This window comes from Rana temporaria, chromosome 9 (assembly GCF_905171775.1).
Source record: "Rana temporaria chromosome 9, aRanTem1.1, whole genome shotgun sequence".
Lineage (NCBI taxonomy): Eukaryota > Metazoa > Chordata > Amphibia > Anura > Ranidae > Rana > Rana temporaria.
The window spans coordinates 153116092-153260270 of record NC_053497.1 but is presented as its reverse complement, the minus strand read 5'-3'; the positions used below and the strand labels follow the sequence as shown (position 1 = coordinate 153260270).

Genomic DNA, 144179 nt, shown 5'->3' with positions numbered 1-144179 from the left:
GTGGTAATCCTCTGGATTACTTATAGAGGCCTTAATTGCCTCATTCTGAACAGCTGAAGTTTTCCAACGCTCTTAAACCTTTTCTGGCTACTTTTGCAGCCGACGCCTAATAACAATTGGTGTATTGTCTGAACAAGGCAGAAATGTATCTCCCGTTTGTGACAACACCCACAGATTTACCTGACTTCCTGTCACAATATATATATATATATATATATATATATATATATATATATATATATGTGTGTGTGTGTATACACAATACACAATATGTACACGTGTATGCATATGTGCACACATACAAACCTATATATGTGTGCATATATATACACACACTACACACACGTGCACATAAATGCATAAAGGAACCATGAACGTGTATTTGTATTTAAATTTAACTGGTGATACTTAAAATATCTAGTTCCTCATTCAACCCACCAGGCATCAAAGAACCAAACTGATATATCCAAAAGGTTTCCCTCTTGCAAAGGAGAGAAAACCTTTTGTTATCAGTTAAGTTACCCGTTGGAATGGACTCTATGGCTAACACTTCTAGGACCCTAAAATCTTTCTTATGTGCCTGAAGAAAGTGTCGTGGGACGCTGTGCTCGTCACAACCTTTTTTAATGAGGCGTCGGTGTTCACCTACTCTTTTGCGAAGGGTGCGGATCGCTCGCCCCACGTAAACCAGTTTACACGGGCATCGTAAAATGTATATGATGTATTCAGTTGAACAGTTGAGAAACTGTTTAATGTGGAACGTACGATCTTTAACTGTAATGGTATTGGTACCACCTTTAGGAATGGATTGGCACGTCAGGCAACCCCTCTTACAACACCTAAATATACCAGTCTTGTTGTTAAAATAGGCTCGAATATCTAGGGGGCGTGTGCCACTGGACTTGACCAATTTGCTGGGAGCAATAATATTGCGGATGGTGCGGGATCTTCTAAATGTGACCTGAGGTTTAGGGGGAAGTAGTGACGCTAAAAGATGATCTAATTCACCAGTTGAAGTTGAAGGTGAGATGGAATTTGAAGTTGAGGCCATTCTGGGTTGCAGAAAGAGAGGAAGACAGCTTCAGTACCTGGTCAAATGGAAGGGGTACCCTCCGGAAGATAATTTATGGGAACCATCAAGGAACTTACATGCTCCGCGGCTAATTCGAGCCTTTCATCAAGACCACCCAGAACTGATGTCCACCTTGGGCGTCCGGAGTCCGCCCCTTGGGGGGGGGGGCACTGTCAGGGAACCAGTAGCTCCAGCAGCCGATTTGCGCTACGGCTTGTGCCCGTGCCGGTGTGCAGCGTGCGCATGCGCGCTTCTGCGTTCCAGCGTGGTTCTGTGCTACGGCGCGTGCGTGGGCCCGCGCGCCCGTCCACTTACACCAATCAAGACTCAGTCCGGCCTATTTAAACCAGCCCCAAGCCTATGATGGGTTGCTGGTTTCTTGTCAGCTTACCCTGTGCCAAACAATTCCTGAAACCTGAACTGTGACCTGTTTTTGACCCGGATTGGACCTGACTTCTCTACGCCTTCTCCTGTACCCAACCCCCAGCTTGCTTCATTGGATCTGCTGCTGTCTGTACCCCTTTGACCTCTGGCTTGGACCTCGGACTTCCTACCTTCTTTAACCCTTGACCATTGGCTTGTTTCCCGGATCTGCTTATAGTCCTGACCTGAACTAGTTCTCAGTTACCTGAACTTTGCCTGCACCTGAATCACTGCCAGTACCTGCCACGGCTCTCTTCTGTGTCCACTGACCAACTCTTCAGTGATCTCCTATCAACCCACCATCCACGGCTGGTAACCGGTGCCTCTTTGCGCCCTTCCCCGCTGTCTCCACCTTCAGGGGGTGAAGTGCGCAGAGTCGCAAAGGTAGCCGCCCTCGGCATCTCGTCCTCGGTGAGTACTTATCCTGACAGAGAGGGAAACATGCAAGGAAGAAAATAAATAAAATCTTTGCTTCTACATGATTGAACATCAGAATCATCAGTGCTTCCCCTCAGATTTAAAGCGACTGAACTTGTACTGCAGAGTGGATTTGCCTTTACTAAACGCAAACGACCTAATCATTTGGGTTGTACACAACAAAGTGCTGGAGTGCAATTTGCTTAATGGGGACACTAGTTAGATTGACCTGAGTGTCCCCAAGAAAATAATTTTAAGAAAAGGGACACAAAGCCCAACCAAAAAACACAAGCAGGGGTTCTAACACTCACTTGGTTTCCCTCAAATGCCCACAATTAGAATAGGATTGCCTTGAGCTAGATTTTATCACAGTGCTCTAAATTAGCTCTTCAAGCCTGTCCTCCAGTACCCCCAATAGACCATGTTTGCAGGTTTTCCTTCATCTTGCACATGTGCTTTAAAAGACAGTCAATGGCTTAGTAGTTTGGACAGCAATTCTAGATAAGATAAGTTCACAAAACATGTCATGTCGGGGGTACTTGAGGACTGAGGCTGAGAACCACTGCAGTAAAAAGGAAAATTAAATACTTACCGCTCTGTATTTTTCCTTTCCTGGTGACTATCAATGACAGCACACAATCCATGCATATGCTACCATGAAGGCACCAGGAAAGGAACTTGGAGACAAATCACACCAGTTTTGTTTTGACATGCCAATCAGCCTAGTTAAGCTGCAGCTGGGAAATCTGTTGCATGAAAAGTAACAAAAAACACAAACACCAAAATTTGAAAGAAAGTTTTATTGGTCAACAAAACAGGACTTGAGAAAAAAAGCAAGTTTAGAAAAAAAAAACACCACACAGGAGATAAAGGGAATGTGCCCACAAACGGACATCTATTAAGGATTGAAACAGTCTTTGCGGATGATGTATTGTTTTACATTATCAATCCCAGGACCACAATACCGAATCTACCTGAAACAGTACGGCGAGATATCAAATTTTAAAATCAATGTAACCAAGACCGAGATTTTAAATGTTAACATCAGCAAAGTAGAAGAACGGCTGTTGAGTGAGGAGTTCAACTTCCCCTGGCAGAAGGAACTTGGCGGAGTTCCACCTAAAAATTGAACTTCCGCTTAACCCACTCCTTGCCCCCTTACATGCGGGGGGGAGTGGGGGCTTCAGGAGAAGTGGAACTTCCTGTCCCACTTCCTCCTTCCGCCGAGGGGCTGGTAAGGCGAATAGCTTAATCGCCTTATTGCAGCCCCTCCCTGTAGGCGAGCGCCTGTCCAATCGGACGGCGCCGTGCCGCTCGCGCATGCGCAGTGCCGCTTGCGCATGCGCAGTGGGTGCCCGGCCGTGAAGCTGAAAGCTGTCACTGCCGGGTGCCCACACTAGGAATGAAGACGCCGGAACTGTGGAGCAGGTAAGTGTCTGTTTATTAAAAGCCAGCAGCTACACTTTTTTGTGAAGATGTTTTTTTTTACCAAAAATATTGTATAAATTCCAAATGATACCAGTAGCAATACCTCAACCGTACTTCAGAGTACTAAATACCCTGCTAATGAATTACGTATGAAGAACAAAAAAATCTCCCTCATGGTATTAAAACAGGATAAGAAACATGGAGGGCTGGCCGTCCCCGATATTAGAAAATATTATAACGCAGCAGTACTGTCTCGGGTAGTGGAGTGGGCCAAGGATAAATAGGAAAAAAGATGGGTAAAAAAATCAAAAAGGCACTGTCTAAGACACAACTGGGAAGCATAATATGGAATCCCCCGCAGTATAGAGCACTAGATGATAACACTCACGTTCTGACACAGAACGCACTGAGAATATGGGATAGGTTGCACAAGCAAATAGATAGGGATTATAACTCACCCCTTATAGACTTAAAAGAAAATGAGTTCTTTGCACTGGGAAAAAAAATAGTGGGAGGAAACTGGATAAAAAAGGATAAAGCACAATTAAGAGATATAATAAAATGAGGAAGAATTATGTCACTTCAGGAGTTAAAATACAAGGAAGAATTAATGATAATGGATGAGTGGTGGTATCGCCAGCTTTGCCACTTTGTGCAGAACTTATCCCAGCCAATAAGGTCAGGGGAGGAGCTTACACCGTTGGAACGGTATGCACAGAAGATAGCTCAAAAGGTGTCATCTCAAAACTTTATAAACTGCTGCTGAAGGTGGATGAGCTGAGATGCCCCCATTCAACCAAAAATGGGAAAAGGAGTTGGGACAGAGGGATAAAACCACTATAGAAAAAATTATAAATTTGACCCACTCCTCTGTCATAAACATCAGGACCGCAGAGATGAATTACAAGTGTATAACAGGGTGGTACGCAACACCGGATAAAATAAGTAAATTTAGAGAGGGACAGTCGGCAGATTGTTGGCAAGGGTGTACAACAATGGGAACAATGGCCCACCTATGGTGGGACCGCCCCAAGATCAAAAAATATTGGGAGAGAATCCTGGGTTTGATAAAAAGAAATCACTAAGAAGGAGATAAAAAAAGATCCATGGGTAGTCCTATTCCATGGAGGAGAAGGGGTAGTAAAACATTACAAAGAGTCACTGACTCCTCATTTATTAAACGCAACCAAAAGGATGATCCCAAAAAAAATGGCAAGTGGAAAGCCCACTAATATGGGAATGGATAGACTCGGTGGAAGAAACATAGGATGGATGAAGTATAGTATAGTATAAGAGAGGAAAAAACAGGATTTAAAGATAAATGGAAAAAATTGGAAAGAACTCAAGAAAACATGGAGTTATGAGGAAAAATTAAGAGCAACGTGAAAAGAGTATAAATATGAAGAAAGGAAAAAACTGCCAAATGAGAAGAACAGGAAACATGGGGGGGGGGGGGGGAGGGCAGGGCAGGGCTGTTTTATAAATGGATATGTATTTGGCTGGTTCCTACCGGAATTATATAGGCCAATATGCTTGAATTTTTGATAAAATAAAACAAATAAATGAGCAAAAGAAAACCACAAATGTTGCGAAACTGTAGCAGAGAAGATATAAGCCAGTGTTTCTCAACCTTTTTCCAGTCGGGGCACCCTTAAAAAGTATTTTCAGTCTTGAGGCACCACAGTCCAAGGCTTGGTTCACATTACGGTCTGTCGCATAACACGCGCAACATCGCGTTCATTCCTGACACACAGACAAATGCTCTGCTCCTTAGGGGGCACCATTAATTCTTAATGGTACCCCCACACATTGGAAAATGTGGGGTGCTTTTGCTGCAGTGCAATTAAAAAAAAAAAGGTTGGGGACTTGTTTCCCTGCATTTTTGTGGGTACGGAAGCCCATTGAAATGAATGGGCTGCCCTACATGCAGCTACACAGATGTGAACCAAGGGCTTGTTCACATGTCATAGGGGCGGTAAAACCACATGGTTGAGCTGTTTTTACCACCCCCAACTTCTCCACCTTTAGCTGCAGAGGTAGCAGCTGGGGGTGTTCACATGCTGTGGCTGCAACTGGAGGTATACTGAGGGTGAATGGGGCTGCATTTCACAGTTGCGGTGTAGTGATGCTGCATTTACAGGCTTAAAACAGGTGGTAAAGAAGCAAAGCGGTAAAGCGATCTGTGCATGGATTGCTTTTCAGAGGAGCAGCAGTCCTTGCTGCTATCAAACAAGCCCTACAAAAGTCATTCTGATGGTACAGAAATGGGGGGGGGGGGTCAGGATTAAAAATAACATACACACATACAGACACATGCTTACACACGCATACACACACATACATACATGTGCGCACACACACACACACATACAGACAGGGCCGCTGATAGAAATCATGGGGCCCCGTACAGTCTACCTGACAGGGCCCCCTTCAGCTCCACCCCTGGTCCAGCCCCTGGCCCCTCCTTCAGCCCCACCCCTGGCCCCACGACTTGACAGCGGGACATGCCAATGCCATAATGTACTGCAGAGACAGTGCCACCCATGCTATAATGTACTTGAGACAGTGCCACCCATGCCATGCCGCCAATGCTATATTGTGCTGCAAACAGTGCCACCCATGCCGCCAATGGCATAATGCCATTGCCACCCATGACCCAATGCCATAACCCATGTGCTACCTGCAGACAGTGCCACCCATGCTATATTGCGCTGCAGACAGTGCCACCCATGCCGCCAATGCCATATTGTGCTGCAGACAGTGCCATCCATGACACTAATGCCATAACGCATGTGCTACCTGCTGACAGTGCCACCCATGGCATAATGCCATTGGCAGCATGGGTAGGCACTGTCTCTGCAGGCAGCGCAATATAGCATGGGTGGCACTGTCTGCAGGTAGCACATGCGTTATGGCATTGCGTCATGGGTGGCACTGTCTGCAGCACATTACGGCATTGGCGGCATGGCATGGGTGGCACTGCCTCTGCAGACAGCACATGTGTTATGGGCAGACAGAGCCACCCATGCCGATGCCAATCATGCCATAATGTATACACACTGTTGCTGCTGCTGCAGTAGTAGTAGGAAATCTTGAACCCCCCAAGCACACACCTGTGTAATTTGTAGCTGCCTGGGCCCAAGGAGTCACTTCTTCCGTGATGGCTGCTGCTGCCTGGACTTCAGGGTCAGTTAGATGGGAAGCCTCTGCCGCCGCTGCTCGCCTGAGTCGCCCCACAGTTACTTCTCACGTGGAGAGACTCAGACAGGAAGGAATCACTCCGCGCTGCCCGGCGGACAGCACTACACAGGCGATGTGCTGGCCGGGACTTGAGCCAGCACGAGGAGCGGCCGCGGAGAGGTATTCTTCCGCGCTTCCGAAATACAGAAAATAGTCCCTTCCCTGCCGCTACTTCAATTAGCGATATCAAACAAAAAACTTCAAATCTAAACGTGGTGGGTCGGGGGCTTTGGTGGGGGGGATGATGTTGACATGGCTGGAGGATTATTTATTTATTTTTTACATTTAATTGATTATCTGATCAGGTTGCCGGGCCCCCCTGCTGTCCGGGGCCCGGTACAACAGGGCCAGTTGTACTGGCCTATCAGCGGCCCTGCATACAGATAGACACTCACATGTGCACACACAGACACATGTATAAAGCCATTTTAAAATTAATCTAGCTTCTAGCTCAGTACCTTTCCAGATTCCTTTTCAGCACAAAACACATTTTCCTATTGCGGTGAGCGTGAGAAAGAAGCAACTATGTTCCCTCTCTATGGAGGGGACATTGTCGGGGATCCGACTTGGATTCCTGTCAATACCAGGCACTGTGTTTGGTATGAATCCTGAAGGGGAACTCCACGAAGGGCTGATGCAAGGATTTTTGGCACCCTAGGTGAAACCTCATTTTGCTGCCCCCCTTGGCTCCGCCACCCACCACCAGCACCCATAATGTGCAGCCTCACCCGGGGGGGGGGGCATGATACACACAAATCAGAGTGATTAGCAGATCATTATGTAGCGCTACCCCCGGAGGAGCCGCTGGTTAGATTTGGGATCGGCGTAATTATGTTACCTCTGTGATGTGTCTAGGGATGAGGATGATGAGAGTAGTGAGGAAATGTCCAGACAACGGGGTGACGTTTTCAATGCTTTTATTTCTGGCCCAACACGACCAACAATCAACTTGAGGTAGATTGGACAGGTTGGTGAAAGGAGAGAACTTTGCAGATTCAGGCCTATAGATAAATGGAAGCAGTCCTGCTTCTAGTAGCAACTCTTACTTCGTCGCCACTCCAGCCGGAGTGGGTGTAGTGCCCCCGGACATGTCCCTCTCACAGGCCTGGCAGCCGGAGTGTCACTAGAACTTCTGGGAAGGAACAAGTCTCTGCCACCGACTTGGCTCTAGTAAAATTTAGATTAGTAGCGAGACCTCTGCCACAGGCCCAGTACTCAGGAACATGGATGGTAGAGCGAATCCTTACAGTACACAATTTTCGCCTGAATCTCCCTCAGGTAGACTTGATAGCTAGGGGTCACGACCGACAGTTTGCAGCATACAACCTGTCAGTGTCCGGTCACCCAGAGATCCCCGATGGTTTGTCTAAGCCCTATTGGATCACCTGCCTCCGGGTTCACCTCAGACCGACTCCACATCGAACAGCACAACTCGCTTGGGATCTTCTCGTAGGATGAGGGAACCCAGTAACTCACTGGGGTCCCTTTGCAGCATCAGTTGCGCCGGGCCATGAGGGCCCAAAGTCAGGAACTCTGCGTAGCATGTGCACCCTGACCTGGTAGGCCAGGCCGGGGGCCCGTGATGTGCGCACACCCTAAAGGTGGGTGCCGCACCTGGAACCAGGAACGGGCGAAGAACCCCGAAAAATGGTGTCTGTCACAGAAATACCCTTCCCCAGCATGCCCCGCGAGGGAAACACTCCTCTTATTGGCTGCTGGGGAAAAGCAGCTCCGCCTGGACCCCTCTGGCGCCACCTGCCATCCAGAGATGAAACTACATCCCTGGAGCACAGCATGAACCCACAGGACAGTCCAGGAATGGCAACAGCCCAATTTAGCAAAACAACACGGATGAGAGCAAGGTAACTCTCTCATCCCCCAACTAAATTTAACATAGCACCTGTACTGAAAAGTACACAGGCGCTACAATTATACACTACATCTGTATACATGTCAGTAAAAACTTTTATTTACCAGGTGTGACAGGAAGTCAGGTAAATCTGTGGGTGTTGTCACAGACGGGACATACATTTCTGCCTTGTTAGACAATACACCAATCATTATTAGGCGTAGGCTGCGAGAAATAGCCAGGAAAGGTTGGAGGGCGTTGGAAGACTTTAGCTGTTCAGAATGAGGCAATTAAGGCCTCTATAAGTAGCCCAGAGGATTACCACTGAATGGGCTGCCTGCTGAGGCTTTCTGAGTGATAGAGGCCAGTACTGAAAGTCTTCTGAGGAGTTGAGGACACCATTGATTTTTCTGTGTGATAAAAATCAAAAGACTATTGTTTTCTGCTGTACGACCAGACACTGTCTGCCCAGCGCTAGGCTGAGCCAGACTTCATAGATAGGTTCCTGTGTGGAAGGTAGAAGCCCAGAGTGGCTAGGGTTTATTTTATGTTTGATTTTGTTTATGCTGTTTGGATGCTTGCAATTGTTTTCCAGCAAGATGGAAAAATAAACCAAAAACGTTGTTTTCAACCGTCTTCGACTGCCAGTCTGTATAAATTCAGTGTGTGGTGAACCCTTCCAAGGGGTCACACACCCCGCTACCGAGCTTACCCCTTACATATGGTGGAGTGCGGCGGGCAGTTAAAGTAAACCCAAAATGGAGGAGATACTGAAACAGCTGGTTTTATCAAATGCAAATCAACAGCAGATGAATGCAGATTTGCAGCGGAGCATTGCAGCTCAACAACAGAGCCTTGCAGCTCAACAACAGGCTCACCAAAAGAGCATGGCAGCTCAACAACAGGTTCACCGATAGAGCATTGCAGGCTTGGAACAGAGACACCAGCAGCAAATGGAGGCCATCGTGACACAGCAACAAAGCCCAGCAGAGAATTGTCTGTTGTTGGAGAAGTGCAAAGACTTTGAAATATTTGACTCAATTACTGGTATCCTTGGAAACAGTCCACCCTTAACATCTCACTGGAAGCAGTGGGACACATATTGTGAGGATCTGACCAAGGACACAAAGCTAACTAGTTTTGAAATATGGGGAACAAAAGAGGTGGATTATCTTCGTCTTGATGACTTTTCAAGTCCCTATCAGGATGAAGAAATTATCAGTAAAACCCCCACTCTTGCTCAGCTAAACAGTGAGGAGCTTTGTGAAGACCTATTTGAAAGAGTCCCCATACCTGTGCAAAAGGCTTTGAGTGGTGCTGAAATGAACATGGATGAAATTGATCAGGTGATCATAGTGGGTGGAGCCACTTGTGTACCTAAAGTTCAAGAATGGCTTCTTAAAGCAGTGGGCAAGGAGGAGTTGGGAAAGAACATAAATGCAGATGAAGCAGCAGCTATGGGGGCTGTATATCAAGCAGCTGCTCTTAGCAAGGCATTCAAAGTTAAGCCATTTGTAGTTTGAGATGCAGCCAAGGAAAATACTTGTTTTTGTGGTGCTGTAGCCAAAAAGCAGGAAAGGACAATTGAAGAGCCCTCCATAGGCCGAAGAAGCTGTGCCATTTTGCCTTTCATAGAGACTCAAAAGCTTTTCTGTCCTCCGCAGAATGTGGCCACAATTGGAGGTGTGAGAAGCCCAGCCATGGAAGCGGACTATTACAGCCCCGAACACTCAGATGACGGTGGTGCAACCCCAGTTCAAGATGAGCGTGACTCTGATGATGAGGGAAATAACAGACAACATGGATCAGATGTTGAAAGTCCAGTGCATCACAAACCAAGGGGGGCGTGGCCTGGCTTGGGAATGGCGGTGTGAGAGACAAGCTGGCTTGGAGCTCCGGACCCTCTCCATATCCCCATGAGGAACATGAGGAACATAGCGTGAATCCAGCAAGCTAGCATGCACCCTACCCCACTCTAACGACCAGCGGTGTGTTATTGGCAGCAGACGAAGCAGCACAGCGCGGTATGCATAGTGGCCGCAGACGTATAACGCGAGCAGAGTCAAGGAAGGCGGACCCGGCTGCCGATATCATAGCAAACAGTGTGGGGAAAAGCAAACGGGGAGACATCCAGCGTTACTTTACCTCAGCGTCCCCTATACCAGCGATTGGATCAGCTAACAGCGGTGCCCGACGGAGAAGCGAGTGTCACGTCAGCGGGGGGAGGTCAGCTTCACAGCGGAGCTCTTCCGGAGGGAGTCCCCAAACACGCACGCCGACAAGGACACAGACCTCGACGGACGCTCTGAAGGTGGGAACCGTGGAGATGCAGGCGGCGGAGGTCGCAGAGATTAAAGCTATGCTGGCAGCTCTCCCCACTCGTTTGGATATTGAGAGATTACCTACTCGGCAGGAGATCGAGGCACTGATATTGCGGGTGGAGGAGACGCAGCGCCAGGAACTACAGGCGGTAAGACATGATTTAAATACGCTGACAGAGAAGGTGATGCTGAGAGAAGACACAATAGTCTCTATAGAGCAACGAGTGGGGGCTATTGAAAAAGTAATGGAAGCAAAACAGGACACTGAAGTAGAGTGGGTAACAGAAACAATCATTGACTTACAGCTACAGATGGAGGTTTTAGAGGATAGGAGCCGTAGGTGTAATTTACGGCTGCCGGGTGTACCTGAAGCGGCAGACAACGAGGACTTGGACAAAAAAATTAAAGTGATCATTGAGGCTATATTAAAATCAACACAGACAGAGATCGAAATAGAGAGGGTACATAGAGCCCCTGGCCCCAAATCCTCTAACTTGGAAAGACCAAGGGACATAATCTGTCGAATGCACAGATACCAGCAGAAAGAAATGATCTTGAGGATGGCTTGGGACTCGGGAGACATAGAACATGAGGGGGCACACATAAAAGTTCTCTCCGACCTGTCCTGGGCCACACTCCAACGAAGAGCACGGCTGCGACCCATATTGGACCTAGCTAAAGAAAAAGGGTTCACATACAGGTGGGGATACCCACTTGCGGTGACATTCCGTAAGTCTACGGTTTCGTTTATGCTCAAAACCCCATCAGAACTCCCGAACCTGTTTCAGTTCCTGGGAACATCTCCCATTCAGATATCAAATTGGCTATTTCCCATAACATACATGGGGAGTAGAGGAAGACCCCAAACGAGGACAGGACAAGGACAGGGAAAGGTCCCAATAACCTACACCCAGGTGGATGCGAAGGAGCTAGGTGACCCCTGTAGGGCTTAGCAGAAGAAATGAACCGGCTGTCAGATAAAGATATAGATAAAGGAATGTATATAGAACAGCCGGACTGAGGCAATGAGATACACCTGCTTCTTTTTTTTTTTTTTTTTTGAACCTTAGCCTCTGAGTTGGAACGGAAGGTTACTCCCCCCCCCCTTTTTTTTTTTTTTGGGGGGGGGGGTGCTTGGTTTGAGGGGGGTATACCCCTTTAACCCCTCTCTCTTTTTTTATTCTTTTTGGGGGAGGGGGGAGGAGGGACAAATAAAATGGCCCGAGGAGGTCTGAATTAGTGATCTGAATATGAGATAGAGTACAGGACCTAAAGAGAGGAGCCAAATATAGAGACTGTGGCATGATGTTAATAAGCCAATAAGTAGATAAAGAGTTATGTAGCATACTGCCTAATATGTATGGGTGGCGGATAGTATGAAGAAGGCCTAATAATGGGTAACATTATGTAACCGGTTGGGATGGTAGGGGAGAAGGAGGGAAGGGTTTATGGAGGCCCCCCTTTTTTATTTTTTTATTTTATTTTTTTCACTTTTAATGCATTTTCTTTTTTTGGGATAAGACACCTCAGGGATGTGAATCATATCCCTGCTTAGGGCACTAAGACACTAATTGTAAGGAGATGTTACAAACACAAACACCAGGACAGACACAACAGTACTGTTAACACAATATATAATAACAACACACACATTATCTCACTGTATATTACAGAATATAACACTGACAGGGTGTATTAACTTAATCTTTATAAAATATTCTTCTCGCATGACCGCTCTATAAGCGTCAGATGGGGGACAATGTCCCACTGTATAATAGTGGGCAATTTGGTGTTAACGGGGAGGGAATCCCCGGGGGGGCACTGTTCACAGTACACACACTTTACTTTTTCTCTTTTAATTCTCTTTTTCTTTGTTAGCACATTTCACTTTTTGCGGGGCTTTCCATGGACCGGTCTACACGGAAGATAATACCCAGCTGGGAAGGAATAATGTTCCCCCTCACCCCCCCCCCCTTGGTTTGCTTGTTCCCCCCCCTTTTTTTTTTTTTGGGGGTGGGAGAAAAGCTAAAGGGTAAATGTAAAGGCTATAGGTTTAAGAAATGTATATGATTATGTGTATGATAATATATGATAAAGTACAACCAAATGTTTATGGTTAAGGGTGTAAATGTTTTATTTCCTGAATGGGATTTTTTTTCTTTTCTTATGGCCCTGTTTTGTGGTAAGTCTGGACGACTAAAGAGGGGCTATGGAGAGACCCGAAGCTTCAAGCTGTCTATTTTTGTATTTTTTCTTAATTACTTGATTTTGGGAAAATTGCTTTTTTTTCTCTTTTTTTTTAGTCTCTCCCAAAAGGGAATATCTATGTCCTGAGATTCTTTTTTTTCCCTTACTTATCTTTTTTTGTATTGAATCTTTATAAGACAAAGGACACGGGTATAATATAGAAGCTACCCAGGGTACACGCCCCTACACATAGGACGACGCTCAAATACCGTAAATACGGTGAGTGTTTAGTAGCAAGATAGCTAACATTAGTAAGGGGGGATGTCCCACTCGAATACAGGGGAGACTACCCCCCCCTCTTCTTTTCCCTTTTTTTTTTTTTTTCCCCCTCCTTGTTTTTTTTTCCTCTCCCTTTCTTCTTCTCTCTCTTCCTCCCCCCATATCCCCCCGCCTTCCTCTCGTTGTGGGCCTTTTTTTTTTTTTCGGGTACAGTAAAGTATAGGTGTAGAAATAGGAAAATAGGATGGATGCATTAAACATACTATCATTGAATGCGAAGGGACTAAACACACCCGAAAAAAGGAGGGTACTTATGGAGGATCTGCAAAGATCAGGAGTAGATGTGGCATACATACAGGAAACACACTTTAGAGAAGATAAAACTCCCACTTTAAAGACTAGAATATATCCAATAGTATACCACGCGACAAACCAGGAGGCTAAGTCAAAGGGGGTGTCTATCCTTATAGCAGGGAGAATTAAATGGACGTATGTAGATGCTATAAGAGATCCGAAAGGAAGATATATATTTGTGAAAGGCAGGATAGGAGGAGTGGGGGTAACATTTGCCACTGTATATGCACCAAATGAAAAACAGGAAGTTTTCATAGGCAAAATGATTACGCGCCTGCAAGATTTTACAGAAGGTCACCTGATTCTGGGAGGGGATTGGAATATCCCGCTAGATCCTAAAGAGGATACATCAGCTGGAAAGTCTTCTATATCGTATGGGATGAGGAATCGTATCACTCAAATTTTGCATAAAAATCAGTTGATCGATATATGGAGGCTGCTACACAATAAAGAAAAGGACTATACGTTCTATTCCGTTCCACACAAAACATATTCCCGCATAGACCTTTTCTTTATCCCACATGCCCAACTGCATTCAGTACGATCAGCTAAAATAGGACCTATTACATGGTCAGACCATGCACCGATCCTCTTGGAATACGAGATACAAGACCTAAGACAAACCAGACCAAACCAATGGAGACTAAACAAAAGTCTCCTACAAGATAAAGAGGTCCTGGAAGATATAATCAAAGAGTTGGAGTTTTACTTTAGCACTAATGATACCCCAGAGTGCGACCCAGGAATTGTCTGGGAAGCACACAAGGCGGTCATTAGAGGTGTGTTAATCAAACATGGATCTAGAATTAAGAGGAAACGAATGGAAAAATTAAAAAGGTTACTGGAAGAACTAGTCACGTTAGAAGGTAGACACAAGAAAACTAGATCAACGATAGTGGAGGAAGAGATGGTGAGGAAAAGAACGGAAATCACTGACCTTCTGTACTATAAAGCAAAAGCAGCAATACAGAGATGTAAAAAGTTTGCATATGAATCAGGTGACAAATGCGGGAAAAGACTCGCTAGATTATTAAGAGAACAGAAAATGAGCAATTATATTTCACAGATTAAGCCACCGAAGAAACCAAAGGTTACTAAACCAAATGATATAGCAAAAGAGTTTCAGAAATACTACTGTTCTCTTTATAATATACAGAGTAAACCCCCGACCCAAGACCAGATTGACCAATACCTCATGGAATCAGATATTTCAAGATGATCAGAATTAGACAGAGAAAGGCTAGATGCCCCCATAGTAGAAGAGGAACTAAAAGTGGCAGTAAGTTCAATAAAAATGGGGAAAGCCCCGGGACCCGACGGATATACGGGTCAATACTATAAAATCTTGTTTCCCTCACTATCGAAATATATGACTAAATTATTTAATGTATTGGGGACAGCGGCAAACCTAACGAAAGAAACCTTATTAGCTTATATTTCGGTGATACCAAAAGAAGGGAAAGATTTGGATTTATGCGAAAGTTACCGACCGATCTCCCTATTAAATCTAGATATCAAGATCTTTGCCAAAGTTCTAGCAAATAGGATACAACAATATATCCCAGATCTGATACATCTGGACCAGGTGGGATTTGTTCCCACGCGGGAGGCGCGCGATAATACTATTAAAGCCATTAACCTGGTACAGATAGCAAACACAACTCAGACGCAATGCGTGTTTCTAAACACAGACGCAGAGAAGGCCTTTGACAGGGTGAATTGGAGCTTTATGAGGGCAGTCTTACAATACGGAGGCTTTGGAAACAAAATAATAAAATAGATATTTTCGATGTACTCAGGATTAACGGCCCAGGTACGGGCCAACGAAATATTGTCAGAGCCATTACAGATTTCGAATGGGACTAGACAGGGCTGCCCTCTGTCCCCACTCCTCTTTGCCCTGTCATTAGAGCCATTTCTGTGTATGGTGCGCAAAAATCGGGATGTTTCAGGAATACAAATAGGGAAGAACCACTGCAAAATTACAGCCTATGCAGATGATATGCTGTTTACCCTCACTAATCCGTTGATCTCAATCCCGAATTTGATGAGGGAATTTGAGAAATATGGATCTCTCTCGAACCTTAGCATCAATTTCAATAAATCGGAAGCAATGGGAGTTAACATCCCACAAACATCTATAACACACCTAAAACAAACATATAAGTTCAAGTGGACAGATATAGCATTGACATATCTGGGTATACAATTACCAGGGAAAGTGGACAAGATCTTTGATTTAAATTTCCCACCACTACTGCAAAAGTTGAAGTTGCTACTTGACAAATGGAACCAGGGCTTCCATACTTGGTTGGGCCGATGCAACATCGTTAAGATGAATATACTTCCGAAAATCCTTTACTTATTACAAACACTACCAATACACATCCCAGTGCAGTATTTCAAACAATGCCAGAGAGTTATCTTTGAGTTTGTGTGGGCACATAAAAACCCAAGGATACAAAGGAAACAATTAATGTATACTAAGCAACAGGGAGGACTGGGGGTTCCAGATATAAGAAAATACTATTATGCTGTACACCTAAATAGATTAGTAGACTGGAATAGGCATTCAAGTATAAAATTATGGGTACAAATCGAACAGTCACAATCTAAAATACCATTAGAAAGGGCGCCATGGTGGTTTGCTGCACTGCCTAAAGAAACAAATAAGAACCCGATATGGGGAAATACGGTGAAGATATGCGCAGCAGCATTCTCTATGATTGGTATTGACCCTAGGACCTCCCCATTATACCCGGTGATAGGTAACCCTTTGTTCCCGATGGGATACCAAGAGGGTGCTTTCCGACATCTAAGAGATAGAGAATGTATAGCGGTAGTTAATAATATCCGAATGGGAAAATGGGTTACAATAGCAGATTTGATGGAACAAGGGAATGTATTCTGCCTAAAGTTTTGGAACGCACTCCAGATGGTTCACTTCCTGAATACATTACCAAATCCAGGGGCTTTTGAGAGACCACTTAAGAGATTTGAGAAAATGTGTAGTGAAAAGGGAATACTGACACACACCCTATCAATGAGTTACGAATTACTAGCGCAATCAGGGAGTTGCCCTCCGAAGTGTGTCCAAGACTGGGAACAGGAATTAAAAAAGACATTTAATACGGAACAACGACAACGCCTATATAATCGAACGCATGAAACATCAATTTGCGCAAGAACCCAAGAGACAAATTATAAGATCTTTGCAAGGTGGTATAGGACACCAGAAAAATTAAATCAAATTTTTCCAGAGATGTCAGATAAAAGCTGGAGGTGCCAGGTAAGCAAAGGGACGATGCTTCATATATTCTGGGATTGTCCCCTGTTAAAGCACTTCTGGTCAGAGATCAAAAGGGTCCTCCAGTTCTGTTCAGAATATGAGATACCTGAAAATCCAGAATTCTATCTTTTACATATGAACCAAATCCCAGAGAAAGCTTATATGGAGACAAGCATATGCCACTTATTAGATGCGGCAAAAGCATGCATAACAAAGAAGTGGAAGTCACCAGTCCCACCAACTATAGAGATGTGGATAAGTAAAGTGAAGGAAATTAGCAAGTTAGAAGAACTAGTATTGACAGCACGACACCAACAGGAAAGATACTTAAGAACATGGGAATCCTGGAAATCATTTTTGGACTCCAGGGTAGAGATGTAAGGAGGGTAAGGGCAAAAATTACAGAGACCACTTCAAACATGGAGGGGCGGTGGGGGGGTGCGGGGAGAGGATAACGGGGAGTGGTTGGGGCGGGGGTTTTCTCTTTCTTTTTTTTTTTTTTTATCCTTTATTTTTTCCCTTTTTTTTTTTTTTTTTTTTTGTTTTTTTTTTTTTTTTTATGTATTGTTTTGGGTGGTGTCGTTGTCTCTCCCGGATAACCAGGAGGAGGGGTGGGAAGTAAGGCTGCGATGACTAAGGTTAAAAGGGGAGGCTCGATAGTATGTATTGTAGTATTGTATATTGTATGCTCAGTTGTACCACTTGTATATGTATTATTATTTTGTTTTAAATAAAAAAGGAAAGCTTAAATCTAAAAAAAGAAAGTCCAGTGCATTGATATGAGAATGCCAACAGCGATGATGACATGAAAGGAGGAGGGAGCGGATCTGAGAGTGAAGCTGTGGGGCCTGAATACTGAATATGATAATTTGCTGTTTGTGATCAATTTAATAAAACAAGAGATAATGACACAAATACAAATCCCATGGGTGAAATGGGCTTTGGATTCTCTCCGGTACTACCTCATGGGTAGACAGTTTGTAACTGGTGATGGATCATGCCCCATTGAAGTGGAGGGCACAGACCAAAGATTTAAAGGCACCGATTGAAGATTTAAATGAGCTACAACTAAAGCTTAAAGAGGCCCTAAAAACTAGCAAGGCTAGAGAGAATAACCTCACAGAAGATCTTGAAAACCTAAACCAAGAGTTGCGAACAGAGAACCCTTAATAAACAACAGAAGGAAAAAGATGAAGTAAACAAGGAAAATGAGGAACTGAAAAAAAGGGTGAAACGTTTGATGAGCAGCGTACAGAGCAAGTCAGATCTGGACAGTAAACAGAGCATGATAGATGAGCTTCAGAAGAAAATTAAAAAGCTTGAACTGGTAACGCATCGCCCCGGTGCTAAAATGGGGAATGCAGATGGGTTGTCCCGAGTGCATGCCTGCCTGGCAACCTGTGTCCCAACCCTAGGGTTGAAACAAGAGGGGGGGGGTATGTGACAGGAAGTCAGGTAAATCTGTGGGTGTTGTCACAGACGGGACATACATTTCTGCCTTGAACTTCAGCTGTTCAGAATGAGGCAATTAAGGCCTCTATAAGTAGCCCAGAGGATTACCACTAAATGGGCTGTCTGCTGAGGCTTTTTGAGTGATAGAGGCCAGTACTGAAAGTCTTCTGAGGAGGTGAGGACACCATTGATTTTTCTGTGTGATAAAAATCAAAAGACTATTGTTTTCTGCTGTACGACCAGCACTGTCTGCCCAGCGCTAGGCTGAGCCTTCCTGTGTGGAAGGTAGACGCCCAGAGTGGCTAGGGTTTATTTTATGTTTGATTTTGTTTATGCTGTTTGGATGCTTGCAATTGTTTTCCAGCAAGATGGAAAAATAAACCAAAAACTTTGTTTTCAACCATCTTCGACTGCCAGTCTGTATAAATTCAGTGTGTGGTGAACCCATCCAAGGGGTCACACACCCCGCTACCGAGCTAACCCCTCACACAGGTGATGGTCTCACTGTGACTGGGGCTCACCTCTGAAGCTGTATCTGTATGATCTGCTCACCTCTGCAGCTCTCTCCTGTGTCTGACAACTTGAAACTGCCGCTGCCAGTTAAACAATGTCTCCCTCAGTGAGTCCAGGTAGGCTGAGGCTCCACCTGTCACCAAGCCCGGAGCCCCGGAGACTTCACGGACACCTGCCATTGTTCAGAAGCCTCCACAGTGGGGGGGGGGGTATGCGTGCGCGTGGTGCACACTGGGCAGGAGAGAGAGAGAGGCCTCCATGATGGAGGGGAGGAGGACAAGCGGCGTATGGGCACAAGCAACACTGGGCAGAAAGGCAGAGGCTCATAGGCAGAGCTGGCTGGCTGTAGCGGAGGGGTACATCAGAGGCATACTGGTGGTGGACGATAACGATGTGACCACGCGCGGCGGTACACAGACAGGTCACACTCACTGCCAGTAGCACTGTGATGATCAGGGGCATGCAGGGGATGTTTTCTTTCCTTCCTCAGTTCATCCACCGCTGCTGTGCCAGCGCCTCTAACACTCTACGGAGGGACTCTAGAGTGAAACGTCTGCCTGAGAGGGAGTAGGATCACTGGTGGCCGGGCGCCCTGGGTGGCAGTGCGCCCTAGGCGGCCTAGGCGTCTGCCTAATGGTAGCACCATCCCTGACTCCACGCTAAATTTTAACCACTTCTGTACTGTAGGATGTCATATGACGTTCTGGACTTCAAAGGGGGATATCTGAATGATGCCTGCAGCTACAGGCATCATTCAGATATCCCTTTTTACAGGCGCCAATTCTGTGCACCATAAGAACGATCATAGCGGCGGTTCTGATGCTTGATCATTCTTACAGGAGGCGGGAGGGGACATCTCCCCTCCTGCCACCATCCGGTGCTTCTCCAGGCTCTCCCGTACCATCGGAGGCCCGGAAAACGAAACGGCCGCCACCGAATGAAGAGCATAGAGATTTAAAAACATAAACAAAGTCGCAATCGCCGCTGAAAGCATGAGATCTGCAAATTTTTTTCCCCCGATTTCATTCTTAATGGGGACAAGGGCCTCTTCTCGACAACCCTGGCCGTTGGTTGTCGGGGTCTGCGGGCGGGGGCTTATAGGAATCCGGGAGACCCCTTTAATAAGGGTTTCCCCCAGATACCGCCCACCCACCCTATGTGAATGAGTATGTGGTACATCGTACACCTACCCATTCACCTGGGGGAAAAGTGTTAATTAAAGAAAAACACACTACATCACCGGGTGATGTCACACGCCCCATCCCCTCATGACGTCACATTCCCAGGCATGTGACGTCATAATGGGTGGGGTCGCCGGGTGACATCTCCCGGTGACCATGCCCCATGCCTATATAAGTCGCTGCGCAGCGTGCATACAGCATTACAGCGGGAGAGATCGTTGTGTCAAGGGCCCCCTGCCTGGCAGAAGAGAGAACAGAGAAGACAGCGGAGAAGACCAGGCCCCTCGCTAGTAAAAGAGCTGTAAGAAGAGAGAGGAGGAGCCCGACAGAAGGCCCCCAAAAGAGCGGAGAAGACCCCCGGAGCTGACTAATACAGTAAATTACTTTAAAAACCTGTGTAGTGTGTTTTTTTTAACACTTTTCCCCCAGGTGAATGGGCAGGGGTACGATGTACCCCATTCTCATTCACATAGGGTGGGGGGCCGGTATCTGGGGGCCACCTTGTTAAAGGGGTCGCCCAGATTCCGATAAGCCCCCCGCCCGCAGACCCCAACAACCAATGGCCAGGGTTGTCGGGAAGAGGCCCTTGTCCCCATCAACATGAGGACAAGGTGCTTTGGGGTGGGGGGGCCGCAGGGCGCCCCCCTGCCCCAAAGCACCCACCCCCCATGTTGAGGGCATGCAGCCTGGTACAGTTAAGAGGGGGGGGGCGCTCGCTCATCCCCACCCCCTTTCCTGACCGGCTGGGCTGCGTGCTCGGATAAGGGTTTGGTATGGATTAAGGGTGGACACCCACGCCTTTTTTTCTGACGTAGGGGGTTCCCCTTTAAATCCATACCAGACCCAAGGGCCTGGTATGCTCCTGAAGGGGAACCCATGCCGTTTTTTTATTTAAAATTTGGCGCAGAGTTTCTCTTCATGATCAGCGTAAAAAAAAAAAATCAAGTTTACAGGCGCGCCTCTTCAACCTACGTAAATACAGTTATGTTACTTGATATTTATCAAGATTTTGCCGGCGTAGTGAACCGGCACACCTGAATGTCCGAAAATGCCGCTCGCAGTGCAGAAATAAACCTCCCGCAGTTCTTAACGTACTTGCAGGCGCTGCGGCTGGTTCTAATAAAATTTACTTTATTTGTTACTTGGGCAGTTGTTACTACACTTCCTCACATCACCTCACATCACCCCATAATATTGGCACTTCCAGCTTCTTTTAATTTTGATTTGGAGATGCCGTGTGCCATGTCCATAGTGGTGCACTGTGCACCTCCTCCCGTGTGCCGAGAGCATGATAGTAAATAGGGAATAGCACTGCGTTACCAGCGAACGGATTTCGCAAATACCAAAACGGCCATTGCGCATCGGCGTGCTCTGCAAAACAAGGCCCAAACGCTTCGTAAATCAGCCCCAATGTGTGTGCTTTTCCAACTGCTGGCAAGAATCTACTGATTCTTGCCAGCAGCTGCCCCTGTCTACTCATAAACTCCTGTGTGAATGCAGTCTACGAGCAATACTTTTTTTTCCCTTCACTTCCTGTCCCAGTGAGGGAATCTGTTCAAAGTGAGGTATCATTAGAAGATTTATTCTCCATTCCTGTTCTGATGACAAACCACAATTTGGGATTTTCTTTCACCCTCTGAGATATGGTGAAATGGTACCTCACATATATACACAGACAGTGCTAGGAGGACCTCTCATATACACAGTACTAGGAGGAGGACCTCTCATATACACAGTACTAGGAGGAGGACTTCTCATATACAGGCATACCCCGCTTTAAGTACACTCACTTTACATACACTCGCGAGTAAGGACATACCCGCGAGTGTATGTAAAGTGCCTTACAAGTACTGTACAGACATTTTGCAGCCACAGTAGAAGGAGCTAAAGCTCCGAGAGCATAGCCAGTCCTGTTCCAGTGTGCCCCTGACACCCCCAATACAGACCCTGAGACCTCAACTACAGCTCCTGACACCCCCACTACAGCCCCTGACCCCCTACTACACCCTAGAAGGGAAAAAATATATTGTTTCACTTTAAGTACATTTTCGTTTTACATACATGCTCTGGTCCCATTGTGTCCTTTAAAGTGGGGTATGCCTGTACACAGTACTAGGAGGACCTCTCATACACACAATGCTGGGAGGATGACCTCTTATACACACACAGTGTTGAGAGGACCTCTCATATACACAGTACTAGGAGGAGGACCTCTCATATACACAGTACTAGGAGGACCTCTCATACACACACAGGGCTAGATTCAGGTAGGACTTACGCCGACGTATCTCGAGATACGCCGCGTAAGTCAAAATGTGCTCCCTCGTAACTATGCGCCGGACCCACCAAAATAGATACGCCTGAAATTAGGCTTCTCTAGACCGACATAACTTTCCTCCGCCGGCATATCGTAGGCGCATTTTTACGCTCGACGCATCTTGCGCTCCCATTGATTTCCTATGCAAATATGCAAATGAGGGAGATACGCTGATTCCCGAAGATACGCGCGTCTGGCGCAGGCTATGCGCGGTGCGCGTAATTTGTACGCCCAGCGCAAACTTGCTCCTCATAAAAGCAGGGGCATCTTAGCAACAGACGTCCACAGGTCAGCTGGAGAGCAGCTACAGCAGCACCGTTACGAACGAGCTGAGCACCCACACTTGCAGGACAACACATCTGTATGCCAACATGCCAGGGGCAGCCATGGTCCTAGCAATACTACTGTGTCAACCGACTCGTAGGAGGCCACGGGAGAGGATATACCGCACGCGCATGAACATCTTTGGCATGGGTGATTCGGAGGTCTTTCGCATTTTCAGATTCAGCCCTGATGCCATCCTAGAATTAGCCAGAACCCTGCATGATGACATCACCAGCAAGACACATCGCTCACAAGCAGTGCAGCCACTGGTCAAGGTACTGGCAACACTCCATTTCCTTGCAAGTGGATCTTTTCAGCGTACAAGTGGAGTCGTGTCTGGGATGTCACAATCCTCCATGAGCAGATGTGTGCACCAGGTTATTCCCGCAATCCTCAGACGCATGTCCCACCACATCATCAAACCCACCCAGGAGCATCTGCGGAATAAGGCAATGGCGGATTTCTATCAAATTGCAGGATTCCCACGCACCGTGGGGGCCATTGATTGCACACATGTGGCACTACGGCCCCCCCGTGACACAGAGCACATATACTGCAATCGGAAGCATTGGCATTCCATCAACGTACAGGTGATAGCCGATTGCCCATTGCCTCATATGGCATGTCCGTGCCAAACACCCAGGGTCCAGCCACGACAGCTACATATACCGTCAAAGCCACATCTCCACAGAATTTGAACAGAACGTGTATGGGGACAGCTGGCTGGTTGGGGAGTGACATGGGTGTCAGGCATGACTGTCCGACCCCATGATGCAGACATCACGAGGGGCACATGCACGACTAACATCCTCCTGTCTTTTCCCTTCCAGGTGACGCGGCATATGCACTTGGGCCCCATCTCATGACTCCATTCCGGAATCCCCAAACTACAGGAGAGCAAAACTACAATGATGTACACACACGTACCCGTGCAGTGGTGGAACGCACATTTGTCCTCCTGAAGTCCCGTTTCCCATGCCTGCATAAGTCCGGGGGGACCCTGTTGTATTCCCCAAACTTTGTCTGCCAGATCATTGGTGCATGTTGCATTCTGCACAACTACACCATGAGAAAGGCCTGGAGATTGACATACGTGATGACCTGACCCCCCAACTACACAGTCCCCCCCAAACCGAGGCTACCCGGTCTACTGAGGGAAGAGCAGTCAGGATTTGACTTGTGGAACGCATCTTTGCATGTTAAACACATACATTCATCATGGCACAAGGAGAATGCACGCATGCACAAGCCCAAGTCCACCATGCAGGAATTGGGAGCAGCAACGCCGCGCCAAGACCCCAATTATGTCGCTGACCATTCATACCACATTCACACGGCCGAGGGTGACACCCCTTTGCCGGCAGGAGTGTCACCCCCCCCCCCCCCACATTCACACACCAGTCACACTGTAGTTTACACTCCTCACCGTGTGTAGGAACTACAACTTAAAAAAAAAAGCTCATAGTCTGAGCATACAAAATAAAATAATCAAGCTCATACTCTGAGCATACAAAATAAAATAATAAAGCTCATAGTCTGAGCATACAAAATAAAATAATAAAGCTCATACTGAGCAGAATCAAAAAATAAAAATTTATCTGAGCAGAATTCTCACAAAAAATGAGCACTCATCTGCTCTTACGTTTGCCAAGGCTGGTGCCACGGCTCCGGCTCCTCAGTTGGCGGGAGGGGGGAGGAGCATCATCCATAGCGATGGCGATGGCGAGTGAGCACTGAGTTGGTCTGTGCGAGCATCCTCAGCTGGCGGGTCGTATTGTGGTGCTGGTGTCGCCGGGTCTGCCTCCCCTCCGCATGCACAGCAGCAGTGTTGGCCTCTACTGCACCTGCCAACCTCCTCTGTGAGGACTGTGTTGTGGCCTGCTGCTCCACCATGCATGTCACTATCGCCACACAGTTAGAGCTCACATTCTGCAGGCTCTCCGTCATTTTGCTGCCCTGATCAGCATGCATGGTGAGGGACTGCTGCAGTGTCGCAGTACATGCAGCCTGGGACTTGGCCGTGGAGGCCAGGCTGTCCGCCACACGCCGCTGGTCACCCACCATAGCCCCGATATGGCGGGTCTGAAGGCCCTGCTCCTTCTGCAGCCCTTCTTGCAGGGCTCCGGGTACACCCCTCGTCTTCCTTAAAGCCTTCCTGGGGGAAGGAGAGGCTTGGGCCCGTCCAGACGGGGAAGACCGGGATGGGGTTCTGGATGGGGTTACCCTGGATGGGGATACCATGGATGGGGTTGACCTGATGGTTGGGGAGGTGGTTGAGGGTCCAGGGATGGTGGAAACCTCCTCTAAATAAATGGAGTCCTCCTGGTGGAGATCAATAGACTCCTCCACAACAACCTCAAGAGCTGAGGTATGGGCACTGCCCTCCCCCAACATGCCCAGGCTTCCCAGGGGGGCCGACTGAGCCACAGTATGTTCTGGGGATGGTATGGGTCTAACAACAGCGGACGACGGCCCAGCTCCATCCAGCACATCTGCGTATGACACACAAAAAAAACATGTTGTTGGACCCACACACTTGTCACATGTTCCCTTCCACCCCCTCACATGCTACACACCGAATGGAGGATAAAACACACTTACCTGTCCCCAAGTCCCAATCAGTGGAGTCGTATCCCGGAACACCCGCCACCTGCACCTACGACAGACACCTGGCAATTATCTCCTCCTCAGGTGTCAATCGCAAGGAACAGGCTGGTCCTCCTCCCGTGCCACTGGCATGTTTGTTGATTAGGGCCAACTTGTCCCGGACCCGACGTCGCATGTCATTCAACTTCTTTTGAATGTCATCCCAACTCCGGGTCTCATTGCCAATGGCATTAACATCCAGGGCTATCTTTTCCAGAATTTCCCTCCTCTGTGCCTTGGTGGTATTTTTACGTTGGGCACCATGCAGGGAGGCATCATATTGAGTCAGTGCCGCCAACATAATCTCCATCTCAGCTGGATTGAAGTTATGCTTCCTCTTTTTCTCCTTGCCCACTTGAGGAGGTGCCATCTCCAGAACAGGCAAAATTACCTTGCTCAGGGGGGGAAAAAATGTAATTTTGCGCCAGACGGGCGCATGTCTGGGCGTATTTATGCAATCAGCGTAAGCCGGTGGGCCGGCGTATCCCAGGAAGTTGGGCCGGCGTAGTTGTGAGCATGCGCACAGGGAAGCGATCATACGTCCACGTGACTGCGCATGCTCCGTCTATGATACGCCGGGCGTAATCCACTGCTCCACGTTCAGCCCATCATTTGCATAAGGGCACACCCACTTACACTTACGCCGGCTTGCACCTTCAAATTTACGGTACGTCAGCGCAACGTAACGAGCAAGTGCTTTGTGAATACTATACTAACCTCACAAAATTATGCCGGCGTAGCGCATATGAGATACGCTACGCCGGAATAAGGATGCGCCCATCTACCTGAATCTAGCCCACAGTGTTGGGAGGACCTCTCATATAGACAGTACTAGGAGGAGGACCTCTCATATACACAGTACAAGTAGGACCTCTCATACACACACAGTGCTGGGAGGACCTCTCATATGCACAGTACTAGGAGGACCTCTCATACACACACAGTGTTGAGAGGACCTTTTTATATACACAGTACTAGGAGGGGGACCTCTCATATACCCAGTGCTGGGAGAAGGACCTCTCATATACACAGTACTGGAAGGAGGACCTCTCATACACAGTACTAGGAGGAGGACCTCTCATATACCCAGTACTAGGAGGACCTTTCATATACACAGTACTAGGAGAAGGACCTCTCATATATACAGTACTAGGAGGAGGACCTCTCATATACACAGTACTAGGAGGGGGACCTCTCATATACCCAGTGCTGGGAGAAGGACCTCTCATATACACAGTACTGGGAGGAGGACCTCTCATACACAGTACTAGGAGGAGGACCTCTCATATACCTAGTACTAGGAGGACCTTTCATATACACAGTACTAGGAGAAGGACCTCTCATATGCACAGTACTAGGAGGAGGACCTCTCATATACACAGTACTAGGAGGACCTCTCATACACATAGTGCTGGGAGGAGGACCTCTCATATACCCAGTTCTAGGAGGACCTCTCATATACACAGTACTGGGAGGAGGACCTCTCATATACACAGTACTAGGAGGAGGACCTCTCATATGCACAGTGTTGGGAGGACGTCTCATATACACAGTACTAGGAGGACCTCTCATACACACAGTGCCCAGAGGCGATTCAGTTCGCATGTGCTGCGCTATATAAGTTTTTCACTCACTCACTCACACAGTGTTGGGAGGACCTTTCATATACACAGTACTAGGAGGACCTCTCATATACACAGTACTAGGAGGACCTCTCATACACACACAGTGTTGGGAGGACCTTTCATATACACAGTACTAGGAGGACCTCTCATATACACAGTACTAGGAGGACCTCTCATACACACACAGTGTTGGGAGGACCTTTCATATACACAGTACTAGGATAAGATGACCAGATTTTTTAAATGAAATCCAGGGACATATTTTTACTAGTAATGGTGGCAATCAGCGACTCTCTGCCCGTCACCACCGCCGCCTGCCTCACAGCCTCTCAAGTCTTACTCTCTGGGCCCCGGCTACTACTGGGTGGGGAGCGGAAGAAGATCACTCCACCAGGGAAGGCCAGGACATAAACAGGCAGGAGGCTGGCCGAGACTTGAGCCAAGGCAGAAGAACATGCGAGCGGAGCTGAATGGGCATGCACCCGAAATTGAAGAAATATTCCCTCTGCTCCGACCAGCACATGATTATCAGAAAGAGGCACAGATAATGGCAAAAATACTAGTAGGAGTGTCGGATCGGGGGGGTGTAATTCAGAATTTTTAATTCTGCACTGACTGGGCCGGATTCAGAAAGAGATACGACGGCGTATCTCCTGATACGCCGTCGTATCTCTGAGTTCCGACGGTCGTATCTATGCGCCTGATTCATAGAATCAGGTTACGCATAGATATCCCTAAGATCCGACAGGTGTAAGTGACTTACACCGTCGGATCTTAGGCTGCAATTCCAGGCCGGCCGCTAGGTGGCGCTTCCGTATTATTACGCGAGGAATATGCAAATGAGGAGTTACGATTCAGAAACGAACGACGGCCCGGCGTTTTTTTTTTTTTACGTCGTTTGCGTTCGGCTTTTTCCGGCGTATAGTTACCCCTGCTATATGAGGGGTAGCTAATGTTAAGTATGGCCGTCGTTCCCGCGCCAAGTCTTGAATTTTTTACGCCGTTTACGTAAGTCGTTCGCGAATACAGGTGGATGTAATTTACGTTCACGTCGAAAGCAATGACGTTTTGCGGCGGATTTTCGAGCATGCGCACTGGGATGTTTTCAAGAACGGCGCATGCGCCGTTAAAAAAAAAAAGTCAAATACGCGGGGTCAAGCATAATTTAAATAAAACACGCCCCCTACATCCCCATTTGAATTACGCGGCCTTACGCCGCAACACATACGTTACGCCGCCGTAACTAAGGGCGCAAGTTCTTTCTGAATAAAGAACTCGCTCCCAAAGTTAGAGCGTTAGAGCCGGCCGGACAGATACGCGGAGGTATCTGAATCCGGCCCACTGTCTTTGAAATTGCCCCAGCCCCTGTTCAAATGCAATCCGGGGACAAAACTAGGGACAGAATTGGTCCGTGGACAGTGTCCTCAATCCGGGACATCTCATATACACACATGGGCGTAGGAACCGGGGGGGACGCATCCCCCCCAGGAAATAATACGGGGGGGACAGGTATGGTAAAATCCCCCCCGCCGCCTAGCCGCCGAGCCGAGACGTCGGCGCCGAAGCATTCTGCGACGAGCCGAGCGAGCGGGATGCAACGTCAGACTACTGACCCAGCCCGCAGCCGCCCCAGCGCGCCGCCTCTGCGGCTGGAGAGTTAGCTCCGCTCGGCTCCACCCACCTCTGCCATCTTCAGACAGCGTGACTAAGAGAGAGAGGAGCGAGCGGAGCATTTTACAGCCTGAGCTGCCGCCTGATTGAGCTTACCTTCCTTCTGCCTGGTCTGACTGAGTGCCATCTGCCTGCTGCAGTGCCTGTCTTGCTGAGTGCTGACTGCACCTGACCTGGCTGGCTGCCCTGCACCCTGTCTGTAAGTAATTAATTTACTGTTTGCCATTAAATGCAACCACTGTGTCCATCAAAATCCAGCCACTGTGCCCATCAAAACGCAGCCACTGTGCCGGCCCAAACGCAGCCACTGTGCCCGTCCAAACTCAGCCACTGTGCCCATCCAAACGCAGCCACTGTGCCCATCACACTGCAGCCACTGTGCCCATCAAACTGCAGCTACTGTGCCCATAAAAATGCAGCTACTGTGCCCATCAAACGCAGCCACTGTGCCCATCAAACGCAGCCACTGTGCCCATCCAAACGCAGCCATTGTGCCCATCAAACTGCATCCACTGTGCCCATAAAAACACAGTCACTGTGCCCGTCAAACGCAGCCACTGTGCCCGTCCAAACGCAACCACTGTGGCCGTCCAAACGCAACCACTGTGCCCATCAAACTGCAGCCACTGTGCCCATCAAATGCAGCCACTGTGCCCGTCCAAACGCAGCCACTGTGCCCATCTAAATGCAGCCACTGTGCCCATCAAAATGCAGCTACTGTGCCCATAAAAACACAGCCACTGTGCCCGTCAAACGCAGCCACTGTGCCCATCAAACGCAGCCACTGTGCCCGTCCAAACGCAACCACTGTGCCCATCAAACTGCAGCCACTGTGCCCATCAAATGCAGCAACTGTGCCCATCCAAACGCAGCCACTGTGCCCATCAAACTGCAGCCACTGTGCCCATCAAAATGCGAGTAAAAATGTCCCCCCCAGATTTGTAAGGGTTCCTACACCCATGTATACACAGTACTAGGAGGACCTCTTATACACACAGTACTAGGACCCCTCATACACAGTGTTGGGAGGACCTTTCATATACACAGAAGTACTAGGAGGACATCTCATATATACACAGTACTAGGAGGATGCAGCAAGCATAGTTCACGTTGTACAGAGCAGTGCACGCCCCTCCAGTGATTGTGCACTTTGAAGAACTTTATTGAGAAGGGGGAGCGGAACAGCAGAAGTCGGAAGTAGTCAGAGTCCGTCGCCCGGCACCGGAAGTCGTTTTACTCTCAGGAAAGATGGCAGACGTGACTGTGCGCTTTGCTCCTGTCGGCGGGTTTCAGTTCGGGAACTGCAGGCGGTGAGAGCGGGCGGGGGAGAGGAGACGGTGTACCGGGAGGAGGGACCCGGGGCTGGGGTAGTGCAGAGTGTATAGGAGGGAGCTTTGTATGAATGGGCTCCTCTATAGAGAGCCTGGCGGCTTCTGGTGTGCTTATCTACAGTGTGTAGCTTTGTCAGATGAGAAATCGTATATCGTACAACCCACATTAAACCATCAGTTATCACTCAAGGCAGCACTATTTAGTTTTGGAGAGACAAATAGAACCTCTCTGTGTCCCCTTTAGGGGGATTCACCCTCTATATGTCCTGTTTATTGCTATCACCAAGAGTCCTAGGGAAAGAGAAAATCCCTCATTCTGAGTTGTTACCAGAAAAAGAAAAGAGGGGAAGTCCTCCTTTGGGGACACCAGCTCTGGTGAATTCCAGGGATTCTCTCACTCGCTGGTATTTCCCCCTGCTTCCTGTTGTGACCATGGGACAGGAAGTCCAGTGATCCCCACAAGCCTGTGTAGTGTCACAGTTTGCTGCCTATCCTAGAATGCTGCGGAAGTCACGTGGCGGCGAACTGCGCATGCGTTCCAAACGCAAATGCGATGCATTCCAATGGATTCACGACAGTGCACACCAGTGAAACCTTGGTCGGCATCCAGGCTCTTTCCTTAACATCCCCGTGGATTGGAGGATGTTAAAAAAAGAGCCAGGAGGCCGAGCGAGCGGAGCGAGGTCGTGAGGCCGACTGGCCACTTTCCTCTAAATCCACGTCGCCCTGAATGCCGGGTTCGCTGGTGTGTACTGTCGTAAATCCATTGGAACGCATCGCACATGCGCAGTTGGCCGCCACGTGACTTCCGCAGCATTCTACAATAGGCAGCAAACTGTGACACTACACCTGCAATGCATGTGGTTGCAGGGGCTTTCTGCCCACCGATCCCTACACGCTGTGTAAACATTGCAGCTGGCACCAAGCGCTGTAATTACCCTCATCCATTGCCTAGTGCAGCTTTAGAAGGAGGGGAGACATCAGTTGGCCAGTGGTAAAAAACCTGGCCCAACTGGGCGTCTAAATTAAAGGGGTTGTAAAGGTAAATAATTTTTTTTTCCCTAAATGGCTTCCTTTACCTTAGTGCAGTCCTCCTTCACTTACCTCATCCTTCCATTTTGCTTTCAAATGTCCTTATTTCTTCTGAGAAATCCTCACTTCCTGTTCTTCTGTCTGTAACTACACACCGTAATGCGAGGCTTTCTCCCTGGTGTGGAGAAAGCCTCTTGAGCGGGCTAGCAGGAGTGTCAGGACGCCCACTAACACACAGCTCCTTTATCTGCAAAGTAGAAAGTGAGAATGCTCTGATTGGCTGTCACGTTATCTGAAAACTCCCGATCGCAAACCAGGATCGGACGTTTTCAGTTAGGTGCCGGTAACTGAGTTGGGAGCTTGTGATCTCGACACAGCTGTATGCACAGCTATCCATGCAAATATGTGGCCCCAATGGGCCGTATATTTGCGTGGGGATGATGCCAAGGGGTTAAATTGGCTAAACACATTCCAGGTAAATGAAAATAATTAATACAAATAATATATTTGCAAAATCTGACAGTTTTTTTTTTTCTTTATAGAGAAGTTAGAGAATAGGAGTGCCTGCCCCTGCATAGTGGGACTCTGCCCTCTGTGTGGAAGCAGTGGGCTCTCTGTAGAGGTTGACCTATAGCTCTGGAGTCACCAAAGCTCATGTCCCCTTGATTGGAGAGCTCCCCATCTGATTTAGCATGGGGGTAGGTAGATGTCGGACCTCTGCACTGTGATTGCTGCTTCCCCAGAGAGAGCAAAGGTCCCATGCTGCAACATGCTTTCAAAGGACAGGAATTTCTACTCTTTTTGAAGAAATCATAAATGTGTAAAATGTTGAAAACTTTTATTGAAATGTATTTAGTCATTTTAAACTGAAGTTTCAATTGGGCTTTAACCACTTTAGCCCCGGGCCTGTTTTTCAGAGTTGGTGTTTACGAGACAAAACCATTTTTTTTTGCTAGAAAATTACTTAAAACCCCCAAACATTATATATATTTTTTTCTAACACCCTAGAGAATAAAATGGAAGTCATTGCAATACTTTTTGTCACACCGTATTTGCGCAGCGGTCTTACAAGCGCACTTTTTTTGGAAAAAAATCACTTTTTTAAATGAAAAAATAAGACAACAATAAATTTGGCCCAATTTTTTTATATATTGTGAAAGATAATGTTACGCCGAGTAAAATGATACCCAACATGTCACGCTTAAAAATTGCGCCCGCTCGTGGCATGGCGTCAAACTTTTACCCTTAAAAATCTTGATAGGCGACGTTTAAAAAATTCTACAGGTTGCATTTTTTGAGTTACAGAGTAGGCCTAAGGCTAAAATTAATGCTCTCGCTCTAACGATCGCGGCGATACCTCACTTGTGTGGTTTGAATACCGTTTTCATATGTCGGCGCTACTCGCGTATACGTTCGCTTCTACGCGCGAGCTCGTCGGGACGCTTTAAAAAATTTTTTTTTGCTTTTCGCATTTATTTTTATTTATTTTAGAATTTTTAACACTGAAAAAAAAAAAAAAAAAATTATCACTTTTATTCCTATTACAAGGAATGTAAACATCCCTTGTAATAGAAAAAAGCATGACAGGTCCTCTTAAATATGAGATCTGGGGTCAAAAAGACCTCAGATCTCATATTTGGGCTTAAAGCGGATGTGCCATGGGAACAAAATATTAAAAGTCAGCAGCTACAAATACTGCAGCTGCTGACTTTTAATATTAGGACACTTACCTGTCCTGGAGTCCAGCGCCGATCGCAGCAGAGCACGAGCGATCGCTCGTCACTCTGCTGCTCCCCCCGCCATCCACGCTGAGGGAACCAGGAAGTGAAGCGCTGCGGCTTCACTGCCCGGTTCCCTACGGCGCATGCGCGAGTCGCGCTGCGCCCGCCGATTGGCTCACACGCTGTGTGCTGGGAGCCGAGTGTTCCCAGCACACAACGGGCGACAGACGGGATGTGACGGAATGCCCGTCTTTCGCCCGTATCGTGTGGCCGGAAGTGGGTGCAAATACCTGTCTTTAGACAGGTGTCTGCACCCCCCTCCCCCCTGAAAGGTGTCAAATGTGACACCGGAGGGGGGAGGGTTCCGATCAGCGGGACTCCACTTTAGGGTGGAGGACCGCTTTAAATGCAATAAAAAATAAAAAATTTGGAAATGTCATTTTTTCAAATGACAAAAAAAAAAAATGTTTCTTTAAGACGCTGGGCGGGACTGACGTTTTGACGTCACTTCCACCCAGCGAAGCTATGGGGACGGGCGAAGGAGATTTTTCCTTCAGTCTCGTCCCTGCTCAGCTGCCGGATGGTCGCGATCTCCTCCGCCGCTACCGACGGCTACGGTAAGCGGCGGAGGGCGCGGGAGGGGGGGGCCCCCTCTCCCGCCATCGATAACGGCGATCTCGCGGCGAATTCGCCGCGGAGACCGCCATTATCGTTAACACGGCCGCCCACAGAAGAGATGAATATCTCGATTGTGGCAGCAGCTGCTGCCGTTACCGAGATATTCACCTCTAAAATGAGGACGTATAACGACGGTGGGCGGTCGGCAAGTAGTTTTTAAAGAAAAAAAAACTATTACTGAAGATTTCTAATTTTCCAAAGCTCTATAGTTAAAGAGGAACCCTAAGTGGAGGTTCACCCGGAAATGTAAATTTTTAACATTAGATTGAGGCTAATTTTGTCTAGGGGAATCGGCTAGTTTTTTTAAAATCGAAGCAGTACTTACCGTTTTAGAGAGTGATCTTCTCCGCCGCTTCCGGGGTTCCGGGTATGGGCTGCGGGACTGGGCATTCCTATTTGATTGACAGGCTTCCGACGGTCGCATCTATCGCGTCACGATTTTCCTAAAGTAGCCGACGTTCGGCTTCTTTCAGGTACTCGTGAGGCGATGTATGCGACCATTGGAAGCCTTTCGGAAGACTGTCAATCAAATGGGAATGCCCAGTGCCGAAGACCATACACGGAAGCAGCGGAGAAGATCGCTCTCTAAAACGGTAAGTACTGCTTCGTTTTTTTTAAAAAAACTACCCGATTCCCCTAGACAAAATGAGCATGAATCTAATGTTAAAATATTTTTTTCGGGTGAACTCCCGCTTTAAGGCCCAAAATTAAAGATGGGCGTACAGGCAGGACTTTTAGGCATTTTGCCACAATTTTACAACGATTTTGCGGCCGGCGGTTAATACATTCTGATCCTGAAGGCGGTTCGTCGGCGTTCAGGAGAGGGAGGTTGAACCTCCCCTAACCGCAGCAGCTCCTAAATGATGCTAAAAGCCAATATGTACATGGACACATAAGCTTTTATGGAGCCGAGTTTAGGAACTTTGGCAAAAGCTCAAACTCGAGTTTAGGAGCTGCTAGTGTACATGAAGCCTTAATTCAAACAAGATGTGCTTTGTCTCTTCTGAATTAACCTGTTTCCGCCAGCTGTATAGATATATTCGGCCTCTTGGAGGGTGAACTTTAATGCTAAGAGGTCACATATATGCAGCCCCAATGTAAATAAACCTGTGCTGTGTACGCTCTCAGCACTGTTACCGTCTGGGACCAGAAAGCTCCGAAGCCTATTTGGGATCGCTCCGATCATGTAACCACCAATCACAGCGGTCATATGACTGGAATGCCCACCTCCACATCAAACCATTGAGAACTCTTAAAGGCTGGGAGGTGGTGGTGGGAAGGGGTTAAAGTTACCTAACTGCTTGTCTGTCCCTGTACAGTGAGCCGTGCATTCCGCGCTCACTGTACAATTCTGTTGGAAATGTTGCATTTTCGGTTGCATTCTGTCTCGGTGACAGTGGCGACCAGAACAAACTGAAGGATGAATCTCCCAGATGAGAACACAGGCAGCAATATAAAACTTACAGAAGTTCTAATCCTTCCACATTTTATCCAGAAAAAAAACCTTTTACATACACTCAGTTTAATCTATAATCTTCCTCTGTCAGTTTTATTTGCGACGATTGGTCCCCATGAACCTGCTTGCCAATCTCTGACTGGTCTAATTGCTGCCTTTCTGAGCAGCAACATCGGGCAGAAGCAGTGGCCATGTTATCAGGGTGAAATATAACTTTTGGTAAAAGTGCACTGTCTACCCAAATGTTGGCGTACCGTGGAGTATTACTATGTGCTAGACCATCCCATAAAAACAAAACAAAAAACATATCCTCCATCCACAGGATGGAGTGTCCAGAGTTGGCCATATACAGGCTGATTGTGCAATCTCTGTATAGTCCTCTTTAGATCTACCAAAGCTATGTAATATGAGGACAGACCTAAGCAAAAACACACCAGAGGTTCAAGAAATAAAAAGGTAGACTCTCTATAAAATATTGGTATTTTTCTGCCATCCCTTTTCTATATCTAAATAATTTTTATGTACAAGTGAATCTTTAGCCAGAACATGTTTTAAAATGCTGTTTGCGTATTCATGGAAGAGCTACTAAATATCAAGGCAGGTAAATAATTTAAATTTTTGTTTCATAGAAATGCCCTTTTGGAAAAGGAGTTCTTGCAGAAAGGACACAAGCTCCCTGGAGCTCGCAAAACCGGCACCACGATTGCTGGCATTGTATTCAAGGTATAATTATTAGCATGTATACCACTGAAAATGTTTGATTTATTCCTTTTTACACACTAACACATTTACAGAAAAATTAGAAAATTTAATTAGAACAATTAAATTAAATTAGAACAGTGCAAATTAGATTAACAAGAACATACTTGGCTGCACTCACTCTGGAGTACGAGTAATATTTTTCATATCTGTGCAGACTAGATTGTTTTCATCTATTTCATTGTGGAATAATGCTGAAATATTTTTGTCGTCTTAATTTGGAGGCTCAGTTTTACTGTCTAGTTTTTCTGGCATATACTGATTTTTTATAAATGTTATATCCTTCATAAAATCATTCTGGAATGTACTGTTTATCTAGGATGGGGTAATCCTTGGTGCTGACACAAGAGCAACGGAAGGAATGATTGTAGCTGACAAGAACTGTTCAAAGATCCACTACATAGCTTCTAATGTCTAGTAAGTATCTGGCTGAAATCCATGTGCTCAGAAATAAGGACTTCTTGATAAATTTCTCTGTTGTACAAATATACTATGACCTAAAAAAAGTGATCAGTGTTTTGTTAAAGTGGTTGTATAGTCAGTTTTTTTACTTTTGCCTACAGGTAAGCCTGTAATAAGGCTTACCTGTAGGTAATAAAAAAAAATATCTCCTAAAGCTGTATGGATTAGGAGACATTCCCCTCGCAATGAGCTGACTGCAGCGTCGCATGAGCACAGGGGATTCTCGACTGAAAGCCTGGCAGACGCCGGACCTTAGCCGAAAGAAGTGAGTGACGACATAGTGGCTACAGCCACTCAGAGGGCTGGAGCCGCGATACCCGGAGGACACGCCGAGTCAACATGTCGGCTACCTCAGCGTGGAACAGGTGAGTTACTGACGCCTCGTTTTAAGGTGCATACTAGCTCATTATGCCTTTTTGCCTTACAGTAGTAAAAATAATTTTTTCCAAGGGTATACAACCACTTTAAGTGTCTGGTTTAACTTTTGTAGATGCCCCTGCATGTATACAAATCCACTATTTTGAACCTAACAAAGCTGAAGAAATTCACTCACAGTGCAGAAAGATAACTTCTTTGAGCTTCTTCTGCATGCTATGGGCATTGTAAAACAGATTTGTTGGTGCCGCCTATGTGCAGCCAGTTTTGGAAATGCCAAAGCTCTGGAGTTTTAAAAGCTAGCTGTGGATGCAAAATCAGCCTCTCTAAAACACTCGGAGGAATGGATGAATTTGTTTCCGTCTGCTATTTAGCTTGTGACTGGTTCATCTTCAGCTGCATGTATCTCCTGGTTTCATATTCCCTAGAACTTCCCTCTGTCATAATGCTATCACTTGAGTGGCACTGACAGGACTGGATTTCACTGGGACCAGGGGTAGGTTTTATTTTTTAACTTTGATCAGGCCTTTTAGTGCGTTTTTTTTAAATTTATTTTTATTTCTTGAATTATAACAGCATTTTAATTTCCATGTGACATGTAGCTTAATTTACACTTTTTTTATTTTTTGCTTTTACTACTATTGTCCAGTTCAAACTGGAGAGGGAAGCATTTAAAAAGGAAGAATAGCTCATCTCTTGTGAGCTCATATTTGGAGTTATTATTTCAGTGTTTACTTTTAAAGTGGATGTAAACCCGATTTATGAAATTTGAGCTGGGCACATATATATGCAGTGTTTTTTCTTATCTCTCTTCAAAGCACTGAGTCCTGTAGCTGTCTTTTGCTTCATTCTACTTTTATTAGCCTGATGACTCCTGACAAGTTCTCCATCACATATGATAAAAGCAGATATAGATGTAAAACTTTATGTAGGGAGATGTGTTTCATCTCTGTGTATCATATGAGGCTGTTCACTTCACTGGGTATATGTGAGGGTTTACATCCACTGTACAGTGATCTTGTACTTGGGCCATAGGCCTCCACAACTTCAAATTTTCTATTTACTTTCCTGTCACTGTTCACCTGGAGAAGTGATATGATTTTCTTGTTGCATCCAGCTATATGGCAGACATTGCTGCTGCTTAAAGCGGTTTTCTACCCATTTAAAAGTCGGCTGCTACAAAAAGTGTAGCTTCTGACTTTTATTAAACAGACACTCACCTGTTCCATGGTCCAGCGCTGCGGGCGACCAAAGTCTCGCTCCTCTCACCCTTTGCAGTGCCTGCATTTTAACTGTGGGCTCCCCGGCTGTGGCTGCACAAATGGGCGAGACGCTTTGCGAATCGCCGGGCAATTTTCTAGGACCTGTGAGGTGTCCCAGAAGGTTGCAGGGAGGGATGGGGGAGAGGTGAACTTCCTTCTGGTCCCCCCCCAAAAAAAACGAATATGTGTTTTGTCCTTGCATTGAAAAGCGACTATACTTTTCTATAATACTGGCCCCATGGCTACACAGAAACAATGGCGTCCAGTGTAACCTTCAAGTTGGGATAATTCGGGCCAAAATCGGAATGTTTTAAGTAGGAATATATATATATATATATATATATATATATATATATATATATATATATATATATATATATATATATATATTCTCAAAATTTCAAGCCCTGAGCTTCTAGCCAGGCCTCAAGTGTTACTCGCCACCAGTTGCCTCACCTAACCCATACACTGCCCCGCCCCTAAAAACGCCCTTGTAGATTATCTCTTGGAATGACACTGTTAAATGTTTTATGCCGAATCAAGTTACACAATTAAATATTACCAACAACATTTTAACAAAATGGGACAGGGCACTGGGGCAGACCAGAGGGACATGGACTTTTTTACTTCTGCAAATATTGCTCTCCCTCTTCTTATGTACAAGACTCCCTCCTCTGCCTTCTCTCTAGAACCAGGTCTTTTCCCCCATTCTCTTGCTGTCTCCGTTGCAACCCCCATCCATCCTCCTCTCTCTCCCTCTCTCCCTCTCTCCCTCTCTCCCTCTCTCCCTCTCTCCCTCTCTCCCTCTCTCCCTCTCTCCCTCTCTCCCTCTCTCCCTCTCTCCCTCTCTCCCTCTCTCCCTCTCTCCCTCTCTCCCTCTCTCCCTCTCTCCCTCACTCTCATAATCAGCAGCCCCTGTGTGCGGCTCCACACTTGCATGTCCCCACTTCCCCCTTTCATTGTCGGGCAGTGAGGAGAGGAGCTGCAGCACAGCGGGAGGGATCCAGCACCGAGATTCACACACCTGCATAGCCATTGACACCACAACACAGCGCACACTGACACCGCACAGCATACTGCCGCTCTCTTGTCAGGGCAACTCTTGGTGAGCGCTGTGCTGCACTGCCTACCTGGGACACCCAGAGTGGTGATAATCGCATTCCTCCAGCTCACTTGTTCCTTCCTGCTCTCCAGCTACATTGGTCAGGTTGGGAAGCCAGGCTCAGAGAGGTCATACTATCAGGTCCCATGGCTTAACGAGAATTGTAAAAGAGCACCTGTGTACTGCTCTGCATGTGTGCGGCTCACCCGACTACTTTTCCTGGGCATGCACCTTTCCTCTTCGGCCGCCAATCACAGCGTGGCTCTAACTGTAGGCACAGATTGGACTGTTGGTCATGCAGAACTGTTATCACTCGCCCCCAGCTTAAATCCACTCGCCAAATGCTAGCAGGCGAGTGGAAATTTTGAGGGCTGTATATATGTAAGTAAAGTAAGTAAAATGTGCAAGCAATCTAGTCTACCCAAGGACCATAATATAGAAAATGAAAGCGAATTGCTGTGCACAAAAGATATATATTTAAGTAGTAAAATATTACATCAAGTACAAGGTGTATAAAAGGTGACATTTCAGGCTGTCATAGATAATGCACTGGTTCACAACCACATACCTACAACTGACTTTATACATAGGTCAATATATCTATAGCTCATTAGCATAAGTTATTAAGTATGTGAATAGAAAGTGTAGCGCTGAAATTATGTTGGGTAAGTAAACCCAACCAAACCTAAAGAAGGCTAAGTGATAAAACAATGAGGTGAAAACATATATGTAACTCCTAGTGAAAAGGCGCAACATAAATGTAATACGCAGAACGTGTATACAAAAGACCTCATGCGACGTGAAGTCGCAGGAAAGTCACCAATACAGAAAACAAAGTGCTCACGGTGACTATTGGAACCACAGTATCAAAACTATAATATAGGCTCATGTGTGGTCATTATTTATACATCAAACCGTGAATGCAATGACATGAATAGTAGTAATATAACGATATTTGAGAAACACAACCCATGTGTGACTATGGGTGAACAATAGAAACCAAACACAGTACTGATTCTAATGACTAAAAACGTAATAGTCCATAAGATTGAGACATCAGGGGTCAGCGGTGATGTCTGAGGACAACACATTGTTGCTGCAGATGTTTGACCGCCTATTGGGTAGATGTGCTGCACAGTAGATAATTACACTCGGGAGTGCCTTCACCCTGCAGGAATGATGGAGAGAAAAGGGTACTCTTACCCAAAGTAGTGGACCAAACTCTCCATACGGCGTGGATCTGGCAAGCATATATCCGGAAGCGTGGAAATGTTGAATCAGGTTCCAAGGGCGAATCTTTCAATCCCCTGCTCTGCAAGCAGACGATAGATCCAAAGGGCCGGGAGTAGATGGTGCTCTGAACAGTTAATGATTGTGAGCAGCTCTCTGAGATGTATCTCCTCCAAAAATCTCCAAATATTAGTATTATGTTCAAAGTATAAAAAAGAGACAAAAGGGCCTCCACATAGCGTAAATCCAAATGATGGAATTTATTGAAATAAAAATATTCAAACAAATGACTATTGGATAAAAAAAAACTGTTCAATTGAACAATAAAAAGCGCAGTATAGGGCGGCTTGGGCCTGCATATTAACCCTACGCGTTTCGTTTGCAAAGACTTCAACTGGGGTCTAGTTGAAGTCTTTGTGGTCGAAACGCATAGGGTTAATGCGCTGGCCCAAGTCCTCCAGGACGACATCACAAAGCTGGTGGATGTTGGAGTATTTGCGCTCCTCCACCTTCCATTTGAGGATGCCTCACAGATGCTCAATAGGGTTTAGGTCTGGAGACATACTTGGCCAGTCCATCACCTTTACCCTCAGCTTCTTTAGCAAGGCAGTGGGTGTCTTGGATGTGTTTGGGGTTGTTATCGTGTTAGAATACTGCCCTGCGGCCCAGTCTCCGAAGGGAGGGTTCATGCTCTGCTTCAGTATGTCGCAGTACATGTTGGCATTCATGGTTCCCTTAATGAACTGTAGCTCTCCAGTGCCGACAGCACTCATGCAGCCCCAGACCATGACACTCCCACCACCATGCTTGACTGTAGGCAAGACACACTTGTCTTTCTACTCCTGACCTGGTTGCCGCCACACACGCATGACACCTTCTGAACCAAATACGTTTATCTTGGTGTCATCAGACCACAGGACATTGTTCCAGTAATCCATGTCCTTGGTCTGCTTGTCTTCAGCAAACTGTTTGCATCATCTTTAGAAGAGGCTTCTTTCTGGGATGACAGCCATGGAGACCAATTTGATGCAGTGTATGGTCTGAGCACTGACAGGCCGACACCCCCCACCACTTCAACCTCTGCAGCAATGCTGGCAGCACTAATATGTAGTGGTGCAACGGATTGTCATTGATCCGTGATCCGCACGGATCAATGACTACGGGATGGTACACACATGATCCGCGGCGCAGGTGGAGGGGGGCGAGCAGAGCGGTAAAACACGCTGTATAGGCTGACACTGAAATAGTCTCCGCTCTGCTCGCACAGCCCCACCTCCTTACCCCGTGCTTGTATACACAGAATGTGCGCCGCAGCCAATCACCTTCTGGGGTGTCCGGCCACTCCCCCAGCGTGGATAACTGCTGAGTGAGTGATGGACGCAGCTGCAGGTGAGCGGCTGTCCCGCGATAAACAGCGGGGGGGGGGGGGGGTGTTGGTGGCAGGTGAGGATCCATATGTGGGGGGTCGCGTAGGTATGGAAGAATTGACCTCCCAGGGGGGTTTGGGGTTTGTTTACCCAACCAGGAAGGAGAGGGGGAGCGGAGGGCACATGACACCAGCCTGGGGGGTGAGGTGCAGCTGATGTCTGGGGCTGCATGAGTGTGACCGACATATGGAGGGAATATAGAGGTATAGACCCGACTGTCCTCCACCACCTGGGGGGAGACATGCCCATGGGCTAAGGAGGGTCAGGGGAGGAGATGAGCATCGGGCGAGAAGGTGGAGGAAGAGAGGAGCGTCAGGTAGAGGTGAGAGGGGGCACAGTGAGGCTACAATTTTATTTTATTTTTTGCTGATCCGAAAAATGATCTGACCCGTGGCTCTGATCCGAGGATCGATCCGATCCGTGAGTTTTTTGATCCGTTGCACCCCTACTAATACGTCTATTTCCCAAAGACAACCTCTGTATATGATGCTGAGCCTGTGCTCTCAACTTGTTTGGTCGACCATGGCGAGGCCTGTTCTAAGCAGAATCTGTCCTGGTAAACCACTGTATGGTCTTGGCCACCGTGCTGCAGCTCAGTTTCAGGGTCTTGGCAATCTTCTTATAGCCTAGGCCATCTTTATGTAGAGCAACAATTCTTTTTTTTTTTTCAGATCCTCAAAGAGTTCTTTGCCATGAGGTGCCGTGTTAAACTTCCAGTGACCAGTATGATAGAGTGAGAGCGATAACACCAAATTTAACACAACTGCTCCCCATTCACACCTGAAACCTTGTAACACTAACGAGTCACATGACATCGGGGAGGGAAAATAGCTAATTGGGTCCAATTTTGACAGTTTCACTTAGGAGTGTACTCACTTTTGTTGCCAGCAGTTTAGACATTAACGGTTGTGTGAGTTTTTTTGAGGGGACATTTACACTGTTATATAAGCTGTACACTCACTACTTTACATTGTAGCAAAGTGTAATTTCTTCTGTGTTGTCGCATGAAAAGATATAATAAAATATTTACAAAAATGTGAGGGATGTACTCTTGTGAGATGCTGTTAAATAGTATTTATATAGGATGTAAAAGTGCACACATTTTCTTGGCCCCAATAAAGGGTACACCAAATTATGTACACATGTGGCACAATGTCAATTCGCTCTCAAGAGTTTGGGTGCTGCAGCAACAACCAGCTGGGAACTGGTTCAGAAGTCACAAGGAAAATGTTTGCCGGCACACCATGGATCAGCAAGCAAGCGTCCAAGAAAATTGTTTAATGCATGATCACATATCTTGATCCATGGTGTGCTGGCAAACATTTTTCCTTGTATCCTTTACCATTTATCGTCAAATGAAGGCTCAATTTTTTTGTAAGTAGATGCACAGTAAAGTATTACGAACGCATGTCAGTTGCAAAACTGGGTTCAGGCATTAAGATCTGTTTTACCTTCTGTGAGAGGGGTTTACACCCATGCATGGAGTGCTTTGGTTCAGTGTGTTGGGCAACTCATGGATTTATATTGAGAAGGAGCAGTAAAATACAACTAATACTTCAAAACAGGAAATAGAACCTGCATATGTACTGAGCAATTATGGTTGTGCATATTTACATATAGTTCTGAACTATGATAATAGCAATAGTTCAAGCTGCTTTCTTTTCTACTATATCTCCCAAAAAATTGCAAAGGCTTTACTTTCCCTTTGAAATTTCACTTGTAAAGTGCACACACCTAGAGCTGCCTGCAAATACTTGCAGCAACTTCTATTGCTGGGCTGTTCAGAATGGGCACAGGTCAGATGTTTTGACTTGCCCAAGCCCTTCTACCCGCCCATATATTCCTGTCTTTGGCCACCTCACTGGACTGTATGAGGGGCTGGAAAGGATGGGCAAGTTGAAAGCAGCTTGCAGATATGCGTCTTGACTTGAAAGCTTCACATGGCTTTAGTTTTTTTAGTTTTTTTTTTTTTAGTGACAGTCATTTCTAGTGAGCTTTCTGATGGGATGTACCCTGTCCATTGTAAATTTGCAATCTTTCTATGTAAGTTTTTAGTTCTCTCAGGATGCTGAACAATGTCTCAATCTTTGTTTCCTAGTTGTTGTGGTGCCGGGACAGCAGCTGATACAGAAATGACCACCCAGATGATATCTTCCAACGTAGAGCTGCATTCTCTCTCTACAGGTCGTTTGCCTAGAGTAGCAACTGCTAACCGCATGCTGAAGCAAATGCTGTTTAGGTAAGAAAAGCTTTTAAATATAAAACTCATGGCAAAGGGTATACTGGTAACCAGAAGCATAAATAGAACCTTCAGGGCCCCAGTGAAAGAAACCATGATGGGGGGGGGGGCAGGCCTGACCCTGACCCACCCTTCCATCTGAGCCCTTTGCTTCCAATTTTGGGAGGGTGTCCATGGACATCCTCCCAAAACCCTGCTTCCCACGTGCATCCAGCACAATCACAGCGGCCCTTTACCATTTGATCAGCTGATCGCATGTAAACAGACTTGCTGGTTATCAGCAGCCCTTTCCTCGCACGCAAGAATGTTAGTAAATTGTTTACACCGATCATCAGTGCGGCGTATCTGTGCTGCATTTCAGTGCGGCCTGCCTCCCCAGTTCTCCCTTTCTTGCACGGGATGAGAGAGGATACATTTGATATGTTCCATCTTAAACCCCCCAGGGGGGGTTTTGGGTTGGCAATGGAGCAGATCGGCTGTCTTCTCTCTCATGCCCTGCAATGGAGCTGTCGGGTGCCCCCCCCCCCCCCCTCTACAACCCAGCGAGTGCTGTAGGGACTGACCGTGAAGACCAAGAGCTGAGCGATCAGCAGTCTTTGATCACAGAAGCGGCTGGGGATAGGTGCAACATCGGATCAATGTTGCATCCACCTAGGTGGGTGAGATATTTTTTATTAGATTTTTTTTATTCTGAAACCTGAACTTTTTAACAAAAAATATAACAAACTGTTTTCAAAGTTGTATTTATGTTGTGATATACACATACCAAAAGGGAGCAATTAAGAGAGGATCGTTGTTTTGGGCTTTCATATACTTTAAGGTTGCTGTAAGGGTCACACAGTTTAATTTTTACGTGACTTTACATATGCTTTTACTCTTAAAGCAGAGTTTCACCCATTTAAAAGTGTAGCTGCTGACTTTTAATAATCACTCGCCTGTCCCACGGTCCAGCAATGCGGACGAACAAAGCCCCGCTCCTCTCTGCGGCGCTGGCAGTGTAACTGTGGGTGCATGCGCGAGCCACTCTGCAAATTTTCCTTTTTTTTTTTAAATTTTTTTTTTAACCTCAGAGGTGATCAAATACCACCAAAATAAAGCTCTATTTGTGGCAACAAAATGATAAAAATTATTTTTGGGTACAGTGTAGCATGACCGCACAATTCTCATTTAAACGGCTCAGAAAGCTGAAAATTGCCTTGGGCAGGAGGGGGGTGTAAGTATCTGGTATTGAAGTGGTTAAAATATGGCGTGTGCCGCAATTTGTATACGCTATATATTGAATTTTCCCATGAAAGTGGAGTTACCTTTTAAACAAATTGTATGGCTACTGTAGTATGATTCTGTGTTAAAGTGCTAATTATGTGTGATTTGGTGATCCCTAAAGTGGTAATTTTATTTTTTTAGTTTTCAATAGAATTGGGTTCTTTTTCATACAAGTACATGGTACAGCAAGCACATATCAGGATTCTAAAATGTTGGGTTTACATACGGTATTCTTTAAAAAAAAGGTTTTTACTTTGTGTACACGTTAATACCTTATTTATGTGAATAATGAATTAGGAGGGGCGCCAACTACACACCTCAAAACAATTATGTGAACCTAGGTTGCTGCTCCTTTAATAGTGACACACTATTAATATAAACAAAAAAGGCCGCCAATTTTGCTATAAAACCTCAAATAAAAAAATCTAACTTCATCAATTTAGGCCAATATGTATTCTGCTACATATTTTTGGTAAAAAAAGCTACAAACTATGGGATTCTTTTACTAGTAAAAACGGAGTACTGAGATTATTATTATAACTAGCTGAATACCCGGCATTGCCCGGTCTTCCTATCTTAACCTTTTGGGGAAGAAAATCATAGTAATATAAATATACCCATCTTTTATATAAGGGTGTAGGTAAGGGTTAATTTAACTGTCATATATTTTTATTTGGCATATAAGTAATATGTGTACCAGGTATTATTGAAATATCTCCAGGCGTACAGAAGTTATGTGGGAACATACATTTCCCATTGATTTGCATGGGACTTTAAACAAAAACCCCGACCCTCACAAATGGGGGTAGTTAAAGGAAAAATAACTATCCTATAGTTTAAGTGGACATATAAGTAACATGTGACCAAGTGTTATCGAAATATCTACAGCCGTTTGGAAGTTATGAAGTAACATGTATTTCCCATAGTTGAATGGGACTTTAAAGGAAAACCCCGACCATGGCAAATGGGGGTGGGTAAGGGTTAAACCACACACACACACGTTGAGATATATATATATATATATATATATATATATATATATATATATATATATATATATATATATATATATATATATATATATATATATATATATATATATATATATATATATATATATCTATCTCAACGTGTGTGTGTGTGGTTTAACCCTTACCCACCCCCATTTGCCATATATATATATATATATTATAAATTTTTTTTTTTTTTTTTTTTTTAGTAAAGGTGATGATCAGCGACTAAAAATGGTCACTGTACTAATGACACTGGCTGGGAAGGGCTTACACAGGCAATCAGAGGGTTAACTGTGATCCTAGCCAGTGTTTTTACTGTACTGTGGGAGATGCTGTTGTTAGGGGAATACCACCAAAAATTAAGCTCTATTTGTGTGAAAATGATAAAGATTTCATTTGGGGTACAGTGTTGCATGACCACGCAAAATGTGACAGTGCTAAAAAATTTACCTGGGGAGGAACAGGTACCCTCTTTTTAGAGGCACCCAGCTCCCACTTCCTCCGTGGCGCCGAAGGAAGATTTCCATTTTTGGTTGCCCCCTTTAGCGCGATCGCTTAGGCGACATAGCAGCAGCATAGCAGGTTGCTGGGACCTGAGTTCAAATACCAATGAGGGAAAGCCGTTCGTATCCTAGGTACTGCACAGCTCCTACACCTTCTGTGGGACATATTGCAGGTCTGTGGCCTAGAGGTGAGAACTTTTAGCTTGGCATCCCTGCTGGTCTGGCTTTTAAAAAAAGGGGAAGACCCAGCACTGACTGCGGACCACCAAAGGGGAGGGATGAACTCTTCTGCGACACCTGCACAGGCAGCGGAAGCAGACCCCAACACCTCACAGGTAAGCCTGAAGTGTTGGTACTTTCCATGCACATCCGTTGAGTGATTTTGTTTTCCCCTTGTAACCAGTAGGGACTGGGTGAAGGGGAATCTTTTCTTCTCCCTCCTGCATGAGGTGTATGGAGTGGGGATGGCTGAATTCGCACTGTTTGGCAGCTTCTGACCTTTTGATAAGACTTTTATGAAGTGGCTCAGCGTTTAACACTTCAGCTCTGGGTCACTGATTTGACGGGGCTGAGAGTCAGTTCCCTGAGCAGTCTCCTGGTGACTTGGGTGTGTCTAGCCAGGGGAGAAGGCCTGGGTGGCTGACACTTCTACCTGGCAACACTGGGGTGGTTAGTTCAGATCCCCCAAAATGTTAGTACTTGCATAAGTTGTGTGTTTTCCCTGTTTGTGCGAGGTATCTTGCATGCCTCAAACTCAGGCTGGCGTTCTGATATACCTGACATATTGGCTGGGTAGAGTGCACTCATGACCAGAGGGGTCAGCTCACACAGTCTGCACCATAGGCACTGTAGTGATAAACTTTGCCTGTGTAGGACCAGCAAACCAGCTCGCCTAAAATTTTCAGGCAGGGGTCTTCAGGTTCTCCTGGTCGACTTGCATTGAAGGTGTGGAACCTTAAACCGTGCCTTAAATACTGAGGTCATCAGTTTGAATCCTAACCAAGCTAGCACCCTGCATGTTTCACTAGTGTTTTGATGTTGCAGGGCTGCCGACCGGATGGTGCTTGATGGCCACATCTCCTGTATGAACCTTATATAGGAAAATAAACAGGGGATTTCTGGTGACCAGGGCCCAATATCGGGGGGTGCCCCCTGTATGGCATCACGAAGGGTTAAAGGCTTTCAGGTGACCAGACCCTAGTAAGATGCACAGCTTTCTAGAACATTTGTTAATAAGTGGGAGAAGGCCTGAATGGTGAATCCAGTAGACTCCCTCATTACAAAATTTCTCTGGAGGAGGTGGTTGCAGGAGGACAAGAAAAACACTCCTGCTCCATGACCAGGGATAGAGCAGTGGAAAAGGGCGTTACTGCTCATTAGGTCCGATGGAAGTCGAAGGTCCAGATTCTCAAAAGGCTTTGGCTCAGTACCCTCTGCTCCCTCCAGACGCAGTTTTTTTCCACACATCCAGACTTACCGGCCTAGTCCAGGGAGATGGAGGGATGTTGGATTCCATGCTCAAGTGAATGAACTCTTCTGAAAGGGGTGTCGCATCTCAGAATATTGTCTGACACGATTGCAGACACACATTGATGCAAGGTCAGTAAGAGGATGGGCAGCCCCCAAGGTGGTGGGAGGCAAACGGCATGTCCAAGACTGTGCGATATCGCTCCCACAGGGGACCTGTTATTTGTCCTGGGAGGCGATTTCTTGAATCGCATAGACAGAAGCAAGAGTCCTTCCTGTGAAATTAAAGGGTGACACAGGTAGGAAGGCTGGGCTATGGCCACAGCACCCTGAATGCACCTGGTATCATCTGGTGATGGAAGTTATGACTAATCTCTGGAGTCCTGTTCTTGCAATTGCAGGCACTTCCATAGGAACCATCTATAGGGTGGCTAACCCTGGAATCTCTAGTTTCCTCCAGGAACTCTGGTTTCCTCGCCCCATAAAAACATCTTTGGGCCTAAACCAGTAAAGGGTTGGCGCTCGTAGGTAGATGCCATCGCTGGCATTTCCCCCAGATGCTAGGCCATCTTGCCCACCCACAGTCTTACTGGCAGGCATAGAACACCTTGGGTCTTTCTCATTGTACCCCGCTGGCTTAAAGGACCAAGGTTCTCTGTCTGGAAAGCTCTGGGAACCGGGTGGTCTGGCTACTAAGAGGGATCCCTTCAGATTATATTTTATGCTCCACTTACCTGAGATTTGGAGACATCACGGCAGCTGGACCAGTATTAGGTCTGCAGTTTCCCAAGTAGAGCCAAATTTTACTCCTTGTAGGCCCTTGTGGGATTTTCTTTTGAACTGAGAGAAGCTGAGACTACTCCGCGCCAGATCCGTGCGGCGGCAATGTGATTTGGCTCTCCTACCTTTTTTACCTGACACTAGAGGCTGGTCTTGTCGGCAAAGGGATCAGGCTCTTTGGACGCAGTCCTGTAAGCCGTAGTCCCACCCTAAGGGTAAATGCTTGCTTATTCTCTCATAGGTTGCTGTCCTGAAAGACAATAGGGGAAAATTAGAGTTACTTACTGGTAACGTCTTTTCAGGGAGTCTTTCAGGACAGCACCGTGTACCCACCCTTATTGGTTTTTCCTTTTGGGTTCCTGACTCAGGAACCATCAAAAAAGCAATTTATGGTGTATGATGATGTGTTCTTGTGTCTCCCCAGCTGCCCGGGGTTGCTCTTGAAGAACTGAGGACCCGGCGGGGAAGCAGGCCTTTTAAGTCTAGGCTGGGCGGTGTTTCCTAAGAAGGGAGGAGCCGAGGTCTCTCATAGGTTGCTGTCCTGAAAGACTCCTGGAAAACCTGTTCCCAGTAAGTAATTCTGTTTTGTTACATTTTCAGCCCATTTCCTGACCAGGCCATCTTTCGCAATTCGGCGCTGCGTTGTTTTAACTGACAATTGCGCAGTCGTGCGACGCTGTAACAAAACTAGGACCGTAACAACTAATCGATTATGAAATTGATTACAATTTTCATAATCGATTAATCGGCCAGTAACATAATGGGGTTAAAAAAACTAAAATTAGCCCTTTTATAGTACAAAAAAGCTAATCTCTACTGTAAATATTACTTTCACTGTCCCATATCGGCCGTTTTCACGGTCTTCCAGCAGCAGGGACTTGGCTTATAAGTAAACAGCAGGTGTTGTAAGCACTTTAGAAACTCACTGTAACACACTTCAAAGGCTTTGTTGTGGTTTTGAGGATGAATTGCTCCACAGTGCCTTAGATTTAGTGTCGGAGAGCACTTGTTATGAAGCTCCTGCCAGCCCTTCACTTTAGGCTGTCGGAAGTGCCTGTGTGCAGTGCCAACATGAAGGCCAGTTACACACGGACATAATAATTTACAGATGTTTATACTCAGGATCTTGCTGTCAGAAATATGTCAAGCCTGTGTTAAATGTGCTGTAAAGATCGTGTGCAAGCGTATACTCATGTAAAATTCTTACACTAATTGTAGCTGCTGACTCTTAATATTGGGACACTTACTTGTCCTGGAATCCAGCGATATCCGCACCCCAGCCAATGTTTCCATCTGCTCTCGGGTGCTGCCGCCATTGTCTGTAAGGGAAACCGACAGTGAAGCCTTGGGCTTCACAGCGGGATCCCTACTGCGCATGCGTGCAGCGCTTTCTGAATGGCCGTGCAGTGGTGTAAGGGGGGGGCCAAACTTCCGAGTGTGCGGTTGTGCAATCTCTTGAAAGTGGGGAAAGGTACCTGATCCCCCCCCCCCCCGAAAGGTGCTAAATGTGGGGGGGAGGGGGGTCAGATAAATGGAGCTTCCACTTTTGGGTGGAACTTGGCCTTAAGCCTGGTACACACAAACCATTTTTTTTTTTTTTTTATGCAACCCGCCGGTAAAAATAATTACAGCTCCAGTTTGAGCCACTGTACGAACCATGCATGGCTAGTTCAGCGATCTCCCCCACTGAGCTGTTGTGTTCTGACAGGGTGACCCCCCCCCCCTCCTCCTGCCAGAACACTCCAATCAGCGCTGTCTGCCATTGGTTTTTCAGCATGCATGTGTAGAACTACCCCCCGAAGGAGTGGCTGGTTAAATTTTGGGTTTGCACGTTACCTCTATAGTTTCGTTGTCAGGGTGGGAAAGTCCATAATAAATGCAATGTCCAGACAGATGTAAAATCTTCAACAGTTGGGTTTTATTTTGTCTGCAGGGTAACTTGAAGAAGAGAAAGTAGAATGGAAAAGAAGAGTAGGGGATGGTTCAGGCACACAGTACAAAATGCTCAAAATAGTCAATCAGGCTCCACTCTCAACTATAGAGTGGGTATTGCTCACCCGGATAGTCCCCTCTCACATGGCCTAGCAGCCGGGATGATGCACAAACTAATGTCCAGACGGTGTCTGCCACAGACTGTCGTGCCACAGATCTTTTGGGTGAACTTGGTCTCTGCCACAGACCTTTTGGGTGAACTTGGTCTCTGGCACAGACCTCTGGTCTCTGCTGGAAGACAGCTTCCTCCCTTGTGGACAGACAGCTTGAGATCCCCTCTTAGGGTTGTAGGCCCCAGCCAGCATAGCTGGGCCTACTCGACAGCGAAGTGACCCCGGGCCAACGTGAACGTCTGATGCAGCCCCCCGATAAATGGCATCTGCCACTTAAGTACCCCTCCCCAGCATGCACAGCAGGCAACAAGGGGAAAACTACCAAGTGGTACCTCAGCCAGGACAGAGGCAAATTTGTATTAAACAGGTCTGGGCCCAAGTATTGGCCCAAAAACATCCCTTAAATTTGAGGTGGGCGCTACACATGTCTGACAGAAGCTGGCCAGACTGCTGCCTTGTGTCGGACAGACCGACATACGAATATCAGCCGTTGTTTTTAATTATTTTATTTGAATCGGCTGTTTGTCTCGACATTTGACCTATGTGTACCAGCTTATTGTGTACCGACTTTACTGAAGGGTTGCCCTGTGTGTGTTCCCACTTGAAGCGGAGTTCCACTCATCAGATCCCCCCCCCCCCCCCCCCCTCCAGTGCCACAATTTCCCACTTCTGGGAATTTGGATGCCGATGTCACTGGGTTCCAGGCGGCATCCTCGCTAAAAAAGGCCACCCTCCGTCCGCTGTACTTGGAGGTGCAATCTCCCAAAAGGGAACGGAGCATTTTGGAGAACAAAGGCTCCAATAGTGTGTTCTAGTTTAAAACACAACTTCTTCTTTCTTGTTCATCAAAAATGTTCCAATAGAATATAAATCCTAAAATAGCTTGCCGGCAATAAAAAAAAAAATCCAAATCCAAATGAACACCCGCACTTCCGGGCTCAGGTGGGGCGTGATGATGTCAGCGCGTAGCTCCGCTTGACATGTTTCGTCATATGTGATGTCTTCCAGGGGCTCCTACATGCTCTGTTCCCTTCTGGGAGATCGCACCTCTAAGTACAATGGACAGAGGGCGGCCTTTTGTTTGAAGATGATGCCTGGGGCCCAGTGACATCCGCATCCCGGATTCATCACAGACCCAGCTATATCTGCAGGCGCTGGTGACCTTGCTACTAACAGGTGGTCCACTCCATCTGGTAAGCGTTTTTATTTCCCCCGGTGTATACCCCAAGGAGAGGCTCACCCCATGTTCCCTTTCTGGGTTGTGGAAAGTTAGAACATCTTCCCATCTTCTTTTGAATTGATATCACTTTTCAAATCGGATTCACCGATTTACTATAATTGGACACTGACTCTAAATATATATATATATATTTTTTGTTATTCAACAGTTATTTTATTCACTTATGTGCATCTATTTTGGTATATGTATTACGCTATATTTAATTTAGGGTACTTTAGGATTTAAACCTCATCCTATTAGCGCGACTAGTTCCTTTACTTATCTTGTTTACATGAATAGATCGCATGTTAGTGTCGCTCTTTTTCCACAGAAATATTTTGTGGTGTGTGTGTGTGTGTGTGTTGTGTGTTTTTTTTTTTTTTTTTTTTTTTTTCTTTTAGATTTTTACCACTAGCGTGGTATATACACCTTTTTTTGATTCTATTATTAAAAGCCAGCAACTCTACATTATGTGTAGCTGCTGGCTTTTTAATTATTTTTTTTTTTATGCCGGAAAACACCACTTTAATGCCTGTATATTTTTTATGTAATGCTCACTTTGACTTTAATGCTTTTGCATCAATTGTACTGTTTTTGCTTGTTTTTGTTTTACTCTAATGGTATAGTTGCTTAGCTAAAAAGATAAAGATTCCCACTAACTATTTAGTTTTGGGTGGGCATTCAATGTTGATGTTCATAAGGACATGTGTACTAGAGGGTAATGTGTTAAACCGCTTTCACTCCGGGCTCAGCAGTACCAAGTCTCCGAAGACTGAGAATGAACACGTACCTCTATATACATCTTGTTGACAGCCAGTGGGGAGAAGAACTTAGACCCCACTGAACAGGAAACAATATTCAAACTGTGTTGACAAATGATAATGTTTCCAGTTCTCTGGGTTCCTACGCATCAGCCATTGTTCTAAAGCTTTACTTTACAGCAATGTGAAGGCTTGTCGGTATTTGAGATTGAATTGCTTCTCGTTGTGTTCATTTGTCTGACAAGAAAAAGCAAGCAGGGGAAAGGCTCTGCATGGCAGCTCCACCATGAAATATTTATACCAATTGTAGCAGCGGAACAGTTTAATTCTGCTAGAAATTTTCAGCAGCTCTAGGCAGACACCATACATCACTGCATGAAAGCAAATAGGAAAGTGTACATCATTTTAAAGTTTTAAGGAAAGGCCTCTGGCTTAGTGTCAAGCATCAGACTTTCGCAAATCAGTTATCTCGGACTACTTTTGGTTTTAGCAAGTTTGTAAAAAGGTGTCATATTAAAAGGAGCTTTGTGCCATTTACACAGATGAGAAATCTGTTCTATGAAGATAAATCTGCTTTATGTTTGGTAAAGGGAGTCCTTTCTCAGTGTATGACATTAGACTTGATTTAACACGTTGGTCTTTTTCATGTCTTATAGCACTGCTGTACTTTTATATGGCAAAAAGTCAATCATGACTGTTATTGCCCCACCACTCTAATTCAGGCTTGCAGTGTAAAAGTTTAAATGTCATTGCTTGCTTAGGGACTATAACCAAAAGGTATTCGTAATGAATAGGGATGAGCCAACCATGCAAAGTTTGGTTTGCAGTAAGCCTGGCACTGAACCCTTTCAAAATCTGCGGAAGGTGAAGGTTGTAAAATGTTCTTGCTCCTTTTCAAGGCTAATTTACAAGCAAGAGGTTTATTTCAGGCATCGTAAAGGGCCTAACCCTTTCGCTGCCAGGGACGTTTCCAAATGGCATTTTTTGATGCTTTTACTGATGCATTCCAGATGCTTTTTATTTTTCTCTACTGTGCATTTTTGATGCATTTTACTGCGTACTAGTACAATCCAGTGCAGGAAAATGCTTTTTTTTTTTTTTATGGAAATGGAAAGCCCTGGAACTGACTGCACTGGTGTGAACGCTTATCAAAAACCATATAACCTACTTTTCGTTGTTGTTGTTGTTGTTGTTGTTGTTGTTGTTGTTGTTTTTGTTGTTGTTGTTGTTGTTGTTGTTGTTGTTGTTGTTGTTGTTGTTGTTGTTGTTGTTGTTGTTGTTGTTGTTGGTTTTTTTTTTTTTTTTTTAATGCAGAGAAAAACCACACTGGACTGCATATGCCGTGAACTGGCCCATGTGTCCTGAAGATTACTTGAATAGGAACTGCAGTCTGCTCACATAATATGTAATGACATCCCTGTTGTTGTCTGGGTCCTGTGTGTCTCCCAGAAGACAGTGGGGGCAGAGGAGGGGCCGGACATGGTGTAGTTTGCCACACAGGGTTTGACAAATTTGCTTGGAATCTAGGAGCCAGCTAAAAAAGTTAGGAGCCAGAAGCACACCCCCTCCCGCCGAGCTTTGCGTGCAGAAGCCTGGATGGGGGCTAATTATCTTATGCTCAATGGCTCCAAAACTGAGTGCATGGTTTTATGCAATCAGTCATGGGCGGGCGGTTTCCCTACTTGGCCAGACTCGTTTTCATCGGTCCCAGTACCAGTCACCCAGGTCAGGGATTTGGGTATCATCTTGGACGAGAGATTAACGCTACGATCACAGGTAAACCAGGTGGTGAGTTCTTGTCACTTCCACTTGAAACTCCTGAGGTCGACTTTTCGCTTCATTGAAGAATCGCACAAGATCTCTATGGTTAATGCCATTATCGGAAGTCGATTAGATTACTGTAACGCTTTGTACCTGGGTTTACCTAATAACATCATGCACAAATTACAGCTTATTCAGAATGCCGCTGCAAGGCTACTCACGGGTGTTGGTCATCGTGACCACATCACGCCATCGCTGAGAGCCCTGCATTGGCTACCCATGAAGGAACGGGTTCTGTTTAAGACTGGTTGCATGGTGCACAGGGCTACCCATGGCAAGGGGCCAGTGTACCTGCAGGAAAAATTCACCAAGTATGTGCCCAACCGTACCTTAAGGTCGGCTAATTTGGAAACTTTGGTGATCCCTAAATTTCGAAAGAAAAAATGCGGAGGGAGGACGAGTGCGGTCCAGGGAGCACAGTTTTGGAACTCCCTGCCTCTAAAATTAAGGCTTGAGAATGATCTTTTTAAGTTCAGGAAGCTTCTAAAAACTGAGCTTTTCAGTCAAGCCTATGGAATTACATAGGTTTTTATAGTTCTTTGATCTGCTATCCATTTTAAATTTTGATCTGTTCCGCTGCCTGTGTGTTTTTTTTGGTTGTTGCTGTATTGTTGTTCTCGCGCATCGAGGCCTACGGGTAACTGACTGCGTTTTGTACCATTTTGTACTTTTCAGCATTTTAATAAATAAATAAGAAGCGAATGCATACGTGAGTAGCGCCCGCATATGAAAGAGGTGTTCAAATCACACATGTGAGGTATCGTCGCGATTGGTAGAGCGAGTGACATAATTCTAGCCCTAGAAATCCTCTAACTCAAAACATGCAACCTGAAGAATTTTTTAAACGTCGCCTTTGGAGATTTTAAAGGCTAACAGTTTGTCTCCATTCCACAAGCGGATTTTGAAGAGTGACATGTTGGGTATCAATTTACTCGGCGTAACATTATCTTTCACAATATAAAAATAATTGGGCTAACTTTACTGTTGTCTTATTTTTTTATTTTTTTTATTAAAGTGTATTTTTTCCCAAAAAAGTGCGATTGTAAGACCGCTGTGCTAATACGGTGTGACAAAGTATTTCAACGACCACCATTTTATTCTCTAGGGTGTTGGAATAAAAAATATATTTAATGTTTGGGGGTTCTAATTGGAGGGAAGGAGATGGCAGTGAAAACACAGGGGAAGCTCCGTTAGCATTGCTGGTTGTATGTCATACTAACGACCACCACAAGATGGCGCCAGATCGGAGAAGGAAGCATAGGCCTGCAGAAGCCGCGGCCTCAATTGCCGGCGTGATCATGCGGTGGGGGCGCACGGAGACACAGGATGGGGTATCCTGTGTCTGTGTGCCCCTCCCTCCCCCGCCAGCCGGTAATTGAGTCCGCGGCCCTCCGCAGGCCTATGCTTCCTTCGCCAGGCGTCAGGTCGCTAATTCTAGTCACAATTGCGACCTGGCGCCCTGACTTCATCAAACCCTGTCGCCGCAGACTCTGCGGCGATCTATTGCCGGAAGGGGGAGAAAATGCCTGTATTAGACAGGTATCTGCTTCCCCCTGAAAGGTGCCAAATGTGACACCGAATGGGGGGAAAGGCCAGAAAAGCTGAAGTTCCATTTTTGGGTGGAACTACGCTTTAATGCCCAAACAAGAAACAGGATGTGGGCTGTAAAAGGTAATTACTGGCAGAAAAAAGTTAAAACAACAAGGGCAGAAGATTTAATAGATGGAAAGTTGAAAAAACGACTGAAGTTCCGCTTTAAGTATTAAAATCTTGGTTCTAATTGGGGTAATGGTTTGTATGTCTGACTACTGGAGCTGAAGCTATATAATATAGAATGTTTTAGTGATGTCCATATACCCATTGTAGTTGATTAAAGGTATACTATCTTCTTGTATATTGAATGTTTTTGCACTAGCTAGATTCTCTGCAGCAATCCCTCCTTTTAGACAACACTTTGTCAATTAGGAAGCAAGACACCTAGTGATCTGATTTCATGATAACTTTAGTATGTTTCAAGTTTTAAAGCATAAATAAAACGGAGGGATACTTGCCCTCATCCACGGCTCTGCAGTCTTCCTTCCCTCTAGACCTGATTGCGACAACCTAGTCCCTCACTGTGTACAGCACAGAACTAGTGGCCACCAGTATCCCTGCATTGTATATGATTGTTGCTGGAGAGCGGATGAAAGGACCGATGTGGGATTGCAGGGTAATGCAAGCATTCCCCTCCTTTAGATCCTCTCCTACACGGACATAGGTGCTGCGAACCATAACAATTTGTATGCAGTGCTATATGCTGCATGGCCCTCACTATTGCAGTCTGTATAGACTTGGTCACTATTCCATACTCGGAACCCTGTGTTGTACGATACTTGCCCTCCTACAATCATTGTACATTGATAACACTTGAAAGTTTTAGAGGGATTCATTTTATCTTGTTCAGTGAACACACACTTTTTGCTAGTTCACAACGTTAAAGTTGTTTAAGTCTGTTCAGTAAGACGCAGTAAGTATCAAACCTAAACACCTGCCAAAAGGAAGAATAGTGTTTCTACAACTAGATATGTATTTTTAGTCTCCTGAGCTACACTAATAACACTGCATCTGATTTGGCTCATACTTATGTAGGCGATTTTGGGTGCTTTTTTTGTGTTTTTGCACATCAAGTGCCATACAGGAGGTTCATTTGCTCAGGATCGCATGTTATGGGCACATAGACTTTTTTTGTCTAAATCATAAATACAATTGGTTACACGGACAATGAGTCTGCTTCTAAGGTTCCTCATGTTTTCATTTATGCTTCAGGCCTTGAGCTACAGACACCTGAATGCTCAAATGTGAAGATAGACATTTTAAAATCATTGGTTTTGGCTTGTTGAGCATTTTGGAGCTTTGAGCTATAAAACGCTCAGGTGCAAGGGGTGATGATTTTTTAGGGAAGGCCATATTTCTTATTGTGCATTGAGTGACATTTATTCTACTGTAGTACACAAAAAATTGCAGCTGACCAATTTCATAATGGTAACATTGTTTTTTTTTTGGCCAACAGGTATCAAGGCTACATTGGTGCTGCGCTTGTGCTTGGTGGAGTTGACTGTTCAGGCCCTCATCTGTATAGCATTTACCCACATGGATCAACAGATCGACTACCCTATGTTACAATGGGTGAGAGCATTTAAATCATTTTTATCTATCTTTCTTTTTCTTAAGAGATCATGGGTCAGATTTTGAATACTAGGTTGTTATTCGATATCAATAGTATGCACCTTTTACCTAGTTCAGTTCCAGTCTTTTTTTTTTTACAACGCTTTTACTTTATATATCACTGGACCCTGAGCAAACACTGTAGCACACCGAGCCCTGCTTTTCAGCTTAATCTCTAGTGTGACCAAATGGCATTGTCTAAATATTCCTGTGGAGAATGCACTAAGGAGATGCAGCAAACCGATGCCTCTCTTGAATTTTTCATCTTGGTGACACCAAGGATCTCCTTTCTGGGGTTCTCTGGACAGCAGTAGACCTCAGGCTGGTTTTATCACATGTGTCGGAGAACTTGTCAGAAGTTCTCAGGCTGATAAAAGAAGAACGGAGCAGAAGAAAGCCACGAGACTCGGCGCTTTGAAGTGTGATAACTTAGAAAACACTGCAGATAAATGTGCCCAGCTTAAACTGAATCAGGTTTGCATCCACTTTAAAGTTATTAACTAGGTGATATTTGACATTCTAAACTACCCTTAATTTAGTCTGCCTACTCTAATATCTGTAGGTATTCCCATCAATCTGCTTGCTCGTTCCTCCACATCTTGTGGGAATTGCATTCTGCTACCAGTTTCTGGAATAAGATTATCAAACTTTGTAATATTTTACATCATGACAATATTGTCGGATCCCCCTAAAATTAGATTTCTAATAATTCTCCGGCACTCTACCTCTACTGCTAAAAAGTAACCTCTGATTATTTCTCCTTGCTGTCAGATAATTTGAAGACATTTTAAAATCCCCCATATATTCCATTGATGATAGAGTTGGCCTATCTAATGAATGACATGGAACAAATTATAGTCTTGGACGTACAGCAACCTAGACAACTTTCAAAACATTTGGTCCACTTTGATCATCTATAAAGATGAAAAGTTCAGACACTTTGTATCCTATTTAATTTTTTTGTTTACAAATTAAGTCGTCGTTCACACTGAACGCGGGTTTGAAATGGTGCCAGTTCCGCTGTACTCAATTGAAATTGCCCCCAAAGTCATCAAAAGTAGTGTAGAAACTACTTTTTTAACTTGGTGTGGTGTTGCACCAATTGGGACAGTGCCGTTGCTTGCAATAGGCTGCGATTTGACATGCGATTTGACAGGTCAAATCGCGTTGATGTGAATGGGGCTAAGGGTGCATGGACCCTATAGACCAGGTGTTTGAAAAATGTACCCAAAACTAGGAGCTGGCACTATATAACCTGCATATAACTATAAAGGGAGCTGAAAGATAGTGTTACTAAAGGTACTTTTTTTTTTTTTTTTTGTGTTAAATCGACAAGCATGTTATCCTCGCCTTCTCTGTGCAATGGTATTGCCCCCGAACCTTCTCTTTTGGGATTCCTCCACTCCTTTGTGTGCTTGCTATGGGGGCACACTGTGCATGCTCGCTCCTGTCGCTGTCTATCCCGTGCCATGCTTCGTAGACGCATGTAATGAGGCTTGGCCCCACCCTGCCCCCCACTTCTTCCTCCCTGCTCCCCACTTCTTCCTCCCTGCATTTGATTGAAATTTGTTTCTGTTAATTTTTTAGGAAACTTTAACAAATCAATCATAAAAATACAAACTAGGCTATTACTTTGGATCAGCATTAAATGCGAAAGAACGTGAAATCTAAACTGTTCCCAAAAATATGTGCAAAGGGGTGTATAAGACAAAAACGGCTGAAGGAAGTGCCCCTGTATGTGTATATATGGCTGAGCCATCTATTACAATGCAGACAAGTCTTCATCCTGGAGCTGACAAATGTCAGCTTGAGTGAGGGAAGGGGGCATTTGGGTATGGATTTTGCCCAACATGCTAATCTTACTATTGGTGGTGGGGAAATAAGATTTCCTGCGCTTATCCCTCTACCAATCAAGATAAACCAATTAATGCAAATGGAAAGCTGCAACCAAATAAGTCCAAAAACAAGACTAAATAAGCAATAATTAAAAAACGGGTGCACTAATCTGATAACAAAGAAATGGAGATTATCAAACAATAGATAATACCTTAACCACACATTAAATAAACAAATGCACATTTATATCATGTATGTAAATAAAAATTATTATTGAACACAAACCCTCTGTGGGGAAAAAATGGAAATTGTCTTTTCAAGAAAAATGTGTCCATACAGAAGTCCAAAAAACAAACTTATAGGAAAAGTTGACATGATCAACACCCACTTCTGTGATGAAAAATCAGCATTTCTAATGTGATCCAGATAAACATGGTGTTCAGATAAATGCTTTCCTAGTTGAAACATGTTATGGAGAAATGCGCCGGGCGGAGCCACTATTTGTGACGCCATCACGCACGAGCAGGCTGGTGCTAACAGCCGCAGTGTTTGTTTTTATGCTGACCTTAAGCTGCCTATTTGTAAGTATATACTTAATTTTTAAATAGACGTTTTAAATGTATTACACTAAGGCCCCGTACACACGTCCGAGGAACTCGACGTGCCAAACACATCGAGTTCCTCGTCGAGTTCAGTGTGGAAGCCACCGAGATCTCGGTGGGCCGACTTTCCTCATTGAACAACGAGGAAATAGAGAACATGTTCTCTTTTCGGCCCAACGAGTTCCTCGTCGGCTTCCTCGCTGAAAAGTGTACACACGACCGAGTTTCTCGGCAGAATCCAGCTCCGATCGAGTTTCTGGCTGAATTCGTGTACGGGGCCTCAGAGGCTTTCCTCTTCTCTCCACACGTTTGAGAGTACTGCTACCAGATTTCTAAGCATTGGCTACTTTGGAGTCACTATCATCATCTGTGAATTGGATCTCTCCCCCTGCCTGACCACTGAGTTCCTTTGAATGTAAACAAGCGCATGTGATCTCTATTACCCGAGATCCACTATTTCTGCTAAGAGGGGAGTGTGGTGAAGGGATTTAGCTGAACACCGTGTTTATCTTGATTGCATTAGAAATACTGATATAGATATATATATATATATATGTGTGTGTGTGTGTGTGTGTGTGTATATATGTATATGTATATATATATATATATATATATATATATATATATATATATATATATATATATATATATATATATATATATATATATATATATATATATATATATATAATATATATTTTTTTTTTTTTTTTAATCATCAGAGTTTCTTATTCAGAATTGGGTGTTATTGTCAACTCTTCCCATAAGATTTTTTTTTTGAGTTGTGCATGGACACATTTTTCTTGAAAGATAATTTCCTTTTTTTCACAGGGTGTTTTGTGTTCGATCATTTTTATTCACATATATGATATAATGTGTACAGGCATACCCCGCTTTAAGTACACTCACTTTACATACACTCGCGAGTAAGGACATACCCGTGAGTGTATGTAAAGTGCCTTACAAGTACTGTACAGACATTTTGCAGCCGCAGTAGAAGGAGCTGAAGCTCCGAGAGCATACCCCACCCTGTTCCGGGGTGCCCCTGACACCCCCACTACAGCCCCTGGGACCTCGACTACAGCTTCTGACACCCCCTGAGACCTTAACTACAGTCCCTGACCCCCCACTACACCCTAGAAGTTAAAAAAGGTATTGTTTCACTTTAAGTACATTTTCGTTTTACATACATGCTCTGGTCCCATTGTGTACTTAAAAGTGGGGTATGCCTGTATTTATTCATGTGTGGTTGGGGTATTATCTATTGTTTTTTGATTTATCGCTATTTCTTTATCAGATTAGCGCACCTATTTTTTTTAAATGTATGTTTTAATAGCTGTCAATAACCTGGGTGCCAAAGTTTACCATGGTGGCCAGGAATTGTCCAGCCTTTTCTAGCACTTTGTCTTTTAATTTTAAATCAGTATTTTTTGCTAGAAAATTACTTATAACCCCAAACATTATATATACATTTTTTTTTTTTTTAGCAGAGACCCCAGGGAATTAAATGGTGATCGTTTCAGTTTTTTTTTTTTTTTTTAATGTCGCACGGTATTTGCGCAGCGGTTTTTTAAACATAATTAAAAAATATATATTTAATGAATTAAAAGAAAACAAGTAAATAGATACCTAAAATGTCATGCTTTAAAATTATGCACGCTCATGTAATGGCGGTACTACGGTACAAATATCCATAGGCGATTCTTTAAAAATGTTTACAGGTTACCTGTTTAGAGTTACAGAGGAGATCTAGCACAATAATTATTGCTTTCGCTCAGTTTGCCGCAATACATCACACGTGTGGTGTAAGCAGTTTACATATGCATTCTATTCTGCATGCAAGCACTGAGGTGAGGTTTGGGGGCGCTTTAAAAAAAAAAAAACTTTTTTTTTTTTTACATTGTCCCCCCCCCCCCCTTTTTTTTTTTTTTTTTTTTTTTTTTTTTTTTTTATATAGGATAACTTTTATTCCTTTTACAATAAATGTAAACATCCCTTGTAATATAAATAAGGGATGCCAGGTACGGCTTGTTTATGCACCTGAGTGCATAGGCACATTACAATTAATTGGCTGTATTTTGGCTTGTAGTGTAAAAACTGTAGTGCGCTTTTTCAAGCTGTGCAAGAGAAAAAACACAGAATGTTGATCTTTTGCGTTAACCCCATGACGCTGGCCGTATGCGTAAATTGCCCAGGCCGCTTGCAAGTTAAAATCAGTATTTTTTGCTAGAAAATTACTTGGAGCCTCCAAAATATAGAGGGCAAGAGAGGGGGGGGGGGGGGGGGGGGAGGAGAACGAAAACCACATTTTTAAGATTGAGAACCGATGCCTAGCTCCTACAAAAGAGTAGGTGGGGGGTGGTTTTGGAGCGGGAAGGTTGTTGGTGAGTTGGGTGAGGGCGGGGCGGGGAGGGCGAGTAGAAGAGGGCTTAGTGAGAGCAGGGTAGTTGAGTGTGGGGTGGGAGAGTTGGGATGGTAAAGGCTGTGATCACTAGGGGAAGATGGTGAGGATGGGAGGGTCATTGGGAGACATGGTGGCAGCTGGTGGAGGGAATGAGGATGCGACGCAGGGAGGGCACAATACAGGGGGTTTGGAGGGCAAAGAACCGTTGCGTGCAGAGAGGGCAGGCACCGTTGCGTGCAGAGAGGGCAGGCACCGTTGCGTGCAGAGAGGGCAAAGAACCGTTGCGTGCAGAGGGCAGGCACCATTGTATTGTATAATGTTAAAAATGTTGCGCTGAGAGAATCGTGCTTTCACACTTGAGTCAATGGAGAAGCTGTTTGAGGGCGGATTGCAGGTGCTATTTTTAACGCAATAGCGCCTGCAATACGCTCCAGTGTGAAAGGGGGTCTTATTCACATACTTGTATCACCACCATCTGCCTTTATTTTTAAACCAAAAAATCTGAGTGTACAATATGTGAGAATACCACTTTATGCAGCCCGGTCTCATAATAAGCAATTTATTAATGGAACACCTAATGTATGACTCTATATAAAGTCACAGATTTCAACGTATACAGTATGTATAATGTAAGCTTTATGATGGTCTCTGAGAATGTATGTTCTGTATTTTTTTTATTTTGCTTGTTTCCCTAGAAAATACAGTTGGAATGTTTTATGTCGGCTACTGTCTAGTAGTAATTTAGGCAACAGATAATATTGTGAGGTCAGATATCCATGACTGTTGTACGCATTCATATAATGTTCCTCTTTTGGGGTTGCATTTCTATATCTGTCCACTAGATGTCACAATTGTACAACGTATCGATTAACACACTTCAAATTATTTTGGTTTGTTTTATCCCAATTGTAGTGTTTTCTAAATACTTTTAATCTTCCATTTAAGTAAATTTTTAGGCAATTTCTGCCATTTTTTAATATATTTTGTTTTAATTAAGTTTTATTTCAGACATAACATACCATAGCTTACTGTACACCATGGCACATATGGTAGATTTCAGGTCACTGGTAGTATTTCCAGGAGGAAGTCAGCAACTGCCCTTTCTGTATTCCCCCCATAACCATTTTCTTTAAAACTGTTGTGAAATGGAATGCTGCTAAAAAAAATGCATTCTATGCATCAAGATAAAAAGCATTCTGTGTACCTGAACCCCATCTTCCTCCAGCGATGTCCACGAGTGCCTCGGGCCATCTAAGACTCTCCCTCCTGATTGGCTGAGGTACAGCAGTGGCTCCATTGGCTTCCGCTACTGTCAATTAAACTCAGTCGATCAGGAATGAGAAAGGGTAGGGCCGAGACGCTGCTCCTGTGTCTAAATGGATACACAGAGCTGCGGCTCAGCTCAGGTGCCCCCATAGCAACATGTTGGGGAGCTCAACAGGAGGGGGAGGGGGGCAGTAACTCCAGCCAGGGACCCGAAAAGAGGAGGATCGGGGGTGTCCTGTGCAAAACCACTGCATAGAGCAGGTAAGTATAACATGTTTTGTTATTTTAATAGTAAAAAAAAGACTTTACAACCACTTTAAGCATGGGAAAATGCAACCATTTAGTTTTATGTTTTAGGTGCCCTGCCTGCAAAAGCTAGCTTAAAGCCTGTATATCATTTTATCTTCAAAATCCAAGAATGCCCATATTTTTTGTTTTTATCTTTTTTATCCTTAAAGTGGAGTTCCACCCATAAATATAACATTACATCAGTAGTTTTAAAAAAATGTCATTAGTCCTTTACGATTTTTTTTTTTTTTAGATGCCTTCAAAGTGTTGTTGCTAGGCACAATAGTTAATCTTCCCACTTCCTGCACCTAGGTGCTTAATGCTTCCTAACCTACACCGCACAGACTCCTGGGAATGTAGTGGGTGTAACTTTCCAGGAGTCTGTGCACTCCCCAGTCTCAAAGAATCATGTGACTTGGACAGCACAGGTGCTGAAGCCTGATCTGACACTGCTTGTGCAGCACTGAGCATGTGCGAGGTCTGCAAGGCTGAAATCCAGGAAGTCATACAGTCTGGCTTCATGATGCCCACACTTAAGATGGCCCCAGTCAATTTCTATTTTATAAAGTGTCTAAATGCTGTAACAACCTAACAAAATGGACCTTAGTTTACAGACTAACTTTACTAGAATACATTAAGCTTGTGTATTACAGGGGTATTTATATTTAAAAAGTGAAATTGTGGCCGGAACTCCGCTTTAAAGTGCATGTCGGGACAAAATATAGTAAATTTCCTCTTGTTTTATCGCTGTACAAAATGCTACAAATACAGAATAATACATGATGATCAACCATAAATCCAGCCAATTCCTAACTTCCTTTTTGATCTCAGCACAGACCAGTGGGGGAGATTTACTAAAGCTGGAGCACTCAGAATCTGGCGCAGCCATGCATAGTAGCCAATCGGCTCAAAACTTTATTGAACAAGCTGAAGGTAGAAGGTGATTGGTTACTATGCACAGCTGTGCCAGATCCTGTGTGGTCCAGTTTTTGTAAATTTCTCTTTTTTTTTCTGTTGTGAAATCCTTAGCAGCATTGTCAGTGCTACATACTGAACTGCAGAGCTCTCTGAAAGCCTGTCTACACAGTATGTATGGTGTGAAAATATATATATATATATATATATATATTATATATATATATATATATATTATATATATATACACATACACACACCATTTGGAAAGTATTCACTTCACTTTTTCCGAATTTTCTTATGTTACAGCCTTATTCCAAATGGGATTGCATTCATTATTTTCCTCACAATTCTACAAACATTACCCAATAATGATGGGAAAAAAGTTTGTAGAAATCTTTGCAAGTTTATTAAAAACTTAAAGATCCCATGTACACAAGTATTCACAGCCTTTGCTCAATGCTTTGTTGAAGCACCTTATAGCACCAATTCAAGTCTTTTTGCGTATGATGCTACAAGCTTGGCACGCCTATTTTTTTTGGGCATTTTCTCCCATTCTTCTTTGCAAGACCTCTCAAGTGAACTTCAGTGCACAGACATTTTCAGATCTCCCCAGGGATGTTTAGTCTGGTTCAAGTCTGAGCTCTGGCTGGGCAGCTCAAGGACAGAGTTGTCCTGTAGCCACTCCTTGGTTATCTTGGCTGTGTGCTTAGGGTCGTTGTCCTGTTGGAAGATCAACCTTCACTTCAGTCTGAGGTCCAGAGTGCTCTGAAGCAGGTTTTCATCAAGCATTCATCATTCCCTCCATCCTGACTAGTCTTTCAGTTTCTGCCGCTGAAAAACATCCGCACAGCATGCTGCTGCCACCAACATGCTTCACTGTAGGGATGGTATTGGCCAGGTGATGAGGGGCTTCCTCCAGACAGGATGCTTGCCATTCAGGCCAAAGAGTTCAGTGTTTGTTTCATCAGACCAGAGAATTTTGTTTCTCATGGTCAGAGTCTTTCAGGTGTCTTTTGGCAAACTCCAGGCGGGCTGTCATGTGCCTTTTACTGAGGAGTGGCTTTTGTCTTGCCACTCTACCATACAGGCCTGATTGGTGGAGTGTTGCAGAGATGGTTGTTATCCTCTCTCCAGAGATACACTGGAGCCTTCAGTGACCATCAGGGTCTTGGCCACCTCCCTGACTAAGGCCCTTCTTCCCCGATTGCTCAGTTTGGCTGGGCGGCCCCTCTAGGAAGAGTCCTGGTGGTTCAAAACTTCCATTTACATATTGTGGAGCTTACATATGTGTTTCAATGCAATCCTGTCTTAGAGGTCTACAGATAACTCCTAGGACCTATGGCTTGGTTTGTGCTGACATGCACTGTGGGACCTTATATAGACAGGCGTGTGCCTTTCCAAATCTTGTCCAATCAACTGAACTTACCACAGGTGGATGTAGAAACATCTTAGGCTGGGTTCACACTACTACACTACTTTCATCCTACTTTTCTCTGCTACATTGGTCCTACATTTATCCTACATTGGTCCTACATCCATCCTACTTTCATGAACAGGATACTACTTTGGTCCGACTTCAATGATATTCAATGGGCCTGAAGTAGGATCAATGTAGGACCAAAAGTAGTACAGGGAGCATTTTCAAAGTCGGACCGACTTGTGTAGGACGCTACAAGACGCTCTCATAGGGAAACATTGAACACAGAGCAAAGTAGGATGAAAGTAGTGTAGTAGTGTGAACCCAGCCTCAAGGATGATCAGTGGAAACGGGATCCACCTAAACAAAATTTTGAGTGTTATGGCAAAGGCTGTGACCGTTTGTGCATGTGATTTTATTTTTAATAATTTTGCAAAGATTTCAAACAAACTTTATGTTGCCATTATGGGGAATTGTTTGTAGAATTTTGAGGAAAATTATGAATTTAATCCATTTGAGTAAGGCTGTAATATAACAATGTGGAAAAAGTGAAGCGCTGTCAATACGTTCCAGATGCACTGTGTGTGTGTGTGTGTGTGTGTGTGTGTGTGTGTGTATATGTGTATGTATGTATGATGTGTGTGTGTGTGTGTGTGTGTATATATATATATATACAACAGGAAAAAATCCTGTTGTACTGTATATAATAGTGTATCCACATACCGTATATACTCGAGTATAAGCCGACCTGAATATGAGCCAAGGCCCCTAATTTTACCACAAAAAAATTGGAAAACTTATTGACTCGGGTATAAGCCTAACCCTAGGTCAATATATGCCTTGCTGTGCCCATGACTAGACTGACGTTTAACATGGGAATCTATGGAAGGGGTGCCCGGGTTTGAAAAATTGGTTCTCTCCCAGCCATAGGTCCCCCAGACAACAAACTTTGCACACTTGTAGAGGAGAAATGGGGCTACATGTGTGCCAAGTTTGAGGTCCAGGAGACCTGCGACCGGCCGGTAACATCGGAGTCTATGGAATGGGTGCCCGGCTTTGAAAAATTGGCACACTTGTAGAGGAAGAGTGGGGCTATGTGTGCCAAGTTTGAGGTCCAGGGGACATACGGCTGGCCGGTACCGGGACCCCAAAGTCCGGGAGATCGGGCACAAAAAGGTGACTTGAGTATAAGCCAAGGGGGGCATTTTCATCACAAAAAAATATGCTGAAAAAATCTGCATATACTCGAGTATATACAGTATGTGCTGATTCAGTTGTTTGTTTTTTTCATTTATTGTTATTTACCTTTCCCTTTAAACCTCCCTTCTTGTCACAGTAGTTTTAGAGTCTTTTTTTTTTTTTCTCATTGTACTTAAACAGTCCACAGAACTTCTTGTGGGTTAGATTCTGTCCGAAGAGCTCAGATTTTTATCTTCTGATGTTTCATGTACCCAAGCACTACTTTAGCCAGAGAACTTTTTTGCCTTTAAGTGCAAATTTGAATTCGAAATTTTAATGGTTGTTGTAGTAAGCGCAAAAATCTTCAACAACTTGTGTCATAACTTGCAGATTTAGAAAGCGTGAATAGATGTTTTTTCCCTAATATACACACACATCTTTCTTGCTTGGTGCCTTGTTTAAACAGATAATTAGGCTGTTTGGGCATTGTAGATTTGCTGTGTAAGGTATTGAGATGATGGAAGGATGTGGCACTATATAAAACGCTGATGACAGCAAGGTGTCTTATCATTAATGAGTTAGGAATCCTAATTAGTCTTCTGGACGCTTTTTATCCCCCTCACCTTGGCATTTCTCAGATTTTTTCACTCCAGCGTTGTGATCAATGATGAAGTCTAAAAGGACTTATGCTCCACAGTTAAAATATCTGTTATCTACATTATTATTTGAAGATGTCAACAAACACAGACAATTGGGTCACTTGCTATTGACATATTTAGTGCTTTGTAGGCGCTTGTATGAAAAAATAAATGCTGCAAGAACGGTTGGAGAGCTAAATGATAATTATTTAACCACTTGCCAACCAGCTGCTATCATTATACTGCGGCAGGTTGGCTTGGCTAAGCAAATCGCCGTAGCTGTACGTCGGTCCCTTTCACAGCTATAGGAGGCGCATGCCCGGCAGCTGCTATGTCCGTCGGACACCCAAGATCGCTCCAGAGAGAGCTAGAATGGGATTATGCCAATGTAAACAAACAGATCCCTGTTCTGACAGTGAAGTATAGTGATTGATTGTCCCTAGTGATCAGGAACCCTCCCTAGGGAACTCAGTTAACCCCTTGATTGCCCCCTAGTGTTAAGCCCGTCCCTGCCAGTGACATTTATACAGTAATCTGTGACTATTTTTAGCTCTGATCACTGTAATAATGTAACTGGTCCCAAAGTGTCCTCTGTCTGCCGCAATGTCACATTCCCATTTAAAAATCACAGATCACTAACTGGAACACCCTGCAGCGCTACCTGACGTTGGAGTAGATTAGGATGTATACTCCCTGGTCCCCCCACCCCCCATCTACTACTTTTTTATTTCCATGAAGGTCTCCTCAGCAGTTCTTGTGCTTTTCTACGACTCTCTCTCCTTTTGTCTCTCCCCGTTTCTGCTTCACTTCTGGCTTTTTTTGGGCAGCCCCTCTGGTCCCTCCTCTGATCTAGACTCTCTTGTTTATTTTTGTTTTGTTTTTTTGGTTCATATATATATATATATATATATATATATATATATATATATATATATATATATATATATATATATATATATATATATATATATATATATATATATATATGTGTATATAATGGAGTTTTTCGTCTTGACGAACAACATGACCCCTTGGCCAAAATTACTATCGCGATTGAGCGACAGTCGTTAATTTTAGTACTATGTTGTATAATAAGAGGAGTCTAGCTATGGGCAATAGTCACCGGGCTCACTCTCCAAATGTGGTTACTTGTGACTGTCTAGAGACTGTAACTCTGCATGTTTAATGTGGTATCTGTTAAAATTACAAACCTTTTCCACCTTAAAAATTGCTGATCACCACCATTACTAGATTATATATATATATATATATATATATATATATATATATATATATATATATATATATATATATATATATATATATATATATATATATATATATATATATATATATATATATATATATATATATATATATATATATATATATATATATATATTTTGCCATAATTCCATCCCCCCATTTTGTAGACTATAACTAAGCTTATTGCAAATTTTTTAGTTTTTTCGGTAAAAAAAAAAGTAGAAGAATACATATTGACCTAAACTGATGAATGCCAATGTGCATGACCACGCAATTGTCAGCGATGCAGTGCCGTATCGCAAAAAATGGCCCGGTCATTTAAGGGGGCTGAAGTGGTTAGAGAGGCAGACAAATTCATATTCATTTTAGGAGACCATAAGGAAAATTTATTGGCCTGAGTAAATGTGGGCATATCGGTGAAACTGAACTGAAATGGTATATTGTAGGGAGCATTTCGAAATGTATACTTGTACAGAACCATTAACTTACGAAGTGCTTTACATATGTATTGTACATTCAAATCGGTCATTGCCTTTGAGCTTACAATCTAAAGTCCTTAAATCACATTCATACATACTAGGGCCGGTTTAGACAAGAGCCAGTTATTCTACCAGTGTGTCTTTGTGGTGTGGGATGAAATGGGAGTAACCGGAGGAAACTCACACTGGCACGGGGAGAGCAATCAAGACTCCGGGCAGGTAGTGCTGTGGTTGAAACTTGAAGCGATGACCCCAGTGCTGCTAGGCGCAAATTGCTAACCACTTAGCCACTGTGCTCCCTGAAATTATTGGTGCCTTAACTGTACTTGGTTTTATAAATAATAAATTAAAATGTTGTTTTGAATTACTCTACACTTTATCTGAGTGTGCCTAGACGTGTCTGTATACAACCTTATAGCTGTGAATCTGCAGTGTAAGATCTTAGGCACTACTAGTCCTCAAGAGATTTGGATTAACAGTTGGGCTGCTCAGTTCTTTAGAGGCTTGGAGGCTGCTTATTGTGACTTCAACACAGAGACACGGTGCAGAAAAATATGTATTCTGCTACAGAGCAGATCAGATTGGGAGAGAACACGGGTAATGCTGGCCACTAGTCTTTTGCTCTATATCTGCTTTTGGCACAGTCTACAGGTTTCAATCACAAAAAAAAAAAATCATGCTTTATGTAAATAAGCGTAAGGGCATGTGTTAGCTTTATCAAATCAAGCCACTTTGAGTAAAAACTGTTGGCTCCCATTTAGGAGACACTGGGGTTGTTTTATTAAAACCAGAGTGCAAAATCTGGTGCAGCTGTACATGGTAGCCAATCGGCTTATAACTTCAGCTTGTTCCTTTTTAAGCTTTCACAGGAAAAAAAAAACCTGGAAGCCGATTTGTTTCTGTGCATTTCTGCACCGGATTTAGCACGGGTTTGATTTACTAAAACTGGATAGTGCAATTTTGGCAACGACCAGATGTCCTATGGACAAGAATTGTTAAAACACAAAATATTTACAGTAAGATCTTTCCCATCTAAGGCAGTTTACATTTTTGGGAGTGGATCCTGTTCCCACAGCCGCACCCACCTGCACAGCAAAAACGTACTGAATGAGTGCGGGTGCTATTAATCCTAATAGCACACAGCACGCACTGGAAACCGCATTGCACTTGCAGTTCCCTTGTGGGCTGCGATTCTGGAAATGGTGCAGGGACCTTTTCCCTGTGTTTCAGGAGGCACGGCAGCCCATTTATATGAATGGGCTGCTGTGCCCACGCAAAATGCGGTTTGCAGAGCCGCATAACTGTGAACCTAGGTATCATACAGAGCCGCATACTGTGTATAGAAACAGGAGTTGCTGGTGAGTATTTATGTGCATACGTGTGAATGTGCATATGATGTTAATTTGAAGATGTTAAAATTCCATTCTGAGAGCAAGAATTTACTTATATTTACTCGTAAACGCATACTCAATAGAACGTAAGAAATTTTGTCCAGGAATACGGAGGTTTAAACATCCTTAACAGCCTAGGCTAAGGGTACTTGCATGCGTGTACTGATGTTTAAACCTCCGTATTCCTGGCCAAAAATTCTTACGTTCTTTTGAGTATGCGTATACGAGTAAAGTAAATTCTTGCTGTCACAATGGAATTTTAACGTCTTCAAATTAACATTATATGCACATTCACACGTATGCACATAAAATACTCACCAGCAACTCCTGTTTCTATACACAGTGGGCCAGATTCAAGAAGCACTTGCACCTATGGTTGCGCGGCGCAAGTGCTTACTTGCTCCGGTGTAACGAGTGCTCCTGATTCGGGAACCTCGTTACACTGAATGCAGCCTAAGATATGACAGACATAAGCCTCCTTATGCCTTCATATCTCAGGCTGCATTCTTGCGTTGGCCGCTAGGGGGCGCGGCCATTGTGATCGGCGTATAGTATGCAAATTGCATACTACCACCGATTCACAAAAGTTGCGCGGGCCCTGGGCACGCAAGGTACGGAGTTTCCGTACAGCAACTTTAGCGCAAGGTTGCTCCTGCTATAGCAGGGGCAGCCAATGCTAAAGTATAGCTCGGCTTCCCGCTCGTGAAATTTAAATTTCACGTCGTTTACGTAAGTGATTCGTGAATGGCGCTGGACGCCATTCACGTTCACTTAGAAGCAAATGACGTCCTTGCGACGTCATTTGCCGCAATGCACGTCGGGAAAGTTTCCCGACGGAGCATGCGCTGTTAGCTCGGCGTGGGAGCGCGCCTAATTTAAATGATTCCCGCCCCCGGCGGGATCATTTACATTAGGCGCCCTTACGCAGGGCTAATTGGCATAGCGCCCGCGCAATTTACGGAGCTACTGCTCCGTGAATCGCTGGGCAAATCGAAATATTTGCGTGGGCGCAGAGAAAAATCTTTGCTCTTTGCCCACGCAAATATTGCTCCAATCTACCTGAATCTGGGCCAGTATGTTTACATGTCTGTGTGTACAGGCACATTGAAAACAATGGGCTGCATTTAGACCAGTAAAAAGAAAAAAAAAGGCCTGTATGCCCAGAAACCTTGAGCGTGAGATCTGAATTGAGCCCCAGAGCTTCCTTCCTATAATGAATGGGTTTTGGTTAACTGAAACTGAATTTTCATTTCCCTGAAATGAACACCATGTGAGTCTTGACAGCTGTTTCTATGGTGCATCTGGCAAACCTAATCTCCTTAGTGTTTCAAGTTTGTGTGTGTTCACTGCCTGTTGAGTGAGTTAATCATAATGGATTACAGTGGCATTTGTTTAGGATCCAGAGTTTCACCATAAATTTCAGTACTGCCCATTTGTTGTGTTAATATTTTTATATTATCAGCAAGACAGTTTTAATATGATATCTAGAGATAATTGCATCTATTACGGAATAGAGATGCCTTCAGATATTTTAAAAGCCAGGAATCAAACCCGATTTGAGACCAGTAGTAAAATCATGTAAATGTAAAATCATGCAATAGTGAGATGCTGGCTGGAATATTTTATTATGGGCTGCATGGCACAGTGAGGCATGCACATGGACTCAGTGAGGCATGCACATGGACTCAGTGAGGCATGCACATGGACTCAGTGAGGCATGCACATGGACTCAGTGAGGCATGCACACGGACTCAGTGAGGCATGCACATGGACTCAGTGAGGCATGCACATGGACACCCTAGGCTTATACTCGAGTCTGTTTTTACCATTTTTTTGTGTGTGTGGTAAAATTAGGTGCCTCGGCTTATATTCGGGTCCCCTCCACTCCGTATGATTGTCAGAAGTACATTAATAAGATATAAGAATGTAGAAATATTACACAACTTTTTTTTTTTTTTTTTTTTATTTTTTTTTTTTTCGTAGTTTGGCTTCACCGAACAAATGAATTCTGTCCAAAATAATCTAAATTACATTGTGATCTAAACATTTTGTAAATTAAGAACTTGGGAGCAATTCACGAAAAATGTCAGATCAGCTTATAATTAGCAATGCAAATTGGACACCAGATAATTTTATATAATAATATTGGCTCTATGTAGTAATGGGCTATTGGTAAACTCATGTTTAGACTTTATAGAAAAGGGAAGGAAACCGCATTCATCCGCATTGTTGCAAAAATATACTTTATTTTTTTTATCTTGGTTTAAAATCTGGAAATATAATTTTGCCTGCTTTCATGGAATAAAACTGAATGAATGGTTTTTGACTGTGGGAAATCTGTACATTGCGGGGAATGGCCAAAGGAGGCAGTGCTGCTCCATTCGTGCAACCTGTATAATATCACTCTGCCAAGTAATGTTTTCAATTATGTTACCAAAAGGTTTTTTTCAAAACCTTTTGGAAAAAGTTGTTATTACTATAACATCTTCGGGAACACTGAAGGGACTTTAGTAAGACTAAAGCCCTGGGAATCTGGAGACGCTGTACAATTAAATACTGATTCGTGATGTGGTGTTTTTTGGCTTTTTTGTACTAGCATCCAAATTTTCGGGACAAGCTTTCAGGGTGTACCCCGTTCTTCCAGGTCTGAGCAGTGCTGCTACTTGGAGGGTTACACACCGAATGTTTGTCCTGAAAATAGGCACAAAAAACAAGGGATTACAGAGAGCATATTTGTTTTTTTGTTTTTTCACAAGTGCACAAATCCAGCTACAATCACCTTTACATAACTACTAACCAGCTTCTAGCTTTCATACATACAGGAAAAAGTGTGCATTTATTACTTTTTTGTTTTTACAGTTGACTGCAAAGCATTGCACCTGTGATTAGTGGATCATGGGTACAATGTCGGGCTCCTGCACTCTTCCTCCAGCTCTCTGCCCCACCTCTGTTCAGTTGTGGCCAAAAGTTTTGACAATTGCACAAATCTACATTTTCACAAGGTCTGCTGCTTCAGTATTTTTAGATCCTTTTTGTCAGATGTTACTATGGTATACGAAAGTATAATTACAAGCATTACCTAAGTGTCAAAGGCTTGACTTTCATTAATGTGTTTGTAATGTGTTTGTAAAGGCAGACGTTTTTATTTTTTTTAGATTGAAAAAAATATAAAAAGCCTTCTGTGTGTGACAGCTCCCCCCTTGCTCATGCTTACCTTAGCCCCATCTCTGTTCAGTGATGTCGGCCGTCCCAGGACTCTCCTCCTGATTGGCTGGGACACAGCAGCAGCGTCATTGACTCCCGCTGCTGTCAGTCAGCTAATGATGAGGAGAGAAAGGGGCTGGGTCACAGCTCGGTGTCTAAGGCTTCATGTACATGGGACGTTTTTACAACCTCTCCTGAACGATTTAACTTGACAGATAGTAACCCACGTTTGCGTTTAGAAGCGTTAAAAATAAAAAAAATTGTCAAAAATGAAAAACGCCTGTAAACGAAACTCCGTTAAATGCGAGTTGCCTCATTTAGCTGGGTTTTGGTGCTTGAAATGTCTCTGAACTCGGAGAGCTTCTGAACCCTTTTTTTGAGTTCCAAAAAAAAAAGCCTCTAAGCGCACCTGCTTAGAAACGATCCTGTGCACATGTACTGATAGCATTTTGGAGTTTAGGGGTAGTTAAGGGCCCAACTGCTCCTAAAACATCCATTTAGCAGCAGCAGTGTACATGAAGCCTAAATGGACACAGGGAGCTTTGACTCGGCTTGAGTGCCCCCATAGTAAGCTGCTTGCTGTGGGGGCGCTCACTAGGAGGGAGGCGCCAGGAGAGCAGAAAAAGACACCTGAAAAGGAGGATTTGGGCTGTTCTATGCAGAACAAACTGCACGGAGTAGGCATGTTTTGTTATTTTTATTAATAAAAAAATTAAAACGAGACTTTATTATGACTTTACGTTTGTGCAAAGAGTAAATATTTGCAGTGTTGACCCTTCTGTTTTAAGACCTTCTGCAATTCTCCCTATCATGCTGGCAATCAAATTCTGGGCCACATCATGACTGAAGGCAGCCCATTCTTGCATAATCAGTGCAATGGAGTTTGTCAGAATTTGTGTGTGGGGGAGGGGTTGTTCACACACCTCTTGAGGATTGATCCTAAGTTCTCAATGGGATTAAGGTCTGGGGAGTTTCCTGGCCATGGACCCAAAATGTCGATGTTTTGTTCCCCAAGCCACTTGGTTATCACTTTTGCCTTATGGCAAGGTGTCCATTAGAGCTGCACGATTAATCGCGGAGAATCGTTATCGCAATTCTCCGGCCCCCACAATCTCACCTGCTGGATTTGGTGATTCTCCGTGTAACCATTATAAGCCGGATGCTGCTGTGAAGTGAGGCTGCCTTTGAGCAGAGGGAAATCATTGGCCACGACGGAGCCAGTGTGAAACGCAAATGGCTCTGAGATACCAGAACCGGCGAAGACTTGGAGAAACTGACATCAGAGCGCGATGCTGTGGATGGGCAGCGGGAGTATTCTTCCCAGGGGACGGCGCACCTGCTAGTACAAGGCAAGCCTGTACATGTCACACAGGCAAGTGTATATACAGTAAGCTGCTAATATATCATTTATATATTCTCTCTGGCAAATATTAATTTAAAATCTCTCTGGAAAATATTTATCTATGGATTCTCTCTGGCAAATCTTAATTTTTAGCTTGTAAATCTTTTAAAATAAAGTTTGAGAATCGTGATTTTTATTCTAAGCAAAAAAATCGTGATTCTCTTCTTTTTTTTTTTTTTTTCAGAATTGTGCAGCTCTAGTGTCCTTCATGCTAGAAAAGACAGGCAAACTTGTGGGTGAGCCCATTCCCTTGGCTGAGAAGCAACCCCACACATAAATGGTCTCAGGATGCATTTAGTGTTGGCATGACACAGGACTGATGGTAGAGCTCACCTTTTCTTCTCCACACAAGGTTTTTTCCAAACAATCGGAAATGGGATTCATCAGAGAAAATGACTTTTTTATAAAATCAGTCTGTCCCTGAAGTTTTTCCTCTAGAGAAGTGTCTTGCTTGCTGCAGCATGCCACACTCTAAATACAGGTATAACTAAAGTAGGAGTTGGAGTTGGCCTTTATCTAAACAAGTGAAGGCGGCCATACCTGGATCAAACTTCGGCCGGTTAAGCAAGAACTAGCTGAATTTTGTATAGACAAGAAGATTAGATGGAAGTTAATCTACTGATCAACTTCTGTACAACTGCCCTGTTGTATTTTCCCCGCTTGATTAGCACCACTGGCTGTAGCCGGCAATGCTGATCAGTGTATTCTGATGGTGAGTAGTCTCAGAATACAATAGCACACTAAGTGTATGGATAGAATCGAAAAACATTATTTATTTTTTTGGGTTAAACAAGTAAAACAAAAATACTAGTCTCTTGGCTACCTTAGAAGCTGGTTACACAACTTCTGCAAATTCTGTCTGCTAGTTATTGAGTAAATGTCATTTGTATGACTTCCAACAATAAAAGTGGAATGCTGGCCTACCTGGACTTCTAGTTGATTAGTTTGCATCTCCTCACTTGTCCAAGTAGTAAACCATTCTTTAATTTCTACTTGAAGCTACTTCTGCTTCTTTACTACAGCTCTAAAACCCAGGTCTTTACAATGGATGACCAATGCTGGGTTGTGTCTCAGTGGTTTATATAAAGAACTGGCTTTCTTATGGTGGTCTGTGTCACATTGTAGAAAGTCAGGAAGCTTTCTGAGTGGTGATGGCTTTAAGATGGCTATACAGTGTGGTCGATTTACTAAAGGCAAATCCACTGTGCACTTGGAAGTGCAGTTGTTGTAGATCTGAGGGGGACATGCAAGGAAAATAGCATTTGATAGTAATAAGCAGTTCATCCGCTGACACCCGCAATCTCATACGGATCAATGTATGTCCCTTTTTCATCCGTAAATGGATGGATGACGGTCCGCATGTGTGAAAGAGTCCTAAGAACCCTGCAGGTTTGGGATTTACAGGATTGTGTAATATCTGAGCTAGCATCTCAATCCAGGAAATTGTCTTGGAGTCTTGTGAGAAGAAATGGGTATCAATTAGGATTGCATTTATGTTTGCATGCAGTTACCATAAAAATTATATCTGGTGCTTGGTCTCCTTTAAAACGATCTGTTTTATAAATGTCCAACCGATTTGTTGAAATGTACTCGGCTACATTTATTTTGTAGTTTTGCGCACCGTGGTGTGGTACAAGGTTAGAATGGCTTTCAAGTTTTTATTACTGTCTGAGGTTTCCTCCGAGATTTTCCCTTGCTTCCTGTCTTTGTGCCAGAATTGCAACAGCAATAAAACTATTGTCAACATTCTAGCTTTTCTCCGGTCTACTTAAAGTGTTAATAAACACAGGATTTTGCATTCATTATATCGTGTCTCCCACAGTACATGAAAATGCAAAAGTTTTAGTAAATATAAACTGCTAAATACCCTTTTTGATCGGCAGTTAGAGCAGTCTTGTGACTTCTATCAGTGTCTGGTTAAAGCCTGTAGGCTGCAGGACCCCTGATTATATAGAGGTGCAGAATTTAATCGATGCATCGTGATTCGGGGGTCCCGATGTGGCATCGATGCATGCAACCCCAAAAATCGATGTCGGGTGACATTATCCCGACTTGCCCCGCCCCTCCCGGGAGAGAGCTCTGAGCGTGTCTGTTAAAATACCTGTTTTGTAATAAATGCTGTTATAATCCATTACGTGGCCACCGCTGTATGGGCTTTTTAAAATATATGCAGCTTCATACCTGCATTTCTGTCTGTATACTCTGTATATTTTGCTCATGTGACACTCTGGTCCGGCCTGCCTCTCTCCTCTCGCATCTCTCCTGACGTCAGCCCCTGCCCGCCTCTTCTGATCTGGGGGCTGAGAACTCCTATTGACGTCAAGAGGTGAGAAGAGAGCGGGTGAGCCGGACCGGACAGTAACATGAGCGGAATATACAGTTATACACAGACAGAAATGCAGGTATGAGAAGCTGCATATATTTTAAAAAGCACATGCAGTGGTGGACATTTATTACATAAAGGGTATTTTAACAGCAGTATGCTTACACCTCCTACACATGCTCTGTGCTGACATTTCCCCGGCTTCCCGTTTGCACATTCCACTGTTAACTCCTAGTGTGCTGAAATGTGCAAACTTGGGAGCCCAGAGAAATGTCGGCACATAGACAGTACAGGGAACTTCACAGGGCTGTTTGTCAGTTGTGGATTCTAATCCCTCCTGACCTCCCAGCAGCAGCCTGTGTGAATGCCTGTACCTTATAGTGCACCGGATTAGTGCACTATTTAAAGCAGAGTTCCACCGTTTTTTAGTTTAACTGCCGACTTTTATTAAACTGTCACTTACCTGTCCCACGGTCCATCGATGCGACCGCACGAAGCCCCGCACCTTTCATTCTCCTCTCCTCGACGATGCCATATCTACTGTGGACACCTGGCCACGATGGCTTACGGCTTCACGGCCAGGTGTGCACTGTGCTCTGCCATTGGCCAGACCCTTTTGTTGGACCTGTGTTGTATCGCTGGTAGGGAGGGGCCACCTAGGGCGAGAGGAGAACTAAAGAGGACACCACCCCCCCAAAAAAAGACATGCCAAATGTGGCAACCACTTTAAGGTAGTGAGGTTATTTTTATTTTAAAGCAGAGTTCCAGTAAATTTTTCGTTTTATTAAAGGTCAGCAGTTACAAAAAGTGTATCTTCTGACTTTTTTAATAAAACACTCACCTGTCCCACAATCCAGCGACGTGGCCACCCGAATCCTCCATGGGCTAGTACAGAGGTATTGAATAAGGAGACCAAACAACAATTTGATACAACATTTTTATTTAACTTTGGTAAAATTGGCCACGGTGTCATCCATAAAATGTGGGGGCGGGGTTACAAAAATGTTCTCAATAAATAAATTAAATTACAAAAGGCCAAATTGGCTAAACTTAAAACTTTAAAATCAAATTAATTTCTGTCCATCCAGCAAAAGCTGGACGACTACTCCCCCCATACAGACGACCCCATGACTTATTATGACAAACTGACAGGTAAGGGTGGGCGGGCGGGCGATGCTGCTTGTCAGGAGATGTGACTGAGCAAATCGCCTCAGCCTCTCCCTTATATAGGCTCGTCCAGTGCAGGTTTTACCTCACGCGAACGGACCTATCAGAGAAGGGGGCTGCCGCAGCTGACCAATCAGAGGCTGTTACTACCCCAGAGCGCGGCAGCCCACTTCTCCCTCTGCTCTATCCCATGCAGGCTCAGCATACTGCCGTAGCCTCACATGGGCTAGTACAGAGGTATTGAATAAGGAGACCAAACAACAATTTGATACAACATTTTTATTTAACTTTGGTAAAATTGGCCACGGTGTCATCCATAAAATGTGGGGGCGGGGTTACAAAAATTTTCTCAATAAATAAATTAAATTACAAAAGGCCAAATTGGCTAAACTTAAAACTTTAAAATCAAATTAATTTCTGTCCATCCAGCAAAAGCTGGACGACTACTCCCCACCGGCCGGGGCCAACCGCGAAGCTGTTGGCCGAGGCCCCCCCACCACCGTGGCTGATTCGATCATGGACTGGATACCCATATTAAAAATATCCAGGCCAATGCCTGACAGATGAATTTGGTCAACCCGAAACAACCCAGGCAAAAAACCCTCTAACTCGGAATGACGAAAGGAAGAGCCACCAATTGAAGGCATAAAACTATGAATCGTCCTATTTAGCCGTCTGCGGATTCTATCCACGTAGAAAAGGGTGCCGTGCGGCGACCATAACAGCCTGGGAACCATCTCAGAATATACTAACACTGAACCTGGGAACATTTGAGTTATGGAATAGAGATCCCTTTTCATTTCACATAACAAGTCCCATGTGTTGAATTTACCCAAGTCATTAGCCCCCACGTGGATAACTATCACTTGGGGTTGAGGCCAGACAGAAGACAAATAAGCTAGGTGGTCTTTTAAATTGCGCCACCGCATACCTCTAACACCTGACCATAAAATTAAAAATAAATCAGGATCAAGCCCCAGGTTAGCAGAGTATGATCTGGATCCGGAGTGCTTGTAAGCCCAGAACACGTAGGAGTGACCTATGACCCAAGCGATATTCCTGGATAAATCTGAAAGAGAATCATAAAGTTAGAAGACTGGGACGAACATATAACTTATATCTATTGCTGCCCCACCTGCCCACTTTTTTAACCTTACTCTCTGAAAAACCTATAGAATCAGCTGTGGTGGCAGCGCCAATTCGGAAAGAATGGGAAGAAAATTGGTACCCAGATAAATTCAAGCGCTTCAAACAGGAGGCCAAAACAGCTGAGAACTGGTACCTAGTTAGAGAGGACAAGTCTTCATGAATAAAAAAGGAATCGTTACTCAATGGTCTGACCAAAAGATAATTACGAACATGAAACACGGGACAGATAGCCTCATTAGGAGAACTGGATAAAGAAAACCACTGGCCAACCTGAGAGGACTTTGATCTGGACAAAAACAGACGGACAGAACCGACGTCAAACTGAACATGAGAAAAACGGAGAAATGAAAAAGCGTTTCTATTTGCTGCAGTAAACTCACCTAACCGAAGGGCTCCAAAGAATGCTATAGAGAAAGCAGCCTTAAAAAGCAAAGATTCGAAATTGGATGAGCAGACATCTTGAAGGATCTGAAGAAGATCGATCAAAATGGGGATAGATATGGGACGCCTATTATCTAAAGAGGGCCTAGACTTTTTGAGGCCCTTCAAAACCTGAGTGACCTGAAAGAAAGAGGTAAGAGCAGGAAGGCCTGCAAACTTAAGGAAAAAAGAAACTCCAGCCAATATTTTACCTATGGAAGCCGGGGACAGATTAGACTGAATGAGAAAGGACAAAAAAGACAAAGCCACGTAAGAAGATACATCTAGTGGATCCAAACCCAATGGTTGACAGAAAGAGCACCATTTGTGCCATGAAAGCCTATAATCCCTCCAGGTGTTTTCCGCTACTGAAGCCTTGAGATTCCGGAATATTATTCCCAAATTAAGCCCCAGAGGAAGTCTGGGCAAGGGGTGCCATGTTGATCCGCTGATGGCGCCAACTCTCGGAATCTCTTGAACTGTGAACGAGATAAAGAATCTGCTATGTTATTTTCTTTACCTGCAATATGCTCAGCTCTCAACCATATATTACAGTTCATACAATGAAGTACAAGGAAACGCAATAACCTCAGAACGGGATCAGACTTAGAGGACAGAGTATTGATGGCAAAAAAGACACCTTTATTATCCGTATGAACTAAGATTCTACGATTCCTAAAGATGTCTTCCCACACAACCACCGACACAATCACTGGAAAGAGCTCCAACAGAACTAGATTTTGAAGTATCTCCTTCTGGAGCCAATCAGGGTGCCAGGACTGGGCGCACCAGCGCCCATCCAAGAAAGCCCCGAACCCAGCAGAGCCAGCTGCATCGGTGAAGAATTCCAACTGAGAACTATTAATAAAGTCCATTTGCCAGGCCGAGGAACCATTAAACTCATTTAAAAAAGCATCCCAAATTCTTAGATCATCCTTGATGCTTTTTGAAATTCGGAAATGAGCGTAAGGGTTCACCATACCTTTTATGGCTAACGAGAACCTGCGCGAAAATACCCTCGCCATAGGGATGACTCTGGCTGCAAAAGCAAAAAGACCCAGCAAAGATTGTGCCTCCTTTAAGCACACCTTCTTACTGACAAGAAAGGTTGCAATCATAGACTTCATTTTATGTATCTTCTGTTGTGGCAATCTGAATTCCATTCGTTCGGAGTCAACCGTGATCCCCAAAAATTCAATAACTGTCGTGGGAAAAACTGTTTTCTCCTGGGCCAGAGGCACGCCAAAGTCATGACAAACGTCAAAGAAAACCTGTAAAGCTTCCATACACACTGATGACCCCCGGGGACCTAAAAACAAGAAGTCATCTAGATAATGTAGGATAAGGCCTTGAGGGATAACGACTGACACGACCCAATGTAAGAAGGAGGAAAAAGCCTCGAAATAAAAGCATGACATAGAAAACCCCATTGGCATGCATTTATCAAAATAATATTTATTCAAAAATTGAAAACCCAAAGAATTGAAGCCTTGTGGATGCACGGGAAGAAGGCGGAAAGCCGACTTAATATCAGCCTTTGCTAGCACAGCCCCTTGCCCTGCTTGCCTCAAAAGACACAAAGCCTCATCAAATGAGGCGTAGCAGACTGGAGCCTCCACAGAGGCAACTTCGTCATTGAGTGACGAATGCGGTGGGTAAGATAGGTGGTGGATCAGTCTGAACGCACCCAGCTCTTTCTTGGGTACGATGCCCAAAGGGGACAACCGGAAATTAGAGAATGGCGGGTCATTAAAGGGGCCAGCCACCCTACCCTCAGACAATTCTTTGCAAATTTTCTCAAGCACTAAGTTAGAGTGCATGGATACCGATAGTAAATTTTTAACTGGTGTACACCCTGAACCAGTAAAGGATGGCACTAAGAAACCATTGGCAAAACCTTCAGTTAGCAGAGCCGCCATCCTGTGGTCTGGATAGCGCTCGAGCCATGGGCGCATTCTTGCCAGGCTCACCGGAGTCGGGGCCTTTCCCATGTGTGTCCTTGGGTCCTGAATGAGAGGAACTAGCGGCAGCTTTACGAAAACATCTGCTCGCCGCGTGAGTACCGCCACAATAAGAACACTCATGTTTGTATCTACAATTCAATAAGAATTTACATTGACCCTCATTGAATGCAAAGCATACACCCTTCCTGACTGGACTCTGACCATTTGAAGCGGGGCGAGGGGTGAACTGGGGCCTAGGTGGCAGCATAAGGTTTAACCATAAACCAACGTCCTTAGCCCCCCAATGCAGCGATGGGTGCACAGCTAGTTTTTGACGGAAATTCTCGTCATATGAGAACCATGCGGAGCCGCCAAAGTGGCGAAAGGCCTCCGCAATAATATCCAGGTGTTGGAATAAACCTGAGCACTTCCCCGGGAAGCGTTCTCCCATAACTGCTGAATAGATACAGAACGCTTGCAGCCAGTTTTGAAATGTCTTAGGAACCGCTCTCCTCCTATCTTCCTCTGTTCTTTCGCTGGACTGCCTGTCAGATTTAGCCAAAAACTCCTTAGAAGCAGGGAGAAGTGATAATATATCGAGATATTCACCCCTCCAAATTTTTTCTTTGACTGACTTAGACAGATGAAAACCCAGCGGGGATAAACTGCAAGGGAGGGGTTCCTTAAAGGAAGACTCGCTGACCATAGCAGCCGAGGATCTGAGGGGTAAAGTATTATTAACAGCAGGACACCTCACACTCGATCTGACAGTAACATCCTTATTTAGCAGAGAGGGATGACCAGCCTCATGCCACACCACACCAACCTCCTCCATATCAATAGCATTATCGCTATTTCCAGCACCAGTCTCCTGTGCACTCTGACTTACTGTGCATGCCTGAGTACTCAGACTCTCACCTGGTTGCACATACATATTTACATTTTGTGAGGTAAAATCCGCATCATGTATACCTTTGAACTGCTGCACAATGACAGACAAAGATTCAATTAGACTAGAAAATGCAGATAACTGGTTAACATTACTGAAAACAACTTCAGGTAAAACATGCTCACCCAAGTCCCCAGGAGGGGGGGAAGAGGCAGCGCTGCTCCCTTGCTGGCAAGAAGCACCTCTTGTTGCAGCTCCCTCAGCTTGAGGAGCTAAATTATTGGTCTTACATTTCTTTTTTCTTCCAGGCTGTTTCCTGGGGGCGCCCACGCTCATCTCTGGTACTGCAGCTGGGCTGACAGATAAAACAGAGCCACTCTCCTCAGACAGGCAACGCTTCAGCCACTCTTCACCTCCCCTGCTCTCCGCCTTCTCTAGGAGTCTACATAAGAGCTCCTCACGGCTGTCCTGCACAGCGCGCTTCATCCTGAGAGAGAGGGAGAGGCGGGCGATGCTGCTTGTCAGGAGATGTGACTGAGCAAATCGCCTCAGCCTCTCCCTTATATAGGCTCGTCCAGTGCAGGTTTTACCTCACGCGAACGGACCTATCAGAGAAGGGGGCTGCCGCAGCTGACCAATCAGAGGCTGTTACTACCCCAGAGCGCGGCAGCCCACTTCTCCCTCTGCTCTATCCCATGCAGGCTCAGCATACTGCCGTAGCCTCACATTCTGTCCACAGCGCTGGCAATACTACTGTGGGCATCCGGCTGTGACAGCTTGCAGCTTCACAGCCGGGTGCACATGTCTCACTGTGCTGTCCTGCATAGCCGGGCAATCATCTGGGACCTGGGATGTGTCCAAGAAGATTGCAGGGAGGAAGGGCTGCCTAGGCGGCCCAAGTGGAAGTGAGAGCTTGTCAGTAATCGTGATGCATTGTGAAATCGAAGAGTTGACCAGATAATCGTAATCGAATCGTGAGACCAGTGAAGATGCGTACCCCTACTGATTATGTGGTAAAACATGTCGGAGGTTCTAAGGGTGAGGGAGCAGGAGCCGCAGAAGCCAATGCTTCTTCTGTAGAGCCAGCTCCTGTCTCAGGGCGGGGGCATATTGGAACTAAATTTGGTTTCGGGGGGCGGTAAAACCCCATGATTCATTGTGGCCTTTGACTGACTGGTTACCAAATCCATTTAAGTGGCCCTCGGTTTTCAAAAGGTTTTATCACCCTGTAATAGAGGAAAGGAAGGTCAGTGCGTGTACATTACATGCTACATTTTCGGCTGGGGATATGTTGCATGTGATTGGTAGGGATCAATGCTGTTGTCCTAATCACTGTTCCCACTACAAGCGACTCGGGTTCAAGGGCCACACATCATATACCAAAGGGCCAGAGGTTGGGCACCAGGGTTCTAAGCCTTCCCTCTTCTAAAAATCCAAAAAATATGTTTTGTGTTTGGATACCCTTTAAAACAGATTAAGGAGAAAAATATTGTTTAATTTAGAAATTGTAAGCCTGATTGTCCTCTTTTTGTGTTTCAAGCTATTAAGAAGATCATCCATTACAATATTTAGTCATAATATATGTCAGTGTGCACTTTCTTTGCGGAGTTGAATTTGAAATGTATATAGACACGATGCAGTGTTATACTTGGTAGGCAGATCAGACACAATAGCTGTTCTTTACCTAAAGTGATGGGGCTGCTTTAAGGTTTATTGAATGCTTTGTGGAGCATTGCAAATGTACACTACAGTGCAGCCAGATTTTTTATTTTTTCTGTTTTGTAGAGGTTGTTGGACTTAACCTTTTCTCTGCCAGGTCCCCTCTAGCATCGAACTGGCTTTAATATTCATAGTGAGTGTTCCTACTACTATGGATTAGTGCCAATCTCAAACCGCTCTTCTAAGTCCTTTTACATACGCTGTAAATAATTGATGTGTTTGCCTGCCATGTTTCAAAAGGATGTCCCACTCTACAGACTCAACCAGAAAATGAATGGTGAGTGAGCAGGTTTTGCTAAAACAGTTTTGTATGCTATTATGAAATAATAACTGACACAGAGTCCATTTGCTGATGGAAAGCTTTCTTATGCCTCACAAGGGGTTTAGGAGATACTCTGTGCTTACTCAGGAGTGAAAGCATCAAATTAAACTGTTTGTGCTGACAAAGGAAAAATTTGGATTTCAGCAAACGATGCAGGATCGGGTGATTGCTCTGTCTGTCTCCAAAGCAGGCTGCCCAGGCCTTCTAATGAAATGCATGCATACAATTAAAGCCACTTAAAGTGTGCAGCTCTAGGATGTGTTCCATCAGTCTCCAGTGACCACAGCCGCTCCCTGGACCCTGGCTCCATTTCATATTCATAAATCAGCTCTTCACGCATTGGCAGCACGGGTCCCATGGAGTAGGCAGGAGCACCGGGAGACCAGGCCTTGTAGCCAGTAACACAAGTGAAAAATGATTCCACTTGGTGGGGGCTTGTAGATTTATTGCAGGAGGAAGCAGCAAATTGAATAGCAATGAGAGAGTGTGAATAAGCACCCTGTCAAGAGATCTGACACTGACAGATAAGGTTCACATATAGTACCTTCACACTGCACCATGGCTAAGAGGTCCGGCTTGCTGGGGAAGGATGGCTTGTAGGTAGAAGACTATACATCTTCTTTCATCTGTTGACAAATTACAGTTCTTATTATTGGAAATAAAATAGCAGCACCTTTCCTGATATCAATATAAATTAAAAATCTGTGTACCGATATAACTGATAATTTCATTGATGATTTCAGACAGTTTGAATGTGATCAGGTTGTAGTCTGTCATCACTCGAAAGAACGTGTCGTTTTCTGACCATGTCTTCCATTTTACATCTGTATACAAATACACCACACAGCAATTATTCTTGCTGGTCATACAGTAATCATTCGTTATAATTAACTCCATTCTTATATGTAAAATGAATGCATATGGGACCAGATAGAAATGATTAGGCAATTACAGCTGTCTCAAATGATCAGGGGCCACGAACTTTAGGGAATGTCAGGATAGAAATTTTTGTTTTTGCTACCTTGTTATTAAAGTGAATCAGATGGTCAGATGTAAAAGGCACCAATTATTGTAGTCTAGTATTCATGACTACATTCTTTTTTTTTTAATGCAAATAGTGTAAGTACCTGGCGTGATATTAGCCTCTCGCAGTCCCTGTACACCTCAATCTGAGAGAAGTAGAGGCAGCAAAAGAAGCCAATTGATTGTGCTGCAGTGCTTATGGACTAGCAAAGAGCATGCTGATAGGAGGAGAGAGAGCGGAGCAACAGAGATGAGCTTTTTTTCTTTTTTTTTTTTCTTCTCCCAATATGTAAACAAGTAGCAGCCCCGAGTATTAAAGGGGTTGTAAAGCAAAAACATTTTTTTCATAATAAGCATCCTTTATCTGCAGACATTCCTCTTTTCACTTCCTCATTGTTTGTTTTTGCTCAGAAGTTGCTCTATTTCTTCTCTGTTCTGTTCACTTCCTGCTTGTCTGATTGTAACTCACCACCACGAAGGGAGGCTTTACTACGGTGGTCAGTGACGTGCTCGCCCCCTCCTGGGAACTACATCTGTGTGGCAGGACGCTCTCTACCTGTTAGACTTCAAGGAGGCGTGAATTACTGGGCGTGCCGCAATGCATACTGGGAAATGTAGTTCTTTCATTGAACGAGCGTCGCAAACCAGGAAGTGAATGAGAGAACAGAAACTAGAACGCCGGAGGTGATATAGATGAAGGAATTTAATAGGTATTTACTAGTTTTTTAACAGAATCATTACACTATTCTGTCTACCTTGCAGACATAAATTTTAGGCAAAAAAATGTTTTCCTTTACAACTCCTTTAAGCTCCATTCACACCTAGGCGTTTTTGGACGTTTTAAAACTTCAAAAGCCTGTACAAAAACCCTTAAAAAATAGCAACACCTAGATGTGAATGGACACTTGCACGTTATAAAAACACCAGTAGCATTGGCTGTAGAAAGTTGTAGCTGTAGAGTTTTTGCAGTAGCGTTTATCTCTATCCACTGCATTTGATGGGCGCTGGTGAAGGCTGCATTTGATGGGTGCTGGCGACTTCATTTGATGGGCGCTTTATTATAAAGTGGGGAATACATGGGCAGGGCAAAGGGGGGTGGCAGCAGCAAAATTAGGTTTTGCTTAGGGTGTCAAAAATGCTTGCACCAGCCATGATAGGTACTGAAGCAGCGCCAAATCCACTTTCATACCGAAGAAATGCTGTGTAAACCAATGTATAGATCATTATGTGCAAAAGAAGCATATAAAGTGATTTGCAATTTAAAATAGTGCTTATAAAATTAATCATATTAACCAATTCTGCATTAAATATAAACCGTAATAAATGCTTTTTGATCAGTGCTGAAATACAATATTGGATCTAAAGTGACCAGTGCTATGAAACATTCCATCCTTGTGCGATTAAAGAAACAATGTTCATATAAGTGGCCAGTGCTCCAAACGATGAATCCTTGGGCAATTCAAAAAGTGATAAGCAAACTAGTTATTGTATCCAAAAATATCCATACAAAAAGTCCTTTTTATGGTGTTGCTGTGAACACATTTATTTTGTGTTTGCAACTGAAGAGACCCACAAACCATGCTTGAAACTATTGGGGCAGTGGAAATAAGGCTGCTTTCACACTGAGGCGCTATACTGCTATAAAGAGCCTCTCCTCTCCCATGTGAAAGCCAGAGGGCTTTCCCATTGGAGCGGTGCGCTGGCAGGACGGTAAAAAAAATTCCTGCAAGCCGCATCTTTGCAGCGCTGTTGGAGCGGTGTATACATCGCTCGGCGCCCCTGTCCATTGAAATCAACCCTTTTTCGACCGCTAGTGGAGGTTTAAAGTGCACCGCTATCGTCTTAAAAGCACTGCTAAAAATGGCAGTGCTTTACCGCCAATGCCTTGGTGTGAAAGTAGCCTAGGAATAAGGAGGAATACCGTAGGGCTGGTCCTGGATATCCACATACAGCCAGGTGGTTCTGTGAATGCTGGCTACCCCTGTGATGGGAGAGCTTTCTGGTGAGTGAAGCCATATGAGGGGGATGTGTCTGGAGACACCGGGCACACCACATGGGTTGTGGTTCTCTCTTCAGTTGCAAACACCAAATATATGTAAATGTGTTCACAGCAACACCATAAGAAGGGCTTTTTTGTTGATGCAATGACTAGTTTGGTTGTCACTTTTGAATCTCCCACAGATTCATTGTTTGGAGCACTAGTTACTTTACATGAACTTTGTTTCTTTAATCGCACAAGCACTGGTTTCATAGCACTGGTCACTTTATATCTAATATTATTTTTCAGCACTGATCAAAAAGCATTTATTACGGTTTATATTATATGCAGGATTGGTAAGGATCAGTAGTGGATGTAAACCCGATTCATGAAATTTGAGCTGGGCACATATATCTGCAGTGTTTTGTTATCTCTTTTCAAAGCACTGAGTCTCTTTGCTTTCTCCTGCTCCATTCTTCTGTTAGCCTGATGACAAGTTCTCTGTCACATATGATAAAAGCAGCCAGAGTTTTTTGTGTTGGGGAGGATGCCATAAATAGATTAGCACTGAGCTGAATGATTCAACAGACAGAGCTGAAAATGTCTACCTATGAGGAGAAGAGGGTGTGCCTTTCCTCCAATCGGCTGTCTTTGCTGTATGCCCAGGTGTCACTGCAGTGCTAACCAGGAAGAAAAAAATCTAACATGATGTGCATTTTCTAAACAGTATATAAATGTAAATTTTATGTAGGGAGATTTGTTTTATCTCTGTGTATCGCCTGAGGCTGTTCACTTCACTGGGTATATGGAGGGTTTATATCCACTTACATTTTATAAGCACTAAATATTTCGATTGCTAATCACTTTATACCCTTCCATGGTGTTTTTATCTTCATGCATAGAATTCATAAAGATAAAAAAGCCTTCTGCCTTTACAACCCCTTGAGGCCTCATGCACACTGGATGTTAAAATAATGTTACAAAAACGGCAGTAGTTTTGCATTGAGTTTTTTTAAACGTTTTTGCAATAGCGTTTTTTCTGCGTTTGTTTTTCTTTTCATGGATCAAAAACGTTTACTGCTGATGAGCCACCTTTTTGCCCGTTTATCGGTGTTGGATCATTTTTCAGCTGAAAACCTCCCCTCGGAGCCCACTAGTTTTCATTTATTTTTTGCCAAAAAACACCCCAGCCAAAAACGTCTGATAACGGCCTATGTGTGCATGGACACATAGAATAACATGATAGAGTTTTTTGACTGTAGAAAAAAAGCCTGAAGCCAAAAACATTCGGTAACCTACACTGTACTGAAAACATTTACTTATGCAAATAATTGTGTGTGAATCTGTTACAAACCTAGAGATTCAACCAATGACATGATTTCCTGTTTCAATGCTAAGCTGCTTCTTGCAATTGGCCTGCTGTGTGCACTCTTTCAGTTGGCCTTTGAGCTGCCCATCAGGTCTACAGATGACACAGTAACGATCTGCAAAAACAAGATGTAATGGCTGGTATTGTCAAAGTGTGGACACCTACAGGTCCTCATCCAGGGATTGGTAATAACGCCACCTCGAAGACTGCTTTGCAAAGCCAATGTACTAGCCCCCTCCAGTGTGTGATGGTGTATGGTATTGTAGTTTGTGTGCGTACATTACAGTATATGAGACCACTGAGGGCTCCTCCCACTGGGTGAACATTCTGAACGACTGCATAGATCCAGTGTTAACATTATACCCACTGAATGCTTTCACCACGTAATACTAAGCCTAGCAATGCATACCTGGTGTCAGTGACTCCATATTTTACGCAGTATGTAATCTTTAACAGTAGAGTTCATTAAAGTCTAGCGAAATACCTGGTGTCATGGTGGAAGTGTTTTTCTGATCTCTCCTGGAATGGTTATACAATGTCATTTTAGCCCAAAGTGTAGCCACACATGTGACCATGGTCAAAATTGCCAACCTTTTGAACTATGCATAGACGTGCACCACTCATATTGGCATGATGTTTATGCACCCATTATACCAGCCCTATTTTTTTTTGGAACCAGTAGCCAGGGGATGTTCAACCGAAAGTAAACTGGCCTTAGATGGTTTTAAAATCGACCAGTTCAGCCAGTGGCTGATTAAAAAGAAAAGATCCATTTATAGCCCGCTTTAGGGGTGATTTCTGGAGTTGGGGAATAGCTGTAGATGGCTGGCCGTATTAAAAGAAACCTATTTTTGGGGAGCTTTTACGCTGTTAATTCAGCCATCTCTGCACTCTCTATGCTTTGTAATCTCTCTTGCTAATTGCACATATAGCCTGAGCACTGTGTTCTATCAGAGCAGATCAGCTTGTGCTTAGAGATGCATACACTGTGATGTTTGTATAAAGTGCTTTTTACTGCATAAAGCATTTTCAGCTCTATAAGGTGGCTCCCTGCTAGATTTTCTCTAAACTTGTTCTTTCAGAAGGTTCTAAGTTCAGGCAAATACATGTGGCTTATGGTTTGTTTAAAAATAATTTGCTTTGTGTTAACCTTTCTGGAGTGCAGTTTCTGATGCTGGCATGGCTGTCAATATGCAAATAAGCCAATTTCCCAAACTAGAATAATTTGTGCCCAACTTGCTTTAGGATCATTGAAAGCTGTGAATTTATGTTCGCTTTGCCAGCCACCACTGACAACTGTAAGATGCTTTTTTTTTAATATCTAGCTTTTTACACATTCTGGAATGATTAAAGCATGAGGGGGTCACATAAACTGTAAGTGGGATTTGTAATATTAAGGGCTCTTTCACACGGGCATTCTGATTCGATACGTTGTTCAGTCACTCCTGATTGGAAGCTCTAAGCAGCTCCATGGGTAGGGCGATGTAAGCAGACTTAAAGGGGTTGTAAAGGTACAATTTATTTTATTTATTTTATTTTTATTTTTTCTTCCTTTACCTTAGTGCAGTCCTCCTTCACTTACCTCATCCTTCCATTTTGCTTTTAAATGTCCTTATTTCTTCTGAGAAATCCTCACTTCCTGTTCTTCTGTCTGTAACTACACAGTAATGCAAGGCTTTCTCCCTGGTGTGGGGTGTTGTGCTTTCCCCCTCCCTTGGACTACAGGAGAGTCAGGTTGCCCACTAACACACAGCTCCTTTCTCTATCTGCAACGTAGAGAGCGTCCTGACTCTCCTGCAGTCCAAGGGAGGGGGCGAGCACGACACTCCACACCAGGGAGAAAGCCTTGCATTGCTGTGTGGAGTTAGACAGAAGAACAGGAAGTGAGGATTTCTCAGAAGAAATAAGGACATTTAAAATTGCAAAATCGAAGGATGAGGTAAGTGAAAGAGGACTGCACTCAGGTAAAGGAAGCTATTTAGGAAAAAAATTGTACCTTTACAACACCTTTTAAGTATTCTGGAGGCACCAGACAGGAAATCTGCAGATTGAGTTCTGTCCATAATCTGCACTGGCTGAAGACAGAAGTGACACCAGGTTTCTGTTGAGACCCCCTGGTGTCTCTATTAAGGCTCCATGCACACTGGGTTAAAAATCGCTGCTTCTGCAGGAGTTTTTTGTTCTGCCTGTAGAAGTAGATCACTGTTATCCTATGGCTCCATGCACATTGGGACGATTACAGGCATATTTTGAGCTTGGCGTTTAGAGGCAGGAAAAAACCCTTCTAGTTCGCTTTTCCGATTGGAGCTTTCTGGCAGAACAAAAATTAAAACTCAACTCATCTAAACTTTGTACAAAAAATGCTCTAAGGCTTTGTTTTTTGTTTCTTTATATAACAATTATGTCATACTTGCCTCCACTTTGCAGTTTGTTTTGCACAGTGTGGCCCCGATCCTCGACTTCTGGGGTCCCTTGCTTTTCTGTGGCCAAATTTACCCGTATGGTATATATGATATTAAATATCTGGTTTATTATTTTAATTTTTTTTTTTTTGTCATGAGCATCTCTCCTTCCAAGCAGGTAATGTGATGTTGTTGTCTTGGTAATCTTTTGGTAGAATATACAAATGTCAATGCTTAGGATTGCACAGGTGAATGCCAGAACAAAGGTTGTAAATATTATCCTTCTGCAACAAAATAAATACATTTTTTACCTGTAAGGGGGGAAGCAATTCAGCACCATCAAGTGTTTTCAACTTGTCTTCCTAATCCTTTAGCAAAGGAAAATACACTAAAAAATAATTTCAGACACACTGGCAAAGTGCTGGAATGCAGCTGTATAGTGAAGAAAATAAAGTTGTGTCTAATTTTTTATTCCAATTAAAAGATCCCTTTGGCATTTATTACTTTTTAACTTGTTTTGCATAGCTCTATCTATTTAGCTGGGTCACAGAGAGAGCTATATTTTCCATTTAGGATGATTTGTGTGCATCGCTTGACCACCTCAATGGTTTAACGCGAGGATAGAGGAGGCGATTAAACTGTTTCAAATGAGGAGTCCTGCTGATTCCATCAAATCTGCAGAATGTATAATGGGAGGAGAGACGCTGCCTGTGACAGCGCTCTGAGAATATACAGACTAGCCTGGTCTGAACCATTTAAGGAGGCCCAATTAGAGATCAAATTTAAAGGGTAGGGACGGCAGATTTACAGACACAAATCAATGAGCGTGGTAATCCCAATGAATGTGACAGATACTGCTGTTAGAGGATATCGCTGCGGTTTAGGATCATTACCCTTACAGAGGCTCATACATCACCGCTAAAGCCAGGGCAGGTTTTAACCATGTACCAGGCGACAGCTTGTTCTACATACGATGGGCAATGAGAGTCTATAATAGGTGGTGTTATTTATTCTATCCATGACCGAGGGAGAGTTTGGGGAATTTGAGTGCACATCCAGCAAAATTTAGATCAACAAACCACACTTAACTTCTTAGCTGCCAGTTACAAATGTTTGTAGGTTTTGGTGTAAAGCAGATTCATTCACATGGTACAGGCTATTCAATAATTTAGTATGGTTGCTGACCCCGAGCTGGAAACTGGGAGGTTCATTTCCTTTTCAGGGCAGCAGTCCCCTTTTGGTCTGTTCGGGGGGGGGAAAAAAAACCACTTGAAACGTGGCAGTCCCATATTTTATAATTGCTGAATTTTTGCTTTGATGGTGCAAACTCCTACTGTACAAACATTATCATTTATTTTTTTGCATATAATAGTGAAAAAACTATTTTGGCCACAGAAAGCAGCTTTTCACTTTTATATCTTGCCTAACCTCCACTAAAAGCATGAAAGAAGCTAATTGGTTACTGTAAACATTAGAGCCCTTTTAGACTTTTTGGAGACTTTTAGGCAGATGCTGTATTTCAGTTGGCTTGTGAATCAGACGGCTCTCCAATAATAGACTGTTATTGGAGATGGCAGGAGACAAAACCTCTGAGGCCGCGTACCCACGGTCGGTCCAAATCGATGAAAACGGCCTGAAGTCCAGTTTCATCGGTCCAAACCGACCGTGTGTATGGCCCATCGGTCTATTGTCCTTCAGACAAAAATTCTAGAACTTGCTTTAAAATTGAACCGATGGGCGGCTGACCATCGGTCAAAACCGATGGTTAGTACACAAAAGCATCGGTTCAAAATCCACGCATTCTCAGAATCAAGTCGAAGCATTGAACTTCGTTTTTTTCAGCACGTCGTGTGTTTTACGTCACCGCGTTCTGACCCGATTGGGTTTTGAACTGATGGTGTGCACGCACATCAGACCATCGGTCTGCTTCAGCGGTGAACCGATGAAAACGGTCCGTCGGACCATTCTCATTGGATGGATCGACCGTGTGTACGCGGCCTGAGATGACCAATCTGAAGTTTATCTACACCACATTTGATTTCACAGTCACATAGATGTGTGTGTGTATATATATAGATAGATATATCTATCTCTTTTCCTTCATAAACGTGGTGTATCAAGGATAAAAAGGTCAAAATGTGGAAATGTGCCATAAGAGTTTTTATTAAGTGTAAAAAACAAAGAAATCATTTACGACACAAGAAGTCTATTTTCTGAATGTTGGCTGTTTTATAATAATTAGCTTTCTATATATTAAAATGGTATGTTTTGCAGGATCCGGGTCCCTGGCTGCAATGGCTGTGTTTGAAGACCGCTACAGACCAGACATGGAGGTATGTGACCTAATGCGTGTTTGGTTTTTATGCACTGTCTATTTTACTTGTCCTGTGTCTTGGATCAATAGGTCATATTGACTCAAACCTCAGTCAATACCTGCTCCTTAATCTGCCTTACTTGATTGACTGGAATGATAGCTGTTGTTCCAGAATGGCTTCTGGATCTCTAATGCAAGGCTACACAAGCCTCAAAAACCCATTACGGGTCTTATTTCTGACAACTAGAGACAAATCCCAAGGGCGTCTTTCATTGAAGTCCTCTGTTTTAAACATAGTGTTGAGATTCTGTTCCTATTCAGTAGAATGTAGTAGGGGTGCCTGGTGTGGATTTTACTTTGGTGCCCTATCAATATCTTAGTTTCAAGTGTTCTAGCCTACCTTCAATAATACAATAATATTTTCTAACAACCAAACACTCTTGAATCCTAAGCGTAAATCTCCAAAGGTGGCAGTGCTCTATGCAAGACATGCACAGATGAGTATAATTTTACACACAAAAGGGCAATCTTATTACTAGGGTTGTCCCAATACCGATACTGGTATCGGGACCGATGCAGAGCATTTGCGCGAGTACTTTTTTTTGTGTAGTGGCCGGGAGGAGTCAGTGGCTGGGGAAGGCAGGAGAGGGCGGGGGGAGTGCGGACAGAATTTGGCTGGAGAGGGGGCGGGCAGCACACGCTGGGGGGTGTCAGGCCGGCACCCCCCTTCCATGACTGAAGAGAACGGGCGGCATGGCATGGCGGTGAAAGGAAGGTAGGAAGGACACACAGGCTGAAGTCTCACTTTGCGGGGGGTCCGGCCGCAGCTCTGATAAGTCTAGGCTGTGTGACTGCCGTGCAGACCGAACCCGCCTCCCTCTTCTCTGTGTAGTTAACAAGTGCTGTGCACGGCACGCTGATTATCAGCCGAGGTGCACAGCATTACGAGTCTGAAGAGGGGGTGGGGTGTCTGTATTGTGGAGGGGGGGGGTTGTCTCTGTATTGTAGAGGGGGGGGGGGGTTGTCTCTGTATTGTAGAGGGGGGGGGGTTGTGCGTCTGTATTGTAGAGGGGGGGGTTGTGCGTCTGTATTGTAGAGGGGGGGGTTGTGCGTCTGTATTGTAGAGGGGGGGGGGTTGTGTCTCTGTATTGTAGAGGGGGGGGTTGTGTCTCTGTATTGTAGAGGGGGGGGGGGTTGTGTCTCTGTATTGTAGAGGGGGGGGGGGGTTGTGTCTCTGTATTGTAGAGGGGGGGGGGGGTGTGTCTCTGTATTGTAGAGGGGGGGGGTTGTGTCTCTGTATTGTAGAGGGGGGGGGTTGTGTCTCTGTATTGTAGAGGGGGGGTTGTGTCTCTGTATTGTAGAGGGGGGGTTGTGTCTCTGTATTGTAGAGGGGGGGGGTTGTGTCTCTGTATTGTAGAGGGGGGGGTTGTGTCTCTGTATTGTAGAGGGGGGGGTTGTGTCTCTGTATTGTAGAGGGGGGGGGGGTGTGTCTCTGTATTGTAGAGGGGGGGGGGGTTTGTCTCTGTATTGTAGAGGGGGGGGGGTTGTCTCTGTATTGTAGAGGGGGGCGGGTTGTCTCTGTATTGTAGAGGGGGGGGTTGTGTCTCTGTATTGTAGAGGGGGGGGTTGTCTCTGTATTGTAGAGGGGGGGGTTGTCTCTGTATTGTAGAGGGGGGGGGGGGTTTGTCTCTGTATTGTAGAGGGGGGGGGTTGTCTCTGTATTGTAGAGGGGGGGGGGTTGTCTCTGTATTGTAGAGGGGGGGGGGGTTGTCTCTGTATTGTAGAGGGGGGGGGGTGTGTCTCTGTATTGTAGAGGGGGGGGGGGGTTTGTCTCTGTATTGTAGAGGGGGGGGGGGTTTGTCTCTGTATTGTAGAGGGGGGGGGGGTTGTCTCTGTATTGTAGAGGGGGGGGGGTTGTCTCTGTATTGTAGAGGGGGGGGGTTGTCTCTGTATTGTAGAGGGGGGGGGTTGTCTCTGTATTGTAGAGGGGGGGGTTGTCTCTGTATTGTAGAGGGGGGGGGTTGTCTCTGTATTGTAGAGGGGGGGGGGTTGTCTCTGTATTGTAGAGGGGGGGGGTTGTCTCTGTATTGTAGAGGGGGGGGGTTGTCTCTGTATTGTAGAGGGGGGGGGTTGTCTCTGTATTGTAGAGGGGGGGGGTTGTCTCTGTATTGTAGAGGGGGGGGGTTGTCTCTGTATTGTAGAGGGGGGGGGTTGTCTCTGTATTGTAGAGGGGGGGTTGTCTCTGTATTGTAGAGGGGGGGGGGGGTTGTGTGTGTATTGTAGAGGGGGGGGGTTGTCTCTGTATTGTAGAGGGGGGGGGGGGTTGTGTCTGTATTGTAGAGGGGGGATGTCTGTAACATGCAGGGGGTCCAGAACTGTTGGGGGGTGCCTGTTTAACATACAGGTGTCTAGAGCTGTGGGGGGCTGTGTAATGTAAACGGGTGCAGGGTGCTGTGTAATGTAAGGGGGTCCAGTGGTGCAGGGTGCTGTGTAATGTAAGGGGGTCCAGAGCGCTATGTAATGTAAGGGGGTCCAGAGGTGCAGGGCGCTATGTAATGTAAGGGGGTCCAGAGGTGTGGTGCTGTGTAATGTAAAGGGGTCCAGAGATTTCAGTGACAGCCACCTGTCAGTGCAATCAGTGCCACCTATTAGTGCGCATCAGTGCCAGTCACCAGTCAGTGCCGACTATCAGTGCCACCTATCGGTCCCCATCTGTCAAACTGCTACATGACATTGAAAAAAAAGTATCAGTAATCGGTATCGGCGAGTACTTGGAAAAAAGTATCGGTACTTGTACTCGGTCTTAAAAAAGTGGTATCGGGACAACCCTACTTATTACTTTGTTGCCCTTTTAATAAAGAAAGACCTAAAGCAAAACTGTATCTTGCACACATAGTGTAACAAAACAAAGTGCAACAAGTGTACTTGTGGTTAGTAAAATGAATAATAGAGCAGCTTCAATAAGTCAGCAGAGGATGTTAATATCACATATCTGCCTCTGCCTGCAAGATCCTATTGACCACATAAATTAGCAGTCTTGTGAGCAATTGTTACTGCTTAGGTAAGTTGCATCATGAAGACAAGCTGTCACACATACTAAAAGTAGTCAATACAGATCAATATCTTAATGCCTTCAGTGTCAATGTTGCACGAAGACCAAGCTGCATTGGGCAGAAGATCAGCCATTCACTTCTAAAGCCCGTGCTAAGCGTAGTTTTTTTTTTTTTTTGTACCATGTTCTTAAATATTTCTCTTGGACAGCACACTGACCTGGTCATTAAACAAGGGTGTTCCACATAAAAAAAAGAAAAAAAAAAAGCTGGTGCTTTTTACCTCACTGCAATGAGAACTTGCTACAACAGCTTGCTTGCAAAACGTGTAGCTATATTGTAGAATTGCAGGAAGATGCAGAGAAGTTAAAAAATAAGGGTTCATATACTTCAACCTGATCCTATGTAGGTGTAAGGATAATGTTAGTGTTTTTGCACATATATTTTTTTTTTTTACTAATATTACAGCTAATGTATTAGGAGTTGGCTAAATATTGAAATTTGGACAAAGCAATTGCGTTATTTAAGTAGTTTATTTGCATACTTGATAATATATTACACTCTGTCCACTTTTTATGTAGTTAGTTTGAATTTTGAATAATTTCAGAGTAGATTTGAGTAGGCGCCATCTATGCCCAGGGGTCTCCAAACGTTCTAAAACTGTTTTACTGACCTTCAGACTTGAAAGGGAGCCACACTGTGGCCATTCAGAGTAGAATTTGAGTAAATAATGCGTCTTTAGTATTAGGGAAAGGAATAGCACACTGTCTTGGTGTCAGCAGGGGGGATACTCCCCTAGCCTTGGTATTTGTGGGAGTAATACTGTTCCATTATTGGTAGGAGGAATAGTGCCCCAATCATTGGTGTCAGTGGGGGAAATAGTGCCACATTGTTGGCGTCAATGGGAGAAATCCTGCCCCCTTGTCACCACCAGAAATGATTCCCTATTGTTGGGGTCAGTGGGAGGAATAGTGTCTTGGTGGGAGAAAAAGTACCTCAAAGGCCAGATAAATGCAAGCAAAGGGCTGCAGTTTGGAGACCACTGATCTATGCCATTAAGTGCTACATTGCTTCATTTGTTTGTTTTTTGATGTTAAAGCAGAGTTCCACCCAAAAGTGGAACTTTGGTTTATTTGCAACCTCCATCCCCCCCCCCCCATATTTGGCACCTTTCAGGGGAGGGGAAACGGGTACCTTTTTTTTTTTTTTTTTTTTTTTTTTTTTTTTGACAGGTCCCTGTCCCCACTTTTGGGAGGTGGCACCTCCCTTGGAAGTTCACCCCCCACCCCCTTTCTTCCTCCGCTGGCAAGCCAATTAAAAAGTGCAGATCGCTTCACTCATGCGCAGTAGGAAACCGTCTGAAGTCGGAAGGCTTCACGGCTGGCTTCCCGTAGTGGAGATGGTGGAAGCAGCAGCATCCGATAGTTGATCTGAACATCGGCTGGGGTGCCAACATTGTTCGCTCCCTGGACAAGTAAGTGCTCATATATTTAAGTCAGCAGCTACAGTATTTGTAGCTGCTGACTAAATTTTGTTTTCCCCATGCTGGAACACCTCAAAGTATTTTTCCTTGGCTCTAGGTGCTATAAGTTCATTGGAAAGAAGTACCCTTTAAGCAAATTGGGTTTTACAAAAGGCGATATCTACAGAATGGTCAGTAGGTGGTTGTCAGGACAGTTAAATTTTTAACCTTAGATTGATGCTCATTTTGTCTAAGGGAATCGGCTAGTTTTTTTAAAATCGAAGCAGTACTTACCGTTTTAGAGATAGATCTTCTCCGCCACTTCCGGGTATGGGCTGCGGGACTGGGCGTTCCTATTTGATTGACGGTCTTCCGACGGTCGCATCCATCGCGTCACGATTTTCCGAAAGTAGCCGAACATCGGTGCGCAGGCGCTGTATAGAGCCGCACCGACGTTCGGCTACTCGTGACGCGATGTATGTGACCGTCGGAAGACTGTCAATCAAATGGGAACACCCAGTCCCGAAGACCATACCCGGAAGCGGCGGAGAAGATCGCTCTCTAAAACGGTAAGTACAGCTTCGATTTTAAAAAAAACTGGCCGATTCCCCTAGACAAAATGAGCAGTTAACATTTTTTTTCAGGGTGAACTCCCGCTTTAAAGTGATTGTAAAGTTGTGTTGTGTTTTTTCTATAAAAATACCAAACATGTTCTTGCCTGCTTTGCTGCAGTGGATTTGCACAGAGCAGTCCGGATCCTCCACTTCTCAGGTCCCTCTTTGGTGCTCCTGGCCCCTCCCTCCTGTTCAGTGCCCCCACAGAAAGCAGCTTGCTATGGGGTCACCTGAGCCGAGTCACAACTCAATGTGTCCATTCAGACATGGAGCCCTGCCCCACCCCCTAGCTGATTTTGGCGGCAGCCAATGGCGCTGATGCTGTGTCTAAGCCAATCGGGAGGGATAATGTCGGATGACAGACACACTCGTGGACATCGCTGGACCTTGGATACTGTAAGTATTGGGGTCGCTGCTGCAAACAGAAGGATTTTTATCCTAATGCATTAAGATAAAAAAAAACTGCATTTACAACCCCTTTAACAGAATAGCACTCTCTGCAGTTTGTGATTTATGTATTGCCACTAATATAACATGGTTGGTCAGATCACAAGGCTATGGGTTGCATACAAGTCTTTTTTTAGGTAAACAATTACTTATATGCTTCAACCCCTTTACCCAGTTGAGATGATTTGACCCTTGAAAATGGTCAGGTGCAGCTTTTTGTTTTTGTAAATGGGCAACCATAGAGGGCAGCAAAGAAATTTTTTGCTAGTTTTCATTATATCTGTAGCACCGATGTCAGTGGTACCTGTACTACTCACCAGATCTTAAAGGAGTCTTTTAGCAGTTTGAAGAAAGTACACATTAAATGTACATGACACAACAGTTAATGCCAATTAAGCACTTTAAAGCTATGAAAACAATGATACTTGGGATTGTGTATTTGTTAAAGCGGATGTGCCATGGGAACAAAATATTAAAAGCCAGCAGCTACAAATACTGCAGCTGCTGACTTTTAATATTAGGACACTTACCTGTCCTGGAGTCCAGCGCCGATCGCAGCAGAGCACGAGCGATCGCTCGTCACTCTGCTGCTCCCCCCGCCATCCACGCTGAGGGAACCAGGAAGTGAAGCGCTGCGGCTTCACTGCCCGGTTCCCTACGGCGCATGCGCGAGTTGCGCTGCGCCCGCCGATTGGCTCACACGCTGTGTGCTGGGAGCCGAGTGTTCCCAGCACACAACGGGCGACAGACGGGATGTGACGGAATGCCCGTCTTTTGCCCGTAGCGTGTGGCCGGAAGTGGGTGCAAATACCTGTCTTTAGACAGGTATCTGCACCCCCCCTCCCCCCTGAAAGGTGTCAAATGTGACACCGGAGGGGGGGAGGGTTCCGATCAGTGGGACTCCACTTTAGGGTGGTGAACCGCTTTAAATGTGTCGTTGCAAAAGAAAAGTTGGAAAAAAAAAGTTTAACGAATGGTTAAAACAACCCGGCAGGAACATAACTAAGGGGAAGTAGTAGTGAGGGTTAAGGAAGAGTTGAGGGGTTAATTGGGTAAAGTTTTTAATAAAAAAAAATTGATTTCACTTGCAAGGTTGCGTAAATTAACATTTAATGCAGATCAAAGGAAGCTTATTTGATCCGCACATGAAGGCTACGGTAGTTTAAATACTTTGTAACAATAATATGGTTGCAAAGTATTTATAATTCAGACCTGCTATTCAGCAGCCGCTTCTGGCTCCCCCTGTAACAGATCAGTACTTGGCCAATACTAGAGAGTAAGAATAGAGCATATAATGTTCGGGATCTTCTTTTTTTTTTTTTTTTTTGCCAGTGGGGTTATTGCTTTAGGTCATGGGTGCCCAACCTTTTGAAGAGCAAGGGCCACTTAAGCGACTTGGTATCCAGTCGCGGGCCACAATGAGTGAAGTGGGTGGCTGGCAGTCCACTTGGCTCTATAGAGCCCACTCTAATCTCAGCACACCAAACTCGCAGGTAATAGAAGTCTATGGCTCAGTGTAGGTAACCCCCAGGTACACTTCTCTGTACCTGTGGATCTGTTTGAAAGCAGCCCAGTAACCCCTGCAGAACAGATATGCCCATATATACACACGCACTGTGATTTTTGTAATAAAAACGTACCTTTTAATAACAGTATTCTATTTTATTCCATCCCAGAGCAGAAGGTCGTGGGCCGCATTAGAGGGCTCCGCAGGCCACATGTGGCCCCCGGGCCACTGGTTGGGCACACCTGCTTTAGGTCTTAAGGCAGCCATAGTTCAAATCTTGGCCAGTTCAGCAACAATCAACTTGAGTACAACCAGGATGCTGGATTTTTACATGCGATTATTGCCAATGGCTGTAGCTGCTAGCAACAGTCCCTGTGTTCTCCTGGCTATCAATGGAAAACCTGGTATATGTACAGGTACCGATCAGTGGAATCTGTTTTAAACACTGACATGTGGCATTCCATAATCTTTCCAAAAGATTTTATTCTGCGCATGTGCAAAGTACCATGCCCTTCACAGGTGCTGTTTTATTAAGGCTTTTTACATATTCAAGTTTTTACAGTCTCCTTCAATTAATGTTGTGTGCTACATGGAACCTCCAAACATGTTGTTTTTTTTTTTTTGTTTTTTTTTTATTGGCAGAGCCCTAGAGAATAAAATGGCAGTCGTTGCAACTTTTTATCTGCTCATTTATTTAACAGCGAAGTTAGCCCAATTTTTTTGCATGATAGGAATGATGATGTTACACCGAGTAAATAAATACCCAACGTGTCGCGCTTCAAAATTGCACACGCTCGTAGCATGGTGCCAAACTTTGGTACTAAATCCCCATAGGCGACACTTTATTTTTTATTTTTTTTTACTGGTTACATGTTTTAAGTTAGAGGAGGTCTAGGGCTAAAATTATTGCTCTCGCTCTAACATTCGCGGCAGTACCTCACGTGTGGTTTGAACACAGTTTTCATATGTGGGCACGACTTTTTTTCGCTTGCACACTTACACTTTTTTTTATTATTATTGTTAATTTAACTTTTTTTTTTTCTAATTTGACACTTTTGAAAACTTTTTTTTTTTGGTTTGATCACTTTTTATTCCTATTACAAAAAATGTAATCATTCCCTTGGAACAGGATTATGGCATGACTTGGTCCTCTTTACAGTGAGATATGGGGTCAATAAGACCCCACATCTAACCTCTAGACTGGGAAGCCTGAAATAAAAAAATCTTGGCTTCCCAGCCGAGGCAGCGCCATTTGTTTTAAATGCAGAGGCTGGGCTTGACGTCATAACATCGTGCCCAGCCTCTGAACGATCATAGAGACTCAGGGGACCATCTCTATGGTCGGCATCTGGGGCCGGCAGGTTCCTTCTTCTCCGACTCACCGATGGCAGGGGTGAGTCGGTAGAAGCACCAGAAGGCGTTGGGGGGGGGGGGGGGGTGTCCAAGCCACTGTGATCGTTCTTATGGTGTAGGGAATCGCCGGGTCTAAAAGACGATATCTGTAGCTGCAGACATCATTCAGATATCACCACTGAAAGTCCAGGACGTTGGTTAAATAAGTGGTCAGCAGTTAGAGTTAAGACCATTAGTCGGCGTACATTTAAATGCTGGTGCTTGTACACCACAGTCGATGTGCCAGCATATACACGCATGTCTTTCAGTAAATCGGGCTACTTGTGTAGATTGCTCAAAACCGATTCATAGAAGCGGCACATTTCTGTATGTCCATTCAGACTTGGAGCCCAGACCCCGGCCCTCTAGCCTCTCTCACCGATTGGCTAGATGACTTTGATTGACAGCAGCAAGAGCCTATGATGGTTCTGATGCTATCTCAGCCAATCAGGAAGGAGAATCTTGGATGGCTGAGACACTCGTGGATATCGCTGGACACAGAGGGACCTTAGGTAAGTGTAAAGCCTCGTACACACGATCGGATTTTCCACAGACAAAGCCTCGGAATTTTGTCTGAAGGGCATTGGACATGAACTTGTATTGCATACAAATGGCAAAGAATTGTTGGCCAACAAACACAAATCTCTGTGGTTTTTCAGCTCTTTAGCGCCACCCTTTGGGCAACTTCTGCTAATATTTTGTTATGGTTAGCATTGCTTATGAGCATGCGTGTTTTGTACTTTGGATTTTTTCTGAGGGACTTGTGTACACACGATCGGATAATCCGACAACACACATTTGTTATTCAATTTTAAAGCGTGCTATCCCACATTTGTTGCCAGAAATTCCAACAGCAATTGTCCGATGGAGCATATAAACGGTCGGATTTTCCGTCATCAGCCTGTCCTCACACAATTCCCATCTGAAAATCCGATGGTGTGTACGGCCTTTAGAAGGGGCTGCTGCACACAGAAGGCTTTTTATCCTAATGCATAGAATGCAATAAGATAACAAAAAACCTTCTGCCTTTACAACCCCTTAAATTGAACAAGTTGAAGTTGGAAGCTGATTGGCTACCATGCACAGCTGCACCAGATTTTTCCACTCTCCATTTTTAGTTAATTAACCCTATTGTGTCTGAGTGTTGGAAATCAACTTTCTTAATTGGAAATGTTTTTGCTTCTCTGTCCATCATTTGAAACGTATTGCAGTAAAGCCCAATTGGCAGTGTGCAATTACATAATGAAATAACAAAAAACTAAATCCAATTGTTGCTGGTTTTGTAAAAATAATTGCCTTTAGTTGCATGCTGGATAACTACAGAGTACCTAAAATATTACTGTAATGTGCCAGAAGTTGCTGGAATATTAATAGGCAGCAGCTTAATTAAACTGGGCTTTGCTGCCAGTCTCAGAAAATTGATTGAGACCAATAAATCTGTAATAAAAATGATTTAGTAGTTTTCATGTGGATGGTGACAGTCTATATATACAATGCTACCCTGCGCTGTCAGACTGCTAAACAGCTTAAAATAGCTGATATTGTTGACGAGGGGTAACTTGTAACTGTTTTGATTTCCTCTCTGGAGGGCAAAGTGGTATCTTCTCAGACAGCAGCAATCTTATTTGCATTTAGTTGTTATGCGGGATGTGGTTAAGATTACCCATTGTCGCGAGTTGCCACAGCAAGCAAGAGAATAAACCCCCTTGAAGATTATGGTTCATTAAAACGGGAAGAAGATTAATATTTTCCCTGTCAAGATCAATACAGCTTCTCCTGCACTAATTGTCAGAAAAGCTTGCGGAGGCTACTGAAGGATGGCAGTGTGTGAGCACAGTAGATCACAGGGACAGTATTCAAAGGAAGGCTGTCCTGCACCCTCTGGTATCGACTTGCAAATTAGCAGCTGGATTCTAATTAAACAAGTTTAATGAAAGGAGCATTTGAATACTGCTGAAAAATTAAAAAAAAAAAGACAATCCTCTTTCTGCAGTCTGATATGTCCTGTACTACAGACCCAGGGAGACAGCAAGTGCCATGTGTGATCTATACATATGTATTTTTAGCTCTGGCATATTTGAAAGGTTCTTGGACAATGCTTGGATTATAGCATACATTACTAATAAAATGCTGAAGGTCTTAGATTTGTCTGTGAAACCTTTCACTTCTAAAGGGTCCTGCTTCTCCTTGCAATACCCACAGTCCATTATCTGCCATCGGTGCTATTGGCCGTCACATAATTGCTTATTTCTCTTCCGTTCATGGACGGACACAGCAGCCTTTGACCTTAGGGTTATATCCGCTTCCTTCCAGGAGAGTTAGGCAGAAATACAGCACTTAAAGTGTTAACAACTTTTCCTTAGTGCAGCCCCTCCCAGGGGGCGTGGTTCCCCGGGTATAACCCACACCCTGCTCTAGCAGCTGTCCATGAACTCCATGAAATTGATTTTGCGGTCCTTTGTTGTCCATGTCACCAATGAGACCGTCATCACATAGACCTCCTGCTTTGCTACGCCACTACGTGATAAGAACAAAATATAACTGTAGTCCTAAATGTCTTGTACTTCCTAGATAAAGTGATGCCGCGTACACACGACTGTTTTTCAGGACGAGAAAAATAAAAAAATTTTAAATTGGTCGTGTGTAGGCTCCAGAGCATTTTTTTCTCGCCGTTTTTCACGTCGTAGTTTTTCACGTGGATAAAAACGGTAGTGTGTACGCTTTAACAAGGGGGAAAAAAATGTGCATGCTTAGAAGCAAGTTATGAGACAGGGAAATTGGCATAAGCAGCCCAAAGGGTGGCGCCATTCGAATGGAACTTTCCCTTTATAGTGCCATTGTACGTCACCGCGCTTTGCTTGAGCATTTTTTTTTCTTCACTATCTTGGGTATGCAAGTCAGGCTTGAGAGGAATCGCGTCGAGGAAAAATGTTGTATGTATGCGGTATGATGCTTTAGGATCCATGATGACCAGAAACTTGACCAAATGTGTAGACCTTTAGGCCTTGTGCACACTGGACGTTAAAATAACGTTATAAAAACGCCAGTAGCTTTGCAGTGAATTTTTCAATAGCGGTTGTTAGCGTTTTTGTTGAAAAATATATATATTTTTTTTTTCAATGGATTAAAAAACGCTGGTGAGTGACGTTTTTAGGCGTTTATCCACGTTAATCAGCATTGGAGCGTTTTTACAGCTGAAAAACGCCTCTCGAAACCCACTAGCTTTTTTTTTTTTTTTTTTACTGCTCAAAAACGCCACTGCCCAAAACTGCTGATAACGGCCTATGTGTGCAGACACATAGGATAACATGATGGAGAGTTTGACTGTAGAAAAAAACATCTGCCAAAAACAGCTGCTGTAAAAACGTCCAGTGTGCATGAGGCCTCAGGTGATCTGTGCATTATTAATGTGATTTCTGCAATATAGTAGAAACCCTGCATAAAGACAATTTCACTTTAAGTCAGGGTTTGAGAAATTTGCTTGGAATCTAGGAGCCAGCTAAAAAAGTTAGGAGCCAGAAAACGCGCCCCGTCCCGACGAGCTTGCGCGCAGAAGCGAACACATACGTGAGCAGCGTCCGCATATGTAAACAGTGTTCAAACCACACATGTGAGGTATCGCCGCAATTGGTAGAGCGAGAGCAATAATTCTAGCCCTAGACCTCCTCTGTAACTCAAAACATGCAACCTGTAGAATTTTTTAAAGGTCGCCTATGAAGATTTTAAAGGGTAAAAGTTTGTCGCCATTCCTCGAGCGGACGTAATTTTGAAGCGTGACATGTTGGGTATCAATTTACTCGGCGTAACATCATCTTTCATAATATAAAAAAAATGGGGATAACTTTACTGTTGTCTTATTTTTTAATTAAAAGTGTAATTTTTTTCCCAAAAAAGTGCGCTTGTAAGACCGCTGCGCAAATACGGCGTGACAGAAAGTATTGCAACGATCGCCATTTTATTTTCTAGGGTGTTAGGATAAAAAATATATATAATGTTTGGGGGTTCTAATTAGAGGGAAGAAGATGGCAGTGAAAATAGTGAAAAATTACATTAGAATTGCTGTTTAACTTGTAATGCTTAGCTTGTAATACCAACGGCCACCACCAGATGGCGCCAGCTTACACATCTGGTGATAATAACTTGTAATACCAACGGCTCACCACCAGATGGTGCCAGCTTACAAAAAAAAAAAAAAAAAATTTCCCCCCTTCCAAGCCAAGGACCCCATTTCTAGTCGCCATGGCGACCTGGCGCCCGGGATTTGTCGAGCCCTGCTTTAAGTAACATTGGTTTTAAATGATTAGATTGTCACTTGGAGCTGCACGATTATTCCTTGCCATCTTGACAAAGTATTTCCCGATCTTTCTATGCAGAGAATTCTCTCTGCTCTGCTGAAGCAGTCAGCCGTCAAAAGAAAGGAGAAAAAAATCCGGGCAGTCTGCAAAGTATCACAACGTTCTTTATCAGTGGAACTTAAAGTGGAGGTTCACCCAAAAAACTTTTTTTTTTAACATTAGATTGAGGCTCGTTTTGTCAAGGGGAATCGGGTGTTTTTTTTAACAATCGAAGCAGTACTTACCGTTTAAGAGATGCATCTTCTCCGCCGCTTCCGGGTATGGGCTGCGGGACTGGGCGTTCCTACTTGATTGACAGGCTTCCGACGGTCGCATACATCGCGTCACGATTTTCCGAAAAGTAGCCTAACGTCGTTGCGCAGGCGTCATATAGAGCCGCACCGACGTTCGGCTTCTTTCGGCAACTCGTGACGCGCTGTATGCGACCGTCGGAAGCCTGTCAATCAAATAGGAACGCCCAGTCCTGAAGACCATACCCGGAAGCGGCGGAGAAGATCGCTCTCTAAAACGGTAAGTACTGCTTCGATTTTAAAAAAACACCCAATTCCCCTTGACAAAATGAGCATCAATCTAATGTTAAAAAAAAAAATTCGGGTGAACTCCTGCTTTAAGTCTAAACATTGTAACAATTTGTCCTTTACCTCAAAGGAATACACTTCTGTGTGTAAATGAGGAAAGTTTAACCACTCAAACACTAAACCTTTTTCGGACATTTGTTGGTTTCAAGTTAAAATATTTTTTTTTGCTAGAAAATTACTTAGAACCCCCAAACATGATTTATATATATATATATATATATATATATATATATATATATATATATATATATATATATATATATATATATATATATATATATATATATATATATATATATATATATATATATATATATATATATATATATATATATATATATATATATATATAAACTAACCAGTAAAATTAGCCAAAATCTTTTTGCTTTATGTGACAGATTTTACGCCGCGAGAATTGTAATCTTCTAAGCAAAATAATTGTGATTCTCATTTTGGCCAAAATCGTGCAGTAGAGCTTAAAGGAGTTCTCTGACCTAAAACTTTTAACCCCCGCTGTGCCCGGGCTGTAAAAAAATAGAAAATAAACTTTCACTTACCTGCCTACGATCCCCCGTTGTTCCGATATCGCCGTCCCGTTCTCCGGTCCCGGGCCCCTTTCGCTTCCTGTGTGTCGGTGACTCATAGTGCGCTCAGCCTATCAGCGGCCGCAGCAATGTCCCGTCGCGGCGACTGATAGGCTGAGCGCACTATGAGTCACCGACACACAGGAAGCGGAAGAGACCGGGACCGGAGAACGGGACGGCGATATCGGAACAACGGGGGATCGTAGGCAGGTAAGTGAAAGTTTATTTTCTAATTTTTTACAGCCCGGGCACAGCGGGGGTTAAAAGTTTTAGGTCAGAGAACTCCTTTAAGGTATAGTTATGCCACATAAGGTAGAATATTTGTCACTGTTTGCAAATGGGTAAGTTGAAGGAGTTTAGATTAATAACAAAAGGAAGTAAGCCTACATCCATGTCTAGACCAACCACTCTTTTGTAACGTAAAACGGCGTTCCACCCAAAAGTGGTTTTCCGCTGATCTGTCTCCTCCCCCCTCAGGTGCCCCTTTCGATGAGGGGGGGGCAGATATCCTGTTCTCGCTTCCAGAAGTCTGGCTGCGGCCCATGATGTCACTGCTTGTCTCTCTCTTCCTCCTTCCGCCGGGCCAGTAGGAGAGAGGAGCAGAGGCTCATGTATGCGCAGTAGGGTTCCCAGCATTAAGCCATAAGGCAACACTGCTGGGTTCCCTTACCAGCAATGGCGGCGGCATGCACCTGACAGCTGATGGAAACATCAGCTGCGGTGCCGACATGGCTGGACTCCAGGACAGGTAAGTGTCCTATTATTAAAAGCCAGCAGCTGCAGTATGTGTGGGTGCTGGCTTTTAATGTTTGCAGGGGTGGGCAAAACACTGCTTTAAAGTGTTACTAAACTTTAAAACCTTTTTTTTAACCTTAATGCATTATTTGCATTAAGGTAAACATTTTCAATCTTCCTGTGCCCCTCTTCCCCTGTGTGAAGAGTAAGAGAGGGGGGAAGAGATCGGCGCTGTGCACAGCTGCATTTTTTCTCCCCTTACTTCCTTTTCACACAGCATTTGAGAAGCGGCAGTAGCCATTAGCTCTTGCTGTTGTCAATCAAATACAGTGAAGAAATAGAGACACAGGTCGTGAGCGCGCCGCCAACGTTTTCCCCATAGCAAACAGCTGGCTATGGTGGACATAAAAAGAAGAGGCACCAAGATCCCAGAAGAGGAGGATCGAGGCCAATCTGTGCAATACCTTTGCAAAGAGCAGGTAAGTATAACATGTTTGTTATTTTAATAACAAAAAAAATGGACTTTAGTAACACTTGAACCCCCTTTCTTTTCTGCAGTCTGTAAATTGACATTCCTCTGCACCATGTCCCTTGCCAAAGGAACGTTTATGTGTTTTCCCTTTTTATGTGCTCCTAGTTCAGAGACTGCAATTGTGGAAAGCGCTTTTCTATGACTAACCACTCTGGTGTCCAATCATATGATCAATAGGACCACCAATCGTATGGCTCACATGGGCATGTAAAAATAAACAAACTCTTGGCACAGACGGGTACATTGACAGTAAAAAAAAAAAAAAAAATGGAAAGAAAAACCTACAAAGGTTACGTTTTTGTAATTCCTAGATACATATCAGTTCATATGCTCACATGTTATAACACATGAGCGGTAACCAAAGATTTATTAAACGAACCATAAAAAAGCTTTCTACCCTTAAAAGAAATGTAAAAGATTTTGGTAGGCAGGGTTTGAGAATTAACTGTTTCTAAATTTGTTGTGGGCACCTGGGTTTTAAGTGTCATTGGTTTCTAAAGGGTTAAAGAAACACAGAAATATGTACATTGCCATTCCAAGGTATGCCTTTCAAGTTGATCAGTTGTGTTAGATACGGGGTCACTGTTTACATCCTTTTTTGGGGTCACTAAAAAGAATTGAAAAAGCCAGTACAACCATTTAGGAAAGAGTCGGCAATTGCAGCCTTTCACTAAGATTTATTTTAACTTTTAGTTTTGTGTGCAGTGTACCATTAAAGGCCTTATCTGCTACTTGTATCTTTTACTTTTTCCTAATTTGCTGGCCTCATGTTTGAGATTTTACGGCCTGTTCACACGATCTGACTTTTTGGCAACAATTGTCCATGGACCTGTTTTTCTGACCATGTGTACGCTCCATCGGACAAACTTTTTTGCTTTTTCATTGGACAAATGTTCGCTGTGAGAACAGACAAACTTTCCGGCAACAAATGTCCTTGCGGCTTCACTCCCCGTTTCCTGCTGCGCATGTGCGAGTCGCGCAACACTTTGTGAATCGGCGACTATCCTCTGGGAGACGCATAAATCCCAGAGGGCACCCCGAGTAGGAGAAGAGAGAAGATCACCGCGGATGAGGAAGTGGCAGATTAGGACAATCTGCATAGCAACAGCCATTTCTGATAAGTATAAAAAAAAAGTTCAATTTTTTTTGGAGCCTTTTTGGCTTTTTTTTTTTTTTTTTTTTTAAAGGGTGGACCTCTGCTTTAAGTCCAAAGTACAAGCATGCATTCTCAGAACCAATGCTAATGATCAGACACCAATAGCAGAAGTTGCCCAATGGGTGGCGGTAAAGAGCAAAAAAAACCACGTAGTACGTCTATTACATCACTACGTTCGTGTGTGTTGGCTGAAAAAGTGCTGCTGTGTGTATGCATACCAAGTTCACGGACAACGCCCTTTCGCAGCAAAATCCATGGAAAAGTCAGTTGGAAGTCCGTTCTTGTGTATGAGACCTTGCATTGATTTTATTTTCCTGCAGTATTTTGGGTTCTTGATTTATTACTAGTGACTCTATTTTATCTGCTGGGTTTAGTCACTTGCAGTGTTCTAGAAATGCATTTGCTTTTGCCTCTTCAGTTTCTACTCTTTGCACAATCGCCTTCTATCCCTTCTGCTTTTGCTTTTTGAACAGAGCTGCCAAGAGCAGATAGAATGAAATCTGGGGTGGCAGGTGCTGTGCCCCACAGTTAGATTGCAAGACTTTGAAGATGTTTCAACTTAAAGGAGCCGAGGGCTACAGGCTTAGCCAATTTCTGCAGGTTGCAAGAGCTTTGGCTTTATGCCTTTTGAAGATGAGTTGCTAAAGCTCCTGCCACTGCCTCAAGCGTGCTAACACCAGCAGGATGTGTTTTTTCTCCCCCCCCCCCCCCCCCCCTCGCCTTCCATTTTTTATTTATTTTTTCCTAATGTAGCTTTAGCATTTCTTGTATGTAAGTAGCATGTATTTTATCAATGCCAATTGTGACAAGCCTGGTCCTGCCTGGAAGCTTTCTCTGCAATGATAGATGACGAAGTGCACAAGTGCCACTTTTCCAGACTGATTTATGAAGCCATATTTCACAAAGCAGCAGCAGCCTCTGGAGAAACGTTTATGGATTGCCAAAGACCAGATCTGCTTCAGCTGTGAAGGCCTTGCAGTTGTTTTAAGTCTGTGATGCCATGCACCTGACACCCACTGCAGAGCTGCCTTCATTTGTCATGTGGGCAGCTATAGATCTAACCTGAGCAATGACTCCCTGCCCGGCCTGTGTGCAGCCTTTATATCATCTTATTGACTAGTGCTTTCAGCCAGCATTAGGATTGTCTCTCAGGTTCTCTTTGTATCTATCGTTTTCTGTAAATTCTGCCTGAATTCTATTGCAAACTTTGGAATTGTGGTTGATTCTAACCATCCTATTTTGCCATTTGATTCTACACCGTACATCCAGTAAATTGTGTATTTGTGAAGTGTATTGCGCTAACTTGTATAAACATTTTACCACGATCCTGTGAACTTTTTACTCAAAGAACAAAAAGTATGTACACGTGTCTATGATTATTAATGTGTAAACAATCAAATAGTGTGCAATAATAACCCATACAGTGCCCTGTATAGACACATGTACATACTTTTTGTTTTTTGACTAACAAGTTCCCAGGATCAGTCGTGGTAAAATGTTTATATAAGTTAGCGCAATACACTTCACAAATACACAAATCTAAATCCAACCTTTGAAGTTTCACTTTTTATTGCAGCAAGACTTAATAAAAATACTGATATTATCTTGGCGCTGGTAATACACACAATTTTTTCACATCCAGTAATTTGACTATGAATCGCATGGCTTTTGCGGCTGAAACAGTGAATATAGATAAGCTGATAGGAAATAAACATATCCTTAAAGACCAACGCCACCTTTTAGAGTATAATAAAGTGACATTGCTGCTCGTAATTGTCTACTAATATATCCAAATAAACACCAATAAATAATAGTACTAATCTTCCATTATATGATGCCAACTCTTAGTAATAAACTTAAAATATAATCGGCGTGCAAAATATCAATCAACAGCCAAATATTACCATATACACCGTAAACTGTGCAGATAATAGTCGCTTGCACCAGTGAGCTTGTGTGCTTAAAGCGGTGGTTCACCCACAATAACAACATTATAGCATTAAATTAAGCATAGTAGCGCGAGCTACAGTATGCCTTTATTTATTTTGCCCCGTACTCACTGTGTAATCCTATAGTGAAGATTCCGACTCCCCGCGGGGAATGGGCGTTCCTATCCAGAGGGAAGATGATTGACGGCCGGCTATGGCACGTCACGCTCCCCGAAGATAGCCGGAGTAGGTCTCGGCTCTTCACGGCGCTATACGGCACCTGCGCACAGACTATGCGCACGCCCCGTGAAGAGCCAAGTCCTATTTCGGCTATTTCCGGAGAGAGCCGGCCGTCAATCATCTTCCCTCTGGATAGGAACGCCCATTCCCCGCGGGGAGTCGGAATCTTCACTATAGGATTACACCGTGAATACGGGGCAAAAAAAATAAATAAAGGCATACTGTAGCTCGCGCTACTATGCTTAATTTAATGCTAGAAAAAAAAATGTATAGAGTGAACCCCCTCTTTAAATACAGTATATGTAAATCTGACGGACTGTTTACATGTTACATTTTAAAAGCAGCAGCAAACCTGCTGACCTTACATGCTTGCTAATGTGACAGAACAGCTCCGATTTTCACATTTAACTAAATGTGAAAATCAGAGGTGTTCTGTCACATTAGCAAGCATGTAAGGTTTGCTGCTGCTTTTAAAATATAACATGTAAACAGTCCGTTGGATTTCCAAATACTGTATTTAAGCATATAAGCTTCGTTTTGTGTTGAAAATAACTGTGAAATCTAAAAGTCCGTTGGGTGTAACAAGATGTCCGCTTGCCCCCTTCTCACTATCATTACTGTGCAGGAGTGTGGGGTGGAGCAAGATGGCAGCGACAAAACGTTAGTTCTTGACGAGACAGCCGCCGCCGGGTGTACCAAGATGGCCGCCGCTCCGGAGCTAGGCCTAAGCCGGGGACTTTCCTATGGCCGAGGCTGCGGAGCATTACACTGATCGCGCAGTGTGCCGATCCAAACAGGGTGACCCGTTCGGATCACGGATCAGTGACGATCCGTTGCACAACTTATGTATGTTTGTGTGTGTATATATGTGTGTGTGTGTGTGTGTGTGTGTGTGTGTATATGTGTGTGTGTATATATGTATGTGTGTATGTATGTATGTGTGTGTGTGTGTGTGTGTGTGTGTGTGTGTATATATATGTATATATATATATTATATGTGTGTGTATTTAATGTATGTACAGTACAGACCAAAAGTTTGGACACACCTTCTCATTCAAAGAGTTTTCTTTATTTTCATGACTATGAAAATTGTAGATTCACACTGAAGGCTTCAAAACTATGAATTAACACATGTGGAATTATACATAACAAAAAAGTGTGAAACAACTGAAAATATATTCATATTCTATGTTCTTCAAAGTAGCCCCCTTTTGCTTTGATTACTGCTTGGCACACTCTTGGCATTCTCACGATGAGCTTCAAGAGGTAGTCACCTGGCGCAGCACCCCATCACTCTCCTTCTTGGTCAAATAGCCCTTACACAGCCTGGAGGTGTGTTTGGGGTCATTGTCCTGTTGAAAAATAAATGATGGTCCAACTAATCGCAAACCAGATGGAATAGCATGCCGCTGCAAGATGCTGTGGTAGCCATGCTGGTTCAGTATGCCTTCAATTTTGAATAAATCCCCAACAGTGTCACCAGCAAAGCACCCCCACACCGTCACACCTCCTCCTTCATGCTTCACGGTGGGAACCAGGCATGTAGAGTCCATCCGTTCACCTTTTCTGCGTCGCACAAAGACACGGGGGTTAGAACCAAAGATCTCAAGTTTGGACTCATCAGACCAAAGCACAGATTTCCACTGGTCTAATGTCCATTCCTTGTGTTCTTTATCCCAAACAAGTCTCTTCTGCTTGTTGCCTTTCTTTAGCAGTGGTTTCCTAGCAGATATTCTACCATGAAGGCCTGATTCACACAGTCTCCTCTTAACAGTTCTAGAGATGTGTCTGCTGCAAAAGGTGGCTACTTTGAAGAACCTAGAATATGAAATATATTTTCAGTTGTTTCACACTTTTTTGTTATGTATAATTCCACATGTGTTAATTCATAGTTTTGATGCCTTCAGTGTGAATCTACAATTTTCATAGTCATGGAAATAAAGAAAACTCTTTGAATGGGAAGGTGTGTCCAAACTTTTGGTCTGTACTGTATGTATGTGTGTATGTATGTGTGTGTATGTGTATATATATATATATATATATATATATATATATATATATATATATATATTAGCACCAACAGTTTGCACAGTGCTTTACAACATGAGGGCAGACAATTCAGGAGGAATCAGAGGGCCCTGCTCAGTAGAGCTTAGGATCTAGAAGGGAGGGTCGAGTGAAACATAAGGTAATAACTGTGGGGGGTGAACTGATGGCTGAAAATACAGTTGTTAGGTGTGGGTAGGATAGTCTTCTCTGAGGAGGAGGGTCTTCAGTGATCGTCTAAAAACTGACAGGCGGACCCAATAAGTCTGCTAGTGTAAAAGGGCCCTAAGGTGCCCATAAATATTCAGCTATTTTAAACTTGTGTAGAGTAAAGCTGGCCATACATGGATCAAAATTCAGTCAGGGCACTTCAGTCAGATTTTCCCCGCTCAATCAACGCTGATGGCTATAGACTACAGTGCTGATCATGGTATTCTGATGGCAACAAAGTCTCCCGGGGTTGTTGAGGGGGATTTCCCATCCTGAAAAGCGTGGATGGGGGAACCAAGTCGTGTTTGTTTGTTTTTTTTTGTATGGGCTCCCTAAAGGTGATTTCTTCAGCCGGTTAGTGTCTGTATAATATGCGCTCACCGGCCACTTTATTAAGTACACCATACTAGTACCAGGTTGGACCCCCTTCAGAACTGCCTTTAAAGAGGTTGTAAACCTCCCTGCAGTACCTATAGGTAATCCTCTAGGCATAAGGCATTACCTATAGTTACTGTAAATATCTCCTAAACGTGCGTCGTTTAGGAGATATTTACTGTATGCTGCGTCAATGATGTTATCATGCATGCGTTCTGAAGAAACAGCCGCCCGTGCAGTTTCTTCAGGAGCGAGTGCCGTGACTGGCGGCTCCTGACCAGTCACATAGCCGGAGTCCGCGTCCCCAGAAGGAAATGTGTATGCGGCCTGCAGTGGTGATGGTACGGGCTTCATTTGCAGGTAAATGTCACATAATGTGCTGGTATGTAATGCATACCAGCATATTATGCCTTTACTTTGAAGGAACGTTTTTTTCCGACTCTTAATTCTTCAACAGAAAAGGTGTTGGAAACAATTCTCAGAGATTTTGGTGCATATTGGCATAATGGCGGCATGCAGTTGCTGCAGATTTGTCAGATGCATATCCATGATGCAAATCTCCTGTATCCCAAAAGTGCTCTATTGGTTTGAGATCTGGTGACTGTGGAGGCCATTGGAGTGCAGTTACCTCATTGTCCAGTAGTGAGATGATATGAGCTTTGTGACATGGTGCATTATCTTGCTGGAAGGAGCCATCAGAAGATGGGTACACTGTAGTCATAAAGGGATGGACATGGTAAGCAACAATACTCAGGTAGACCGTGGAGCTTAAACAATGCTCAATTGGTACCAAGGCCGCTATCAGAAATTGAGAGGCCCCTTAGACAGCTTTAAGGCCTGACCACCAACATTCCCCAGGGCCCGCCCACTAGCCATCCCACCAAGTCCTTCAATGCACACACTTTCATTTTAACACTCAACAGCCCCCTCACATGTTTTCTCTCAGCCCCCTCACATGTTTTCTCTCAGCCCCCTCGCATGTTTTCTCTCGGCCCCCTCGCATGTTTTCTCTCGGCCCCCTCGCATGTTTTCTCTCGGCCCCCCTCGCATGTTTTCTCTCGGCCCCCCTCGCATGTTTTCTCTCGGCCCCCCTCGCATGTTTTCTCTCGGCCCCCCTCGCATGTTTTCTCTCGGCCCCCCTCGCATGTTTTCTCTCGGCCCCCCTCGCATGTTTTCTCTCGGCCCCCCTCGCATGTTTTCTCTCGGCCCCCCCTCGCATGTTTTCTCTCGGCCCCCCTCGCATGTTTTCTCTCGGCCCCCCTCGCATGTTTTCTCTCGGCCCCCTCGCATGTTTTCTCTCGGCCCCCCTCGCATGTTTTCTCTCGGCCCCCCTCGCATGTTTTCTCTCGGCCCCCCTCGCATGTTTTCTCTCGGCCCCCCTCGCATGTTTTCTCTCGGCCCCCTCACATGGTTTCTCTCGGCCCCCTCACATGTTTTCTCTCGGCCCCCCTCGCGCGCCCGTGCGCTCTCTTTGTTTAGCCCAAACTATTAATGTTCCAGATACCTGCTGCGTGGTTGAGAAATATATTTTTGATTATATGTATATAACAGGTGACATTTTGGTTCATCGGCTATTTTCTGGTGAATAGCCTAACAGATTATTTGACCTGCTATATACTGTATATATCAGAAGATTTAACAGTTGTACCTTGTTTCTTAGGTGTTTCTTTACATGAGCAATGATCACTTTGGATGTATTGCATTATCTTAAAGCAGAGTTTGTCATTTTTGTGTTTATTAAAAGTCAGGAACTTCACATTTTGTAGCTGCTGACTTTTTAATAAACACACACTCCCCTGTCTCACGGCCCACGATGCGGTCGCCCGAACCCTCGGCTCTATCCCTTCTCTCTTCCTGGTGCTGGCATTGCAATTGTGGGCACCCAGCTGTGACCGCTTGCTGCACATTGTGAATGCGTGAGTCGTGCTGCGCCGCCTCAATGGCTGGACAATCTTCTGGGACCTGTTGCGTGTTATATATTTCAGGGCGGCCCAAGCGGAAGTGGGGTACCAAAACTAGGTACCCCCCCAAAAGATGACATGCCAAATGTTGCATGCAAGAAGTGCTTAAAGCAGAACTTCCACTTTTGGGTGGAACTCCGCTTTAAGTAATGTTGATCGCTTGCAAAAGTCAGGTTTAGACTTTTTGTGTTTTTATGGTTTTTGTGTGACATCTGGCAAGCTGAGCAGTGCCTAGAGACTTGTGTCTATAGACTTATGATTTTTCCTTATCTAATTGCTATCTTCCAAATTGGATGACCATTATCATTTAATGTGTGACAGATGCCAGTGTGACAGATGTTATTTCTATTAGACTTGGGGTTCATTTACACTGTATGGGCTGGGCTGTGTTCAGCAGCCTTCCCCAATGCAGATTGCCTTGAATCCTAGTAGTTCAGTATACACCACTGCATGCATTGCAGCGATGTGCATTGAAAAAGGTAGTGCATATTGCATAGCTTGTTGTGACGCAGTACACTGCATCATAACACACTGAATTTGTGGTGATTTTTTTTTTTTTTTTTTCAATAAAGCTAGAAAAAAAAAACATTGTGATTGATCTAATACGGCACATCAGCACCTTCACAGCATACACCAGCAGCTGATGTGAATGTGCACATGACCGAAACTATATTGTTTATTTCAGTGGCAGCATATTTTAAAGCTGACATTTAGCCATTACCTAATTTTTTTTTTTTTCTTATTTTTTTTTCTACAGCCTTAGCGACATAACTTACCTGTAATGAAGTTTGTCCCACCTTGCATTGTTCTTAATAGGCTGGCTGATTCATAGACTCACATTGTGGGAAGGAGCAGTAACGCACAGCAGTTGTAGAACACTGCAAAACAGGAGCCAAAGGTGGACTGAGCAAATAGGTCTGTCCGCTTGTACAGACCTTATAAAAAATGTTTAAAAAAAATGCATATTGTATTCCTTTTCCAACAACTGACCATGCCCAAGTTGTCTGACGAGTTTTTATATATATATATATATATATATATTTCTCTTTTATTATATTCTCTTCCCCCACCCACTGACCTGGACCGCCTCTATCTCTGGTACCAAGCCCTGGTATATCCGCATCAGGAGCCCGGGGCATAGAAATCCTTTCTTCAAGTCTTCTCCATAGCTGACAAAACCACTTTGCGGCTGCTGATTGGTCAGCGCCAACAAATTAGAATCATCCTAACGTCACTTCTGAGGTGGGACATATTTAATATTCTAGCAGAGCGGATTTCCAAGTTCTGGGCTCTTGGCACGGATATACTGGTGCTTAGAACCGAAGATGGCGGCGGTACAGGTCAGCGGGGCCAGGGTCAGAGGAGGGGCACATGTGTAAGTTCACCTTACAGCGTTTTCTGTAAAGATGAACTTGCCCTTTAAGCTTCCTACACACTAGTATTTTTTTTTTTTTCATCCCAGCAGGACTGACAGCTCAGGATCTTCGCTGAATGCCCCCCCACCACCAGAACACTCCGGTCAGTGCATCCAGCCATTGGCTAAGAGCGCTGATCGGGAGGCGATCAGCAGACCTTTTTCGGTCTTGCTCCTTTGACAGGGCCTTCTGTCGGACCGACTCCAGTACACACGGACCGACTCCAGTACACACGGACCGACTCCAGTACACACGGACCGACTCCAGTACACACGGACCGACTCCAGTACACACGGACCGACTCCAGTACACACGGACCAAATGTTACATAGTAGGTGAGGTTGAAAAGACACAAGTCCATCAAGTCCAGCCTATGGTATGAATGCAAGTCAGTTTCTTTTGAATGCCTTCCGACATTCGGCCGTGTGTACTAGGCTTTAGGTTTAATGATTTGCATATTTAGTCGCAAAGCCGAGAACTCTGCTGCCCGATAAAACTCTACGTTAATATCGCATTATTGGGTTGGAAAATCCACTTGGCCACATAAGTGTATGAAGTCCTTGTGTGACTGATTACATTATTGCTACCTAGTCTAACATTTTTTGCATGGATAACACATTTTGTTTGTTTTTTGTTTATAAATCTACCAAAACCTGAGCTTATGTTTGAGCAGTCTGTCTGATCAATACATTTATGCCTCCTCTATAGAAGTGCAGCTGTAATGAGACTTGGAGTTCCAGGCAAATCCTCTGTAGTTTCCTGCCCTGTTTATATTGTTGCAGTTTATGCTGCATAAACACCGCACCTCGCTGCTTTCAGGCATTGCTTTCGTTCAGAGCCTGATTGTTTTTTGTTTTGGTAGCTTACTTGGCATAAATTAATAGTTAATGTCTGTGCCACTAACCTGGATTTACATTCTTTTACTAGAAAAGATAAACTGCTGATTAATTCAGTATAGAACTCAATTACAACATGAGCGCCTCTCTGCAGGGACCTGTCACCCTGCAGACAACAGATGCTGAATTTATACTTCAGTATCTTCCTTACTGCAATGAAATATTAACATGTTTTATTGCATGTGTGAGGTGCAATTAGAGAAGGGAAGGAGGTGGGCTGTCTGAATGTATGGCATTTGATATGCCTACACTGTTCTCATAAAGAGGTTTAGCCACAATATAAAGACACTGCATGCTTCTGCCAGCTGCACATTCATATATCTATCGTAAGTGCAAGGTTTATGCCAGTGTTTAACCTAGTGCCCTCTGGTTATTGGGAAACTAGAAGTCCTGCTAAGCTAAGGCTTGCCAGCCATTGGGCAGTCTACAGGTGTGGAGAACCTGGTAGTCCAGCATGTTTTGCCAAATGCAGGGTATTCTAGGCCTTGAGTAAGAGCACTCTGCTATTCTTCGACTGTTGAGATGGTGCAAGTCTCCACATGCATTGGTACGCGATAACTGCTGAAAGGACGAAATCAAAGAACCTCACCCCTGCCCAGCCAACCTATTGCAGACGTAAAAACAGTCTTGGCCCTTGAGTCTCTGCCAAAGCCATGCCCCCTGACATGTTTCGTTCCGCCCACCATAGCTTAAGCCTATAGATGGTTTGGCTGGATGGGAGTGCAGCGTTTCTTTGATTTTATAGACGCATTGCTTCAGGTGAGCACCTTTTGGCAGTTGGAATCTTTCTCCATGGTGACCATGGGAGTTTGGTTTCCTCAGCTTAAGCAGCGTTTATAGTCTAGCACCAAGGTCACACATGCTGGAAGCAGCAGTTATCGATGAAGAGACATGTGCTTCCAGCATGTGTGACCTTGGTGCTAGACTGTACCTATCGGACCCAGCATGTCATGGAATCTGTGCTTAAAGTATTACCCACATGGTGGCAGCTGGAAATCCAAAGCTCAGCATAACCCAACAACTGGGTACGCTTTGAAGTTTGTATTGGCAGCCTAGTATTTTACAGCTGTTTAAACTACAGTCCTTGGGCATGCTGGGACCTGAAGTTCGTGTGTACCTGGAGCATGGCAATTTAAACCTACATAGCCTTTTCTGGAATATATGCAGATCTACAACAAAAACGTATACTTTATTAGGAAGTCTTATCCAAATATGATACGGAATGAGCTAGAAGCCTCCAGCACCAATGTGGGGTTTACCTTACCCATCCTGTATCATTGCACAACTCTCCATCCCCTGAGTATACCTAATTGCCCTCAAATAGAAGCCAAGCTGATCCACAGCTGTAAGTGGACATTTGGCAAACACAAGCCATTTATTATCGACTGACACCAAGCCCTGCATTCCTGTCACTTGGTCCGACTTATAATTACCAGGTTTCACTCTGCTAAAAGCAGTTTATTTTCTTCCTGTGTGCGTACAGACACCGATTAACCTCTTCTTGGTCAGCATTGCTTTGGAGACATCTTTTATGCTTTCATTTTAAGTAGAATTATTCAGCATTTCTGCTTTCTTGCATGTTTCATTTCACAATTATGTCAGCTAAAGCTTGATTTAAACATTGCCAACATTTTAAATACAACTCAGGGACACTTTACAGCAAAATGTCTCACTGGCGGAACCAAATCAAAAGAATCTTATATTCATATATAATTTGTATTTCAAATATTGCTTATTGTTTAATGTGAACATGAAAAATGGAATCATTACTGAAAGAGACGCTGGTCAGTAATGGAAAAAGAGGAGCAATGACCCCTTAAAGATTGGGACTGTTTATAAGGTTTATATTGATCCTGTGCTAATCCATAATTAAGTTTGTATGTTTTAATAGCCTAGTCAGGAAAAAGAGAAACAGCCAACGTGTGTGTATGAAAGGTTATTGAATATAAAGATATAAATGAAGGCACAAGATTGAATGACACATTTCCAAACTACAGATAATTAAAAAAAGAAAACGGTCAAGGCCAGATTTAAGCATACCAAATAGGTAGTGGCAGATACCCCATCTACTTCATATTTTCCATACCATATTTCTCTTCCCAAGTTGCCCAATAAAGCCCAGCTCCAGGCACTGCTATTTATTTATTTTAATCTTACATTAACACTTTTTATTTATTTTTTTTCTTCTTTAGACGCTCTGTAAGATCTGCCAAGTCCTCTAATTATGTACAGCGAGGAGTCACATTTCCGGTTTCCCGCTGCATAGAAACCGTGTTTTATGAATAACACCAGTTCTGGTGTGGTGCCTCCATCCCCCTCACTCTGCTGTTTCATTCACAGAGCGCAGAACAAGCGTCATTGTTGTGCCGTGCTTTGTGAATGGCACAGCAGAGTGATCTTTGTTAGAACTGCACGCTAGTTAAAGGCAAAAGTACATGTTTTGTTTTTAATTTTGCTGTTAATTTTTAGTTTTAGCTTTCCACTTTGGAGAGGCAGTCAGACGGCCTGATAAGTGATGGAAACTATTTCCAGCTGGGGAGAGCCAGCAAATTTAGAAAGGAGATGTTCATTTTCTTTCTGTCCAAAACTAAAAAAAGTTGGAATTGTGGTTTTAAAATTTGACGAACACATTTTTTTCCCCTTTTTTAATTAAGGTCTAAGGCCTTCATCCTTATAATGCAAACCACCCCATTGCTTAGAAAGGTTCCGAGCATTCCAACAAGGGAAGCAAACTAGAGGTTGCCATTTGAGTACCCTGTTTTTTGTTTTGTTTTTTCCCCCGTGCTGACCGGGAGCTGATTGCCTATGTGTGAAATAAGGTAGTTTTATAGATTGTAAATAAGGATGAGCTCCGGCGTGTTCGCATAGAACACGTGCAGAGCCCGCCAGGAAGTCGGCACCCGCGCTGCGCTAATCACAGCCAGGCAGACATTGTCCGATGCTCGGCTGCAGAAATCGGGAAATGTCTGCCTGGCTGTGATTAGCGCAGCGCAGGTGCCGACTTCCTGGCGGGGCTCTGCGCGTGTTCTATGCGAACACGCCGGAGCTCATCCTTAATTGTAAGCAATATTAAAGCTTTGTGGTGAGCCTCCGCTCTATGCATTCATGAGACACAGAGGCACGGCTAGGCCCCACTCCCCCTATCTCTGCTCATTGATTGGCTCACTGGCTGTGATTACAATTTTTTGCCTTCTATTTATCTGAACAATCTTGAACGTACTTTTTGAAGAACTTCACATGTTAAGGCCTGTTTCATAAGTGCTTCAGCTTGTATAAGAGCAGTGTGAACGGCAAGCTTTTATGAAACTTAAGCAAGCTTTTGCAATTCTTGTGGCAGCTTTCACTAAGCATTTAAAGCACCATTGAGCTTCTGTTTGTAAATGTTAAGCTCAGCTTCATAATGGCTGTGCTGATTGTCACTTTAAGCTAGGTGCTGGCAAGCTTCAGGATGCTTTCAACAAACTTGCCTAAAGTGGCAATCAACACTCCCATTGGGATCTGTGTTAAACAAACAATTACAAACGGGTGCTAATTGTTACTTTAACCACTTAAGGACCACCCACTGTATATATACGTCCTCTTTTTAAACATGGATATCTCAGTAACGGCAGCAGCTGCTGCCACAACTGAGATATCCATGTTTTCAGCTGGCGGCCGTGTAAACGATAACGGCGGTCTCCGCGGCGGATTCGCCGCGAGATCGCCGTTATCGGTGGCGGGAGAGGGGCCCCCCCCCTCCCGCCGCTTTTCCGCGCCCTCCGCCGCTTACCGGAGCCGTCGGTAGCGGTGGAGGAGATCCGATGCTGCCGCCTTGTGTGTGAGGACTTGAGTGAGGGCAAGATGGCCCCCACCCGTCCTCATAGCTCTGCTGGGCGGAAGTGACGTCAAAACGTCAGTCCCGCCCAGCCTCTTAAAGAGACAATTTTTGTTCTGTCATTTTTTTAAATGACAAATTTTCCTTTTTTTTTTTTTTTTTTTGCATTTAAGCCTAAATATGAGATCTGAGGTCTTTTTGACCCCAGATCTCATATTTAAGAGGACCTGTCATGCTTTTTTCTATTACAAGGGATGTTTACATTCCTTGTAATAGGAATAAAAGTGATCATTTTTTTTTTTTTTTTATATATTTTAGTGTAAAAAAATAATAAAATCAATAAAATTAAATAAGAAAACAAAAAAAAAAAATTTTTAAAGCGCCCCGTCCTGACGAGCTCGCGCGCAGAAGCGAACGCATACGCAAGTAGCGCCCGCATATGAAAACGGTGTTCAAATCACACAAGTGAGGTATCGCCGCGATCGTTGGAGCGAGAGCAATAATTATAGCCCTAGAGCTACTCTGTAGCTCAAAAAATGCAACTTATAGAATTTTTTAAACGTCGCCTATCTAGATTTTTAAGGGTAAAAGTTTGACGCCATGCCACGAGCGGGCGCAATTTTAAAGCGTGACATGTTGGGTATCATTTTACTCGGCGTAACATTATCTTTCACAATATATAAAAAAATTGGGCCAAATTTATTGTTGTCTTATTTTTTAATTCAAAAAAGTGAATTTTTTCCAAAAAAAGTGCGCTTGTAAGACTGCTGCGCAAATACGGTGTGACAAAAAGTATTGCAATGACCGCCATTTTATTCTCTAGGGTGTTAGAAAAAAAAAATATATAATGTTTGGGGGTTTTAAGTAATTTTCTAGCAGAAACAAATGTTTTAGTCTTGCAAACACCAAATCTGAAAAACACCTGAGGTCTTTAAGTGGTTAAAAACTTCAACAAAGCTTGATGAATGCACACACATCTTTGCTTGCAGGCAGCAAGGTACCATGGGATATATAGTGCTTAGAAATTGAAATAAAGCTTTGGCCCATGTGTATGGCAGTCAGTTTGACTTTTGGATGTGCATGCTAGAAAGCCAACAGCCAACCGGCTTGCAATCAACACTCTCAGCTAGTGGCTGAGATTCTCGCGCTATCCAGTGCGTTCTGGCGGGTGGCCGTCCCCCTTTCAGAACACAATAGCTCAGCAGGGGTGATTGCTGTACTAATGTTGGATTGATAGTACAGCAGCTCTGACCAGAGCTGTCAGGTTCTTTCCTTTTTAACCCTCTGGGTTGAATGGAAAAAAAAGTGTGTACTAGGCTTAAATCAATGGAATGAGCAGAGGAGAAACTTCAAAGCATGCAAGGAATCCATGAAGTTGTGGAAAAAGATGGTTTAGCAGATTAGACAGAACTCCCGACTTTTTAAGTAAGCCTATGGGCAAATGTAGCCCATGCTATAGTATATTTAATATAGCATAAAAATGTTTACTGAATGCCATAATAATGTGTACAGTGCCTATAGTAGCCATCACATTTTATCTTTATTTTATTTATCAGTCAGATCAATGAAATACAGTTGTGGTCATAAGTTTACATACCCTGGCAGAATTAGATTTCTTGGTCATTTTTCAGAGAATATGAATGATGGCACAAACGTTTCTTTCACTCATGGTTAGCGTTTGCCTGAAGCCATTTATTGAAAATGATTGATTACTAGTGCCCTCGGGTGGTAATCAACACCCTTAATAATAAATATGCCTCGTTCCTAGTATTATATGAATAGTGAATGATTAAGGAACAATTGACTTTCACAAAAATGCATCTAAAAAATACAGTACAAAAGATAGGATCGTGTGATATAACCCTCAAAGGGAGTGACTCAATGGTAATGTAGGTAGCTTGGTACAAAAGATGTCTGTATAATAGATGCCTATATTGAGTACAGATATCTCCTCGATGAGAAGTCCACAAGATCACAATAAAAGCTTGAGCTCTAAATGTTTCGCAATATCAACATCGCTTCATCAGGAGCCTCTGGATTGTAGAAAGAGAACAGATCTCAATTAGGTTATCGAATACAACAGTATTAATTTCATCTTTAACAATTTATAACTTGTGTTGCTTACAAGTAAAAATCCTGTATTTTCTGCTAGAAAATCGCTTGGAACCCCCAAACATTATATATCTTTTTAGCAGAGACCCTAGGGAATAAAATGACGGTCTTTCAAATGCAATTTTGGGGGGAAAAATACACTTTAATGAAGAAAAAAAACTAAACGGTAAAGTTGGCTTGTTTTTTTTTTTTTTGGCCCAAAAGTCTTGATTACCTGTTTTTTTTTTTTGTGCCTGCTTCCTGATTCCCTTCCCAAAGATGGCGGGGGCAGCACCCGAGAGCCGAGGGAGAGATCGGCTTTGGGTGCTGAAATTGCGGGTGCCCAGAACAGGCAAGTGTCCGTATGTTAAAAGTCAGCCGCTGCAGTATTTGTAGCGGCTGACTTTTAATATATTTTTTTGGGGCGGAACTCCACTGCTTTCACACTAGAGCGAGCAGGCGTTGATGGTAAAACGCTGCTACTTTTAGCGGCGCTATTTGGCTGCTAATGGAGTGCATATAACCCAGCTAGAGGCCGATGAAGAGGTTAAATGTGCCCGTGTAGCACCACTGCAGAAGCGCTTTGCAGGCGATTCATTTCAATGGGCAGGAGTGGTGGAGGAGCGGTATGAGAAGATGCTGCTTGTAGGACTTTTTTTAACGTCCTGCCACGCACCGCCTCAGTGTGAAAGCACTCGGGCGTTCACACAGAACAGACTGCAGGGGAGCCGTTTTGCAGGCACTTTACAGGCGCTATTTTTAGCTCAAAAGCGCCTGAAAAACACCCCAGTGTGAAAGGGGTCCAACTGTTAGATTTTATGAGATGAAGGGGGATAAAAAAAAATCGGTGGCATATATCGACCGCCACAATTTCTAAATATCGGCATCGGCCATGGAAAAACCCATATCGGTCGACCTCCTAGTTTAGATGCATTTTTGTGTAAATTTATTATCTTTTATTTACGTGCCTACAAAGTCTATTTTCCTTAATCATTCCCTATTCATGAAGCCATTTATTATCAATTAACTGTGTTTACTCTTTTTTGAATCGTAATCACAACAGAAATTACCCATATAACTAGAAACATTGTTGTTTAGATCAAAGGAATGAACTTCAGTCTGTAAACGAGGGAAGTTTAACCACTTAAAGACCAAACCTTTTTCTGACACTTGTTGGTTTCAAATTAGTCATTTTTTGCTAGAAAATCACTTAGAACCCCCAAACACACACACATTATATATATATATATATATATATATATATAGATATATATATATATATATATATATATATATATATATATATATATATATATATATATATATACACACACACATACACATATATATATATATATATATATATATATATATATATATATATATATATATATACATTTTTTTTTATTTTTTACAGAATCCCTAGAGAATAAAATGGTGGCTGTTGCAATATTATATATTGCACTGTATTTGCGCAGTGGTCTTTCAAATGTAATTTTTTTCTTTTATTAAAACAGCCTTTTTTTTTTTTTTTTTTGTATAATGTGAAAGATGTTATGCTGTGAAAATCGTGATCTTTATTTTAAGCAAAAAAAATGTGATTCTCATTTTGCCTAGAATCGTGCAGCTCTACCCCACAGTTGTAAATATTTTCATGAGGCCTGAGCTCATACCCTCTGTCACCAGGTACCTCCCTCAAACAAGAAAGGATTGGAAAACTGCCAGTAGTTCAGGACCCTTTATTTAAAATTAAGTTGGAATAAATATCAGTGCAGAATAAGAATTGCATCTCAGTACTTTGCACCGAGTCACAGAAGTGTGTGTGTGTGTGTGTGTGTGTGTGTGTGTGTGTGTGTGTGTAAAAAAAAAAAGTTAATTTTATTCAAGAACATGAAATTCTCAGAGAAAACATACAAATTAGTAACAACATACATTGGCCACTAATTTAAAAACTGCTCCAAGCCCCTTACTCTCTAGGTGTTAAGTGTTGTCATATATCATGACAGGAACCCAATGTGTCCAGTATTGGAATAATCACCATGAATGCCTCTGATGCAGCTAGGCTTGACTGGTGACACCAATTAGGATTTGGCTTCTCATCTGATCTTGTGAGGTGTTGTGCCTTTACTGGGACTGATAAACATTACTTTCTTTGCCAATCTTGTGGATGGATACTTGAATATGTACCTAGCTCTACTTTGCTACCACTCTTGGCTGGTAGTCCTTTATAATGCAACAGCCTGCATATGTTTGCAGTTTATGATGGCATGCCCGAACTGCTGGACAAAGACTGAAAGTAATGGGGCATCTGCTTAGTGCCATGGTCCATTGAGGTTTAGTGTCCAAGTGGGGTTGATATTCTGTATGAATTTTACAACATGATGTATTCGATGTGTTGTGGTAACCAGCCATGTGGCCTGTAGAGGGACTTATCTAGTGTTGATGTGCACCCATTGTGCAACACTATTTTGTGTATTGAGTTTACCAGACCTTTTATTTGAGGTGAGATCCATCCAGTGCTGTTGTGCATCAAATTAGGTTTAACAGTTGTATTACCTGCTTTATGTGCATCCTAAACTCCAAATGAAAGCAAATCTTGGGCCCATAATGTATGGTCACCAGGAATATCCCCTTCCTTTTGAAATCATGTTGTATGCATAGGTAATTCCTCTTTTTTTAGGCAGGATAAGCATGATTACCCACTATGCTCTTCCTCTAAATTAGGTAGAAAGAACAGCTTATATTACAATTAATGTGACAAAATAACAAAAAAAATGCATAAAATATATAACAAAAATAACAAAATTAATACTGATTCATCCAAGTGTCTATGTGCACTAAATCAAAGTCCAGTAATTCACAATCTTGATGCAATATATGCAATCTTCTTCAACTTTTAAGTTATTCACACCACACCAAGTGTTCGGTGTCATCTGATCTGACCCCGGTAGGACACACACACACACACACACCTGCTTTATATGCCTCACATTCACATGTTCAGCTTAATAAGCATTTTATTTTTGATCCTCTTCATCACCAGGATCGACTCAATCACAAAAAGTAAAGTAACAAAAGTAAAAGGAGCTCCAATAGTGTTAAAAAAAATTTTAGTTTCCCATACGTTAAAAATCCACTCGCAAGCAAATCTTCAAAAACATTAATTTTACAAATGCTGCAGTGACAAGGATAAGCTAGAACAGACCTATCGTATCGGCGTCTCACTCGACAGCTCCTCTGTCACTTCCAGGTGCCTACGCGTTTCATCACGTCTTTGTCCCGGGTATACGAGTGATGTTCCGTGTCAGTCATTTCCGCAACATAGCCTATGATGGCCAAATGGGATCAGGGTAGGTGTAGGTTGGACAGCCATCTGCATTTTTGATGAGTGTGTACCTTTTTTTCATTCCTGAATTTCCTAATTGTTTGTGTTTTTTTGGAGTTGAGTTTTCATGCTTGCAACTCTGTGTATGTGCTAACCCAATAAATACAATGCACTCTAGCTGATATCAAAAAGTGAGACTATGTGTTTGTAGTGAAATACTAATCTCCCTCTAATGGCCAATTACAAATCTTTTCATGTAATCCAAAAGCAAAACAAATGCGCACACATCTGAAATCACACAAAACATTATTTTAAAATAAACTTTACATAAAGTATGCGCCAACTGAAAATACAGTATATATTTTTTTCCTTTTAAGAGAATAATTTCAGTTTGGCATCTCTGATGTAATCGGCTCTTGTTGAAATTCGTTAAGTGTATTTCTAAATGTTGTAAGAATTGTCTTTCAGCTGAGCTGTTATTTCGGTCTATGGGCCCTTCAAAATGAATGCCGTTATAAAAACAATTGCAAGAATGTCTGGCAGAAAGAGTTTTTAGTATTTACTGGCATGTGCAAATTTCCCTAACCTGCCAGCGGTAGAAGCCGTCTATCCACGGCAGACCTCCTTCAATAGCTAAATCGTAAAAGGCCCATCACGATAATCCATCAGCACCTGATCCTGCACGAAACCTCCACACTCCCAACAGCCGGCTTAAAGCTAAGATTTAATACAGCCCCATGTCTGCCATCAGGCAGGCCTCGACAGTTTAAAGCTCATTCTCTAAATCTCTGCAGACTTTATGGCCAGCCGAGGGCTCATATAAAGTTTAATAGCATTACGGCACATAAATCATCTTTTAAAGATGCCACTAGCAGCTCCGATATTAAATGAAGACAATTGTGTGCGTTATAAATAATTTATCAGACAGCATTTCGGATTGCCTATCCAGTCTGACTTGTTTATTTTTGTCCTTACCAGAGTATTCCTCTGGCGCTTCTTGAGAGAACCATTACCGGTCAGTTTAATGAACTCTGGGGCCGTTTAGGCCACCACAAGCTACATGCTGCAGCTGCGGTGACCGATCTGGAACTCTCTCCTGCCTTCTCCAAGTGCTGGCCATTTGTCATCTGCTGGTAAATAGCTGTGCACATTGGAGCCCAGGGACACATTGTGTGATACAGTGATGGAAGCAAACAGATAGCTCTATAAAGAGCTGCTTGTCACCACTGACTCGTCTTACCGTACATCACTCTTATTGTAATCTCATTTTAGAAGCAGCACAGCGGACCCTGGGGTAACATATTCCCAGGTACTTTGGACTACACAGCTATAAACTACTCACAGGCCCAGTTATTTGCTCCAAAACTTTCTTGTTTTTAATTACACGCATGCTGCTTGTATATAAAAGGCAGGAAATGACTATGTGGGATTTTGCATATGTGCAGTTTACCTGCATGTGTATAGCGTAGTAATGATTCTGTTTTTCTATGCCTCAGCCATAATCCTTAGATTTCTTGGTTATTTTATTCATACATGCTGCATAGGGTTTAAACTTAAAATATTTATATTTTGGGACACAACTGTTTAAATGGGGACTCCACAGTTAATACATTAATCCTGCCCCCGTGTCTACATAAGAGATGGGATTATCAAAGTGGTTATACTATATTGCCCACAAAACTGTCCTCTTAGGATCATATGTACGTATCTGGGAGTGGCTTCATTGGGCTGTAAAGCATTTGCAGGGTACCACCTTGTTTTGTGGCCCAAACATTGAGATAATGTGTGGCCGTGTATGAGAACTACTTCATCTGATGGCTCATACATTGTCGACCAATAGCAATAAAATGCAGAACAAAGCTGCTACAGTTTTTTATAAGGTGGGAAGAGGCAACATTTATTTTGTTGTGCAAAATGTCACAATGCGGATTATAAACTTGTTCAGTTATGAGTCCCCAGGTTCAATGGGACTATTGAATGGCCAATAAAATGGCTAGGGTTCAAAAGGAGGTCAGTTCATGTCTGGTGTCAATAGGTGGTTGATAAATGATAGAAAGTTGTTTGGAGTCCCTTAATATTTTTGAGGTCTGTAAGTGAGGTAGCTTGTACCAAGACAGTATTTTTATTGTGTGTTGTCACTGGTCTCATTTACTAGCCTGCTTTCCGTTATCTTTATCATCCATCCACCTTCCCCATTCCAGGAACGGTATACAAACATGTTCACTTCCTGTGCTATGTGTACTCTCCTGCCCCAAACTTTGTTGGAGTGTTGGTGAGTTTACTGATGGCAACAGGAGTGGTGCCAAAAAAATGATTTCTGTTCATTTTCTAAAAATTGTGCATTCTAACAACTATAATTGCAGCGAACTATGGCAATAGTATCCTCAACAGTATTTACAAAAACATTACCGGTATTCATTGTACCGTTTCATGAATGTTTTGAGAAATTTGGTGACCCCTGTTTTAAACGCACAAATCGGGGCCCTTATATAACAGTACTTTCTATGTGCCTTCTAATTGTACCTTGCAAACTGCCTGTGATTGTGCTGTACTTCTTACTAACTAATGGAATTACCAGTCTGAAAGGATGTAACCTGTTTCAGTTCTACAAGAAGAATGTAACCGCTGAATAGCAGAAATTTGTAAAATATGTGGCTATATGTTGGACTATTTGACAATTCTTTCTTTTATTGTCTACAACACTTACTGTTTGAGAAAGCACTGGCTTGGGGTCAACACATTTTAGAGATTATAGCTTCACAAATGAAAGTTCTGGATACACAATGGCATGCAGACTTGCCTGAGTGGCAGGAAGTGGCATATTTTACGGATCCTAATTGTCTGGATCATTTAACTTTATTATTCCATGCAGATGTGTATACATGCAGCCGGAGAGAGCAGAAAGGAATTTGCATCTCACCATGTTGGTACTGCAGTTGCCATACAACATTGATGGTGTCTAGGATGGATATCGATGACAAATGTTTGTTGAATATAGAAGGTCTGTGCTTTTAAAGGCCTATACATGACATCTCTGGGACAGAAAATTAAGTCTGTCCCCAGACTATGGACAATAAAATCTTGCATCTGGTTAAAGAGGAAGTAAACCCCCACCCCCCAACCATGTCCCCTCGCAGATACTTCCTGTTTTCACTGCTCCATCATTGTGATTGGCCGGAGCAGCAATGATGTCACTCCCACGCATGCGTGCGGGACCGGCAGATCCCTGCGCATGCGAGGGCAAACCTTGCAGGTTTAGGAGATATTTCTTGCACCTACAGGTAAGCCTTAATCTAGGCTTTACCTGTAGGTGCAAGTTTTCTGGTTGGGTTTACAAACACTTTAATGCTGCTCAGTTGTAAAGAGACTTGTTTGGGTTTACTGTATACACTTTTGATTAAATTGATTTTCCATCTGCAGGAAGAAGAAGCCAAACAATTGGTACGAGATGCCATTGCTTCTGGGATCTTTAATGACTTGGGCTCTGGTAGCAACATCGACTTGTGCGTGATTACAAAGAATAAGGTGGATTACATACGCCCTCATGATGTTGCGAACAAGAAAGGTGTAAGGTAAGTACTCACAACCTTGTAGCCACTGTGGGACATCTAAATTTCCACCCTTTGAACTGCAACTGAATAACATATATCTCACATTCTACAATATACATTTTAAGGTACTAGTGTATTGTTTCTGTTTTTTTATAGATCTGGAAATTACAAGTACAAGAAAGGCACCACTGGTGTTCTGTCAGAGAAGATCACCCATTTCAACCTGGATGTAGTGGAAGAGAGTATTCAGACTATGGATACTTCCTAAGGTTATAGACCATACGCCCTGTTTTGTACTGAGTCGTAATATGTCTAATCTCTGTTACCTTCTAAGAGATTCAATAAAAACTGTCATTGTTCTGTTTATTTGAATTTAATACTTTTACACCAATGCATTAAAGCTGAACTGTGGGCAGATATAAAGAACTTTTATTTGCAAACTAAAGAGACACACATTATATACACACACACGGGTTACGACTAGAGACTGGGTAAGTCCAATATAAGTGAAACGCAAATTTTGCAGCTCTATATTCATAATACTCTTAAAGTCCAAATTTGGGATAATTTTTTTGTCATAAATGTCTCCCAGTATTGCAGCATATTCAGGATGCTATACACACTTTAACCTCTTCCCACCTGCCATATAGCAGAATGATGGCTGGGAAATGGTTAAGTTATCCTGACTGGACATCTTAAAGTGAATAACTCAACACCAAGTTCAATATATGGACCACTTATGTATTTGTACATGTTGATCATATCGTGGTTGTATGGGAGCCGCAATCCAAAGGAGAGGAGAGCAGGCAGCCAGATAATGAGAGTGCTAAGGAACATCACAGCTTTCATTTCGGTTCCATGCACTCGCTGTCACAGCCCCTCCTTTTTGTTCGAGACTTTGATAGTCACATGTCCCAGGGTTGGATAGGTGATCTGTCTATCAAAGTTCCCCGGCCACGGGGCGTGGCTATATGTGGTGGCGGGAACACTGCAATTGAGATGAAAGCTGTGATGCTAGTTGTTAGGTCATTTTGGATGGTATCCCAATCCTCATTAAATTGGTAGGTACAATGCCTGGCTGGTGTGGAGATGCGACTCGGTGTACATCTTTTGGCATGTATGCGTTCCTTGATTATCTGATCGAGGGCGAATACTGCTGTGCAAAATGTAAGCACATTGTTTCCCTGAAAGCCCAGGTTCTGAATCTAGGGAAGCAACTGTCAGCACTGAGAACACTCTCCATACTAAAGAAGAGCTGGGAACGTGGCCAGCACAGAGGCAGGTGGAGACAAAGAGGTGTAGGCACCAGAAAAGCATAGATGGATAACCGGAAGGAGGGGGGCTGCCAGGGAGGCCAATCCAGGGCTGAAGCATCCCAATAAGTACGCTCCATTAAGTGACATTGGTGAAACCAGTCAGGGACTCTCCTAGCTGCCAGGGGAAGAACTCCTCCAGTGAGAGTGGTGGGGAAGCGAAGGGAAAGGATAGACAGATTCTGGTGGTAGGGGACTCAATTCTTAGGACAGAGAGGGCAATCTGTGACAAAGACCTGAAGCAGTGAACTGTATGCTGTCTACCAGGCACTCGGGTTTGGCACATCACGGATTTGGTGGACAGATTACTGGGAGGTGCTGGGGAAGACCCGGCTATCATGGTGCACATTGGCACCAATGACAAAGTCAGAGGCAGATGGAGTGTCCTATAGAACGATTTTAGGGACTTGGCAGCTAAATTGAGGAAAAGGACCCCCAAGGTAGTATTCTCAGGAATACTACCGGTACCTCGAGCCACACCAGAAAGGCAGAGGGAGATATGGGATGTAAACAAGTGGCTGCGGAGCTGGTGTAGTGGGCAGGGGGTGGGTGGGGTTGGGTTCCTGGAGGACTGGGCCAACTTCTTAGTCGGTCACCAGTTCTTAATGAGGAGGGTGCAGATCTGCTGGGAGTAAAAATGACCAAAAAGTTAGAGGGGTTTTTAAACTAGGCAACAGGGGAGGTACCAGAGGTAGAGATGGTCAGCACGGTACATAGTCCAGAGCAGGGATCCTCAAACTACGGCCCTCCAGCTGTTGTAGAACTACACATCCCATGAGGCATTGTAACACACTGACATTCACAGACATGGCATGATGGGAATTGTAGTTCCTGAACAACTGGAGGACCGTAGTTTGAAGACCCATGGTCCAGAGCATGGGTCTTCAAACTATGGCCCTCCAGTTGTTCAGGAACTACAATTCCCATCATGCCTAGTCATGTCTGTGAATGTCAGAGTTTTACAATGCCTCATGGGCTGTGTAGTTCCGCAACAGCTGGAGGGCCGTACTTTGAGGATCCCTGGTCCAGAGGGTAGTATTGGGGGCATTAGTGGTAGGTTGACTAAAGCACATAAACCCAAGGCAAGTATAGTAAGTCCTAGTTGCAATATCGGAACAATAAGAGGATATTATGCGACCGGTCTAAACTACGCGGCATGTTCCCCAATGCCAGGAGCCTGGCGGACAAGATGGGTGAACTAGAGATACTGTTGTACAAGGAGGATATGGATTTTGTGTGAGTTTCAGAGACCTGGTTCAACAGCTCTCATGATTGGCTGGCAACCATTCAAGGGATTTTTCCCTCTCTATCCCTTTATCGCAGGGATAGAGAGGTTAAAAAAATGGCGAGGGGTATGTCTATGTATCAAGAATAATGTATAAGTGAATGTGAGAGATGACATCACTAAGAGAGCTAGGTAGGAAGGGGAATCTTTATGGGTAGAGCTCCAAAGGGATGAAGCTAAGGGGAAAATAATACTGGGAGTGTATGCTATAGGCCCCCTAACCTGAGGGAGGAGGGGGAATGGACAATTTGGATTCGCAGCAAGGATGGGAAGTGTTATAATGGGGGATTTTTATTATCCAGACATAGACTGGGAGGAGGGAAGCAAGCATTCGTCTAAGGCTCGCCAGTTCCTTAATGTCTTGCAGGACAATTTCATGGGTCAGATGGTAGATGCACCAACTAGAAATAATAGGGGGTTAATTATGAAATGCAAATCCACTTTGCACTACAAGTGCACTTGGAAGTGCAGTCACTTTAGATCTGAGGGGGACATGCAAGGAAAATTAAACAGCATTTTAACTTGCACTTGATTAGATGATAAAAACAGCAAAGCTTCCACTCACTTCAGAGCTTCCCCTCACATTTACAGTGATCGCACTTTCAAGTGTACTTTCAGTGCACTTGTAGTGCAACGTGGATTTGCCTTTCGTAAATAACCCACATAGTGTTATTATATCTGCTTATTACCAACAATACAGACCTGATCACGGATGTGCAAATACGGGGCAATTTAGGAAACGGCGATCACAGGTCAATTAGTATAAATCACACAAATGGGAAACATAAGGGAAATACAAAGACACTGATTTTCAAAAGGGCCAACTTCCCTAATCTGCGAACCTTGCTAGAAGGCATGAATTTGGATAAAATCTTTGGAACAAAGAACACAGAGGAGAGATGGGTTCGCTTTAAGGGCATTAGCCAGTGCATCCCATTGGGTAACAAAATTTAAAAGCGAAAAAAAAAATCACGGATGGCTTAACTCCAATGTAAAAATTAATATAAAAGCAAAAGAGAAGGCCTTCAAAAATACGAGGTTGAGGGATCATCATCAGTATTCAGACTTTATAAGGAATACAACAAGAAATGTAAGGGTGCAGTTGGGTGGCTAAGCTAGAAACCCTAAAGACACATAGCGGAGGAGAGCAAATGTGTCTTAAAAGTATTTAAACGGTAAAAAAGGGAGGACTGACCATATTGGCCCCATAAAAAAGTGAAGGAGGACTTCTGGGTACAAAGTAATGGGAGATGGCAAAGGTATTGAATTTATTCTTCTCCTCAGTCATCATGAGGGAATCGGGGGGGCTTCAGCAACCAAAATTGCAGTGTTTATCCTTGTGACACATCACAGAGGACATAATGGGACTTGGGGAAACTTGACATTAATCACCAGGGCCGGATGGCTTGCACCTGAGGGTACTTGGGGAACTCTGTGAAGTAATTGCCAGTCCATAGTTCCTAATTTTTTACTGACTGGTATGGTACCAGCGGATTGGCGAAAAGCCAATGTAGCACCAACATTTAAAAAGGGCCCAAAATGTAACCCTGGGAATTTTGGGCCAGTTAGCCTAACATCAATAGTATGAACGCTCTTGGGGGGGATAAGGGACTATTTACAAGATTTCCGTAATGAGAATGGTATCATTGGGCAGTAATTTGCATGGATTCATGAATTGTTCTTGCCAAACCAATCTATTAACCTTCTTTGAGGAGGTGAGCTGTCATCTAGATAAAGGAAGGTCTGAAGACTTGGTGTATCTGGATTTTGCAAAAGCATTTAACACAGTTCCCCATAAATGTTTACTGTACAAAGTAAGGTCCATTGGCATGGACCATAGAGTGAGTGCATGGATTGAAAACTGGCTACACGGGTGAGTTCAGAGGGTGGTGATAAATGGGGAATATTTGGAATGGTCAGGGGTGGGTAGTGGGGTCCTACAGGGTCCTGTGCTGGGACCAATCCTATTTAATTTTTTCATAAACCACCTGGAGGCTGGGGTTCGATCTCTGTAGTTGTGGGAGATACTAAGCCAAGCAGGGTAATAACTTCTCCGCAGGATGTGGAAACTTTGCAAGAAGATCTGAACAAATTAATGGGGTGGGCAAATACATGGCAAATGAGGTTTATTGTAGAAAAATTTTAAATAAGGCATTTGGGTGGCAAAAATATGAATGTGATCTATACACTAGGGGGCAGAATCTCTGGGGGAATCTAGGATGGGAAAGGACCTGTGAGTCCTAGTAGATAGACACTGCAATGGCATGCAATGTCAAGCTGCTGCTAACAAAGCAAACAGAATATTGGCATGTATTCAAAATGGGATTAACTCCAGGGATAAAGCGATAATTCTCCCGCTCTAAAAGACTCTGGTCCAGCCGCACCTGGAGTATGCTGTCCAGTTCTGGGCATTAGTCTTCAGGAAAGATGTACTGAAAATGGAGCGAGTACAAAGAAGGGCAACAAAGCTAATAAAGGGTCTGGAGGATATTGGTTATGAAGAAAGGCTGCGAGGACTTAACTTATTCCCTCTGGAGAAGAGATTCTTGAGAAGGGGATATGATTTCAATTTACAAATACCAGACTGGTGACCCCACAATAGGGATAAACTTTTCCACGGAAGGGAGTATAAGACACGTGGCCACTCATTAAAATTAGAAGAAAAGAGGTTTAACCTTAAACTATGTAGAGCAGGGATCGTCAAACTACGGCCCTCCAGCTGTTGTAGAACTACACATCCCATGAGGCATTGTAACACACTGACATTCACAGACATGACTAGGCATGAAGGGAATTGTAGTTCCTGAACAACTGGAAGGCGTGGTTTGAAGACCCATGATGTAGAGCAGGGGTTGGCAATCTCGGCCCTCCAGCTGTGGTGAAACTGTAAATCCCATCATGCCTCTGCCTCTAGGAGTCATGCCTGTGATTGTCAGGGTCTTGCAATGTCTCAAGGGACTTGTAATTTCAAAACAGCTGGAGGGCTGAGTTTGCCCTCGCCTGATGTAGAGGGTTCTTTACTCTAAGAGCAGCAAGGATGTGGAATTCCCTTCAGAAGGTGGTGGTCTCAGCAGGGGGGCATTGATAGTTTAAAAAAAACTATTAGATAAGCACCTGAATGACCACAACTTACAGGGATTTACAAGGTAATACTGACATATAATCGCACACACAGAATGGTTTTGTCTTTTTTTTTTTTATTTCTTTTTTTTTTCAATCTCACCTACTATCATTCAGGCTGGCAATTCCTCTTCTGCACAGGCTGGCTGCATTGGTGGGCATGGATAAAGTTAATATCTATTTTTATAACTTTATTCTTCATAAATTAAGTGTAATTTCATGAGATTATTTATGAGGGTGTGTTTTGGGGCAGGGTAGGGGTGTGGTGGGGCAACTGGTGGTTTGTAACCCCTGAGGCCTGTCTAGTAGCTCAGGACTTGAAATTGCATACCAGAATATGAACACAGCTGTGCCAAGAGCGCATGCCCTGCACACTCACAGCACAGTTACTGGCTACTAACGGAAAGTCATTGCTACTTGCGATCGAGAGCTTTATGATTATGGTGAATTTGCCTTTTTGTAGGGTTGGTTGTCTGCGTAAGCTTAAATCCCAACCCAAGCAGGAAAAAACAGTCCTTTTTACCATGAGCATAGAATATCTATATATAGCAGGGATATGCAATTAGCGGACCTCCAGCTGTTGCAAAACCACAGATCCCATCATGCCTCTGCCTCTGGGTGTCATGCTTGTGGCTGTCAGTCTTCCTATGCCTCATGGGAATTGTAGTTCTGCAACAGCTGGAGGTCCGCTAATTGCATATCCCTGATCTATAGTAAAGGACACAGGCAAAGTACTCACAGAACTTGGTTTATAGACTTATACCTTCAAGTGACTGGACTCTAGTAAGGTTTTTGAGGACATGCTCCTGGGCGGCTCCCCTATAATCCTACCTCACTCCGTGAGTCGTCCAGCTATTTGCTGGTGTCCTAAGTCAAAGGACCTCTTCTCCTTTTTGCACGGAAATCACTGTTGGCGCAAGTAGTTTTTTTTTTTTTTTTATTATTTCATCTTCTGATTCTTCAACTCTTCAGTCATCTTCACTGCCTTCTAATTCCATAGAAGCAGTGTATCCAAATCGACACAACCCTGGTAAAACCTTTGGAGATATACCTTTAAAGCGGGAGTTCACCCGAAAAACATTTTTTAACATTAGATTGAGGCTAATTTTACTAAGCAGAATCGGGTGTTTTTTTTTTTAAATGAATGCAGTACTTACCGTTTTAGAGATCGATGTTCTCCGTGGCTTCCGGGTATGATCTTCGGGACTGGGCGTTCCTATTTGATTGACGGTCGCATACAGTGCGTCACCAGTTGCCGAAAGAAGCCGGTGCGGCTCTATACGGTGCTGCGCACCGATGTTCGGCTACTTTCGGGAACTCGTGACGCTCTGTATGCGACCGTCGGAAGGCTGTCAATCAAATAGGAATGCCCAGTCCCGCAGCCCATACCCGGAAGCGGCGGGAGAACATCGATCTCTAAAACGGTAAGTACTGCATTCATTTTAAAAAAAAAAACACCCGATTCTGCATAGTAAAATTAGCCTCAATCTAATGTTAAAAATTTATTTTTTGGGTGAACCTCCACTTTAAGCCCACGTCGTGGGTATGACCTGTAATACTGCTTCGGACACTGGAACCTGCATGAGCATTTGTTCAGCCACAGGGTCCTTATACAGCTCCATGGCTATGGAACCCAGACCCCATTCAGAGTTATCCTGTGACAGGCAAAGCCTAGACTTTATATGCAGTTTAGTTTTGTGGTCAGGCAAGATCAGGACACCTTGTGTCTCTGACATTACTGTAAAAATGGGGCTATTCACTTTAGTGTTCTCAGACTTTGTGCTATAATTCAACCATTTTGGATGACCAGGTGCTTCCTCACACACCACTGGTCTCACACTTTATCGCTCCTCCTCCTCGAGCCCTTTATGAGGTACTCAGACACTTATTTCTGCCCTTTTGCCATAAATGTGTACTCCTTTCAGACACACTCTACATTTTGCACCATACTCTGAGTACCATCAGCTGGTTAATTTTCAAAGTTAAAGCATAAGTTCACCTTTTTTCCCCTCCCGTCTTTCAGGACAGCCCACAATTGAGAGATACTCCTCCTCTTCCTCTAGGAAACCCTGCGCCAGCCCATAAATTTCTCACTCCCCCTGCCAGACCTCAGTATTAGTGTTTCCTCCGGTGGGGAGACACTGTGCATGGGAACCTAGGCCAATTCAGGCAGAGGACTGAGGCCATCTATTTTACCTTAAGGAAGCAGAGGCTTCCAGGTGAATCCTGGTGCGGTGCAGGCCCACCATTAGCCACCCCTTCCACGCCGAGCGCGGCTCCTGGTTGCGGGGGACCCCTATCTCGTCCAGCGGGGCGCAGCGGGGGGGACATCCAGGCTCGCCCTGTACTACAGGCCGCAAAGAATTTTTTTGAACCGAGCGGGCTGGACGGCGGGTGACGTCATTTCCGGCGTAGAGCGGATGTCTCCCCTTTGAACCGCGACTTCCGGGTCGCGGTGCTGATAGGAGGTCCGGGCGGTCGCTGGAGGGAGTCGGATCTCGCACAGGCGAGGAGAAAGCTCTCAGCAAGCAGCCACCTGCAGTCATGTCGGCAGCATCTCCAGAGCCAGCCCTGACAACTGACGCTACCTCCAGCGAGCCTAAGGTAAGAGTACCCTGGGGAGGGGCGCTCTCTAGCTTAGGTTTGCCTCTCCATGTAGGGTTCAATGCATGGGGAGGCAAGCCCCCTGGGTGGCCAGGGGAGGGGGAGTCCTTAGTCCCAGGGTTTATAGGGGGCTAGGTGCACTCCCAGGGTTGTAACTAAATTTTTTAAAAAAAATGTTTACATTTTTTATTTTTATAACTGTTGTTTTCTGCCCTTTCTGTGTTTCAGAAAGCCATTGAAAAAACGGGTAGTGGAAGGCATAGCTCAAAGAGGAAGTGTGCCTCCTGTAGGGATGTCCTTCCAGAAACATGGACTAAGGTCCTATGTAGGGATTGCATTCAATCCCTGGTCAGGGAAAATGAATTAGAACAGGAGTCAGGACTTGCAGCCTCTGTTAAAGAACTGTCATCCACGTTCTCCTCATTCAAATCTCTGTTTGAGAGATTACAGCCTTTGGCTGTCCCTACCCTGGTTACAACCCAGCCACAGGCTCAGGGTCCTGCTCCTGTCATACCCATTGCAGCAGCTATGGCAGATGTTTCCGCAGGCCCTTCCCAAGAGGAACAGGTTCCTCCAGATAGTGCCACCTCTGATTCTCAAGAGGGGTCAGAGGGAGAGGACCAGGACGGGGAGTCCAGGAAGCCCTCTAGGTACAAATTGTCACTGGATGAGGTAGAGGACCTCTTAGGGGCAGTTTACACAACCCTTGGTATCCAAACCGACAAGAAACCTCTTACCCTCCATGATCGAATGTACAGGGGTCTGGAGGAGCAAGAGAAAAAGGTCTTCCCAGTACATGATATACTGGTTGAGACCATTAAGAAGGAGTGGCAGGATCCTGAAAGGAAACCCTTTTTTTCCAGATCCCTAAAGAGGAGATTCCCTTTCTCAGAGGATCCTTTATCGGTTTGGAACAAAAGCCCCAAATTAGACGCCGCCTTCTCCCAAGTGTCCAGGAACACGGATTTAGCGTTCGAGGACATGGGGGTTTTGTCCGATGTTATGGACAAAAGAATGGATTCCCTATTAAAGAAATGTTGGGAGAACTTGCCGTCACGGTAATGGCTCGCAATCTGGAGCATTGGCTCTCTAAAATTCAGGAGCACATTGAAGCTGGTACGGATAAGGAAACTATTTTAGCCTCCTTCCCTACTATCCTGCAAGGAGTCGCTTATATAGCGGATGCCTCAGCGGAGTCAGTCCGCATGTCGGCCAGATCGGCGGTTCTGGCTAACTCGGCCAGAAGGGCCCTCTGGCTCAAGACTTGGACTGGCGACAGCGCCTCTAAATCCAAGTTATGTGGTATTCCCTTCACAGGGGACCTGCTTTTTGGCCCAGGCCTTGAAGCAGTACTAGACCGCACGGCGGACAAAAAGAAAGCCTTTCCTCCTAAAAAGAGAGTCACAGTACAGGCAGGAAGGGGGTTTCGTCCGCATAAGCAAAAAGGGGCCAAACCAGCAGGCCAAAAGAGGGTTTGGACCCCCAGGGGCAGAGGCAGAGGTGGAGCGATTTTTCACCCTCCTGTCCAGCCCCCTAAAAACCCATGACTTGTTAGTCAGGGTGGGAGGAAGACTGGGGACTTTTCTCCCACAATGGGAATCAATCTCCCCAAACCAGTTTGTCCTGGCGGTCATAAGAGGGGGATACCGACTGGAATTTTCATCACCTCCCCCCCAGAGATACCTAGTCACCCATCTACCCAGGGACAAGGAGAAATCCGAAGCCTTGTTGGGAGCTCTAAGGGAGCTAGAGGATCAGAGTGTCATCCTCAGAGTTCCAAGGGCAGAGGAAGGAAGGGGATTTTATTCACACATCTTTGTGGTAAAGAAGCCCTCGGGAAAATACAGGTTAATCCTAAACCTAAAACCTCTGAACAGATCCATTTCATACAGGAAATTCCGTATGGAATCAATTTATACAGTCAGAGCCCTCCTTCCCCTCAATTGTTTCATGGTATCTCTGGACCTCAGAGACGCATACTTACACGTCCCGATCGCAGAGAATTCTCAGAGTTATCTGCGATTGGCCGTGGACCTAGAGGGAACGATTGTACACCTCCAGTTCCAGGCTCTGCCATTCGGGCTATCCTCCTCGCCCCGGATTTTTACCAAAATCCTGGCAGAACCCTTAGCGTTTCTGCGACTTCAGGGAATATCCATCATAGCCTATCTGGACGACCTGCTACTTTTCGCAGCCTCGCCAGAGCAGCTATCCAGGGACCTGGAAGTGACCAAGAAGGTTCTAACGGACCTAGGGTGGTTACTGAACCTAGACAAGTCCAGTTTAATTCCATCCCAACAGATCACTTACCTAGGGTACCTGCTGGATTCTACTCTCTCAAGAGTGTTCCTCCCGGTAGAGAAAGTCAAGAAGTTGGACAGAGCAGTAGCTTCCCTCCAAAACAATCAACAGGTGTCACTAAGGTCCCTGATGTCAACGCTAGGTCTGCTGACATCTGCCCTCCCAGCCGTACAGTGAGCAGGGATT

At 44.0% G+C, this 144179-nt stretch overlaps 1 protein-coding gene across 1 annotated transcript; it reads left to right on the top strand.

Moving 5' to 3' along the window:
• Nucleotides 1–29789: 29789 nt before the first annotated feature.
• PSMB7 (proteasome 20S subunit beta 7) lies at nucleotides 29790–133736 on the top strand. Its single transcript, XM_040324865.1, has 8 exons — nucleotides 29790–29898; nucleotides 35436–35529; nucleotides 35885–35982; nucleotides 43522–43662; nucleotides 57644–57759; nucleotides 95067–95125; nucleotides 133240–133391; nucleotides 133527–133736. The coding sequence occupies exons 1-8, from the start codon at nucleotides 29837–29839 to the stop codon at nucleotides 133636–133638; spliced, it is 834 nt and encodes a 277-aa protein (XP_040180799.1). The 5' UTR covers nucleotides 29790–29836; the 3' UTR covers nucleotides 133639–133736.
• Nucleotides 133737–144179: the final 10443 nt, after the last annotated feature.

What these genes read in the sequence shown, in the direction of transcription:
- PSMB7 (XM_040324865.1), top strand. Translation starts at nt 29,837, where the DNA reads ATGGCAGACGTGACTGTGCGCTTTGCTCCTGTCGGCGGGTTTCAGTTC. An exon ending in TTGCTGGCATTGTATTCAAG is followed by an intron (nt 35,530 to 35,884) that starts GTATAATTATTA and finishes CTGTTTATCTAG; the next exon opens with GATGGGGTAATCCTTGGTGC. An exon ending in TACATAGCTTCTAATGTCTA is followed by an intron (nt 35,983 to 43,521) that starts GTAAGTATCTGG and finishes TTTGTTTCCTAG; the next exon opens with TTGTTGTGGTGCCGGGACAG.